This window comes from Pholis gunnellus (assembly GCF_910591455.1).
Source record: "Pholis gunnellus genome assembly, chromosome: 19".
NCBI classification, from domain to species: Eukaryota; Metazoa; Chordata; class Actinopteri; order Perciformes; family Pholidae; genus Pholis; species Pholis gunnellus.
In genome coordinates, this window is record NC_136546.1 from 17601929 (window position 1) to 17703652 (window position 101724).

At 43.4% G+C, this 101724-nt stretch overlaps 5 protein-coding genes across 5 annotated transcripts; 3 read left to right on the forward strand and 2 right to left on the reverse strand.

Annotated features, from left to right (window-relative positions):
• Positions 1-2971: 2971 nt before the first annotated feature.
• LOC306711654 (bromo adjacent homology domain-containing 1 protein) lies at positions 2972-14764 on the reverse strand. Its single transcript, XM_079180669.1, has 7 exons — positions 14692-14764; positions 6817-8583; positions 5694-6052; positions 5262-5421; positions 5062-5141; positions 3533-3624; positions 2972-3233 (listed from the first exon to the last, which is right to left on the reverse strand). The coding sequence occupies exons 2-7, from the start codon at positions 8561-8563 to the stop codon at positions 3044-3046; spliced, it is 2628 nt and encodes an 875-aa protein (XP_079036795.1). The 5' UTR covers positions 8564-8583; positions 14692-14764; the 3' UTR covers positions 2972-3043.
• Positions 14765-32371: 17607 nt separating this feature from the next.
• Positions 32372-33277, forward strand: ora6 (olfactory receptor class A related 6; the record flags this gene model as incomplete). The annotated part of the gene is made up of 1 exon (XM_079180733.1): positions 32372-33277. The coding sequence occupies one exon, from the start codon at positions 32372-32374 to the stop codon at positions 33275-33277; it is 906 nt and encodes a 301-aa protein (XP_079036859.1).
• A 3363-nt stretch (positions 33278-36640) lies between these two features.
• mgab (MAX dimerization protein MGA b) lies at positions 36641-52723 on the forward strand. Its single transcript, XM_079180734.1, has 22 exons — positions 36641-36815; positions 37911-39082; positions 40505-40934; positions 41100-41196; positions 41359-41472; positions 41559-41678; positions 41879-41992; positions 42111-42552; positions 43286-43493; positions 44842-45079; positions 45290-45462; positions 45582-45798; positions 45947-46173; positions 46313-46555; positions 46983-47244; positions 47765-48411; positions 48549-48646; positions 48752-48797; positions 48979-49131; positions 49850-49961; positions 50234-50848; positions 50943-52723. Exons 2-22 carry the CDS (start codon positions 37941-37943, stop codon positions 51878-51880), a joined length of 6636 nt encoding a protein of 2211 aa, XP_079036860.1. The 5' UTR covers positions 36641-36815; positions 37911-37940; the 3' UTR covers positions 51881-52723.
• Positions 52724-54283: 1560 nt separating this feature from the next.
• On the forward strand, positions 54284-78069 carry LOC306711765 (mitogen-activated protein kinase-binding protein 1-like). The gene is made up of 32 exons (XM_079180799.1): positions 54284-54414; positions 55770-55861; positions 57508-57570; positions 57668-57725; positions 58816-58986; positions 59727-59864; positions 60360-60542; positions 61674-61834; positions 62256-62445; positions 63036-63179; positions 63276-63463; positions 63552-63643; positions 63751-63876; positions 64192-64262; positions 66369-66490; positions 66572-66647; positions 66737-66848; positions 66970-67033; positions 67384-67494; positions 67606-67760; positions 67976-68013; positions 69064-69264; positions 69351-69490; positions 69636-69775; positions 70570-70761; positions 71561-71627; positions 72915-73070; positions 73452-73618; positions 73922-74533; positions 74633-74815; positions 75773-75858; positions 76815-78069. The coding sequence occupies exons 1-32, from the start codon at positions 54313-54315 to the stop codon at positions 77052-77054; spliced, it is 4641 nt and encodes a 1546-aa protein (XP_079036925.1). The 5' UTR covers positions 54284-54312; the 3' UTR covers positions 77055-78069.
• Positions 78070-78593: 524 nt separating this feature from the next.
• LOC306711798 (uncharacterized protein) lies at positions 78594-81114 on the reverse strand (the record flags this gene model as incomplete). The annotated part of the gene is given in 7 exon segments (XM_079180841.1): positions 78594-78752; positions 79532-79703; positions 79852-79940; positions 80106-80342; positions 80539-80540; positions 80543-80849; positions 81073-81114. Coding segments are annotated over 7 exon segments (1008 nt in total).
• Between the last annotated feature and the right edge of the window lie 20610 nt (positions 81115-101724).

A 101724-nucleotide genomic window follows, 5' to 3' on the forward strand; every position in this document is an offset into this window, starting at 1 on the left:
TAAATTGAAATCTTAATATATCGTATTGTTTACTCCATTTAAATATTGTATTTCTTACTTTAAATATAATTATTACAGATCTTGCAAAAATACTACACTGTGCATTGGCTGTCTGCTTGTTTAAAGAGTGCCCGGTGCTTCCTGGATTCAGATATGTACACTTCATTAGCAATGGAAGGGAGTTTCCACAACCTTCGGTCATATATGACGGCGTCGAGTCCCTTCATTCTCCTCTTTCTGTCATTTGGTCAGATCTCAATTAAACGCTGTGATGACTTCAAACCAATTTGAAAGAAAATAAAAAAGAATGCATATTCTTTTCTTGATTGGTTAAGTTTGTTTTTCCAAAAATAGTAAGTCTAAAAATATATTGCATATGCCATCTTAGGAAATCGACATAATAAAATATTCTTAATAAGGAGAAATTGTAAAGTAGGAGAATATATATATATTACCTCTTTGAAGAATCTGGGCTTTAATAGAAATAAAAAAACACCCAATCATCAGGATTTGATTTTGTTTTTGAGTCAGGAGTGCTGCTCAAAGATGGCTTTAGAGTGTTACGGCTTGTCCAATGTTGAAGAACGGGGCGTTTGCAGCGTAGGAAAGCAATCGGGTACTCTTTACGTCTTTACAAAAAAAGGTACACACACACTCCGACACGACTCGTTTTCAGAGCGACAGTAAAACACTTGCAGGTTAAAAGGCAATGCATGAGTGCGGCCTGAAATCCACCACAACTCAATTAAGGGTTGAATCGAACCCCCCCCCCCCAAAAAAAAAACAAAAAATCTAAATCCACATCTAACATGGTGCTACGTTTGTCCGCACAGCGCCTTAGGCCTCCGTCCAGATGCCTTTTTCGATTCTAATCACATTAACAGAGTGAATATATATCTATATATATATATATATATATATATATATAGATATATATACCGTGCATCTTCCATGGGATTCAACAGGTTGTGCATCAGGTCACATGACGAACACGCTGGCCGACTCCTCTACTGGTTAAAGAATAGAAACATACAGACAAAATAAAGCAGCCATGACATCCTTACTGTTTCCTTCTCTACACAACACACACACACACACGCACACACACACGATACACAGTATGTTCCCCCTGGTAGGATATTAGTAGCTGGAACAAAAAAAATACGTAATTAAGGAATGGATTAGTGCAATACAATAAAGGGAACGAGGGCAGAAGTGCTGACAAGGAGGAGAAGTGCGAGGGAGTAGACGGGGACTCTGGCTTGTGTGACATCCTTTGGTTTATCTCCGGAGGGGGGGAGAGAGTGGGGAGACGGGGGAGAAAATAATTGGAGTGGGTGTAGAGTTAGAACGGGTAGAGTAGACATTAACGAGCACAGCAGATCGATGACGTGAGAAGTGCACAGTGTTTCTAACCAGTTAGGAGCTGCAACTGGAAATTAACCTGCAAATATATCGATAATCATTTGTAATAATTTCGGGAAAAAGGTGCAGTGTGTTTGTAGGATTCGGCGGCATCTGGTTGCAGATTGCAACCAACTGAAACAAGTGTGTGAGAGAACTACGGTGGCTGACATGAAAGCGCTAATGGACCAATCTAGTTTCAGTATTTTGCAACACTTAATTGACAAAACGACTACACAGAAATGAAATCAATCATTAGTTGCAGCTCTAAACCGGTGCATTTGTTCCAGTGATCGTGTCATAGTTGTCGGCTGATCCTTCTCTTGGGATTTACAGTACACCTGTTCTACCACCTCCTAGTTCTACGTTGTGACACTAGCTGCCTAAAGCTCGACCTGCAAGTCATAAGGCAAGTCACAGGGAGCAGCTAAGGTGAAAGAAAAAAACAACCGGCCTTCTCTGTTGGACCGTTCGAAGAGCCTCTCTAGCTCTGTGGCCGAGATAAATGTGTTTTCAATAATAAAAATCAGTTTGGAGCCATTTTTAGTGTCCTGACCAAAGTAGCAGAAGCCCTGCTCTAGAGCCGAGTTGGGTCAGGAATAATCTGTCTCACAAACCCCCTTCAGGTACAGTATTTTAGTTTGCGCAGAGCATCACTCGAGATGAAAATGTTTCTGTCAGTGTCAGTGCGCCGTGGCACACCGGAGAGACGACGGGCAAAGAGAGCGCCGCTTCCTCTAAAGCCGCTTGTTTGGTTTGATTGCCTGAAAGCCTCCTTTAAAAAAAAAGGGGAAAGAAAAAAAAACACAACACATCACTCATACCCACATTTATCCAGTTATCCGCACCGACAACACTCGCTTCTCCCACTCGCTCCTTCACACACACACACACACACACACACACGCAGAAACGGCACAACTGAGACGAGCTCAAATCAGGAGAAACGAGACGACGCCACTCTCCGTTAGCTGCTCCTTCAGGCCGGCTGGTTGAACACCGTTTAACTTCGAGCTGACAGCGCAGGCGTGCGTGCGTCCCCCCGTTCCCCCAGAAGCTCCTCAGCGCCGGACCATTCCTGAGCCATTGGCGTACAAATGGAACAAACATGATTGTTGTGCTAAGACGCTTTTGGGGGGAACCGCGGTCCTGACAGTGGCACACAGTTCAGCCTGGTGTTCAGCATTCCTGGCAGGCGAGAAGGCAAAGGGGGGGGGGGGGGTGAGGGTGAGGGTGGGGGTGGGGGGGTGTACGGGGCACGCACACAAGCCTCCATGTGAGCTCAGAGTGCTGAAAAAGAATCCCAGCTGATGAATGAATTCTCCCTCCATCGCTCATCCAAACCAGGAAATATTGGTGCTCTTATTAAGGATGATTCATCTATCACATTGTAACCCCTTTGTAGTCAACTAAAGGGATCTGTGCTTCATAATGTGTCAAACACTTTTTGCTTCATCTCCAAAACCATCCCCCCCCCCCCCCCCCCCCCCCCCCCCTTCACTCTGATAACTCATTACCATCCCCCTGCATAAAAGACAGGGGTGTCTAGTCCTGCAGCACCCCGCCTCGCTGCCGCCGCCCTCCTCTGTGCAGGAGGGGGGAGCTACGCTATGATTGATTCAGACCCCGTCTAGCCCCTCTACTGCAGGTTCTTCAGGATGCGTCCAAAGCGGAAGTCGTAGACGTGCCGGCAGAGATACACCAGCTCGGGGTCGACGTCCGTGGGCACACAGCGGTGGGAGGGGGGGGCGAAGTCGGGGCGGCAGGGCACCACGCTGGTGCTGCCGGGTGGGGCGCCTTCGGCACGCCGCTTCACCAAGGCACAAAATCTAAGTAATCAAAAAGGGGGACACAAATCAAATCATGTCTTCATGCTTCTGCGGCTTTATTTGAAAAAATAACGAGCAACTGAACAGGAAACAGATATTTTTCAATTGATGTCTAAGCAAATGTTCACGGCCTGGTGTTTCCCTCGATTCATTAACAGTTGCAGTGTCACAGATGTGCGGTAAGAAAGTCAGAATAACAGCCTTCCAGAAGCGGAGGCGTCAATGAAAAGCAACGATTTCAAAGCATGTTTAAAACAATACGTCTATTGCTGGGCGTGTGTTGCCGTTTCTGTACTTACCTACAGTACTGGGCTAGCGGGAGAACGTAGCATCTGTCTTCTATGCAGGCCACACTATTTTCATCCTGATGCCGAGAGGCGAAAATCTCATTCTGAAACCGACAGTGAGTGTACAATGTCACATCAACACAAGTGCCTCCCATGCTGCTGGCTGAGGGGCGGAAAGAAACGGCAGCACGTTTGAAACCGTGCGCACAGAGGAGGCCCGAACTGTTCCCGTGCGATAGGACGGTGCCTCTGCATTACAGGAACCCTGCTCTCCTCAACGCGCGCTGTGCCGTTTCCCTTTCTAACAGTGAAATTGCTTCTCCTCTCTTACTCTCTGTGCTAGACTGAGGTGGCAGGAGATAGCATCATTTGTGCGTTGTGGTTACACTGAAGTGCTACCCGACATTCAACAGTTTCAGGGCTGCCGAGAGAAAGATAATAATGTCTCCAGCAGCAGAGACAGCTTGTTCATTATTGTCTTATGCATCATCGCCTGTAATGAATGAATTGATAATTGCAAAATGTCTATTATAGCGAAAAAAACAATAAATATGTGAAAGGAAATAATCTTTCCTCCCACATTCAAACACATCAGATATGTCTGTTAAACTTGCACAAAGAGAAGATATTACTAACTAGTCATGAAGAATTTAATGTCTTTTCTGTTCACTTTGTGTAACTTTAAATTGTTTAATAATAAATAAATGTCCGTAGTCGGGCCCTTCTTTTGGGACATTATGAAATGAAATCATATGAATATATACAGTCAAAATATGTAATAAACCATGACAATTTGAACTAATCAAGTAAATTGTTGAAGCTCAGCTTTCCAAGTAGTTTCTTGGGGAAAATGTTGATTTTCAGACGAGGTGTCCTGATGAATGAATGTTTAGCATTTTAATATCTGCTTGTAAAAACTACTTAATAAGACACCCGGCAGCACAGGAGTGGATAAATGTAGTTGATGAGATTTTCTGTCTTTTCTTCATCTTCAGAGAAATGTGTTCATTAAATTCTGGACCAAGTGGGTCAAACATGGAAAGCCCTTATGGACACATTTTGTGGAGGAATCGAATGAATGAAGTAGTTTTAATTAAGCAAATAAGATTTGTATCCCCCAAGTCTCCCCCTGATGTATATTCATTGTTCTTGCACGCTCACTTTAACTCCCAAAATATACAACAATTACTCCATTTTGAAATGAAATAGATGTTGTCCTGATGTTTCTTTTTGGAATTTTAACTGCTGTCTCAAAAACTTGTCTCTTTATTAAAAATGTTCTGGTTTTTCCACAATAGAAGAGTGAAATACAAAACAACCTTCATTTATTGCAAAAAAAAAGAAAAATTATTTCACACCTTCATGGCTATATTATATATTTTCTCTGTATATGTACTCATGATCTGTGTTAATCATTCACATTGAACACTAAAATGTATGTTTCTCCATTAATTGCACACATCTCCACGTCACATGTTCATTTACTTCAGTCATTTGTTTTTTAACATTTGACGACTGGGCAACATTAAATCGAGCCTCACCTCACAGTGTGCGCTGGGATCTCGGCCTCCCTGCGTGTGCTCAGGTCGGTAGTACCAGAAAAGACTCATCATCAGCTCTCCTGAGGAGGAAGGTTGACACACACACACATACATAAACAGAGGTAAACAATCTTGGCCATTTCTTCCTTCGTCCGTCCACCGCATCGATCCGTGATCTCGCCCATCCTCGTGTCCTTTACCTGTTTTGGGGTCCTCCCACAGCGCTGATATCTTGGCAACATATGGGAGGGATTTCTTCCTGGGGCCCGATCGAAGCAGCACAGTGTCTCTGACGTGTATCACTTCCCCGTCCCTCTCCACTCCTTCATAACACTGCCGCGGGGCCGTCTCATCCTCTCCCTGCGACAGACGAACGCATGCACGCACACACAACGACAGATATAATTCTCATTATAAAAGACAAAAAAGGGATCTGTCACATGAAGCTGTGTGGCCAAAACACAATTATCTCCCCCCTCACCCTCGAGCTGCAGCTGGTAGCAGCTACGTTTTTTTGGTATTATCAGGTAGTGGGATACAGGAGGAAAAAAAAAAGCCTCACTAGAGAGAGAGAAGTTCTCTAATCTCTCGCTCATCCTCTCTACTCAGAGACGTGCTCACATACAACCTACCGCAATAAAGACATCCCTCTCCGTTGGCATTCCAACAGGCCTCCAGCCGTTGGTGGCCCGTCTGCGGCTGACTCTCCTTTGTTTGGCGCCGCTGAGGCTTGGCAGGGGCAACGGCTGTTTCTGGGGTAGCCGCGTGCGGCCCATGGACAGGGAGCCGGTGGCGGGCTCGTTGCTCTGAGGGCACTCGGTGGCCAGCTTCAGCCGGGCCTGGGGCTGGTCTCGCCCCGACAGCGGGGTCAGCGGGTGGGGTTGAGTCTGGGTGGAGGAGGGCACGCTGGAGAGAGGGCAGCTGGACATGGGCAGGGAGGGGGGGACCAGCATGGAGGGGCTGTGGTCACCCTGAGGGGAGGAGTAACCCTCTGGAAAAGTAAAGGGGGAAGAAAAGCAAGAAGATAAATGAGGTGAAATGTGCACGTAAAAGGTAGACGATGTCCCTTTTGAAAGACTAAATAACACAATCTTTCTCTGAGCATGTGAGGTCACAGTAACCTTTGACCTCTAAATCCTGATAACTTCATCCTTGAGTTTAAGTCGAGGAAATTTGAAGAAATTCTCTCAAGGCGCTCCGGAGATATTTAATATAAACGTTGGGTCGCAGTGGCTGCTGTTACGCAAAAGTTACAGAAAATTAGCCAATTGCATGGTTCCTGTGTAAATCAGCTTAAAAACAGCACGCTTCTTTTATCTTATTCATCTGTCCAGCTTTATATAAATATAGATAAACACAATTGTTATGCAAAACATTACATATGAGCCAAGAGCTCCTTATCAAGGAATATCTAAGTCACAGCCTCAAGCTTTTGGGCACTTTCAAAGCTCATACCAACAAAAGAAAACAGAAATCTTCACACTTGTTGGGCAACACAACTAGCCCGAGGCAAACAACAAAGGGCTCTTCAGTTCTTTAAGTCATATCTCTGAGATATGCGTTTCTTTTAGTAAGCTACACAAAGACGGTTCAAGAGGATGAATCTAAGAAGTGACATAATAATAATCGTGAATTTGCCGTCAGCGACACACTCGACATATCTTATAAAAGATGCTAAATGTGGTTGTCACAGTGTTACTTGTTTAACGTGCTTCATTTACTGAAATACTACGTCGATCTCCATTTTCCACTCACCTGTTTTGATGCCGTGTGTGCATCCAGTGCATCCCGTACTGAAGGAACAGCCCCTGCTGGTGACGGGAGGCATGGCTCTGTAGGTGTAGCCGCCCATCCCGCAGGCGTCCCCGTAACAGGGCGAGGCCACCGAGTTGCAGTAAGCGGGGTGGGGCAGCCCCGAGCCGTGGGACACCCGCGGCCCCAGCAGCTTGGAGCCGGTCATCCGGTTGGGGCACAAACCGGACGGGGCAAAGTTCAGAGGTTGCGAGGCCAAGTTCGCCGACGTCGTTCCAGTGTGTGTCGGGTGGGCGATGTGGACGTAGTAGCTGGAGAAGCAGTGGTCGGCGGTGCAGAGGCAAGGGTGGGGGCTGAGGGTGAGGGCCGTGTGCGGGTGGGAATGCGTCAGGGGCGGCGAGGTTACGAGGCACTCGCGCTTCACGACGGGGGCCATGGCCGAGTTGAGCGGCGGGTCGTCCGATCCCCCGTAGGGCTGCTGGCCCAGGAAGAAGGCCAAGCGGTGGCAGTATTCCACCGAGCCCTCTGGGGGGCAGCAGGAGTAGTACGGGCTCAGTTCGGTCTCCAGCTGCTCTTCCTTCACTTGCTTCAGCGGGTACGCTAGCATGCTGCGAGACTGGTAGCCCGGTTTGGTCAGTCGACGGGTGCAGCTGCCGGTGTCCCACTCCACTTTGGGCTCAAAGTCGGCCTTCTTCTTGCAGGCCGAGCAGCCGCTCTGCAGGGGCGCCTCCTGTCTCCCGCTCTGCTTTTGTGAGCGCCCCTTGTGTTTGACCCTGGAGTGCCGTTTTGGGGTCGAGGCCGCGGCGGGAGCCTTGCAGTCTGATGTGATAGTAGCTGTGGGCACATTCTTTACTCTCTGTTTACTGGTAGCAGAGGAGCTGGTTAACTTCAGCAGGGCTGCGGCGTTGAGTCCAGCCAACCGCCTGGGGGCGGGGGCGTCCAGACTCTCCTGACTCATCTCCGCTCGGTTGGTTTTGGCCTTCTTGACCTGCTTGGAGCTTTGGCACCGTTTGTGAGACTTTACTTGACTGATGTTTCCTCGTGTGGCCTTCGGACCTCGGGGGACACCACTCCTGGCTGGATTTGCTCCCAGGGATATCCCTCCTTTGGTGTGCTCCTCCTGTCTCCTGGCCTGCTTAGCTGCCGTCTGAGTCTCATTAACTCTTTCAAGCAGTAGACTGTTCACTGCCTCAGCATTGAGAGAGGCCAGCCTGCGCTTGCGAGGTTGCGGGACATCAATGCACTCGCCGCGACTTGGGCTGTTTGACTTTGATTTGGTTTTTGGTAACGACTTTGCCTCTTTTCTTTCGACGCTTTTCAACTTTTTGGATTTGGGTTTGGGTTTGTGACACGCATCTCTTCGCACCCTCTCTCCGGAACCCTCCCGCTCTCGGATGCTCTCCTCCAATCGGGTGAGGAGGACGTGGCAGCTGAGCGCCTCCCCATCCGAACCCGCAGCCCGCCCGCGCAACGGATACGACTTCCTGTCCCGTTTCTTGTCGCGCCTCCGGTCGAGTTTTCTGTTCTGACCCGATTTTTCTGTCCTCCCCTTTTTGTCGTTCGCCGTCTTGGCCGTGACTTTCCTCGGCTTGATGACCTCGCTGATCTTCTTCGTCCTCCCGAATCGGAGGGAGCGCTCAGACCAGGCGTCGCCCATAGCGCCACCATGTGGCCAAGGAGGGCAGCCGTCCCACCACTCGGCCGCGCCGTCGCTCGGCCTGAGGGAACCCTTCTGCCTCGCGTGAGTCATCACATGCTTCTCCACGGGGCCTGGAGACGAGAGACCGAACAAGTAGTCAAAAACGTATGTTTGTCCCAGTTTCGCTGTTTGCTTACAATGTTCACAATACAGTTACTTCCAAACAAAGTGTTTAATTAGATCCATAGAGAGCTGCTTCAGAAACATCTCATAACATCTTTACAGCTTTTGTTCCCTATAATCACACAGAGAACGTTTAAGATCAGCGTGCACCACAGCTCTGGCCGTTTCAGAGCAGGATCGATGGTCAGGGTAAAAAGGAGCATTATGGACCAAGCAGGGAACATTATCATCATGAAAATGAAAGAAGAAAAAAAAAGGTTTAAAGTGACGATAAACTAGACAAAGCTGGGAGGTGCTTCTGTGGTGTGCAAAGTTCTGAGGCACAAAGAAAATGAAAAGCAAGCAAGAACCAACGAGACGCGAGCATAACAAAGATATCGACCATCTTACGTAAGCCTTCGTTTTAGAGACAAACACAACAGCGACATCTGAAGCAAACGCATAAAGGAGTTTAATGAGGAGCACATCCAGCCGACTGGTTTCGTGAATTGATCCGGTCGTTTGGCGAGCTCTCAGCTGTTTATAACGGGTTTGTGTGTTTTATGTAGCATGGAGGAAACTGATGCACTCTGTCATTCATTCACTGCCTTATCACCTCGTGTGCACACAGCATGCAAATAGCAGCTTGTTAGAGCCAATTGTTTAGGCTGAAAAGAAAATGTCAAAAAAGCGCCTTACTAACAAAGTTCAACTGAGGGAAATAAGAGAAATAAACAAGCCAGCTGAACGGGAAGGTGCGATTACTGTTGAAAAATCAATGTCTAAATGTTGATATCATGTAGAGAAGGGGGACGTTATGCATACATCTCACGAAACATACGGCGAATACTCCCCGAGCTCGTTGTGAAATCATTTAGCAATTAAACTCAAATAGCAACGAACAATTAGCTTGGGAGTATTCATAAAGAAACACTCCCGTAGCTCATTGTTAAATTAGAACATAAACTAACTAAGCAACAATGAATGCCTCACGTTTACGTTTACCTTTAAATAACGCCCGTATATACAGATCACGACTTTACTCGTGTGTTTAGGGAATGGTAATCTCATTTCATACCGGAGCGTGGGTCATAAAGATTTATTGTCTGCCTAATAAGATGGTTAAAGATCCGCATTTAAAAACAGCACACACGGTAGAATCTGCACCACGAAGAAAAACTCCCCACAGCAAATACAATTATACATTTTCCGCCGTTCAACTTTCCTTTTGTAAACTGAACGGAGGGTTTCTTTTTCCAGCTTCTTGTTCTACCCCATTACATCCCATAATTAGCTATAATCGCTTAATGAAATCCCCACTTAAAGAGGAACTACACACTAAATTCATATTTCGCTCACTGAACACATTCTTGTTAGCATAAGTTTAAACAGGTGGGTTTTCCCCAACAAGAGTGTGTGTAAAAAACTGCTGTGTGTGTCTGTCTATGATTGTGTCTGTCTGTGATTGTGTGTCTGTGATTGTGTGTGTGTGTGTATGTGTGTGTGTGTGTGTGTGTGTGTGTGTGTGTGTGTGTGTGTGTGTGTGTGTGTGTGTGTGTGTGTGTGTGTGGATTTAAAAGTTAGTTTCAGCCGAATTCTGTGGCGGCTCCCTAACTGTGACCAAATAGGCCGGACTTTTCTGTTTCGTATGGAGTTCTAACATTTCCCTAAATAAGCTTTAGGAGACTAAATAATTTTGCATAATTTGCATATATTGCCAGAACATAACTCTAAACATTAGATAAAGCCAAATTCAAAATTATCATTTTATTTAGTTGACATGCCAGCAGCCATTAAAAAAAAGATCTATTTTCGCCCTTGTTCTTCGTAATAAAATATAAAATAAACCAGGTTATGAATGATCTGTGAACAAACCTCTCTGTGTAAAATCCTTCAGAATAAGGAGAGGAATGAAACTGGAAGGTTTGCTGCATGTAAGAGCTTCTGAAGTAGAGATTCTGGCTCAGAAGTGAAATAAAAACGGCCTTTAAAGATCCGTTTGTAAGACACTACAGCTGAACACAGTAAAGAAATGAACTGATAGATATCAACCATGAAACTTCCCCGGTTGATTACTTAAATCAAGACGATTCTTTTTTGTATAAAAGGTTTCTGAAATGTAATTATTTTTAAATATACAAATTATCTAATGGTAACTTTGGTGAATTTGGCACAAATAGACAAAGTAATAGAATAAAAGCCTAAATGTGTATTTCACATGTTGTCTTTCCACTCGTCTGAAAGGAGACATGACATGGATGCAAAGCCATAAAATTGACCGGTGCATTAAATTAAATTGCTTAAGGTGTCTCATCTTTATTTCATCGGTATGAGTCTGATCACAGTAAGCGGTTTCCCTCTGCACGGAGCTGTGCTTCAACAATTACCGGCTTCTGTTGAGACTAGCACGTCTGTGTGAGGCTCCGAGGGCTGGATGCTTCATGCAGATTCCTCCGTCGCGTGAACTCATCCCAGGCTGGAGATCTTTGGCTCAACGGACAACTCGCAAACCGTCGCAGCCCCGACAAGATTTCTCAAAACATGTTGGATTTCGTCTGACTGTGCTCGTGCAGCGTGAAGGCGGTCCAAGACCGAAATGTCAAGACTGATCCAGGGCCGTAGCCAATACGAGTGTAGCTCCAGGGTTCATGAAGATGAAGCACAACTTCCTGAACTACAACTCTACAGCGTTTCCCCAAAAGGAAAAAAAAAAAAACAGGATTTAATATAATTTCTTCCTCATATCTCCAGCTCATAAAGTTTGAATACCTTTAAAACAACAGAAAGCTATAAAAAAAAAACTTGGCAGCACGTTAATGAAAGACAACATCGGGAGGAGTTTGTCCCGTTAAGAGGACGGATAACTCTCGGCTGGGCTTCTCAAACAACATGTAATCCGTTTCGCGGTGTGACCTCGCCTGCTGAGACTGAAATTCAAAACCAGAGTGACACACTTATGCTCTGAAGTCCAGAATATGGCAGATGAAGGCTTTACACTACCTCAATAACCGAAGTCTGTATGTTGATTTGAAAGGACTCTCACATCTAACCGATAACCTCCATACAGGGCTTTTCATCCAGACTCTTTTGTTTTTTTTCTAAACCACAAGCCGTTTTTTTTGGGTCACGTCTGAGAAGTGTAGGTGGGGAAAACACTGGAGGGAACAACCTGCGAGAGGTTATCTCATGTGGCAGCGTTCTGGCCGGCAATTTGGCTCTTCAAACACAGCGAGGCCATGTGATCCTCAGGAAGTAATCTCACATTTACGGGAAGATCAATGACCCACGCGCTCCGTCTCTAATTGGTCAGAAAACAGACCATCAGCTCCTTTCAGAGCATCAAACACCGAGCACACCAGGATGCTTCTTTATTTTATTTTTTTTTAATGATAAGACTTCCAAGATCTCCCAAGACTCTGGAGGAGATGTGTGTAAAACAGCGGCCCAAGTTGATCACACAGAATCCAGGCACATAAACCGTCTGATCTACAGACTCCATTCATCTTTCGTGAAGCTGCAGTTATAAAGCAACCATCAAAACAAACTAGAAACGCTTCAGTCAAAACACAAAGTAGCACGCACTGGCTCCCAAAATCAGCTATAAACCTATCAATTATAATAGTTCTTTAAAAAAATAAATACAATCCAACACAGCAGAAAAGGCAACTAATGTCACAGCACCAAATGTATAACAATACAGCGGTGATAAGAGATACAACTGACACACAGTTAAGAGTCACTTTAAGAATATTACATGAATGTGTATATTTGTCCCAACAGGCCACAAGTTCAACACATATCCCAAACTGTGCATCCTCAGCAGTTTTAAATACATCGCCTGATAGTTTAGCTTTACGTCCCCTTTTCAGGCTGAGAAATACTTCGTAGGTTTGGGTTTAAAACTGGAATAATTAATAGAAAATATATGATATGTAGGTTTATCTGTATATTAGGGTTTGTTATTAAAGTGACAGTTCACCTGTAGTCCAATTATCACTCTAGATTTGTTGGCGAGTTGCCTATTTTTGGGAGCGATCGTCCGTAGAGAAGTCTGCCTTCTCTCCAATATAACGGGACGACGTGACACTCGGCGATATCTCTTTCCAAAAAGCCTGAACCGATTATTCAAGATAATCCACAGACGCTGTTGTGAGCAGTTTCATGTAGGAACTGTGGTCGAAAGAAAAACAGTTCCTATTTCCCTTCCTATTTCTTTTTACCTTAATAGTTTCTAGAGTATGTATGTAACAAACTACTGAAAACATGATTAATTGTGATCGTAGCTCCTGTATGTTTTATTGTGTTTATAGACCAGTGATGAATGTCAATTGGTAAAAAAAAAGACATGAATTCATTTACAACTACACTACATCTATAAACTCTTTTCTCAAAGTGACTGTAAGAAAGTTAAACGTATTTTTTTACCATAACAACAGAGCAATACAGCGAAAAATACAGACAAGTCTCCATTTCTGTTGGTGCTGCGACATTTTTTGCCGCAGAATGAATGAATTAAATATATTCCTCAAATGTGAAAAAGTTGAAACACTTCCTGATTTCCTGACCAATAGCTAACCCGACCCGCCAGATGGTTTGTTACACAGAACCATCTTGAGAAGCCGTAATTGAAAACAAGTTTGAAAAAAAAAAAAGGGCGGGCCCAGGTGATTGGATGAACCATCTGTCAATCAAACTGTTGCAGAAGCGAGTCAGGAGACCAAAAGAAATGTTTCATCTAGAAACGCCTTCAGTGTCCCTTCTGATAAAAACTGATGCTACGCTAACCTCTTCAGGAGACGCCATGTTTGTTTTGAACAAACATGGCGTCTCACACACACACCTAAACCACCGTAGCTGCCAGTAGCTACTTAAAACACGTTACTTGATGTCTGACAAAATGGATTTCCGTGCGATATGTGATCCTGTGTTTCTCGCATGAAAGTAAACTAAAGCCTTCACTTTAGCAAAATTAAAATACATACCCGCCTCCCTCTTTTTTTCTGCCGCACCTCCCACCTCTAATCATTTTCTATAGAGTCCCTAATTTGTGTATTTCAAGTCTCTCAACTTCTTTCAAATAAGACGAATTTAAGAAGTAAAATTGAATCTGCTCAAAACTCATAATTCCATGATTTATAATAAAAGACGTCAGAAGTAGATAATTGGCTTAAATGTAAAGCATCACAATGAATCTACATTATCCAGCCAATTAACACATCATGCAATACACCAGATCACATGCTACAGCCACAACCCCCTCATCAGACATTATCACACCTGTAATTAACACACCTCAACCTTCTGGGGTTTCAAATGTCTGCTTTCAACTTTCAGGTGAGAGCCAGGTGAAGACAAACCAGCTGGTAACCCGTTTGGATCGGATTGAGAGGGCTTTCTTTGTCTGCATTTTACCTTTCCTCATGCCACAGCTCTATCAAGAAGAGATAAAGAGAGACTCCTAGGAATGTCAAACATTCGGTCACTGTCTGGTTTGTTGTTGTTGTTGTTGTTGGTTTTCTTCTCAGACTTGCACCGCAGCCTTGAGCTTGAACACCATCCGAGATGTGGAGGGAGGTTTGCATACACGCACACCTTAATGCATGCATGTATACTCCATGCCTGAATATAAAATATATATATAGATGGATACAGTGGCTGAGCAACACAGCAGGATGGGATACAGTACGGCTTGACGTAGCTTTCTCATCTGAAGTAGACAGCCAGGCTCTAAATATGGGCTGGATAGAGGAAGGGGGGGGGGGGGGGGGGGCTACCCGAACACACCAAGCAAAATAAAGGGCAGTCACCACCTCTTGATCACATTTTAGAACCGGATTCCTTATTACCGACACGGTGGCTGCTCTGATCCCGGGAGGATATGGCACGTATGGCACGTATGGCACGTATAGCGGCCCCCCCACACCCACCCCGCGTGTACCGCTTCTGGTGCACGAAGCCGAGGAAAAAAAAAAAGAAGGGTTTTCTGCGCTCCCTCTTCTCTGGACGGCTGAGCGGTCGGAGCAACTTCAAACATTCAGGGGTTGAAATAGCAACAAACAATCGAGCTGGTAACTTACGGCTCGCCGACGCGCGCGTCCTCCTGCCAACAGCCGGGAACCGTCGAACAAATCTGCGGGTGAAGCGAGAGAGGAGGTGTTGGTCGTGGTGGTGGTGGTGGGAGGGGGGGGGGGGGGGAGAGGGTGGATGGGAGGGGGGGGAGGAAGCCGCCGGACTGGTGCGATGGCAAGAGCTCCGTAAACTGGGAGAGCTGTGGGGAGGCGTGGAGAAAGGACGGTCGGTGGCGCCGTGTGAGTGTGTGCGTGCGCGCGTGTGTGAGCTCTTCCTGGTTGAGCTTCTATACCCGATTTTTTTTTTTTTTTTTTTGCAGAAAACTTAATCTGAAGCGATGTCGGACCAGCCTCGCGTCACACCGACAGACACAACGCGTGTATTGTGACGGAGGGTGATAAGTCACTATATGTATGTATTTAACTTCCACTACATTAAAACGCGGCGCTACAGCACGGCCGATGGATGTTACACCCCCCCCTCCAGACTGCCTCACCCTGTCATTTCGTCGTGACCAAACCACGACCAGCGAACCAGCAGACTGTTCAAACACGTCTGGAGAAATCCGAATGAAGGAGAAATGCATTACAGACGCTATTGTCCCGTGTGGTTGCGTGGGAGATATGGCTTTTTAAATGCTTCCCATTTAGCAAAAGTTCTGATGGGATGTAAAGTCACTTTAAAAGCAGCTCTTTATGGCCCTGCAGGTGTTGAGAAATCAATTAATCCAATGTGCTTTTAAAAGGGTTTAAAGGTAACTTTTTTACAAAATATCTGCATTTTGTTAAAGTCACAATCAATTAAAGGTTTCATTAAACTCTCTAGCGGGGATTGGAACCAGGTAGCGATGGACCGATCGGACTTTTCCAGTCCCGATATCGATACAGAGTACCGATGTGATACGATTGAATTAATCATCTGTATGTCTCACTATGTTGAAGAGACTGGGATCACTCCTTCCACGTGTAAGGAAGCACATACTGTCCACAGTCATCTCTTCATAAATAACAGTATAATGCCACACAAAAATAATTCCGGAGGTACAGGAGTACCGTCAACAAAATGTTCGTATCAAAAATAAAGAATCCATTATGCATTTCATAAAGCAGTGTGTTGTAGCTGGTGGAAGTGGAGCTAATTCTTCACATTGTGTAGCTATTGTTACATAGTTTCATCATAACGATCGTATTTATTATATGTAATAATAGGGCCGTATAGCGTCTCCCCTCCATCACCAGCTCTCAAGTCTCTAACATTCTGTAATTATATGGATTTGACCAGCGCTGCAGAACTCCAGATCTTGGTCGACCACATTTTTGTCTCCGTCTCAGAGAAAGGCGACTCGGGTGCCTTTGCATCGTCTACATTCATTTGTTTGCTCACAGAAAACAAAAAGGAACATTTCCACACATTAACTTCACCTCTGCAATGCCCTTTAATTATTCATCAAGACATTTCTCATGGTACACTTATACCCACATATGGCAACTAAAGAGGAAGAGAAGAAGAGTCTTCATTGGTTTTCTGGGGGGGTTTTTATGGGAACGTGGATCTATCAGATTTATTCTAGCACTGCCTCTGGTTTGCATGAGTCCTTCAGTGTGAGACTCTCACCGGTCTGGTCTCGCCCTGCCTGGTCTTGATAATCTCTGGTCTTGGTTAAGCCGGTCTAGAACACTGGATTTGACTTATTCAGTTTCCCATCTAGTCATGTTCATTGTCAATTTTAAAGTCAAAATGATGTTTCAAAGCCTCATATTGAAATGATAGTGGCAATAATGTGAATCCTTTTCATCACATTGGTCACATTTGAATGTATTCAGTTTAATCTACAACATTGTGTACATTTGTAACTGTAGAATATAAACTGGCTCCCCACAGGGAATACCAGGGACCTCAGTGTCCTCAATTACAGCTGCGGTCCTCCATATAACTTGTACGTGTCCTAATCTGCATCGTAACTATAGCTCTCAAATAAATGGAGTTAAAAAGAGTAATAAGCAAATAAAAAGGTGCCAAGAACCATATAGGGTTCTTCGGCTTGTCCTCATAGGAGAACCTTATTTGGTTTCTGGAGAGTTCTACGTAGAACACAAATGTAAAAAGGTTATATCAAGAACCCTCTGTGAAAGCTTTCTCTGAGAAGTTCTACAGAGAACCCTTCTAGGATGTAATGGTTCCACCCATAACTGTCCAGAACCTGTCCACCCTCTCAGGGTGCTTTAAAGAATCCACCCTAAGGGTTCTACCTCAAACCCGTATATATTCCAAGCGTTTTATCTAGAATCCAGCCAGGGGGTTCCACCATGAACCCCTTTATATTCCAAGGGTTTCATCTAGAACCCTGAAGGGCCAGATCTGATGTGGTGCTGCGCAACCCACAACAATCATGGCTCACACTCTGTTGTGGGCGTTGCCTTTTAAACGCCCTGGCTTTGAACAATCCTTGTGGAACTCCCTCTTCCAAAAAGGGTTCTTTGGATGAAAAGGGTTCTTAACGGAGCCCTTGGTCTTACAAATAACCATTGAAAACCTAATTTCTTCCACAAAGGGTTCTTCAGAAGCAAACGGGTTCTGGGTAGAACCGCAGTCCTTCAGGAAGAACCTGATTGGAACACTCTCCGAAATAACTATACGCAGTAATAGAAGTACTTTATACTTCTACTGTCTATCGGAATATGAAGTGGAAGGAGTAAGAAATGTATGCATCAGTAGAATACTCAGTTACATTCCACCACACCACACTGAGGTACTTTGGATAAACTATTTAGGTGAAAATGTAATCCATTACATTACAATACATACTGCCTGTTGAACAATGAAGAGTGCATCTCTGTGTAGCAGTCACCTTGGAGCTCAAACTGCCTTCCTCAACAGACACAACGACTGAGGTTGTGGAGCGCTGAGCGTCTGGAGTAGTTATTTTAATAAGGTGCAGCAACTAAAAGCACGTCTTCGTTTGAGCAAGAGGAGGCAGTGGCGGCGTAGCCGTGTGGTTTCCCTGCACTTGCGCCAATAGATGTTTCGGTTTAGGGCGGGCAGGTTCTGGGTGTTGCTTGTGACTCAATGCCACTTTGCCATAATGTCCGCACACAGCACTGCCTCCTTCTGCTCCGTCAAAGACATGCTTCATGTCTCAACACTAGTTGCTGCACCTTTAATAAAAAGCTCCAGGTAGAACTGCGTCCTGCAGACTTCACGCTTGTCAACACTGTTTGGCAATTATCTGATAAATCACTGCCTACATGTGAATTAGAAGAAATAAATACTAACATTTGAAACTCAGTTACCCATTCTTTATCTTGTCTGTCATTATAGCCATACAACTGGCATCACAGAACTGGCATTTGAAAATAGCAGGGTGATGTTTACCCTTTAACACTTCATGCACACCACTATTTAAAAACCCTCCACAATATTAGGTTTATCGGTTTTAATTGCAATTGACATTTAAAAAGCATTTCTTAGTGGGTGTTTTTTCTTGCTCCAGAAAGCTTTAAAAAAGGCTTTTTTTGTCAGATGAAGAATCAATACCTGACATTAATGAAAGCAGCCACTTTGCTGCCTACAGTACTCAAGACCCTTTTTAATAGCAACAAATGGTGCTGAGAGGGCCAAATTATACAGTTGAAGACACTGTTATTACATCAATTCAAACTCTTCGAAGAGTGGCTGTAACAGGTCGAGCATTTTTGGGATGTGGAGAAAGAAACTCAGGTGATTGTCAGTACTGTTGCATTAGGAACTAAACACTTATTTGTCTTAGAAAACGAGGATGTGAAGAAGATTTGAGAACATCTTCACAAACTGTAACCCTAAGTTTGTTTCCCAACCCTTAAATCTGTCTTAAACTAGCTGAACATATTAGACATTTAATAGAAACTTCACGTTCGCGTTCACGTCATATCATTTAGAATGTAACTACAACCAAGTCTGAACAGCTGTTCATTAAGCAACGACATCTACTACTTGGTGAAAAGCTTAACAGGAATGTCAAACTGTGGCAAAATAGCTGCAAAGCCTCAATCCCCGGCGTAGTTAAATCCAAATAAACACATCTAATTTGACAACATGGTAAAACTTTATGGAGGTGATGAAATGTTGTGTCGTCAGCTTGTTTAGCTTTCTCCAAGTGGACAGAAAAAAAAATCCTTTACTGTATTGTAGTTGCCAGTGTAGTACATAAAATATTTAATTATTTAGAAAAAAAATAAGAGATTATATATATCTTCTGAAAACCTCTACGAGTATCACTATTACACAACTTTTAACCATGACTAGCCCTAAATCCACAAAATTGCTATGACAAAAATGACTACTTCTCCCTTGATTTATTACCTCTTTTTAACATTGTGAACATCGGTGCATGTTCTCAATCTCTAGTTTCAAGTCTTCTTCAATACAGCATGATGTTCTTAGATTATGGTCCATTTAGAGGTCCTTACAACGGTGTTGTCGGGTCTGGGAGTTGTCCTCGTTTTTGTCTTAGAACGTTTAACCTTTCACACTGTGTTGTCAGTTCATGAAAAGGTAATTGTAACCTTTTGGTCGCCTATAAATGTCTTATTTGGTTCTGTTGTACTTAGCTCCACCATATCATAGCACTTCTGGGTGCAAAAAGCCAAGATGGTTATGGCAGAACTGAAGCTTCAAAACCGTAGTCCAAAAAGAGAGAGCGGTGTAAAACATGTAATCAGGTGTTAAGCCTCACTTAGCTGACTTGACTGTTTTCTTCCCCCAGTGACAGGACCAGGACACAATCAGTAACCAGTAGACACATAGAACAAGTCAGCAAAAGTACAGCATGTCTGTTTGCTGAATGAATTATTACACTGATGGAGTTGCTGGAGAAGTTTCTTTGGATGTATTTTCCTCACAAAATTTAAAAACCAAGAATCCTTTGTTCTCCTTTGAAGAAGCAACAGCCACCTTTTAAAATACTTTTCATTTGTCAAGTATTTAATTCACATGCGTATACAAAACCATGTGCTTATTTCATATAGACTATTTATTGAATTACCAGAAAACATGCTGTACTTGATGGTTGATCTCATCCAGCATTCTTAGCAATGCCTAAGAAAATGAATTCGTAGATATCCCACAAAATAATTTTGTACGTAATCCATGTAATCTTGAACGAGGAAGTATAAAGTCTGTAAAAGCCCACACAGGGCGGCCGGGAGGGGAGCTGGATGGGCCCAACAGCCAGCGATCTTTCAACCAGGGGAACGAACAATTGATGCATTTGTCACTTAACTAGCTTACTTCAGTAACGTCACCTCTGTAGACGCTCTTTGCCTAAACTTAAATAAGTATTTCACGATCTTCTCCTGAACCAAACTAAGCTGTTTCCTGTGAAGACGGAAGTTTATTTTGAAAAGACTGCACGCATGTAACAAGTGGAAATTGACACGTGTTGCTGATGAACTGTTGTAGGAGGATATGTCAAAAAAATAAGGACAGCTGCGAGTCAAAAGCACAAGATGACTGGCTTCTATGTATTATGTTGGACACTTACTATTCCTATTATGTCAGATTCATATTAATGCTTCCATAAACATCCTCTCACTGAGAATATAAAGCTGAAATAGTGTCTGGTGAAAGTTTGTTATTCAGCAGAGATGGATCGCTGAAAGTGACACACAGAGGCGATCCAACCTCTGTCCCCAAAGCACTACACACACACACACACACACACACACACACGCACACGTTCAGTATAGCTAACATTCTTCATTCAGATGTCCTACATCTCATCGCCGGCTTCAAGCTGAGAGCCGACATGAAAGCATCAGTTACTGTGCACAAGGAGCGTGGCAGGGCATTGAAAATTAATTTAATAATCCGGGCAGAGCTTCTACTTAAAGGGCCACCATGGGTTAATTATAAAAATCAAACATATATCACCATGACAGGACTGTGCCACGCATGTTAGGATTTCAGCTCTGGCTAGATTTTCTTATATAAAATGTGTGAGGCATGGATGTGGTAGAAAACCATCCAGCAGGTGGGATTTATTTCAGAGACGTGAAAAGAAACCAGGTGTCTGGTAACCGGGTTTCTTCAGGACAATGACAGTGAAGGAACATAAACAAGCCTTGATCCAATGAAACCAAGCAACCATGACGCCAATCTTGCTCCTCATTGGAAGGTGCGCCTATATGATGCTGCTCAAACACACATGGGTGCACACCTGATTCGATTTGGTGTTTGCACTCAAATGAAATTAAATGTGCAGTCAGTGACACAGATCATAAGACTTTAAAAAAGGTGCAATAGCATTTGCTATGTGAAGACATAGTGGAGTGACGTCTACCGGAGCAGAGGGTGAAGTCGCTCTCCCTCTATTAACGTAACTGGACCGTACTTAAAGTGCATGGCTAGGTGACGGCTACCGCTCTGCGCTCGTACGGCGGTTACAGCTGATAACGCCGTCCCGACCAACCGCGTAATTGCGGAAGCGTAGTACCCACACCTCCGATTCCCCCTCATGCAGAGACTGTTAGCTCTGTCAGCACTTTCTGCATAGTTTGCACCGTTAGCATGGTTAGCTGATAGCCGCCAGCGCAGCTGTTGCCATGTTGAGAGCCGTTGAGAGGCAATCAAAATGCTCCCAATCCCGTAAATCGCAAAAAAAAAAAGTTTGTTAGTAGTAAATGATTAGCTGAGGTGTACAGTAACCACATCGGTTTCATCATGTAGCGTCATTCAATAGAAAGGCTTAATTCAGCCCTCAAAATCAACTAAACTATCCAGTACATCACAGCTGAGTGCAGTGGTGGAAGAATGACTCACGATCTTTAAGTAGCGATCCTTAAAGTTTTAGTCCTGTTTGGTTTATAATTTCTATTTTAGTGTTCTCTTTTGTTGATACATGATCTTCAAGTTTTCAGAATTGTGTGAAAAGTTACATCATTTGTGTTTATAATAGAGCATTTTTTCCTGGTTTGTAATACAAAAATATTGCAATGCCTTCATCAGTGAGCTATAGCAAATCAGCATTGCACCTCCTGCAGTGATAGAGTCTTATCAGACATTTATTTAACCTTTTAGATTAAGTAAAATCAACAATACAACAATGTATAAATATCCTATTACAAGTTAAAGTCTTGCATTGAAAAGTAAAATACAATTACTTCTAATTAAAGTACTTACTGACGCTACTATTTTGAATGTTTTATAAGCTTATCACATTTTTTAATGTGCAACACCTTATTTTGCAAACTAACTAAACTACAGCTGTCAGGTAAATTTAGTGGAGTATAAAGTAGGCTGCAACAACTCCCTCTGAAATGAAGTAGAATTATAAAGTAGCATAAAATAAAAATACAAGTAAAGTACCTCAGAGTTGTACTTATGTGCAGTACTTGAGTACGGAGTTAAAATCCACCACTGCCTCAGATTTGTGCAGCTTTTAGGTTTTTCTGTTAAATTAAGGCCAAAGTGTTGAAAATGATTTGCACAACTGAGAGATGATACAAAGTGATAAAATACATTTAAATAAGCACAGACCATATATCCAAAATATACCACTAATCCAAAAGTTCCTCTAAAGGCCCGAATCTCAGTGATGATTTAAGCATTTGAGTTGGACGTTGGCAGAGATCCATTGATAATTCACAGTGGATTTCCTTCACAGTAACGGCTCCGTTATTAGTCCTGCATGGCTATTTAATGGCGGGTCTAGGTGGGAGTCATTTGAACAGTTCTATATTAACTTTTATGACATTTATGATGTCTTAGCGAGGTGGGGCGTGTCGGATCAAAGAGAACATGTGGTAAAGAGGTGCTGCATGGTGACGTACAAGTCTGCTGAAGAAACTCCAAAAGATTAATGTTCAACTACAATAAACTAGTGTGTCAAAGAGTCTCATCAGGTTTTCTTCATTTACACTGCAGGATGGCCTCATGGCGGCACTGGAAAAAGAGAAGCAAGTCACTTATGTGTGAACAAGAGATAATTATTAAATGTGGCAGTCGGTTAGTAGCGATTATTAAAACATAGAAAGAACATCAATAAGTTACAAACTTCTACTTAAACTGAGCTCTCACATTAAGATTTGATCTAGTTTTGTGACTGATCCACAGCAGTGGAAAGTAACCAAGTAAATCTACTGAAATACTCTACTTAAGTACAATTATGAGGTATGTGTTCCCCTGCCGTATTAAAATCGTGATCTTAACTAAACTTAGACTGATTCATTCAAAGCCGTCTCGTGAGTTTTGAAAATAAAACGAGTTACATTTCACTGAACTTGAGAAAACAAGTTCGATAAATATTTATTAAGTTTAATTAACAACCGTTCAGTCACACTGACAAACGCTCCAGTTACATTTTCTTAGTCTTGTTGGAGCGTCTTTGTACCATAGTTAGTACAAAAGGCAACTGATTATCCATTTAAAGTCACATTAAGGCATCGATTAGCCCAATTTCCTAACACTGAATAGATATTCGTGTGGCAGAACGTTTCTGCTTTTCTGTGTTCCTGCCTCACTAATCAGCTCAGATTTATCTTGTGACCCTTTGGAAGGACCTGACCTCCAGGTTGAAAACCACTAAACAACCTGTAGTAAAAGTAGTAAAAGCTCCACGTCAACCAGCCGATACCGAGATCAAATAACAGGCCTCTACTCAATCACGCTGGATCGGGTATCCGATCTATTCAATTCAGCTCTACGTTTTACATTACATACTGGAAATGTGATTCCTGTTTAAGTTTTCACCAATTTGTTGCTACATTAAAAAATGTTTACACTTTAATTGTAATTTATGCATTAATAAAACATATTTAAGGGATTCTTTGAGGGAGATCTGTATCACAGAAAGATGTTTTCTGAAGTCTGTATGATATGATGTGCCGGCCACAACATCGCAGCTTCACATTTCTCCTCCTGCCATTTGAAAACCACAGTCGGCCTTATTGCAATTTGGATACAAGTAATTGGGCAGCCCTATAATACATGTGTATAATACTTCTACATTGTTGCATTTGTACTTTTACTTAAGTTGAAAAGATCTGAACATTTCTTCCACCACTGCTGATGAAATATTTAAACATGGGTTTGTGATGCACTATCCCAATATTAAAAGTGCATGAATTGCAAGTATTAAAAGGGAACGTGCAGCCACTGTATAATTGAATAGAGTTCAAAACAACAAGTACAATTGAGTGCACAGGATCGCATTTAATTCCAGATTCCAGTCAGTTTAACATCTGCACAAACAGGAAACTGTCAACACACAGGCAGAGCTCTGTATCTTGATGGTAGACTGATTTCACATAAATGTGTTTGGTCCAGGTTTAATTTTCATCTCACCAATAAGGACTTCACCCAATAAAAAAAAAAAAAAAGAGCCTCTCTCTTTCCACTTTTCTTTCTTTCCTGCCGAAGATCATCCACTGACTACCCACGCCTCTGGAGGTTTATCTATGATGTCATAATACTATCATCAGTCACTGCCTTTTGACCTAATTGGCCAACTGTGAGGTGGGCTAATTGCGTTGGCCTTTGCGACGCCCCTTCGTTTACCTGAGCAGAGCAACACACACTCCAATGAACACCACTGACTGATATGTCCTCCTCTCTCACATTAAAGTGGCTCTTATGTTCAAATATTAGTAGCCCGTTAAAAAAGGCCCATACGAGCACGCCTTGAGCAAATAAATAGATATTATTACCACCAAGGAATGCCACAGGCTGTATGTGCCGTAAAGTTTGTAACCCCTCGTGCGTGCGCACACAGCTTACACGCGCACACACACACACACACACATATATATCCAGGTAAACACATCGCGCATCCATCCAGCCAATCATGATATTAGTGAGCTCACAGGCTGCTGTGTCCCTTTCCTTGACCTTGTTTCAGTCTATTCCGCGGACAAAGCACTATTATCGCTTTGACATTACACTTTGGAGGCTGCTGCTGCTGCTGCTGGTGGTGGTGGAGGAGGAGGTGACGGGGGAGAGAGAGAGGGAGAGAGAGGGGGGGTGAGGCTATGATAACACACATTGCACGGTCAGTCCGACTGAGTACCACTCCCTGGGAATCTCCTTCATCACCATGGCCATTATCTGCCTCTGCAACGTCCTCCAGACATTACTAAAATGCATACACACGTAATAAAAAAGAGGAAAGCTGGCCATGCAAACCCCTTATGCTCTGCCTGAATACAAAAAAAAAAGCAATGAGGAAAGATAATGTGGAGCAGTCGCTACTTACCGGAACGTAGCTCTCTCTCTCTGCGTGGCGGGCTCTATCTCGTCTAATTTTTTCAAACGGTGCGAGGAGCCAGTCGGCTGGCACCTTATGGTTTCCAAACGGCAAGTCAGCCTCGTCCTACTGCTGAACCGATGCAGCTCAAACTGGAGGAAATAAAAAAAAATAAAAATACCCGAATGTCGCCGATGTGTCGCCACTCCACTCGAGAGGAAAAACCCCTCTTCTAAAATATCGACGGAGAGGAGAGAGGAAGAAGAGACGGAGCAAAACTACTCTCTTCTCGCAGCACTCCTTTCCGAGAAGAGCTGGGTTCGCCCGGGATGGTTGTTTTTTTTATTTTTTTTATATCCCATCCACTCTTGCGACGCCAACACGGCTTCTAAAAAAAGAAAGAAAGAAGAAGAAACCCGTCGCGTGTTGCTGCTGGAGTGCGTATAGCCTGCACACACGTCGCTTATATCCGCCACTTGGCATTAACACCGCACGCAGCTTTTTTCAGTTTGCGCACCAGTCGGCGTGTTGAACAACAACTAGCAGCACAACATGACTGCGGCGCTGACAGACTGGGGGGGTGGTGGTTGGGCCCCTACTGCCACGCAAAAGTGAAGAAATCCTCAGCAGACTCTCCGGTCCCGTTTTAAGAAACAAAAATAAATGTGTTTTACATAACAACGAGAACATCCTCATCCTACTTCTGTGCTGAAGCATGTGATGGCAACATGGTGAGCGTTTTAAAGGGGTATCCACGCGTAACTGCAGGCTAAGGGGGTTGCCTCTTTTGGGACCCACCCCGTCAACTTTCTTAAGGGGGGGTGGTGGTGGGGGGGGGGCGTCTCTGTGGCGTTAATTGGACACGGTGATGACTGTCACTGGGAGCACCTGTTCGCGGACCCGTGTGCCTCTCAAGTGGGATATTCAAACCAGGAAGACCTGCTTGCAAGGGATCCATGCCAAAGGTTACAAGTGTGGGTCCAACCCAAATTCTTATTTCCCAATGAAATTGAACACAATTTAGTATATTTACCATATAATCATGCATGATCCCCAAAGCATAAACCAGAGATTTATGAATCAGAAATCAGCTTTATTTCGCCAAGTATGCGTGCACATACAAGGAATTTGATTTTGATGTACATACACAGTAATAGAAATAACATTTGTGACAAAAGTAAAGAACGGACAGGACTGTTGTGTACTGTACACAAGTAGTGGAAAATAGGGGTAAATACAAGTATATATATATATATATATATATATATATATATATATATATATATATATATATATATATATAAAGTACCAACAACCAACAGTAAAGTAAGAAATAAAACGTCCATACAAGTCTGTAAGTTGTGAACAAAACAAATAGAGCAAAGAAATACATCATCAGAGTTATGGAGGCTTTACTTTGACAATAAATCCAGGCAACGCCTTGAACCTGTGCAGGTTCACTGACTGTCAATCGATTGCATGTCATTTTAATATTTTTTAGGATAATTCACCATAAAATGCAATTTCAACGAAGGAGCGTCCTGAATTTATGGCTTCTATTGTTGTAGAGGCTTCTGTGTATTGTATTGTGCTCGTGGAGCTTATTCCTATATAAAGACGTAGTTAATCAAATTACTTAAAACTAATTGACAATCTGACAACCTGGGATGAGATAGCGTTTTAGTTTTTCAGCACAGGAGTCTGGTTCTTGGGGATACAATGAAATACATTGATGTCTTCATTGAAAATAAACTTCTGTGTTGAGCGGTCAGAGAGCAGACTCACTGCTGCAGCTGAGATTCAGCGACCTGCTCCAGGACATTTTACTGTAGATGCTTGCTGATGTTGCAGTTGAACCCACTACAATAGTTAGCCTGTAGCTGTGAAAAAGAAGAAAGTCTGAAACCACAAGACATGATGCTTTTCCTCTCACACTCCTTGTTGGATGTCCAAAATCATTCGTGCATTTTAGTTTTTGAGTCTCCTCTAAACTATTCACACCTTCACACTTGATTAACTCCGTAGGAAAGTGTTGTAATACTTCAAGTGTCAAACACATTTTAATTTGGTGAGCTGGAAATTAAATGTAACTCTTTCACGAGCAATATATTTCTTAAACAGTAGCTTAAAGTTGCTATGTAAGACGGGAGGCATTTTGATTGGCTCTCAACGGCTCTCAACATGGTGACGGCTGAGCCAGCAGCTCAAACTACAGCAGAAGAGCTGAACAGAGCTCTCAGTGTTTACCTGAGGGGAGCCGGAGGATGGGTGGTGTTGGTCAGGATGCCGTTATAACACACACACACGAAAGGAGAGTGACTTTATTCTCTGCTCAGGTAGACATTACTCCACTATATCTTTAACACAGCAAATAGTTCACTGCAATATTCATGCTCTGAATATCAAATTAAGCACCTTTAACAAAGTGATTGGAGAGTGATTCATTTTGATTGCTGCAGCATATTAACATTTATATGAAGTTTTAGTCAGCTTTGCAGCTGAGGCTCCATCGTTCAAGTCTAAGTTTAGTCTGAAATCCCAGTTGCTCAGGTTTAACTTTAATGATGAAGATCATAATCAAGTTAGGTCTTCAGTGCTTATAGGCCAAGACCAAGTCTCTACTTTGAACAATCCGTACAAGAACTTAATAAAAACGTTAATTAAAGACTCACGTTAGACATTTTGACATATGGTGGGAAAAGCTGTTAATAATGTCTTTAATGAGGGCTCTCTTTTATTGAAGTGCCACAGCAAATCATTTTGTAATTTACACCTCTTCTTTTCTGGATGTGACAAGTCAAAATATCATCAGTGATAGGAATATTTCATTTTTCGGATAGTTGCAATTCTTAACATCACATGCACTTTGATTGTGTAAATATAAAAAACAAAAATGTCCAGACAGTATAACATTTAAAAGTCCAAAGTGTGGAGGTCTTCATCTATTATAGAGTCATTAATGTTCATCTCACAAGTGATGAAATCTGTGAATCCACACAGACTCAAGTACAGCATCAATAAAATCAACTCAGTCAATCACTGAGGACTGAATTCTGTTGACAAATGTCATTTCTAAATACGTGTCTTCAGACTTTCTTCCAAATATTTGAGACGGGTTGATTTTTTTTGTTTACTGTAATCTTTCAGAGGACATCCACACAGGTATTTTCACTTGTTCTGATTAGAGGTTGAAGGTGGGCGGAGCTACGCTGGAATTGCGTCATCTCACCAAACTACATAAACCAATAAGAAGGACAGAAGGCCCTCTGGTAGGGATAGGTGTCTTTAGGACTTTATTACTACAAGGAGCTACTCTCATCAATACGCTGTTCTTTTTCATGACTAAATAATTGCTTTTGAAAACATATATAGAATTAAAAAAAACAGAATTAGAAGTTATTTATAATTTAGATATAACTAAATATTGTTTCTAGAGCAGCGACAGTTATGTTTACAACAGCAAAGTCACTATAAAGTCATTAATATCTCACTGGAAACAAATCTAAAATATCAATATACCATTCCTGAGTGAAGTAAATGATAATAAATGATGAAGAACACAGACATCATCCTCTTGTCCTCTGTCCTCCTGCTTTGTCTCCGCCAGCAGAGAAGTTTACAAGAACTAACAAAGATAAACAGACTTCAGACAGACAGAATTTTTAAAATCTTGTTTGTAAAAAATGCTTTTGGCCGATCTTTTGTGCTGTGCTTGTGTAAACAAAGCTGTGGTGGATGAGGGATGCAGACAGAGCTAATTTAATGTGGGGTTGCTTTCGTTTACATGTTCCTGCTTGTTGAACAGATCTATTGATAAAGTATTGGCTTTTTACTCGCGAATGTTTAACAGTTACGAGCAAAGTTGTTATCAACGTGAATAATATTCAATTCCCCTGGTTCACCTCTCTGCCTCTGCTCTGTAGCTGACTTAGTTCTGTGTGTCTGTACTTGTGTGTATTAGTGTGTGTGTGTGTGTGTCTGTGTGTGTGTGTGTGTGTAGTTGGAGGAGCTCAGCCCGACACAGAGAGCTGAGGAGAAGCTCGCTGCAGCGTGATAATAAATTAGACAAAACATTTAAAAGTGCAAAAGCACCAGTAACTTCGGGGCTCATCAATACTCCGGTCTTTAATTATTCAGCACTGGGGCCCATTTAATACTGAGTTTCAGTACCCATCCCTTCCTTTATTTAATGTAGATAACCCAAAGGGTGCTCGCTCAAGCCAGTGTTTAGTTTGTCCATTCTGGGCTTCTGTAGAAACATGGCATTGCAACATGGCGGACTCCATGGCCCCCATGCCTCCTGGGTGTCGTCAAGGACACAGAAGTATCTCCCAAGAAGTGAAAGATATCCTGATACACAAATACAAGCTTAAACAAGCCCACCGATTAAAATAGACAACTACTAAGCAACTTAAACAGTTGTACTTTCTATATATCAGCTCATTTTGTACTATTTGAATGGTACAATGGTGGTAAATAGACATTAAATAGCCATGTTTAAATAATTAATAACCACACCCACTCGTTCTGTGATCCCGGTAAAACATAACAAAGACAATCGTTATTACAGTTCATGCTACCTATCACAAGCAAACAACTTACCACATCAGGACAAGCGGCCTGGACGCGAACTTTACTGTCTGGAATTCACTCCTTGCAAATATTTGACATAGATGAGGGGACAGGACCACCATGAACTGGTTAAAGCATAGAGAGATCAACATGTCGTACCTTTGCCAGTCTGAAAGAATCTTGGAAGAAGATCTAGAAAGAAGGAGGACTGACCTGTGATTTGATGCAGAGTGGTGTTGTAGCTAAACCAGACCTGTGGGAGATACTCGGGTTCTTCTGCTCAGTCGACAAGATGCGTCCCTCCCTCTTCCAGGGTGTGGCCTCGGCTCGCACATCTGGGAGAGTGTAGTCAGGTTGTTGGTGCACTATACTTTTCAGCTCCCTGCAAAGATTTAGATGAAGCACATGTTCAACAAACTGATGAAGTGCGAATGTGAAAACTCTTACAGTGACATCCTGCTGCTTTCTGAGTCCAAGCCGCTGCTCCTTCCTGCTCCATCCTGCTCCTTATCAGTCCCGAAGTTGCAGAACCGAGTCCCTCAATCCTGTAGTTCACTGGCCGTGATTGGGGTGAGAAACCGTCCGTACATGCACAGACTATGCCGCCCTTTTGCTTAGCAGGGAGGAACTGAGGCAAGTCAGCTTTAATATCTAGCAGGTCTCTCAATGTGTTCACTGCAGTTTTGTTTAAGTCAAAAAGGAAAAAAATAAAGAAAAAATACTTTAAAGAAAACAATCCTCTCAGTAACCAAACGCACTGCCAATGTATCAAGCACACAACGCCACAATGTTGAAAGGCCTAATTTAGCTGCTAACTTTAGCTACTAACTTTGGATCCCAATGGCCCTTTAACTTCTCGTTGAAGTGAAACAACTACAAACTTCGCCATAAAGTCTGCAGGTGTAAATCTTGTGACGATCCCTTCGCTCCTTTAGGTGTCCCTGGTTCTTCTCTGTCTTGCAGGATCTGGGTTGTCTGGCAAGTACAAGCCGTTAGCATGGCTGTAGTAGACTTGTTTGTATGCTAACTCTGAAAATAGAGATGTATTTTTTTGGTAGCCCAAAGCAAAACTCAATGTCGGCCTTTTCTAATTAGGGAGATTATAGTGTTGTTTCCATTGTCATTGAGAATATGTTAGCGTACTGACATTAGCATTTGGCTCAAAGCACTTCTGTGTAAAAGTACAAACCGTTAGTGTGGCTGTTTGTTTATGTGCTAAACCCTCATTCTTTTTTTTGTGTGTGTAAAAAGGATATTATTGTTAGCGTTGTCATTTTGTATGTTAGTTGTGTTACTTGTATGTTACCGACGTTAACATTTGGCTCAAAGCTCTGCTGTATAAGTACAATTCGTTAACGTGGCTGTAGACTGGTTTAAGTCTAATCTATGTCGGTTCTACCTAATAAGGTTATAGTTGGGCTTTTCTACAAAACACAGTCCAGTGAGTTTACATACAAAATATGAGAGTCAACAGATGTGATTTGTGGAAATCTCCAACAAAATCTCACTGTATTAGACTGAAACGACAGTGATTTGTGGTTTGGATCGGCATTACAATAAAAAAAAATGGCAGATAAAAAACACAAGCTATTAAGCAATAAATTAAATGTATTGCACCTTAAATAGAATGAAACAATGAAAAATGTTCGATCAGCTCTTCGATTGGTAATTATTGAATGGTGGAAAAGGACTCATTATGTAACACTTAGTTTATCCATTTACTGCCAGTGTAGGGCTTATCCTTAATTACACACACACACACATGTCCACACACACACACACACAGTGGGATTCACAATTAGGCTGAGTCAGGATGCAGGGCTTGATTGAAGAGAAAGTCTGCTAACTAGACGACGCTCTAAAAGAGGGAAAGAGACAAGCTGGAACATGAACTGGTCCTGGGTGAACAGCAAAGGTCCAGAAGCCCCTGTCCCATCATGTCTGTTCCTCTGTTTGTCCACCACACACACACACATACACACACACAGACTCTTTATGATATTTGAATTATTTGAATTAAAAGTCCCAACCAACCCGGTTAAGGGAAAGAGATATTCATCCGAACCTCATCATATCGGTTCGTCAAAGTGACTTTAATTGCAACTGACTCAGTCCTTCTCTCGTCCTCTTCACAGATTCTCTTATTCTGAAACAGGAAGTTTCTACCGTTGTATTTGGAGACACGACACAATGCCAATTTTCAAAACAGATGGTAAATTAAGTATATATACAAGGTGGATGTTATCAGTTATTTAAGGTCACACTATTTAAATCACTGCTCTTTTTCAAATCAAGCAATGGAATCACGATCTCAGTATCTCAATACTTTCCTGAAGAGGTAGCAAAGGCTTTGACACTGTTTTACACCTATAATTAATGGGTGGAGAACTACTCAAGTAGTTAATAGGGGAGATGTTAAAAAAAGACATCATTGGTTGATTTCTTTGGGGGTATGGCACAGTTGTGTGTGGTAAGTCAAAAATATAGCATGTCAATTAAACCACGAAATTACAAAAACGAGGCGAGGATCAAGTGTCAAAGGATGTAAATGAGCTCTTGCAGGAATTGCACTTGGTGATGTCAGCCAGTGGAAAAAAAACCTCCTCTAAATCTTACACGGTGCTGGTCTCAAGATGAAGCTTTGAAAGGCTCAGAGGTAAAACTTTAATGACTCCCAGCCTTCAATGTTTCCAGCCTCCCGTCTATAATGAGCACAGCCAATCACAGAGCTACGTTCTTGCCACCTTTGAGAACTTGATAACAAGCGTGTCTGGTCAGTGATGCGGAAAAGAGAGATGATACAGAACTTCTCTCCATGCTGGAAAGTCATATCTCCGTCTGCTTCTGTGGCAAGAGGAACACATACGAGACTTGTTTTGTGTGATCTTATACGTTCAACGATGGATGGTTTTTCCATCAACCTCCTGGGCTTGAGAGTCTTCATTTTGTGCATAGGACTCATGGGTAATGTATTTCTCATCCTCGCCATCATTCAGATCAAGTTCACCCGAGTCAAATCCTTTGATTTGTTTCTCCTGGGACTGGCTTCAGCCAACTTGGGGGAAATTGTCATCGTGACCGTCTTTGACGTTATCACCCTCCAGACTTCCTCCGACGGCGTCGACGCCTGGTCGTGTCGCTCGCTCAAGTTCCTAACGAAGTTTGGGGAGATTGCCAGCATCCTCTTCACCGTCCTCATCAGCGTCTTCCGCCAGCAGAAGCTGAGAGACGCCAACCAGAGGGCCAGCCTCCCGATCTACCTGGACAGCATCAGGTCAGCCTGGATGGCGAGCGGGGTCTGCGTGCTGCTCGCCGCGCTGCTGAGTCTCCCCATTTTCATCATTGACCCCGAAGGCCCTGCGGGGAACGTCACAAGAAACAGCAGCGACTGCCCGCCGGACGTCTTCCAGTGTAGCGAACGTTATTGCCCCGCACTCAACGGCGTGTACAAATACCTCTTCCTCCTGGTGTGCAACCTGCTGCCTCTGGCCGTCGTCACTGTAACCGGCTGCCTCATCATCGCGGTGCTGCTAGGCCAAAGGACGAAGGTGACACCGGCGTCAGGAGGCCGGAGGAGCAGAGGTTCGAATCTCCATCGAAGCACCGTAGCTGTGCTGGCAGCCATGGGGTTGTTCCAGCTGGACTGGACTCTCTACCTGATCCTCCAGCTGACTGTTGACCCCACTGACTTTCCTTTTTGGGCTGAGGCGGAGTTCCTGATCTCATTTTCCTACACGTCCATCAGTCCGTATGTGTACGGGATCGGGATTAACCTGTTCTCTCTCAAGAACTTTAAGAAGAAGTAACTAGGCTTTCCTTCTGGACCGGATGTGTTTTTTTTAAATTGGGATGAGCTCTTATTGTTTTTAGCGATAAAATATAACTAAGCAGAAACAAATCACATAAGCTTTTTGCTTGCCAAGATATGCCATTTTTTAATTACGTGTTGTAAACTGAGGATGATATTATGATACTGAAGTTGCTCAGTTAGTTCAGGGAGAGAAGAGGTTTATTTTTAGAAATGCTTTCATGCTCAGACATTGCATTACCTTTCTACAATTGTAGACATTTGATTAAAGCAAATTTTGTTATTGCCATTTTTTTTTTAATCAAACGTTTTATATATTTATATGAGAAAACATTTTAATCAGCCTTATAGCAAATGCCTTTTTTTTAATTACAAAACTACTGGAGAACTATTATTCTTTAGGCTGAAAGAACTAATGTTTTTGCTCCTGAAGATGCTTTCTTACAGCCCGACAGTCAGAGGTGGGCAAGCAATTCTCATTCGGTGCATTGTGAGCCTCTGTTTTGCTTATTTTTCAATGCAATTCTTCACATAACAGCTGCATTTGTATATAAACGCTTGTGCACAGACACCAATTAGTTGCTGCAGTACAATAAGTTTCTCTCTTGTCTTCTGCAGTTTAAGCTTTTGTAACATCGCTGAAAAGATGTGTCACATATTAGTCGTGGTTTTACTGTGACCAGTTTAGTTGGATGTATTTAGATGTAGGAGATCGGAGATTGATGTTAAATCTGTATCTCAGCCAACTTTAACATTAACTTTACAGCCTCAAATGACATGATGAACCACAGAAGATTCTCAATAACACCATGAGGTGCGAGTGTCTGATAGTGAGGAAAGCTTCTGAAGAATTGGTCATTATTTTCCTTCTGCCTTGTCATCTTAATTTGGGCTTTCAAATATAATCCTGACAAAATACGGATCACTTTTGTATCATGTCCACAGCCTAAACTCAAAAGCAGTCCCTTATTAACACCAGTCTTAAAGAGGCGATGACTAAATATTGTGCCCGTTCGTGGATATTTTAAATTTGGTTTGACAGTTGTGACAGAAGCTCACAAAGGCCATTCAAAGTCTGTGCTCTGCTCTTTGTCTGTGCTGCCACCTCTGATTTTACATTCGTGACATTACAATTAGGTAGCTGTCTATACGCTCTGTGTTGTTTGTTATGGAAGTAGAAAATAAAGTCACACTTACTAAAGAGTTGTTATACTATAAGAACTCTTTAATAAGTGTGATTTATTATGCAGCAAATGTAAAGAGCCCATGGGATCTTTGTATTTGCTGCAGATATTAAAAACACGAAACTTAATCTGTCAACGTGTGGTGGTTAAATAGGAATAATGTGGGGTTTTTTTCTATTAAAATATTAAAAACAAGTGTTATTTTGACTTAGCTGTTATATGTCTGCACCATTTTAGGCTGAACTCCTGATTTATTTACTTTTCTACCAGAAAAGCAGTTCATTATTTAAGATATTCCATATATATAATCTAATATTGTTGAAGTTGTACAGTAAATACCTTTATGTTAGACACTTAAATAAATTGTCTGTTCCTCTGAAAACATTTCAACTTCCGGTTACTGGAAAAAATAGAAAAATGACCATGGTGTAAAATCTTAATATTTTAGTTTATGGGAGGTTTTGCCTCCTGCAGATTAATCAGTTAATTAATTAGTCTTAATATGACACGTGTAAAAACCTTTCCGTGTATATTCCTGACTATCAAATACATATATATTTTAAATACTTTATCAAAGCCACATAACCGCACCGGTTTTAGGATAAACTGCTGCTCCACATCATGAACGTGGCAGCAGCATGTCGCCACGAGATCCCCACGTAGAACACAAAAGATCGGTAGGTTCACGTGGGCTTTTTTCCCCCACTTCCTAGTTCTCCTGGTTAGACCCCGCCCTGTTGGTTTAAACATATATCACTCCTGGTGTTGACATAATTCAGCTTTTCCATTTGTGTGGGACGAACTATAACCCTATCACGGATTATAATATGTTAAGAGATGTAGTGTTGTTTGTTGTGTTTTATTCCACAAATGAAAACACAAACAGCTCAGATGATAATTCACTTAATCAGCTGTTAAACCCATCTTTGCACTCATGCACAACAGCTGCGATGCACACTCGCCATATTTATTCCATGTTTTATTTATTGAAATATTTGTACTTGAAACGTCAAGGTGTTGGAGCCCCCCTGAACTGAGCCATCTTCCTTCCATTTCGTTTGTTACTTACATTTTTGTTATTTCTCAGTCATAATAAGACACAATGAATCGACTTGTACAGCGAGCTACAGTCAGTGTCCAGTCCAGTGTCGCCTGCAGGAGCTTTTGGTGGCAAATATGTGGAATATCTCACAAGTTTAGACATTATTTTGGGTGGATGATGTACTTCCGGTAATAGATATATTACAAACCCATACAGGGGCCATTCAGTTGGTGTCCAGCTGTCCTTCACAAAGACTACAAATTAAATGAAAGCGTATTAGATTGGCTTATATGGGAAAATTATTCACCTGTATTTATCATATTTCGCATTTAGCCGCCATCTTATCAGAGGAAGCAAAGCCAGTTAACGTTGTTTTGCGGTGTGTCTGTCTTACATTTTTGGAAAAGGTAAACCTGAAGTTATTGATTTTAGATAATGCAGGTACATTTTTAATTCATTGTCGCGAGGGGGCATTGACTACTACATACTACTTTTTTTTTTTTTTAAGTCAGCGGTGTTTTTGGGTCAAAGTCTCAGACCCACCGGCACCATGATGACACAACTGTCCGGTAAAGTCCTCGGGAGGGGAGCCTGCGCATTGGCTGCTGGAGCTCAACCGCCATGGTGAAGGTGTGACGTCACCACCCGAGAGCACGGATGTGTGTGTGTGTGTGTGTGTGTGTGTGTGTGTGTGTGAGCACGAGAGGGACAGAGAGGAGAGGGTGTGTGTTTGTATGAGAGGGTGAGAATAAGATAAGAAGTGAAAGGAATACAAAAGGAAAGCAACATAAAAGTCCGTTCATATCAGGAATTATTTTTAAAAAACGAAACGTTTTTCGCGGAAACTTGCTGAGAGTTGTCCTGCGCGCGCGGACTGAGCTCGAGGTGGGAGCAAAGCGAGAGAAAAAAAAAAAAAGATCTCCGGGATGGTGGACTCCCGCTTTCCTCCTCGCGCTGGCGGCCCGGGAATCACGCGCCATTGAAAGAGAGAGAGAGAGAGAGAGAGGGGGGGGGGGGGGGGGGTGATATCTTGTGCATGCGCTTTGGCTTCACTTGCGTGCACGCTCGGGGTCGGTCGGTCGATGCGAGCACACTTGGCGTGGCTCTCGGCCTCCATTTGCCAGTTTGTGTTCACGTTCGAGGGATTCACTCGAGGCCCCCGTTCAAACGGCGACGACGACGACGCGCAACAGTTGTGGAGTTTTTTTTTACCGTAAACGTTGACGTGACGTCGCGGGCCACGAGGCGTTCTGTAACCCTCGACGACGGAAAGGTGAGGCGTCAGTGAAACCTGCAACTTTTCCAACTTGGTGAGTGGAGGAGCGGGCGGCCTTGTGTGTGTGTGTGTATGTGTGTGTGTGTGCTTCTTCTTCTTCTTTTTAAGGATGCAAAATAGTTACACGGGAGAACAGCTGGGAGTTTGAGCGGTAAACACGCCGGTAGCAACCGATTTAACGCTCTCGTTCGCCCGGTAAACACCTTTTTAGTGCGCAGCATCTGTGTGCTGGTGTGATTATTAAATTGACCCAGAGAGGGCAGGACGTCAAGGGGAGCTGTTTACGTTACTAGCTCGTGCTCTCTCGTCGACGGAGGTTGATCTCACCAGGTATACACGTGCAGGTAGAAACAAAACGTCCCGTTCTGAGGGTTTTATCGATACTTTAATAAAAAAAAACACACGGGCCTGTCCGAGCATTTCAGCCATGCATGTCCTCAGCGGTGCGAGACCAGGCAGGCTATTGGTCGGTCACACCTCGCGGAGACAAAGTCCACTTCTCTCAGTAGAGAAATTATATATTAAACTTTAAAAAAATAACACTCAAACTCCCTTTGTGCCATTTGGTACCACTAGCTCTTAGAAGAACCACGTATGAAATGGCCCGTGGTTGTAAATAAATCATAATTTTTCATCCATTAGGAGCTGATTTATTTAAGTTTCTCTGGTTTAGACACAATGAGACATCTTGACATGTGGTCTGTTGTGCCCTATAGATTACCACACATTCACACAACCAGCAACGTGAGAAACCCACGGTGTAATGTCTTTAATTTAGAATAATATTAGATTTTGACTGTGCATTTAGAGCATGTTTACCAGTACAGCTGAATCAGAAAAATGATCAAATATAGCCTACATATTTATTTTAAATGTTGAAATGACAGTTCTTAAGGATGAAGTAAATAACACGACTAAGGTTGTTTACAACCTTTATTTAAAAGTAGAACCGCACATTTTTGGATGTATTGGCTGCTAAATAGTTTACATTTCTTGCATGGTAATTGCTTTTGTCTGGGTTTTATTTGGCCGTCGTTTTTATCTTCTGTCTTTATGCTTTCTTCTGATTGTTTAATTAACCGTGGTGCTGTTTAGTTAACATTGTTATGAATATATTGTTTTCTGTCAGGTATCAAATGAAGCGGGACAGCCGTTGGTGATGCCGGCCTCCGACTCTGAGCCCACATCGATGGAGGACCCCCATGCGTTGGAGGATGAGGAGGGGAGCTCCACTAACATCCCCTCCCCAGCTCCTCCCACAACCGTCCCGTCCTCGACTCCTCTCGATCCGACCGCCACAAGACCCGATCCTTTCCCGAGCGAGACAACGACTGAGACGAAAGCCGTCTCCGTGGCAAGTAACGACTGCAGCTCGGCTCTCTCTTCGCCCGCTGAAGCCAGGCTGGCCGCCACACCGTCCGTTGAAACGAGCCCGGCTACCTCACGTATAGCGTCGGCGTCAGACTCCCTAACAGACACGGGGTTGAGCCTCGTCAGCATAGCAGAACTGCCGCCATCGTCGCCGCCGCCTGTGTTGCCATCCACCACATATGGCAAACCGGGCGTGGTGAATAACTTTCCCGCGGTGCTGAACTTCAAAGGTGTCAGTGTCACTCTGGAGAACAACAGCGTGTGGAAGCAGTTCTACGGCTGTGGGACAGAGATGATTCTCACGAAACCGGGGCGCCGCATGTTCCCGTACTGCCGCTATCGCCTGTCTGGTCTGGATCCAAACCGGCAGTACAGTTTGGTCCTCTCCATTGTTCCATCGGACCCGTACAGGTACCGCTGGAGCTCAACCAAGTGGGAGATCACCGGACCGGCGGAGCACCAGGGTCAGGGTCTGATCCGGGCCTTTTCCCACCATTACTCACCCGGTCTGGGCTCGGAGTGGATGGGCACCTTGGTGTCCTTCTACAAACTCAAACTGACCAATCACCCTCAAGACCTCGACGGCCATATAATCCTAAACTCCATGCAGCGCTACATTCCTCGGCTACATGTGATACCCGTCCCGGACGGGGACGTACCGACGCCGGCCCAGCCGGTGGTTATGGGACCAGAGAGCATGACTTTCACTTTTCCGCAAACCGAGTTCATGGCCGTGACGACTTATCAGAACTTTCGCATCACCCAGCTGAAAATTAATCACAATCCGTTCGCGAAAGGCTTCCGGGAGGACGGGAACAACACCCGGCTGATCCGGGTCGCTACTGAGGCTCCACCTGTGCTGCTGACGGACACTCAGCCTCCTGTTTCAACACCTGCTGAACCCAACGAGAAGAAGGAGGAAGAGGAGGAGGAGGAGGAGGAGGAGGAGGAGGAGGTTGTGGATCTGAGGTGAGTCTATATCCACCAGAATTCTGTTAACACTCTACAGGGAGACGGGCAATGAGGGGCTTCTTAATATTCACAAATGACGGGTTATTACCGTTTAATCACAGAGGTGGTCCTCTCTCGTGGTAATACATAACATTTACGGGCTCTTTATCCAGGAAGTGACACGTCTTTAGAGGGAGACCCAGCAGAACAATCCAAGGAGCTTTTTTTGAATTTATATAAAACGGCTAAGCTCCTTGACGTGATCCATCTTTTCATCGACAGAAGATGAATATAATTCCTTTTTCTCTCTGTGACATTTTAAACAGAGAGGTGATGGAGCTATTATCCATCTTGTTTTCTCTGAAGAGAAGATTAAATCTGTGGAGTTTGCCGATAAAGCCGGTGTTGAAACGGTTAATAGCTTTGTGCCAGTCATCCTCTCGAGGAGTTTCTACGGTTTTACCCTTTTTACAGACAAAAACCACTTCAATGCAATGCAGTACAACAACTAATAAAGATATAGTTATAGACTAAAACTGTCCATTATAAACTTAGTAAACGCAGAATATGTGACAGAGCTATTGCACTGGATTGCATTCAATTTTTTTAGGTGTACCTAATAAAGTGGCCATGACGTGTTTCTACATTTGGTATTTGACTATGTGCGACTTTTGGAAAAGCTTTTTTGTCATTCACAACCAACAATAATTCATTCACGATGCTTTTTTCTTGCAAAGTTTTGTATTTTAATGTTAACAGAAACATCACACTAGCCTCATAAAAACATAATGGGAAATACATCCACAAAGACGTACACAATGAGATATACCTGAAGAAAAATCATCTTATTATAACTGTGGTATACAAACAAAGTCTTCAAAGTAACCTAAACCCAATTGTGCATCTATGTAGCATGTTGAGGATAAATTCTGTCAGGTCACTTTAAGAAACCACCATATTTACGGTGGATTGATAGAATAACTAACATCTTTACACACGATGAAGTCCAGCGCAGTGTTTGAGGGGAAACTGAAAACAGGACTTTTGCTAAACAAGAACAACACCGTAAAAGTGTTTTGAATTCACAACTAAAATGATGGAGTGTAAAGTCAGCGTTTATTGCGGGGCTGTTGTGTTGGATTGCGTTACAGAGATCCGGTTTGGCCGATCGTCTGTCACCGATGGCTGAAAGTCATCAATCACTGAGCCTGACGTGGTGTCCTTCTTGCTGCCTTTGTTACCTTTGACAGGTTGAGGATTTTGGGCATGTTGGACTCTAACCATGTTACGCAACACCGCGTATGCAGACATACGCTGGGAAACGGGTGGTTTTGCATCAGTTAAACTGCTGGAATCACCTAATGAGAACATCAGAAACATCCTTTTTTCACTGTCTTACAGCACAAAGACTCCCACCGTCTCTGCTTCTCTCTCAAACGAGCAAAGGACCCGACTGGTCCTGAAGCCCATAATGTCTACTACCTCCTCCACCAAGGACGACCCGTACGTCCACTGTCTAAGAGGCAAGCATGCCCTCGGTGAGCTTGTGCTTTTCCAAAACCACCGTCCGCTTGTCGAGCCCAAAGAAGAACCTCAGGCTGCGATAGCCATCACTCCCGCTGCCTCCACGCCGACCCCGGGATCGTCACCCGGGTACCACAAGAGGAGGAAGAGGATCAACAGACATTGGTCCAATTCGCGCGGAAGAGACTGGAAAGCTGCAGCTGCTGCTGCCCCCCCCACGGTATTCCACAGCCCATCATTGACTGTCGCTATGCAACCAGAGCTGGATGATGTAGAGGGCCTGCTGTTTGTGTCGTTTACCTCGAAGGTAAAACCATAGAAAATTTAGTAGAACGCCTCAAATGACTGCAAAGGTTGCTCTGCACTTAACTGATGATGGGGGTTTGTTGTTGAATACCAGAGTGATTGTGTGTGCGTGGTAGTAAAAGTTTCAGGTTGTTTTTAAAGCTTTTATTGTCTTTAAATGTGACAGGAAGCTCTTGAGGTTCACGTCGGGGACAGGCCAGCCAACAGCACACCAGCAGCATCTCCAATATCCCCATTGACACCGATGCAGTGGAAGGAAAAAGGTAAACAATGCGAAGACCTCTTTCATGTGGCTCACGTCTGAGCTGTTATACTGTGGATGTTATACCTATGTTATGAAACTCCTGCATTAACCTCTTGTCACCTCCTCGTTTAACTAACAATGAATCAAATGTCATGTGCACGACCCTCTGAAAACATCGCAGTGGACGTGATTCCAGAGACGGATGAGGAGAAGATTGCCCGCTTGGAGGCCACCCTGCTGCAGGACCTCCGGGTTCTCAAACACAGACAAGTCATCCATCCTGTGCTGCAGGAGGGTGAGTTCATACAAACACACATAAACATCCCAGCGGTTACGTAGTCTAGACAGAGTAATAAAGTGTTGATACTTTTTGTTTTCTAGTGGGCATGAAGTTGAGCTCCTTGGACCCGATGAAGTCCATCGACCTGCAGTATCTCAGGGTTCATCTGCCACTTCCTCCCCCAAACCTGCCAGAAGACAGCAAGGCTCTGTCTCCTGCTGGTAAGTTGGACTGATCTTTGACAGAATGTTTATTGAAGGGACGTTCGGCCGGGGCGAGTTGTCGACGTCATTGATAACAAATATACGTAGATTTGTGTAAATGTGCGTTGAAAGAAGAAATTGAGAAACTGGTGTTCTACTGTAGCACTTAAACCCTAAACACTTAAACATTGAATACTGTTGTGCTGATTCCTTCACAGATAAAGAATTATCCTTCATGTCACGGACAGGAAAGACAAGTGACGTGACAAAAATAAAGGGATGGAGAAACAAGTTCATAAGAAACAAAGAAACGTCTCCTTCTAACTGTGACGGTAAGCTTCTTGTTGTAGCTGCAGTGTCTCTTTTATCATGCAACGGGACTAATTACCAAGTGATTGACTGTACTGAAACCAACCGCATGTACTTGTGTCTGATTCCTTCTTCCTTTAGTTGACGGATTAAAGGGTCTTGGTTCGTCCTCTCCTAAAGGATCACAGAAGAACCTTTCTGCGTTCTGCAGCAACATGTTGGACGAGTACTTGGAGAGCGAAGCTCAGTACATGAGTGAGCGAGCCTCGGCCTTCTCCACAAACTGTGAGGACTCTGTGGCCTATCGGCTGCCCGTCAAAAGCGCCAGCTACGTAAAGACCCTGGACAGCGTACTCAAGCATCGAAAAGCTGCTTCCAAATTCCCCGTGGGGGCCAACAGACCCTGCCCGCTGTCCCACAAACCCCTCCTGTACTCTGCCCTGGCGTCGCCGGCTCCTCCTCTGGCCAGCCCCGAGACCCCTGTTCAGTCTGGAGTCCGGTCCACACAGCCGCCTGCGTCTTCGCAGCCACCTGCGTCTTCACAGCCGCCTGCATCTTCACACACTCAGCCAGCAGCACAGAGGTACGTGTGTGTTTGTAATTTCACTTCCAGGGATTAACCTATTAATTAGTTTCTCCTTTGGTGAATAAAACATCAGAAATTAGTCCATCATAGTGTCCCGAAGTGACATTTTGAAGACTAAGAGGACGTCTTCACGTTGCTTTTTTTGTCCAACCAACAGTTAAAAATCCAAAAAGTTTCAGTTTACCATGATAAAGAAAGAAAAATATTCACTTTTGAGAAGCTCGTACCATCAGTGTTTGGTATTTTTGCCACAAACTATTTTTCTTTCAGTCAACTGATCTATTATATCGACTAATTTTTAAGTTGGTTTTCTTTTCCAGAAAAGAAAACTTTAAAAAGTAATTTCTCGACAGAGTCAGCCACAGTGTTATTTGAAATGTTTCTTATCTGATGACATGAATATGAAATGGCTAGAGATGTACATTTTACACGATTCGTTTTCTACGATTAGTTTCCACTTCTGCTAGTTTTACTGGTTATATTTATTCATTTCCTGACTTTCAGATGTCTTAAATTCTAGGACAATGGTGACCCATGAGCAGATGTTTATATTTTATATATATGTACAGTATGTACTTACAAGTGTGAATATTGCCCAAAAAAATGAAGCTTTTAGAGGGCTTCTTTCTGTTTGAATGTTAGAGCAGTTGTGCATTGTCCTTCTTTTCTTCTAAACGTGCTCCTTTTAATCCTGCTATAGTATTTTAATCAGACCGTCCTGGCTCCTCAGATTGTCTGCGTACCTCCCAGGGCTCGGCCAGAGGCCGGCGGTGAGCTTTGGGCAGAGCCCCGCGATGACACACAGACCTTCAGGCCTCACTAAGTTCCAGCGCAGACTGATGCAGATGGAGCACGGAGCCCTGCACCAGGGTCTGAGTAGAACTCAGCTCACTACAGAACGACTGTCTGTGGCTCTGGCTGGTTTGCTGACTAAACAGGTGTGCAACATACTGAACAAGTGTTCTCTCGTAGGGTCCGTTTACAGTGTCATTTTATATTAACGATGCGGCTGATGTGCTTTAAATGAAATGTAAATTGGTGTGACGGAGCTCCGACAACGGGAGTTTTGGGGCCGATTTATCCCCGATTCACCGCGGAGGGGGATTCTGGTCCGGGACTTTGGTCTGTGCAGATGTTCGGTCCAGATTGTCTTGTAATGTGAGGGATTTACAGGTCCGGTCTTAAAACCTCCCGAGCTGTTCACAGCCTCATCGATTATACACCCAAGGATGTATTAAAGACACTGGATGCAGCGCCCGGTTCATTCAAGTTGCTCAGTGGCACACGAAGCATGAAACGTCTGACATCCGATTATGAAATTCAGATAATAATACCCAGATCTTCCAGTTAGTGAGCTTGCTCTATGGGCTCCATTATCGTTCTCGAGCTCATTCACTTAAACGGAGGAAGCAGAATAACTAGATTTGGTTATTAGTCCATTTTACAACTGATTTAAATAAGGGAAAGTTGATTCTCCTTAAATAAAAGTGTCTGCTGTGTTACAAATGTCTCTTTCAAAGCACAAGTCTATGGGGGGGGGTAAAGTCTTTTTCCATGGGCTCACATGACGGACCTGTACATTTAAATTCCACCGTATGGCCATTATGTAAAATTAGCTTCAAAGCCCCGCGCTCTTCCAGGGGGCTTCGTGCCGCCCAGATAATTTCAAACGCTTAAAATCTGGAAGATAACGTCAATACATTGGAGCGGGGCCATAATAGCCAACGGGAGAGACGAGCTGGGGCAGCTGACAGTGTTTCCAAGCAACGTGTAAATGTTCTTGCCCTTGAGGCTAACACACTTCTGTTGACAGATATTAAAACTGCCAGTTAAAATCTCACCTTCTCTCGCTGCTGAATAGACCACCTGTGTTGACCGTGTCTCTTTTTCTCTCCCAGGCTCGTTCAGCCTTCTGCTTTTTGTTTGTTTTTCTCACTGCAGAGGATTACTACAGCAAGTTGTAGCGCAGCGTCGGTCTCTGTTTTATTTACATCTGCTTCCTCGTGAGATCTCGGGGGGTGGTGCGTTGCTCCCTCTGGCACCATAATCTTGATAATATCCTCTAATGTGTGATGTGCCATTATTTTCAAATCATGTTTGAGATTAGAGAGAAGAACATCTGTGGAGATGCTCCTTTTGTGTGTGTTAAGCAACCACTTTTTAAAAGTGGTTAGGATGTAAAACTCCTGTACTCAGACAACAATGCTCACAACATACACACAAATCGACACGTCTTACACACATTTGAAATAGTTTTGATGGCTCTTGTCTCCCTTTTTTCATCAGATGCTGCCCAGTCAGGTCTGGAAAGTAATCAAGTATCCGACGTATAAACCGACGGGACCTGAATGCGGTCAGGAGTTCTGCGTGCTGGGCTGCGTGTGTTCGAGTCTCCAGCATCTGAACAGGGCTCCCTTCCACTGCCGGCGGCCTGAATGCATGTTCGGCTGCGCCTGCTTCAAACGCAAGATCATCAAGCAGCTGAGCGCGGGGGAGAGAGAGGAGCTGATCCAACCCGTTTACTGTAAGATCAAGTTATTCTGATATCCTCTGTTCTTTGTGTCTCTACAATTGTGGTTTCAGGATGAATAGACTTAACACCGACATATCTGTTTATATCGCTGAACTCTCGTACATTTTGAGGAGATTTTTGTAGCTTTTGTTTCCTGCTCAGTTTGGTCGCCGACCCTCTGTAACTCAGAAGCGTCAATGAGATGCTTTTGTCCCTCCCCAGCTATGACTAATATGGAACATATGGTCCAGCCTCACCCGGGCTCTCATGCTAATAGACTGTGGAACCGCAGCACTCACAAAGTAGATCCTGAACCACTCTTCATCCCCAAAACTGCTCCACCGTCTTTGGCTCCTGGAAAGAAACGCACCAGTGGAGCTCGACTAACGCAACCGGTAAAATACGTTATTATTAAATCTTATTGATGACACTTTAGAACTAAAAGTATTTGATTCATGCATTACACTGTTTTTCCCTTTTTTGTTATTTATAACTGAAATGAAAATCATTGCAGATTCGAGAAGAGGATAAGGATCCGGTGTATAAATACTTGGAGAGCATGATGACGTGTGCACGCGTAAGGGAGTTCAACAGCAAGCCTCCCCCTGAACTCAGCATTGAGCCCAAGATCCTTGAAGTTTCTGCACTAAACACAACGGCAAAACCACAGAAAACAACCACTGATGACCTGCCCAAAAAGCCCCACAGTGCTCTACTGGTTACAAAAGCAGGTACGGAAACAAAGAAGATGTAATGAGTGTTCTGAAATCCTCATTCTTTTGTATTTGTTTTTGGTTTCCTACCCTGTGACTGTGTGATATTGAAGATATTCTGCTATTTGTTGGTAAACACAACCATATTGATTATGTCGCTCGGCAGGAAGGGTCTCTGAGGGAATCGCATCGGGTGAAAAAGAAGCGAAAAAGCAAATCGAGATCCAGTCGGCGTGTAAGTGGGTAAAGGACCGCAAAATGGTCCTGGAAGCATTATGTCAGCGCATGAATCAGAACAGGCTGTCTCGACGCTTCTGGGTAAGACCGTACCGCATCCACCCGGTCGCCAAGATCTTCATGAAGAAGCCCAGCGGCTCCTTCGTCACCTACAGGGTGAGTCTCTGAGGAGCAATGCATCTGTGTGGCAGTAACAAGTCATTGAAATTGTTATAAATCCATCTTATTGGACCAGCCTCTCAATATTATAAGCTCTTATGTAGTGTTTGTGCTGCTCTACCTCCCCTTCTTCTAGTTGCGTATCAGTAAACCGTCAAAGGCCAGTGACACTGAGGAAGATGAATTCGAAGACAGCGATGAGGAAAAGCAGCCCGATAAAAGCTTGGACGGGGACATGGATGCAGAAGAGGACGATTGCCCATATGGAGAGTCGGATGTGCAGATTGGAGTCACACCGTTTCTGAGTGGAGTTTTACCTGCTGGCAGACTGAAGGCCAGGACCAAACCTGTTGGCTGCCAAGCTTATGGACTTATACAGGTCAGTCTGAAGGGAATACCATTTATATAGAACACTATTAGGGCTGGGTATATTTCTATGGTTTTGCCTGCCGCCAAAAAGTGCAAGCATCCTTTTAACCCCGCCTCCCATCCCTCTGTCCAGCCTCTCGGGCTCATTCATGAACAGGAAGTTGATTCACAGCGCTTGACGGACTTGAAAATTGTAATTCCACCATTTGGCCACTATATAAGATTGCTAACAGCGCGGATAGAGATAACAACTGTGCCGACAGAGCTAGCAGCTTTCTGTTGGTATTACTTTAAGGGAACTGGTATTTATAGTGGCATCGTTATTAACACTCTTAATATGGTTTACCTTGTAATACATGACTTGCATTCATAGTCTTTAGGGGGAACCAATGATGTCTTTGTCAACTAGTGCTATCATTGTATTTCTTGCTTTACAGGTAAATGGTAAATCCTACAATCAGGCCAGACTGTTGCTGGGGAACATGGGATCTCTACATCCAGCCAACCGCCTCGCAGCATTCGTCACAGGCCGACTGCATCCTCCCGGCGGCATTTCTCTTAAAGTCTCTCGGAAATCCGACCCTCCTAACAAAATCCCCACTCCCGATGCTCCGCACATAACGGCTGCTGGCACAGCGGTCCCTCCAGTTACAACTGCAAGGAAAACCGCTGATCTGAAGCCACCGAAGCAGCCTCCGGGTAAACTCGTCTCTCTGTTCCTGCACTCCAGCACCAACGCCGTAGCTTGAAACTGATTGCTTCACAAAAGGAGGGGAAAGTAATCAACTCGAGAACCCTCCAACACAGACATACCTACAGCTACTGCTGAACAGTGAAGTCATCCAAGCAAATCAAACCACCACCACCTAAATACGTGTGCTCAGAAATCTAGATTCTAACGGATAAATAATACCAGGACCGTAACATTTAGTAACTGTGCGGAGGAGAGAAGTGGATACTCACAAACATGTGTCCATGTTACGCTCAGAAGCCCTAATCTTGCTCTCTTTCAGTAGTTACTGGTATAAACACAAAGACTGAGATGTATCAGCATCAGGTTAAACAGTGCTAATTGCCCTAATGTAATTAGGAAACGTCGTTAATTAACGGAAACATGCTTAGGATTAAACTACTTTAAATGTCTAAATATCAAGCCGGTATGTTGAAGTAGGATTGTTGTTTCTTCGTCTCACCACCCTGCGTTGTTTTGTTTCTGCAGTTCAGATATTCCCGCCAGACGTTCAGACGAAGGGATCCATCAACTCTTCCACCGTCGACCCTTTCGCCTCGGGCCTACGCAGCTCGGTCAGGCCCTTCCAGAACAGCTCCACGTCCTCGCCCGTCTCTCTCACCGTATCCCCGGCTCTGAAAACCCCCAGCTTCTTAGAACAGAGCGGCACCTACTCATTCAGGATCTGCCCTCCGGCTAACCAGGGCACCAGAGGCCAGAAGTTGCCAGGCATTACCCTGCCCGGGGGCTTCACCCTCATTGAGCTCCCAAAGCATGGAGCCGATGGAGCCGCATCAGAAGCTGTGAACACTACAGACGTGCCCGCTTTGGATAAAGCCCGGCCACAAAAAGATACCTTGGTTAATTTTGGCCACTCTGCAGCTGATTCAGATGCAAAGTGGCTTGGTTTGAAGACTTGTGCCGCAGCTAAGGACCTACCCAGCAGCACACCAGTGCAGCCTGGACCCTCCCCTGAGCTGGTGTGTGATGTGATGATACCATCAGATGAGAATGATGAAACCAACAGCAGGCAGGTGGAATCAAACCCGGACATCACTTCAGAGGACTTGAGCTCTGATTCCGACTCTGACTCCGACTCCGACTCCTCAGACTACTGTGGAGAGGCTGACGAAGATGTAAGTGTGAGGAATAAGAAATGTCTTTTGTTTCTTGTTCTAAAATGACAATGCAAAACAAATCTGCATATCTAATCCTGTGAATGCTGCAGTTATTGTTTCAGGTTTAAAAACAACATGTTTTTTTTTTTTTTCAGGATGAGGTGGTGGACATCGAGACCATAGAAGAAGTAAGACCCGGAGTGGCCATCGCTCAAATGAAAGAAGTTCTCCGCAAGGCACTAAAGGATTCTGGGTAATATATGTTAACGAAATGCACCATGTGTGGACCAGTGCGTATTGTTTCCCAATGTATGAATTTTGTCCCTCAAAGTTCTGTTCCATTCTTCTCTACACTCAGAGATTCCAGAGACGGTTTAGGATCAACAAAGGAGCTCGACGTCCAGGTACAACACAGACAGATATTCGGTTTAGTAGAAATATACACGCATGTACACATACAGCATATCTATCTTTTCTATTCTGACACCTGGTGCTAACAGCATCTGCCTTTGTGCTTTGTGAATATAAAGTGTAAGATAGACTAGTGTCGCTATTATTTGTACTTTAATATCGCCTCCATTCCAGGATCAAACGGAGGATTGTAAAGATAATAGGAGGCGGAAGAACCACACGGCGCTAGAAAGGCAAAGACGCAGTGAACAGCGGACCCTCTTCGACAAACTCCAGACTGTCCTGAAGAGCGACCCCCGGGCCCCCCGGCTCCACGTCCTCTCACTGGTCAGTACCACAGCTATGATGGGCCACAACTTACAAGGAAAAACTGTTTCCTCTTTAATGGTGTATTCCTACAAGTATCAGTGAGAAGAAGAAACAAAAAACATAGAAATCCATCGTGTGAAATAACCAAAACGATTTCAACTTTGGCAGAACATTGTGAGTTCATGAAGAACCACACCACCCTGTCTTCAGGGCATTTTTAAATAATTATGACTGTAGTGAACATTGCCAGAAAATGTTATTTCTGCTACCCCAAGTTCATTAGTTTAATTTGACATTAACCTTTGCAAAACTAATCAGCAGTAAACATTTGAACTTGTTTGAGACAGGTTTGATTTACCACTTCTCCACATGCATACTTAACTAATGTACTAATCTCACTTTAAAGCTACTCCCCAAAAAAACGCACTGTTTTAACTAATCTACTCACATGAACGGTCTCAAAGTTAACTGTGATTGACAGACAGAGTAATTGAGTGCCCTCTAATGTCCACATCAAGTGTTGTAATTGTTTCTATACAATGTGTTGTTCCACCAATTAGCATCAAAAAAGAATGAAGAGCAACTGTTCACAACAAAGACGGTCCAGATCCATGTATGCATGAGATGTGTGTGTGCGGCTGCCCACAGATAAATAATTTAGAACGATACAAGTTTAACAAAAGAGCTCCGGTTCCCGGTCTTCACTCTTGTCTTCTCTGTTGTGTCTTGTTTGCAGGCCCTGAAAGAAATCCAGAATCTGGTTGAGACGTCCAGGTGTCTGGAGGAGAAGAAGAGGAGGCTGACTCGGATGCAGTCCCTCTATGTGAAGGAGCTTTCCCTTTTGTCTGGTATGTACAGTTTAGTTGTTTCTGTTGTACTTGAGTCTCGCTTCGTGCTGATTCATGAACTATTCAAATGGAAATTAGTTGAAGCTTGTTATCCAAAACAAAGGCGCTCGTGTGAAACATCTTGTACTTGACATGACGATGGTTAGATATCTACTGCAAAGTGTACGCGTTATGCGTGAGAGAGAACCATACAGCCGGCCTACAGTGAGCCGGTCTGTACCTTTTTTTTGGTGACTTGTGTCTTATGAGATTCCCCTTTTAACTTTTTTTAGGAAAGACGGACACGCTGATTAAAAACAAGCTGAAGGAGATCTGCGAGAGGCAGAAAGTGACAGAAAAGACGACTCAATGGAAGCCTTTCTTCTCCAATCTGCTCCAGTCCAGAGCCGCTATCCTACAGTCCACCGCTCCTCCGTCTAAGCTGCCGCCCAGACCCCTGTTAATGCCGGACTTCTTCAGGGCTCCATCTCAGCCTAAACCACCCACGAATGCAGCCCAAAAGCAGCTGATGTCCCTGCTTCAGTCCAACCTAAAAAGGGCTCTTACCCAGTCCAGCACACAGCCACCCAAGGCCCCATCAGCGTCCTCTGCAGCCCGGGTCGAGGTCCCTGCGCCCTCACCACAAGGCGGTCAACATCAGAAGAAGTCCGAGGAGCAACCGGAGAAACCCGGCGCCCCGGCCCCGGCACAGGTCAGTGTGCCCACCCCCCAACCGGAGTGCTCTGCCGCGGCTACACCTCTGGTCACTGCAGCCCAGGATGGAGCCTCTTCTTCATCCCCAACACCCACTTCCAGCAAGCCGCCCGTTAAACCCGCGCCGTCCTTTTCTCTTCCTCTGATTCGCTCCAAAAATGGCAGAATCATACTTCCCTCATCTCTGAAACCACGTAAGTTAAGACATCCCGCTCTGCCCGTGAGTCAAATGAATTTATGTGTAATTATATTTTCTTACATGTGTATTTTCCCCCCATCTTCTCACAGTTGGTCATGGCTTCTATACACTCACGGTTATGGAACCCAGGAAGACAGGACAGGAGGATGACGTTGGCTCTCCGGGTGATAAGAAACCTTTTGATCTGGAATCATTGGTGAAAGGAGACAGTTCTGAACTTGACCGCCTTTTAGATGTAGGAAGCAATCATATTTTGGAGAAAGAGAAAACTGTACCATCGTCACAGTCCAACCCAAAGCGTTCAGGTGTAACGGCCCCCGTGGCTGAGCTTGCCCTCCTTGACAAATCAATCCTCATGCCTTCGGTGGCTCTGCAAGCTGCGAAGAGCGGCCAGGAGGGAGGCACAGCGGTGGGTTTGAACAAAACTCCGCCAACTGCCTGCTTGAGTTTTAATCGTGTGAAAGACGTTCCTGCTTCTGCCAAGCCTGATCCCAGACCTCCTGTAGTCGGCCGCTGCAGAGGCAGGCCCCGAAAGCCCCCCGTTACCCCTGTTGGTACGAGTAAAAAAGATACGGGGGTAAAAGACGCCAGTAAAAGGGAAACGTCTCTTCTGGTCGAAGAGAGACAAAACGAAAAACCGACTTCGAAGGTGACCAAGACACAAGCTGGGGGCTCCCCAGGAACGGTCGGTGACAGCGCCGTGCCAGTCAAACGAGGCAAAGGAAGGCCCCCGAAGAAGAAGTCTGCACAGCTGTGGAGTCCTCCGGCTGCGCAAGCAGGAAGTATTCCATCCAACTCCACGGAGGACAGCCCCGTCCGACTTTCTCGCAGTTCTAAAAGCCCCGATTCCAAACCCAAGGAAGGTCCCGCAAAGACCCCGTTGCTTAGAAATGTCAACACGTCTCGGCCACTAACCCGAGGCGCTTTAGGAAAGGACTTCCCCAGTGCAAAGAAGCGCTCCTGGATAGACGTAGAAAAGGAACTGGAACCAGAGCTTGAATCTGAGCCCGAATCTGAGTCTGAATAGTCGCCGTTTCTTCCTGTAGCTGCAGAACACACACACACACACACACACACACACACAGTCAGACCTCCGTTCGTCTCAGAGCTGCTCCTTTCTGTACGTGTTGGCACAAAACTCAGAGGACCTTTTTTCATACTAGAGAAGTTTTTTGGTATAAAGTATATAAGAGAAAGCATTAATTGACCTGCTGAATGTATGAACGATGATAATAATGAACTCCCACGTTCAGCTTTGATATGTTTTCTAAGATGCATTTCTGTCTCCTACATTCCCGCTCACTTTTCGTCAGAAACGGCAAAATGGCGATTTATTCAAATCATGATTTTTTTTTTTGTTGAAGTCCTTTGTTACTGATCTGTCCTATGCAAATAGAAATACGACTACAGGTTACAGTTCCAATACGTTAAGCCTTTCAGACAACTGCTTCATTAACTCATGTTAACTTATGTCGTTTCTTACTGAGAGCCAGTTTGACACTTGTATCCCTTTTTGAAAGTTTTCCGTTATTAACTCAGTGGAAATCATATGTAGTAGCACTTTATGTTTTTTGGTAGAAAGCACCCATGATCTCGTTGCTGTAGTGTGTGTGTATAGTAGTGGTCTGTGTTCTGGGGAGTGAGCTCAGTAACGTGCACATAAACCTGATGTGTCAGAAGCAATCAAGAAAAAAAGCTATTAGCCATATATTGTATCTATGAAAATAACCTTCTGTAAATATGATATTCTTCTTTTTTTTTTTATCGCAATACATTTACTTTGTGGATGATTTTGAAACACTGGTTCAGTTCAATTGAAAATGTGAAAAATAATGTGGCCTTTAAAATCAATAAAAACAACATGCATTTACTTCTGTATTCATTTCTTGTTTATTAAGAAGAGAATTGATCTGTTTATGTAAATGGCAGAAACATTTGTCAAGAAGATAAAACACTTGTACCTTGAAGCGCATTACCCAATTGTTTAAAAAACAGCAGAAATAGGGCCTCTCACGAGGGCGGATCACACTCAATAGAACAAATCAGTATGCCTAATCACCTTTTCATGATAACACACCTCAGTAAACTGTCCTGTCAGCAGTTAAAGCAGACGTGTCTGCTGTGATAGATTTCTGAAGTATTTGAAGAGGTCTTACTGACTGTTTTTACTGCCATTTCCACATCACCTGATAATATCTTGATATACGTATATCATTATATGCATGTTATTGAAAACATAAACACATGTTAAGTGTTTTATAAAAGAGACCAAATAAATACATTCAGGTGGAGTTAACAGTCTATCTCAGAATAACAGAATATGCGCTCCAAAATGTATTAGGTGACCCTCATAAAATCTCCTGCAAACCACCTGTGGATCCCAAACTGGTCTTTGGGAATAACCGCTTTTAGGGATTATTTCTTTGTAAAAAAAAACTATATATTTATATACGATTTATTTCATTTGTATTTTACAAAGAAAGAATAAAATCTGCAGTCCTTATTATGAGCAAACATATATCCCAAAGTTTAATAGTGTTTAGCTGTATTACATATATAGGGAGTTCTCTACAATGATTGTGATTGGTCTGGCGACAATGGGGGGCGTGGTCTGTTTTTCACTGGAAGCCTAATCAGGGACAGCACGTGCTTCTTTTCAATGCAAATGCCATCTTACATGTCAAACACAAGGCTGTCAGACTTAAAATAATGTTATAACCTGACTTTAGATGATAATTAATGTATGTTAGATAAAGTAGGACAGTGCGAGACACTATGTTAGGAAAGAAACAAACAGCATCTGATTGGTTGATTTAATGATTCAATACCCCAAACAAAAAGAAGATTGAAAATGACTTTAAGTTAAGCCAATTTGCACATAGTCTAAAAGAACAAGTGTACTATTATGCATTTAAAAGATACGTTTTTATCGTCCAATCAGCAGCCCAAACAAAAGATAGTGACCCAAATACCCGCCATGCAGCTTTAAGACAGCCTGCGGCCTCTCTTCTCTCTGTAATCCTATTAAATCACTGAGGTACACAACAGCAACAAAAGCAATCATTGATGTAATCACGAGACCGGTGCAGGTTGAGATCCATCTAATGATGGCATGCAGCCCCCCCCCCCCCCCTCCTCTGTCAGTGCAAATCTGAGCCATGGGACAAGTTGACATCAGTCCAGAAGTGGTGGGAGGCTGCAGGAGGAGCGCTTGATGCGAAGCGGCAGGAGACAGCAGCGGGAGAACAGTAAACCCACTCAAGAGATTAGCGTCCACATGTCCCGGCAGCAGGAACACTGTCCGACTTTGTTAAACCTCCATAGTTTGCGTTGCGGTGGGAGGAGCGTTTACAGGCTCCTCATTCACCTCTGTAGCCCCCCCCCCCCCCCCCCCACACACACTCCCCAACTGCATTCATTCACAGTCAGCACTTCTGCGAGCGGTGACCACCAGACAAGATGCCCGGCGATGGGTTCACGATCAGAAGTCGCATCAGGAATTTGCTGCGTTCCCCGTCAATCAAGCAGAAGAAGAACAGCAAAGAGAGTCTCTCCAGCAAGGTATTTAACCACATGCACCCCCCCTTTAAGAGTAGCACAGGTTAAGTGTGTGAGTAAACAAACAAACAAACAAACACAGCAGTCATGTAATGCTGTTTTTCTTCTACTTGTTGTAGAAATCATAGATATGGTGCATTGATTATCGATCCAAACATCATAAGAATCAAGTAGAAAATGCAACATTTAGAAGATCAACACTCTAAATTGCCATTAAAGAGGAAAGGTTACCACCTTCTATTAAGACACCCTTTATAAAGTGTTAATAAGTTGCAATTAATGTGTTAATTAGCGTGAATAAAGCATTTATTTACCAATAACAACTTTTGGGCAGCCGGAAAATTTCTTTGTGTGGTTATGACTGCTTACACCAAAAGTCTATTTATTAACAACTTTATAGAGCATTTATTAATGATAACTAACATGTACAACTGCATTATTAACAAATATAAATTATAAACACCAGCTAAATTGACTTTTCACAACTTGGAAACCCCAAATGTGCTGTAATGTTTTTTTCTCATCTATGTCGACTAGCAAATTAATTATTGACCATCAATGAAGTCGTTGGTTTGAACTTTTTATAAAAGGGGTCTTTTTAGATAGTGATAGTCTTTCATGACACTAATTAGAAAACGTTAAGCTTAAAGGAGTTGTGTTTCATCATCAGTATGCAGGCACAAACTAATTAATCAATATGTGTTTGGATTAAAATGATCTATCAACATTTTGTAAGTGCAAGATTACAGAAGGCATGTGTTCACTGTTCACTAGAATGTGTATTCATAAATACTGGAAAGATCTTCTTTCAGTGAACGTACAGTATCTCCTTCATTATGCATTCACATATCGCCCAAATATTCCTCCAACTGATTCCATTAAAACTCCAGACAATCCTTTTGTTCTTGCTAGTGGATGCATTTTATGAAACCACACAGTGCCTCTCGATTTTATTTAATAGACGAACCTTTTCATTTTTATTATGTTTGTGGATTCATTTTACAATGCAACACCCTGAAAAACAAATGTCAATAAATATAAATATGTATAATGAATTCTTAGTTATCACATTCCACGGAGATCATTGATTTGAAATCTTAAAAGTGACGTGAAAGTCAGTGTTTTCAAAATGTAACAGCAGAATTAAAGAGGACACCTAAGTTGATCCTTAGCTATCGTCCTCACATGTTGCAACCAAACCAATCTATTCCTGTCTTTGATTCATTAACAGGGTGCTTAGTTACATCCCTGCATGCCTTGAGTCCAGTATTTATCCCTCTGTCAAACAGCTCTGCTTTCCCTTCTCTCTGTGATTAAATCCTAAAAAAAAAAAAAAACCCTGCTGTGTGTCTCTACAGGTGACTTTGGAGAAGGTGCTTGGAATCACAGCGTCAGCAAACAGTGGTCTGGCTTGTGACCCCCGATCTGGACTAGTCGCCTATCCTGCAGGGTAAGAGGAGAGAGAGAGACCACGTCTGCATCCTTATCCCAACATCTGACCTTTGACTTATCAACGCTCCATGCTTCCCCTTCCTCTGTCATATCTGCCTCACGCAGACATTTAGTGTGCAGATTTGCATGTGTGTGTGTGTGTGTGTTATCGCTGCACTATCTTAGAGGAGCGGAGGAGGAGAGCTCTGTGGGCTTTCTCATCACAGAAACTCCAAAGCTTCTTTTGATCCTGTCCCCGGGGAGGCTTCCTTTGACTCTCTCAGTGATGTAAAGAGCGTTGTGTGGTGTTGTTGATTCTGTGCCAACAGTGACTCTGGCTGTGTTAACTTAGCTCAGTGCAGAATAAGAGAAATGTGAGCTGCAGGTTGGAGGATTTAGATCCAGAGCTGCTGCACCACCAGGGTGAAAACTGAATGTACCAACAGAAACAGTGCACTGAGCCTCTTTTGTTCTGTTCTCAAATCTTCTGACAAAGCTGTATTAATACTAAGAAGGTCAATGGCTGTTTACTGTATTGTCACGGAGTGCATGTTTGTGAATGTGGCCTTGTGTGTGTGTGTGTGTGTGTGGTTCTGACTGAGATTTTAGAAAGCCATAGCCTACTTCCCAAATTGTGCTCAGTCTGGCAACCCACCTGCTTTCTCAGTTTAAATCTGCACAAGCTGTGGCACCAGGAATGCAGTTTACGCGTGCTCTCAAACAAGTTGTGAAGAGGAAGTTTTATTTGTAGGGAAAAATACGGTGATGGCCGGATTATTTAAATATGGAAAATAATAATTATGTCAAAAGGGGATGAACAGGCTAAATAACAAAAACACATAATGAAGCAAGACTTTTACTTTGAAGCCTTTAAATCCAAAAATGGAAACACTGATACAAAGTTAGGTTAATGCTTGTATGATTAGCTTAGCTTTAGCTTTAAACACTGTAAACAAGGGGACACAGCTAGCTTCTTTGTTCCAAAGTAGTTTACAAATGCCACCTACCAGGACCTCTAAAGCTAAAAGATTAACTGGTTGTTACCAATTTCTTTAATTGTGCAGTGTCATGTGAATTATGTTACAGAACCAGGCTAGCTGTTTCCAGTCTTTATGCTAGCTAAGTTAACCGGCTATAGCTTCAAATTTAGCTAGCGCAGATATGTCAATACCCATCTATGCTAACTCTCGGAGAGAAAGCGTAGCCAGTGTATCTCCCAAAATGCCAAACTGTTCCTTGAATATTGAATAATATAACAATTTTAGTGTCAAATGTGGTCGCACACAGTTCGGGTCTTTATTTTACAGTTTAGAAATGCTTCAACGGTTTTGTATGACCCTCCTTTGTAGCAGTGTTTGTAAATTTGATATTAGTTGCTATTAGATTAACGCTAGCTATGTGAATTCCTGTGTTACATCAGAGCTTAAATGTTTAAAGGTTATGGTTTATAATCAGTAAGTATGTTAAGCAATACCACAAGTATGCACCGTGAAAAGGCAGTTTAATTATTGTGCATTTCTTGCAAACACATTGACTAAATAAATTCAAAAACCCTTGAAAGTTGGTAATGGGATTTTCAATTTAAACTAACCTCAGTACAAGGAATGTATACAAAAACACACATATCTCATACGGTGAATTCTGATTCTGTTTTTCCTTGTGTAGGTGTGTGGTAGTTTTGCTGAACCCCAAGAAGAAGAGACAGCGCCACATTATCAACACGTCAAGGTGAGTTGAAGACAAATACAATCTGCATTTAAGCGTTAAACTGTCAAAGCGTGAGTCACGCTGAGCTCTCTTGCTCAAATTCTCTCACTGTTCACAGAAAGACCATCACAGCTCTGTCCTTCTCCACTGATGGCAAGTACTTGGTCACAGGAGAGGTGAGTCTTCTCACAGTCAATCTACCTTATTGTTTGGCCTTATTCATCATCTTGCAGGCTGCAGTAGTCCACAGTATAAGGAATGATTGAGAATAACCCAGCAGGATGAGGGCCAACAGTCTCTTGTTAATGGTGATCACGCAGAGCTTATTGTAGAAAGGCCCAAGACTGTGTTCCCTCATGTTCCACTGTAATGTGTCAGTCGAGCATCTGCAGTTATGTTGTAGTTACACGGTGTGTGCCTCAAAACAGCGCAACTATCTTAATCCGCCCCAGCCAATCAAAGCCGATTAAAGACTTCTGCGTGTAAGTGGATCAGCGAGCAGTAGGCCGAAGTTCAAAAGACCAAATGCAATGAGGAAAGTCTGTTCTGGGTGCAATAAAAAAAAAAATAATAATTCCACATTTTGTAGACTATCCGCAGTGCGTTATTTGAATTCTTGAAAGTGATTACATAACAGATTTTTTTATATTAAACTACTAAATTTACAGGTCGATCTTCCAAGCCAAATGTTAATATATCAGTCAGCAACCAAAGCTGGGCGCATCACAGCGCTGTCAGAGGATTTCCTAAAAGCCTTGAAAGAGGAGAATAAATTCCTGAGCAAATGATCTGATAAGAAACACATACTCATTCACCAAACAGAAGCTGATTTACGTCAAGGACAGGCGGCCAGCAGACATGCATTTCTATTTTTATATGTCTCCTTTGTATGCAGCTCAATCTTTTCATCCATTTTCAGCATGCCGGCTGCTTTTCCTCTCACCTCCCTCTTAACTATGACCGTTGAAAGGTCTTTCTGCCGTATTAAATTTACACAAATATAGCTCGCTCACCTTTTGATCCCTGAGAGAGAATAATGTGAGCAGGTCAAACTGAATACAGAGAGCAGAGGACAGAGAGGATAATCTCTTAGAGAGCTGGATAGACTGGACTGGCAGATGACTAGCTCTGTGTTGTTGCAGTGGATTGAAAGAATAGAGACAACAAAACCAACACAATGTAGCACTTATGTAGGAAGGAGCCCTTTCTTAAATCAATGTCAACGACTCACTCCCTCTCCACATCCCTCTGTCCCTTTTCCACCAGAGCGGTCACCTGCCAGCGGTGAGACTGTGGGACGTGGCAGACCGAAGACAGGTGGCGGAGCTCCAGAAGCACAAATATGGCGTCTCCTGCGTGTCTTTCTCCCCCAACAGCAAATACATTGTCAGTGTGGGAAACCAGCATGACATGATGGTCAACGTCTGGGTGTGGAAGGTATATACGCCTCACAGCAACAGTCAGCTCCTCTCGGCAAGCCTGAGCGGTGCGCCATGTAGACACTTGATTGTGTTTGTCATATGCGTGCAAGCTAGAAGGCATTTAGCTTCTACCTTTTTCACCCACACGCTCCTTGTTATGTTAACGGAATAGTTCAACATTTTTTAGGAAATTAGCGCTGCTTATAGGGGTGCAACGGATCATGAAACTCACAGTTAGGATTCTTCACGGTTTTGAGTCTTGGATCGGATCAGCACAAAGAATAAAGGGAGCAAATATAACTTTTAGAGATCCCCGATCACGGCTTTTTGTCGCCGATACCAATTGTTGATCTATATTGTCAGATATAAATCATTTTTATTGTTTTGTTATAGCAGCAGGCATACAAGACTATTTTTATTTTTACCTTATTTAACTGCCCTGAGGTAACTGTTAACCATTAAAAGTTCTGTAAATTATCCTTTTACTTTGTTATAGTCATATATTGTGATTATTTTCATAAAACACACAATAGAAAATATTTGTAATTTATTCAAATGTCTCGCCCAAAAACTGCATTTTACAAGATTACAGTTGAACACATCATGATAACGTTATAATATATTTTTCTCAGTTTTACTGAAATTATCATCATAATGCATACGTTAGCCGTTAGCATAGTTTAGGATAAAGACTGCAAACCCGGCTCTGTACAGACATGAATGCTATGTTCTTAACATGTATTGTTTTTTTTGCAGAAAGATGTTGTCGTGGCTGCCAACAAGGTGTCGAGTAAGGTGACAGGTGTGTCTTTCTCTGAGGACAGCTCCTACTTTGTAACTGTGGGGAACAGACATGTCAAATTCTGGTATCTGGACCACTGCAAGGCCAGCAAGGTAATCGTTTTACGTCTTTTATAAAGTTTGTGTCAACCATTTTAAGATGCAACTTTGCTTTAGTCCTGCTTCGAGTCTTCCTCTCCCTTCAGAAGAATCTACTAAACGTTTTTACACTTTGGTCCATGCTATAAAAACTATCGCAGTTACGTGGGAGTTTGGTTTTGTCACACTTACCGTTTAATTGCTATTTCGTTGTCGGTGAACTTCACACAGTTGTCTTCACAACTTCACAACTGATTTACAAATAATCGGATAAAGAAGTGGAAAATAATTTGGTAATACAAGTCACGCATGTTTGTTTTCACACTAAGAAGTTAAAAGAATAGACAAAAAAGGAAAATATTACAACGTGTGCAGACATTTCAAATTGACTGGATGGATGTAATGTCGACATACACGGAAATGAACTCTGTTTTAAGTGTAAATGTTTCCAGTGTTCTGCTGTCAGTCTGAGCCTCATCATCTAACCCTCGCCCCTCTTGCGGTGTTTAGGCCAGTGCTCCTGTCCCCCTGCTGGGCCGCTCGGGGCTGCTGGGGGAGCTGAGGAACAACTTCTTCTGTGACGTGGCCTGTGGACGGGGCTCTACATCGGACTCCACCTTCTGCATCACCTCCTCCGGCCTGCTGTGTGAGTTTAACTGCAAGAGGATGCTGGACAAGTGGGTGGACCTGCGGGTGAGTGGCTCACAGGAAGTATCCAAACAGTGACAATAAGTTGTCTGGGCTCTTTAGCTGCCACTACTCTTATGAATTATTAATCCCATATTGGAGTGATGCAGGGGATATTGATTGGGCCGTGTCATTCCACCTAATGTGGGCGCTAACATTCATTGCAGTGATATCTCAGCTAGCCTGGCTCTGTCTGGAGGTAAAAGAAAGTCTGCTTACCAGCAATCCTTTTTTTAAGTACACGTTGTGGTTTTTATGTGGATGCTTTTTCAGCCTTTGTGCTAAGCTAAGCGAACAATCTCCTGCCTGCAGCTGAAAGTGGTATCGATCTTCTTAACGAACTCTTGGCAAGAAAGTAAACAAGCGTACTTCCCTAATGTTGAAATATTTCTTTAAATGATTGTTTTTTGTGTGTGTATTTTTAAAATAAAGTTTGTGCCGATCGTATAGGTTGTAACCCTCTCTTAGCTTTAGTACTACTTGGAGTTGAATTCCCTTTTTCTACCGCCAGAACAATCCTTTTGCTGCCAACTACTCCTTTAATTAATAAGCCTGGTTTGAAAACCTAAGTGGTGTCATGGCATTAAATTCAGATTTCTTACTTTGAAAGGCCATAAATGCTACGTTGCTGGTTTTTTATTTAGTTTTTTATTAATTCAGTCGCTGTCTTCACCATTAATGGGATATTTCACTTGTCTAATTAGCCTTCAGCGGCGTTAAATCAACGGTAAATGTGTGCATTTATTACGTGGTGCTGTAAGACCAGTAGTGCTCATGGTCAGTGTCCAGCTGTGGTGTTTAATCAGGAGGTGAAGATGATGAAGGTGTGTGAGTCCTGCTCCGGCCTTCTGTCAGAGGATCAAAGAGGGATTAGCAGCAGGAACGAGGAACAGTGCAGGATGTGTTTGGACATATTCCAATAAACCTTCTGTAACCTTTATCGTTACTGACACGCAGGATTGTTGTGGACTCCCCTACACTTAATCATGAAACTGCAGTTTATTTCTCATTAGTTTACCCACCTTTTTGTTAACCAGGACATTGTTGTGGGCCGATTCCTCTGCTCCAGTCATCTGTAAACCTTAAAGAGCTGTGAAATGACCCGATGTCCCTGTTGTTTGGTGTCCTGCCTTGCAGACGGGCGCGGCCCAGTCTCTGGCTCTGTCGGAGGACATGATCTTCTGTGGCTGCGCTGACGGAGCGGTGCGAGCCTTCAGCGCCGTCGACCTTCACTTCGCCGGCACGTTGCCGCGGCCGCACCCCCTCGGCTCTGACGTCTCGGCCGTCACGGAGGCCAGGTGAGGAAGAGCTCAGGAGCAACACAGCCGTTTCCTTGGCAGGGATCCACGGGCAGGATCAAATGCTCTCATCTCATGTGGCTCTGTTTCACAGTGTTTCTAGCTAGAGCTGTAGTCTAAATCGATAGAGCAGCATTGTATGTTGCTAAACTGTACCACACATTTTCCAAGTTCAGACACAGATATGATGGGAATATTGTACTATACAGGGCTTAAAATGACTGAAAGAAATAGTTTTCTTTATGATTCTGTAGGCATACATTTGGCAATTTCTCTGCTGTGTTTATGAGCAATATTGCTGGTTAAATTATTCAGTAGGCCTTCCCTGCCCCTGGTCAAAATGTACTACTATTTTTAGAAAAACATCTGTCGCCGATTTTCCATTATCTTTGAATATGTATTCCAATCTCATTCCCATCAGCCACCTGTTTCCCACCAAGACGGACGGCCGTTATCCAGACGTCATTGCCGTAACCTTTGACCCTGTCAGCCAGTGGCTCAGCTGTGTATATAATGACCACAGTGTGTATGTGTGGGATGTGAGGGATGTCAACAGGGTGGGGAAGGTGCACTCTGCCCTCTTCCATGCTGCCTGTGTCGGGGACCTGGAGGTAAACAAGGGAACGATACACACCTCTTTAACCCCGCTGACGCATTGCAGTGTGCCTCTAACCAGCACCTGATTGAGTGTAGTTAATAATTATACAATGGATTGAGTGTTGCATTGACTGGGCTACTCGTTCAATACCACCCAAGTGCCAAAATTGGGCGGCCGTGGGCAGTTCATTTCTCGACTGAATCCAGGACCAATTTGGAAACACTGAATGGATATTATTATTAGATTCTGCTGTTGAATTACATTAAATACGCTATCTGTTAATATTAAACTCCTACTTGTGTGTACATTTTAACTTGCTAATCACAGGCAATAAAAGGTAGTTTTTGTAACATTGCATTGTAGATAGAACTTTGCAGCGTTTGAGCTGCAGTGACTATAGTTTTGAGTTTTACGTTTTTTATTCACTCACAATGAGGTATTTTCACAATCAACAACATGCATTTGAAATGGAAAAGTGCCAGAGCTAATTACTACATGCTCCATACTGAATTTAAATCAATGGCACTGCGCAGGATTTCTACATAATTTATATTCCCCTGAACTCCCTCTGAACTAAACACCTTCTCTCTTGTCCGTCCTCAGATGTTCCCAGATGTTCCTGGGGAATTCGGTGCTGGCTTGTCATCAGGTGCATTCCTTAGTTGCTCATCTGACAACACCATCAGGCTGTGGCGCATAGACGACAGGACGCAAACTCATTTTCACTCTCAGAACATCCTCAGTAGCGTGAGTTCATCTGAGGAGAAAATAATCAACATTTCAGAAGCTCACAAATCCTCCTCCTGATGGCTTATTTCTCTATCCGTGTCATTGCCTTTGCAGGATCTCTTGAATATAATCTACATAGACGGAAACACTAGTGCCTTGCAGGATCCAGAATGTTTGACAAACATGAATGCAGACAAACAAGGAGATGGACAGACGGCAGAAAGCCGGACCGGCATCCGGACCATCTGTGTCAGTCCAGACGGCAAACACCTGGCATCTGGAGATCGCAACGGGATGCTGAGGTAGGACAAGAAGGCCTAAACTGAGACTGATGACAGACTGAGGTGACCTCCATCCTAAAAAAATGTTTTTTAAATTTATACTCTACAGGGTTCATGATCTCACGAGCATGGAGGAGATTCTGAAAGTGGAGTCCCATGATGCTGAGATCCTGTGTCTGGAATACAGTAAACCGGAAACAGGTGAGCGTGTGTGACAGTGTTAGTGATTATAATGATGCTTGAAGAACATGCGCGCGTCGTCGGCTGCGTACAGGATTATGTGATTAAGTTGTCTTTTTTGGTGTCAGGTCTGAAGCTGCTGGCCACAGCTAGCAGGGACCGTCTGATCCATGTCTTGGATGCTGAGGATGACTACAGGCTGGTGCAGACACTTGATGAGCACTCTTCATCCATAACAGCCGTCCGCTTTGCTGGTGAGCCTCTTGAGACACTGTCAACATCTGACAGCTAATCTTTGCTTAATCCTCGCTTTCATCTCCATTCAGTCCCACTCTTTTATGTCGCTTGCAGCTCTGCTGGTTTAGATAATAGATGACAACTATACATGTGTTAGATGGAGCTTTGTTGGAGTCTTTTCTGTTGTTTGCACACTTGCATCAGTTACTGCCCTTGATTTTGAATTTGGATTCATTTAGTCTATCATTTTTTTAAAACTGTTCCTTTCAGGCCTTAGTAACTTCTTTTAAAGTTAGAAAAAAGTCAGGATTAAATATTTCTTTGTTCTTCAGCCAATGACAACAAGGTGAGGATGATCAGCTGTGGGGCAGACAAGAGCATCTATTTTCGCACTGCGCACAAGGTAAGACACGCCTGAGCAAGATGCAACCCGTCAGCTCTCACCATCAAAACATGCATCTTCCCACAGGTAGAATATCTAATAAACACACATAGATTATGTATTGCTTGTTGTTATGTAATAGTTGATTTGGCTTTTTGCCGGGAGTTAGATGAGAAGATCAATGCCTCTCTCACGTCTAGCTGGAGCCATTAGCTGGTTAGCTTAGCTTAGCACAAAGAGTGAAAACGGATGGAAACAGCTAGCCTGGCTCTGTCCAAAAGTTTAACAAATTCCAACTACCAGCACCTCTAAAGCTCTCTTCATACTTTAAATCTTGTTTTTTATTCAAACTTGTCCTTTAAATAATGATATGATAGTGATTTTCAGTTCCCGAAATTTTTGTCATTGCTTTTTTTGGTCATAATCACGTGACATCGCAGTTCATAAAAGCAATCCACAATTTGAGGCTATATGCTGCAAAATGCCTTGCTGCTTAATTTTGCGACAGAGGAACACTCTGAATAAACAGCAGAGATTACTTGCTAAACCCAAAAATGATTTCCAAAAAAATTCTAATAATTATTTCTGTCCCTAAATAACTCAATGAGGAGCTAATCTTGGTTCAGCATTCTCTGCTGCTTCATTGCTTTTGACTATAATTAACTATGAATCAATTGATTCCTCACACTGAGGACTCACGTTGGGGCTCGACAGTAACACAATCTGTGAAAACAACTGTACAGCATGTACCATTTGGACTGCAGCTTGTATGCTTTCCTCTAGATCTGCTTCTGGGTCACTGGGACAATTTTCTGTTCGGTCAGAGTTGTATAAGTTACAACATTCTTCGTAAACCTAAGACACGATTTAGGCCAAGGAAGGGACTCGTTCAGTTTTGTAGGGCACACTAAACAATGGCTTGTTAATCTTCAGTAAAATCTCATTTTATAAACTTGTTGTGACAGGCCTGTGCTCCCCGGAGAACGTCTGTTATCGGGCTCTGTGTTTTCCAGGGTTCTAATTGAACCATAATAGTCTCTTTTGACCATGAAACATGGCCTAAACTTCTAAACGTATTCATTCCGCCCAACTTCAACTGAGACTAATAGTCTGTGTTTTGCATTTCATGCAATTTAAACATAACAGCTATGTGTTTATGCCCACTTTAAAGATGCACTCACTCATATTGATTTAAACTCATCTCTGCAGCGATAAGATATCCGAAGGCACGGCGTCAAGTTTGCTATTTTCTTTCCAAACAATGTTACGAGCTACAGCGGCCCCCCCTTCTCAGCACAGACGAGATCAACACCGTCATCGTCATCAAGTGGTGTGACAGTAACTATCTCATTTTAAACATCAACAAAACACAGGAGATGGTTCCTGGATCTGAGGCCGAAGTGAATGACAGTGCTCCAGACGATCATTCAGGTGTCCTCATACAAATACTTAGATGTCCACATAGACAACCTTCTTTGCTGGGAAACACACTTTGATAACCTGACAGGCTGGAGCACGGACTTTAGGGCGATTGAGGCCGTATTGGAGCGAGCAGCCAGATCATGCTGATGATCAACCGGGGTAATCCCAGAGAGCATCATTAGATATGGAATATCACAGCGTGGTTTGGCAACCCAACAGAGGAACTGAAACTGCCAGCGTGCACAAAGCCGCTATGAAGGTAATGGGGAAGAAAGACTATGAGGTCATGCAGAGCCTGTACGAGCAGGCAGTCATGAGACAAGACAACAAACATCATTGCAGACTGTGAACATCCCGTCTCCTCTGAATATGAACCTCTGGCATCAGGAAGAAGACTCTGTGTGTCAAAGTTTAAATCAAACCGCTTGAGGCTATCCTTTGTTCCAGCTGCTGAGCTCTAATACTGAATCTTACTTACACAAGCATTTTAGCACATAGCATTTTATTCTGCAGGTTCTTTTTTTTTTAAGCTGTCGTGTTGTCAAAGTCAAATGTATAATCAAATGTCTCTTATGTTTTGGGGTGTTTTCATGTTGTTTTTTGTGATGTTTGAGATGTAAAGCAACTGTGGCTCCGTGCTCGACACACATTTCCCCTCATGGGCAGAACAGTTTACTCAGCTCCACCTTTCTGTGTGTTTCACAGACTGAGAGAGGAACGGAGTTCAGGCGTTCTCACCATATGGTGAGGAAGACCACGCTGTACGACATGGGTGTAGACCCCACCTGCAAGTACGCTGCTGTCGGCTGTCAGGACCGCTGCATCAGGTGTGTGTGTGTGTGTGTTTTGAAGGTCCATGGGGTTTGCAATGGGAAACAAAGACTCATTTTCTTTCCTTCTGACTGCAGGATTTTCAACATCAGCAGTGGCAAGCAGAAGAAACTCTACAAGGGGTCGCTGAGTGAGGACGGCAGTCTGCTCAGGGTAACATGTTTCTCCATAGTCTGTCCTCCACATGCCGTTCCCTCCCTGTATATACAGAGTATTGACTCTTTTGTCCTCTCTGCTGGCAGGTTCAGCTTGATCCGTCAGGTCAATACGTGGCCACCAGCTGCTCCGATAAAAACATCAGCATCTTTGACTTCTACACTGGGGAATGTGTGGCCACTATGGATGGACACTCTGGTAACAGAACACACACACCTGCACCTCACACACACATATTATATGATGTCATCCTGGGGCTTAGAGAACGCTCCATTATCAGAAACCATAATATAACTCGCTTCGCCATTTTGTCTTGCAGAGATCGTCACTGGGATAAAGTTTACCAACGACTGCAAGCATTTGATTTCTGTGTCAGGGGACAGGTGAGAAACAGTCCGGTGTGTGTGGTCCTACTCACATAGACTCCAGTCCATCTGGAGACTACTGGAGACAATTAGAATATTATAACGCCGTCGTATTTCTAAAAAGATAACAAGCATTAGTTCTATATTTAAAATTAGAGATCTAATAACAAGCAGACATCCAAATATGAACAGTGTGCTATAATAAAACTACTGTAGATAACTAGGAGTGGAGCAGCAAATTAAAATCATTTTCTGGCCTCTGCTGCCAGAGGAAATGAGGGGGGAAATGTGTTTGCAGACAGTTTTCTCAATAGCCGAGCTGAAATGAAATGTTGAATTTTTAATGCCTGAATGCTTTTATCTACCAGCTGTATCTTTGTGTGGCGACTGGCTCCAGAGCTGACGATCTGCATGAGAGAGAGGCTCAGCCAGCTCAGACAAGACCCAGACACGCCGCTCTGCAAGACCCCCAGTCTCAGGTGATGATAACACACCGCCACTGACTCCGAAAGGACGTTTATTCATTCCATAAACCCCGTGAAGCTGTATAAAGACTGCCATAATACTCACACGATGACTCTTGACGGTAGGCGAGAGGTGTACAGCGCGCCCACACTGAGTGATCTGTCGTCTGACAGCGACCGCGAGCACGAGGAGGACGGAGCGGAGAACGATGACGCCAACGACCCAGAAGACATCGCGGCCAGTACTTCCTCCGACAGCAGCCCCGGAGAGGAGGACACAGGTACCGTCTGATTATGAACTGAATGAGAATACAAACTCAGTGCTGACTCCATGTTGTCCATTCAGTGTGTTGGAGAGTGTCTGCCATCTGTGGTGACCTTTTATTCTCTCTGTGTGGAGGCCAGCTTCTGATAAAAAAACAAAAAAACAACCCAGACATCAAACAAGTATTATTTCATTATTATTTTAAAGCTTCTGTGTTCTTTCATACAACAGGTGGTTCAGATGAAGGGCAGGACTGGGAGCTGACAAAGGTTGGTGGTTATATTCAGTGTGAAAAGACTTTTATCAGTTTAAACTGTTTAATGCTTTTGTATTAGAAATATGAAATGGGAAGAGCATTGTCATCGCTCCGTCCAATCATTTCTGTTATTCCCACAGAAATAAACTGAGCGATAATGATTATAGTAACACAGTGGGAGGAATGCGATGAATGTTCAAAGGGCTATTTTTCTTTTTGTGTTCCATTTAATTTGTTTTATTATTATTTCATGCTAAGTACATTCCATTTATGGAGAGTACAGTACCAAACACCGAACAATACACAGTGTTTCCCTTTAATTCAGTTCCTGACAAACACTTCATAGTTATTAGTAACAGCTTGTGAAAATAATCAGTACAAGCTTTACGCACGTAGGATGGAAAGCTGATGAACAGTTCAGCTGCTGCTCCGGTCGACTGTCTATTTCAGTTTTCTGTTGGCTCTTCAGGATTGAAGTGGCTTAAGGATCTCGGGCTTCACTCCACCACACATGAGATTAAATCCTCTGTGATTTACCGGGGGGGAGAAATACCCTGCCGAGTCTTAAAAGTGATAAAAAGCTACGTGGAATCCAAAGTGTGGGTGCTAAAAACTAGATCACACAACCTCATCTCAGATGTGTACACCTGGGTATAGACTGACACTTTCAGTACTTGTCAACTTTAATTTCCAGAACTGCTGTTTTGACATTTTTATTCCTCCAAGTTATTATGTTTTTGATTGTCCTTTCGGCGTCTTCATATTTGGCATACTTGGACGCGCAACACCTCGAGGGAATTTCTTCCAATTTGGCACAAACGTCCAAAGGACTTAAGGCTAAACTGATCTGAATTCTGTGGAGGTCACCGTAACCTCACAAAACATATATATGTTCATTTTGACACTTTTACACAAATGTCTAATGGGATAAAATGACCAAGTGATGATATTTTGGACAGACATGGATGTCTCTAACATGAGCGAGAGGCTGTAATTCTAGTTTATTTCTGTCTTTTACGGTAGAAGTCGTAATTCGTTGTGTCAACTTGTACATCCTTTCTAGCGTGGAGCCGTCAGCCAGGACCCACCTGACTCCTCTAAACGTCCTCGGAGGCGCTGGTCTCATCGTATGGGCTCTCTGGAGCTGATGGTGAAGTCCATGCTGGACCTGAGGCAGCTGGAGACCTTTGCTCCCAAGAAAAAACCCAACTGCTCCCCTCATGACAGAGAGAGACAGAGCACGTCCAACCTCCATGAGCCTGTGGTATGCATCTATGCATAAGAGAGAGAAAGAGGACCCATGTGTGTGTAATTGCGCCATTAAGTTCACCTCGTTTTCTGCTGCTGCAGTTGGAGGAGAGAGCCAAGAGGCATCGGCCCTGGCCACATGCTGACTGGCTGTCCTCGCACCCATCCAAGGGCATCAGGGGGACGGACGGAGCCGTGCTGTACCCCGAGGAGAGCGAGGGCGATGCGAGTCTGCAGGGCGGGTAAAAAACCCCACTCAGTGCACATGCTTTCACTCCGGCAAACACAATGACACTGAAAGGGAACAAAAGTGCTTTTCTATTCTTGGTTTCTCTCTCCGCCCGCGTTGCTCATTGTTTCCACCCCTCCTCGCTTTTCATACGCCAGTGATTACATGGTGAAGGAGCAGCGCTGCAGGATGCAGAGGCGAGGGATCCGCAGTGAGAGCAAGGAAAGCCGCAGCCCGGACAGTGCTTGCTCACTGGGCTACGACAGCGGGGACTCCAGCCCGGATCGTGTCCTGGATGGTGAGATCTTACTCTGTGGACAACAATTTAAAAAAAAAACACAAAAAATACTGTCAAAGCAATACACAAGTGTGATTGAGATTCATTTCATTACATTATTTACTTTTGCTAGAAGAAAATTACAAGGGCAAAAGAAAACATTAGTATTTAAAGACACTTCTGTAGATGTACAAATATAGCATTTCTGACTTTACCACCCCCCACATTAAGACATTAAGGCAAACAAAAGCTAATGCCCCAAAATTCAATTAAGTTCAAATGACTTTATTAATTTTAGCTGCTGAAATTATACCAAATCTCTACACATCACTGCTTTCAGTGAAGGTTTTTCTTGCTTCTTTCTTTTTCCTTGATACTATAGTAAGCTTGAATGAAGCAGACTAATGTTTAAGGCATTTTTAAATAGATATCAAAGTTACACGTGTATGCTCCATATCAGTATCTTTATCTGTCTGCCGTTCGGTTTCACGTCATGCTTATTTTTCTGTGTCAAGTGCTGGATTTTAAAATGAAAAGCTAAAATTCACATGAAAGCCATGATATCTCTTCACCATACAGTAAAGCTGATTCCCGCCGAGAGGGATTTAAGCACACAGAGGCTGGGATTTTCCTTCAGTTTCAGACCTGATAGAAATATGTCAAATAATACGACCGCATAAGCCTCAGTGTCCTGGCTGGTCATTTGTTGAGGATTATCTGGTACCTGCCTGCCGTATGCAGTAAATGTAAGAAGGTCAAGGAGGGTTGTTTTCCCTTCATAGATTTGATTTTTTTTCTTCCTTTTTCGCTTTCAGATTCTGCAGATGTGGAGTCCCTGAGCCAGGACAGCTCTGATGAGGAGCAGGAAGAGAGGGAGGAAGAGGAGCAAAGGGCAGAAGTGACGAGTATGGACCAGGCTTTGAGGACAGTGACTGACACTGCTGACGTCGGTCAAGAAGATCTCCTCAAGCAGAACTTTGAGACACTGGAAGAGCGCTGCAGCCTGGGTAAGAGGAGAGGCCCAACACTCACATGTTACTTTGAAGGAAGACTTAGAGGACGGTGAGGCTTAGCTTAGCATAAAGACGGTGAGCAGGAGGAAACAGCACCTGGATTTACCTTCCCGGAGTCTTATCCTGGTAAACTCTCAGTGGCTCGCGGTACAGAAATAGTGCACGCTTTAACGCCACCCTAGTTGCAGAAAATGAGCCGAACAAAAGTTGTCGCTCGTCTGGCGATAGCAGTGTACATTCCAAACACTGTGTGCAAGAGTGTGTGGTGTTACATTTTATTCTGGCTCTCTGTGCATCATAACGTTACTACTTCACTACTCGTTACTGCAAAACCTCACCTCAGTGAGTCCGCACATTTATTTTAACCATCCTGCTACGTTGATTTGAATGAGAATGTCTATTCTAACGCACCGTAACAAGACTTGTTTTTACACTTTGATTTACGAATTAAACAAAGAATGCATGATGTGTTGATTAGTGAACTAATGAGGGACTAGTAGGTGGATGTTTTTAAGCTCAGCTAACTGTCTCCTGGCTATAGCTTCATATTTAACAGATATAAGACTGTTATCTATCTTTTAATCTTACTCCGGGCAAGACAATTAATACACTTAAATCCCCAAAATAATGGACTGCTCCCCTAAATTACTATTGTTTGCAAGTACACATGCAACCAATATTGATTAGTCTTTCGGTTCCTCTTTCTGTGTCACTGTTTTGTTTTTCCTCTTCTCTCTGCCACTGTCTCTATTTTCCTCTTTGTTTTTTTCTAACGCTTGATGTCTGTCCACAGCCGAGCAGAGCAGAGTCCCTCGGCTCAGTATGTCTTCACGCTTCCTGGCCAGAGGACATAATAACAGGTACCGTTGACCAGTGTGGACTCGCAGCTATAATTACAAAGCCTTGTGGAATCACGCACACTGCTCTGCTAAACCATCTGTGTAGCCTCCCGGTCGAGCCGAGCTGTCAGTTTACAATGACATTGTTATCCATGTTTTGAGTAATTCTGTGTGTGTAGGAAGGTTGTTTTTTTGTCTTTGGAAGTTTTTGTACTTGTTTATTTGCATTATCAATAATTGTGCAGCAAGACATATCACTACTTTGAAAGAAACTATGATTTAACATTTGAGAAATATGCTTATTGGCTTTCTTGCAAAGGATGGATACCCTTCTCATGTCACATGATGCTACAACGAGCAGCTTAGTTAGCGTAGCTTAGCACAAAGACTGGAAACAGCTCCAAAGCTCACTAATTACCATGTTCTATATAGTTTCTAAATTTGTACTTAAACTGGAATGAAGAGCTGAAACAGTTGTTCCGGGGGGTTTGTGCCGGAGTATTTCTTGACCAGTAACTTCATGCAGTCTCTGATGGTTGCCTGGCAACTGCTCTTGGCCAAAAAAATAAGCCAGCACATAAACCCCACCAGGAAGTCGTTTAACAAAAAAAAAAAGACATCACGTGTTAATTAGTGAGCTTTAGCGGTAATGCTCGGCGGAGCCAGGCTGGCTGTAGCTCCACATTCTCATCTTAGTCTTGGCTAATTTCCCAAATTTGTATTGTTGTTGTTGTTCTTAATATAATTACATGTTCCCAATATTGTTTCTAATAATAATCCAAACGTAGCCTCGCATAGCTAGACCTATAGCTGCACAACACTGTGTCAGCGCTGGAGAAAGGTCTGACTCCACACATTATCATTCTGCTATAGAGGGATAAAAAAACCTCTTCTTTGTATTTCTTTAAACCAATCACAATCGCCTAAAGCACAGGATGCAGCAACGGTGCCCTTGCAGAATAGATAGCGCACACAAAGGACGTGGAGGAGAAGGCCACGTGCGATATGCAGCTACCTAAAGCTCACTAATTAGCATGTGAAAAAAGTGATTTGTAAAAACATGGTGTGGTTTAATGGGGATATATGGAGCTGGACAATTTCTTGGTGGAGCACAGGAGGTAGAAGGCTAGCGGTTTACAGTCTTTGTGCTAAGCTAAGCTAACCGGCTACTGGGGATAGCTTCATATTTAGTGTACAGAGTGGCCTCGACCTTCTCCTCTCTCTGCAAGAAAGCAAACCATTCCATTAATCGTGTAACATATAACATTGTGTATTTGACTCACCCTGTGATGCCTCCTCTCTGTGTAGCGGCATACCTCTTTTTGCCAAAGTGCATGGAAAGGAACAAGGCAGCCACTCGACTAAGCCCCCAGTGTCAAAAGTGCGGCCCTTGATGGAAGATAACCAGAGCAGAAACACGGAGGACAAGACCCCGGTGGCCCCTGGCAGGATCGAGGCGCCGAAGTAAGAAGAAAACACAGACTAGGAGCTGAAAGGGGTTTATTTTAAGACAAGTGCTGCTTTGGCAGACATGGATTAATGAATCAAAAATGCAAAAGATCCAAAAAGGTACTCTGTTGGCATAAATATATGATTCCAAAATGAATAGAACGCAAAGAATGCAAAATAATACATACTTGACAAAGAGGAGGTTCATGAGGTCACACTAGGTTATTTTGTTTACACTGTTTACAACCAGCACATTTACAGAGTCATGATAATGTAACACAGACACGAAGGAAAACAAAACAACTGATGAATAATTTACTCTGTCTTGTTTTTGCCGTTTTGGGGAATGAACTATTGTGTCCGAAGTGATCTTAAAGCTGCCGTGTTGCTTCTCAGCAGGCTCGACGCTCCAGACAGAGACCGTGGTACCCTGAGGAAGAAAAAGACGACGCGGCGGACCAACCTGTGGAGGATGTCCAACCCGCCACCCAAAGCACCGCTGATGCTGGACAGAGCGACGTGTTTGCAGAAATCACAATCTGCCCAGAACCTGTCCTCAGAGTGTACGTTTCATCATCATTTTGTCAATTTATTACTATTTATGTGCCATTTCTGCAATATTTAGGTCCGATTATTCAATGAGCTAGGTGTACATTGTGAGATTCTGTGTATTTAAATATAATTTGCATGGGGATCTTCTGTGAAATATTAAAAATGAGTTGCTCAGACTTTAAATAATTACCTGGAATTGGCAACAATACATTTATATGATGTAAAACTAAAAGTCATTCCTAACAATATGGCCCAACATGATTACATTTCCTTCTGTTTCTCAAACAAATCTCCACTTCTACATTTTTCTGCAGCTCTTCACTCCCCTGTGCCCTCTAGTGACCGAAGGGAGTTGCGCAAGAGACCTCAGCAGCTTTTCCTGGATCACGGCCCTCCCAATCCTGCCTTCACCTTTTCTTCCCCCTCCACTGGATCCCCCGAGTCCCCCGATTCCCCGCTGCCCTGGGAGAGCCCCAAACTCCGGCCCCACTCCTACATGAACCCCACCGCCAGCTCCATGGCCAAAAGCAGCCGCTCCACCTCGCTCGGAGACGTTGTCCAGCTGGCCACTCCGCCTCGCTCCCCCCTCTTCCCCAGGGGCAGGAGGTCATGTGGGGAGCTGGAGGTTGAACCTCCCCATCTCACCTCGTCTCCGGTCCCCGCTTTCCCCTCCGCCGCCTCATCAGCATCATCCCTCTTATCGTGTCCTGTACCAAACAGTCCCTCCCCAACTCCTCCCCATCCTACAGCTGCAGTTACACCCTCTCCGTTCCCCCAGAACATCCCGCCCTCCCGCATCCCGCTTCCCAAGCAGCCTCTCAGCCATCGCCGCAGCCTCTGCCTGGAGGTGATGCCGAGCTTAAGTTGTCCCAGCAGAGACCCGGCGGGGTCTTCTCCTCCCGTCACGCCTACCCCAGGAAACAGAGGTGAGACAGCCAGCCATGAGCTGTAGACGTCACACTTGAGCGCATTAGGAAAGAACTAAAGAGCAGTGTGTGATTTTGCGTTCATCTTGTTGTCTTCAGCGCTCGGCAGGCATCGGTCTTCAGAGCCTTCTTTGCAGAGTTCACTACCAGTGAGGCAGAAGAGAGACTCGGTTTCAGACATATATCTTCCCAGTGCCAAGGAGCCATTACAGGCGTCTGGAGCCAAAGAGTGCCCTCTGGTGCCCGAACAGACCCGCACATCCAGCGCTGATCCACAGCCAGGTCTGCCTCTCCAGAACTCTCTTATCTACCGTTCCTCCTCTCCATCACTGCTTCTCTTCACACTGCTCGCCCTCTGCCTCCCGGCCCGTCTGTCAACCTGCATGTCTGTCTCTCGTTTCCCCCGTCTGTCTCTGAGCTCTCCCACTGTGATGACGTGGTCCACAGTCCACAGTTTTCAAGTCTGCTCTTTTGGTTGATTTGTTAGAAAACCAACCAAAAAGATTTTGTGCAGCAGGCTCGATATTCCACTCGAATACTTCTCTCAAAATCTAAACCGCTCATTACTATAAAAATAGACCCTTTTCTTTTGCACAACTTTTTCTACCTCATCATCTAATAGAAGGATTGCAGTGGAATTTGCTCACATCAATGATCCCCTTTGATGATAAATAATAATTATGCTGTGACGTATGGAGCCTCTGCAGGTTGTTGTCCTCACGTTGCTCACTGGCTCAGTAAATAAAAGTGTCTAATAGAGTTTTGAATGCGGAGATGAAGCTTAAAATAACTTCTTCATCCTGTTCTCCACGCTTCTGTGCCGGCTGTTCTGTGGATGATAACTGCCTCAAAAAAGCAACAGATTTCATTTTTCATTTAAATTTGAGAACACAGAAACCATTAAGTGACATCCAGTCCACACTTGTACCCTACAACTGTGTTTTAACGGAGGATGTAAACTGTGAAATCATTTGTTCTCCGTTGCACAGCTCACACAGCTCCTGCTCTCTGGCTTTGTGCAGCAGCTCTTTTCTTTCTATAGTTTCTCTTCTGCAAACCAAGTTCTTTTTCTTGTTGTTTAATGTTCTTCAACCTTTTGCTTACTGCGCGCCTACTTCGCTCGATAACTGTGTGTTTTGTGTGCAGACACTGTGCAGTATGTGCGCCTTTGTGAACACTCTGATTTGCCACATGCAGCGCTGTACTTGAAAGAACCCTTCCCTCTCTCTCTCTCTGCAGATCTCTCCATCACCTTGGAAACTTGTAGGCAGGCTGTTACGGAGCTTCACAAGAGTCTGAGGAAAACCGCCGCGCTCTACTCTACGGTCAGTAAGTGTGTGTGTGTGATAAGTGAGTGGGAGCATTAACAGATAGGAATTATGTGAGATTCTCTCAGGTTCTGTATATATAATACACTTTACCGTTGTTATTTTTTGTCATTTTACATCTTAATTTAATGCACCATTTGTCTCTCTGGCTGAAACAGTAAGTCCATTAGTGGAGGCGATCGACCTAAAGCTGCAAATTTGATAATCCGTTATGTGTTTGAGTTGTTGTTTTAAGCAAAAAGTAGAAACGTTTGCTTGTTCCAGCTTCTCAAATGTGGGAATGTACTGCTGTTATTTCACCATGTTACAAAAGTCCAAGGTGACGTCTTCAAATGTCCTCTTTTATCCGACAAAAAAAGAAAACAGAAAGTCTGAACCCAGAAAATTACATTTCTTTTGCTTGAAAAATCAACCGAATATCAAAATAACTTTAGATAAATTTCTGTCATCCAACAAAATCAATAAAACCCGTCATTCCCAAAGACTGGGTCGGGAGATTTTATTATTTATTTTTTAAAGACTAGCGTACATTCTGTTTGTTTTAACTCCGCCTAAATGCATTTATTTGGTTTAATTTATAATGTATATATAAGTTTTCATAACACATGAATAAAACAAAATGATGTCTTCTCTAAATGTTTGGTTTACCTTTTCAAGATAATATAAGGTGATGTGGAAATGGAAGTAAAAATGGTCATGAACAGTTATTTACACAAATTTGCTCTTAAGATTTATAGATTTAGGTTTATTGTAAATTGGGTCGTGATGGTTTGTAATTTTTAAAAAGTGGGTCTCCAGAATAACGACAATCATGTTGCACTATTTTATTTTGAATTGTTATTCTCTTATTTCACACATGGAGTTTTATCTATAATCTGATGAACAGATGAAACAGAGAATGTCATTGACAGCTTCCTTGTCTTTGTCCACATATACTTATCAAATAAAACCAGGTCCTACAAAGCGACCAACAGCTTGGTGAAGATCAGCAAGAAATAAGGAGCATCCTGTCCGAGGCCCTGTTCACGGTGAAGGCTGAGCTGGACTCTCTGCCTCACCCCACCTCACAGTGTGAAGGGCCCCGAGTGGACCAAGGGGTCAGAGGTGAAGGAGACAAGGCCCTGGCTCTGCTGGAGCAGTACGCTGAGCTACTGCTGAAGTCTGTGGAGAGGAGACTAGATAACAAGACGTGACGACATGGACTGATTTTCTTTGCCACGTGTATGTTCACACATACGCTGGTGGGAGCCTGACGCACGCACGCACAGCAGCACTGTGATTCGCACACTTTGTTATTTGCACAGAGATCTTTTGGAACTTTATTTATGGACTGAATGCAGATGAGATGTGAAAGAAATGAACAAGTATTATGTACTAAAAAAACAAATAGGCGTTGTTGCCTTATTTCCCATGTTGCCATAGCTCTTCTTTGTCTGTTTTCTACCTTTTTAAAATCAACTTTCATGAATGTATAGGATCATAATTGTTATGAAGGGAGACACCAGAGGGACAAATGATGGACTTACACTAAGAAGAATGCAACATATGTATCAGATCCTTGCCAGTAGTAAGGCTCTAAGAATCAAAATGTTAAATATGTCCTTTGGGTGGTGTTACAGCAAGTCACATAAAGCTATTCAAATCTAAAAGGTTTATGCTCTTGGGTGATATGAATGTGCTCAGCAATTTGTTTGCAAGCATTTATGTTCTTCAGGCCAACTGAACTAGATACATTTAAAGTGTTCATCCTCTGGGGAACAGCAACAAGTACATTTCATGATTGTTTTGCTGCAATTTTTAATACAATTTAATACTTTGTAATACAATCTGATTGTGACACTCAGGCTGAATCGTCCACTGAGAACCATAACCACTAAATTTCAATCTGGCCAGTTATTGAGACATTTTGCTAACTGCTAATGGGACAAATCTGGTTCTGGAATCTAGAGATGGATACGTTTCAGTATGTTTAAGTGGGAGGTTAGAGGAAGTGGAGTTAAGGCGTGAGGATAGAAATGGTTGTATTGAGGTATGAGGTAAGTGGCAGATGACGGACTCGGGAAGAGGCTTTTGTTAAGGCTGTGTGATTTAATAGTTTTGTGCCAATGGTGTCTCTCTAATTCCAGAGTACTGTAGCTGTAACTCTTTCCTTTATGTGTATCATAACTCTTCTTTTTTCAATGTTACTTCTGTACGTTGGTGCAAGTTTTTCCTGGTGTTGATTTCAATGTTCGACTGGGATGTTCTATTTTGCACTGTTCTTTTTATGCTCTCTTAAAAATAATAAACAATGAAAACATTGGACCAGATATGTGATTACTTTATTTATTTAAGAATAACTGCAGTTAACAGAACCTCAAAGGACTAATAGACCTCATTGTTTGGTATTTTTTGTGGCAAAATTAGCACGTTTAATTCTCAGTTAGTAGCAATTTAATAATATAGAAGATATTGTTCACAGTAGCGGTAGCATCCACATGGAGAAGAAGGAAGCTTTGTGTGTATTAAATGATTAGCACATTGATGAATGAGCTCAGCTCATGTCATAATTATTATTACATCACATATTGACACATTTGTTCGATCTATTAGCATCATGATGAATTGGAAAGTTTAGTTCCTGCAGCCTACAGATGTATATGTGTGTGATTGTGTCTGTCTTCATGTGTTTTTGCATTTACAACACCTCATACATGTCTGTGTCTCTGCATTGTGTGTTTAATATTGGCTTCCTATGGAAGTGTCTCCACATTGACGCAGGTGAGGACGACGTCATGCAGGATGTTGATTCTGTCGATCTGGTTGAGCTCTCTGACTCGGTGTCGGAACTCAAACAGCGGGACGTTGTTCACTGCCACCCTGAACGTCTCCTGAGTGCACAGGATCTTCATCTGGAACAGAGCACAACGCAAATGATGTGCTACCTCCATCGAGACTGTGAAGTGGCTTTACACGCAGCGCACATTTAGAAAAGAAAAACAACAACAGTATTTAATCGTGATTTCATGTTGGTAGAGTCCTTCTGCAGGGACAACTCTTCTAACTGCAGCCCAGAAAAAGAATAAAGATGTATTGTATAATAAGGATGATCTAATGTCAGTACAAAATGAAACCCTGTTATTCATAAATACAAAGGTTGAAGGGAAAGTCTATGAATCTAGTTGTTATTGGTGACACAGAGGCGGACAGAATTAGCTCAGATTAGCAACCTCTTGGCGATGCCTGTGAAGTATATAAGTGATGTTATTGATGTTACTGAGCAACACGACACCCCCACTGACCTCCAGGAGTCCTCCTGCAGTGCAGCAGTTCCCTTACCTAGGACCCGCCTGCACAAATGACTTTCCAACCCTTTCCATCTTTTCCAAACGTTCGCCTTAACCATGAGAAAGTGACCTAGAGTCAGTCACCATGTGTAGCATTTTGAAACATCAACATAAACGTCTTACCACAACAAACAAATAAGACCATAGTTAGAACAAATAGCAGCTTCTGAGTATGTTAATTATATGTATTGTTAAAAAAGAAAGCAATAGTGGATTAATAGCAGACGCTGACACTTTGACTCCAAATGAATAATGATTTATTGACGTTAATATGCCACACACAGCAGCTTCAAGCACTGCTTTTCAATCGTCTGCCCGGTCTGATTCCTCTTTCTTGCACTCACCTCAAATGGGCTCCCAAGAGCGAAGGGGAAGGGCCCCTTCAGGTCCCTCTCCTCTGGGCCCCAGCGCTCACCCACTTTGTGGTTACGGACCAGCGCCTGCTTGCCCCCCTCACTGAAGCGGGGGTTGATGTGAAAGGCAATGTCGCTGCCTCTCAGAAAGTTCACTGTGAACCTGGGGACGATCGAAGCTCGTCAGACTGGCATCGACACATCGTGTGTACTTTTCCTTTACCAGCTGGGTAGGATTACTGCTAAATTATAAACAATGTGAACTTAATAGAACATGAAAAGGAAAAAGAACGGTTCTTAATTAAGCCTACATTTTAGCGTTGGGTTTGACATGGCCCAGGATCGTCATCATCATCTTGTCGTAGACCCCTCGTGCCAGGTTCAAGTTGTATGGCACGCTCTAAACAGCAAGAGTGAGAGAAAAACATTAACGCAACCTGAAAGCCAATGATCAAACGTGTATAACATTCAGTATCTTTTTATTCATCCTTCTCTTTAAGTCTCTGTCTTTCCTGTACATTAGCAAAGAAGACCGTAAGAAGCATGCAAGTCAGATTTGACTCACAAGAGGTCCAGATGTGGGTGGAAGCCAGTGTGGAGGCATGACAGCTGGGTTCTGCCCAGGCCAACCTGACTGTCCCGGGTTATAAGGCCAGCCAGGGTGGGCAGGCCACACCGGTACATTTGGGCGGATGCCGGTAGAAGGAGCAGGTGCCGGGACTGGGACTGGAGTCAGAGTCGGAGCTGGAACTTGAGCAGGGACTTGTACTTGAGTTGGAGCTGGTGGCTGGGGAGGCTGGTACTGGGTTGGCTGGGGCTGAGGAGGCTGGTACTGGGTTGGCTGATACTGGGTTGGCTGGGGCTGAGGAGGCTGGTACTGGGTTGGCTGGTACTGAGGAGGCTGGTACTGAGGAGGCTGGTACTGGGGAGGCTGGTACTGGGTTGGCTGGTACTGAGGAGGCTGATACTGGGGAGGCTGGTACTGGGGAGGCTGGCACTGGGTGCCTGGCCAGCAGGGCTGCACCGGAGCCGGAGCTGCAACATGAGCTGGAGCTTGGACTACGGTCGTGGCAGGTGCGGGGGCTGGCGTTAGAGCTTGAGCCGGAAATGAAATTGGAGCACCGACAGAGACCGGGGCTGGTTGTGGCCCAGTCCAGCAGGGCGTGTTTGGCTGGCCGGTCCAGCACGGTGCAGGCTGGGTGGGCTGTCCCGGCCACGCTGCTCCAGACTGCGGCAGGCTCGGCCAAAGGCTGTTAGCCTGTGGGGCAGAACCAGAGGACGGGCAGCTGCCACACAGAGCGTCAGCGTGCTGGGAGGGAGGCGTAGAGGAGGAGGGGGAGGAGGATGGAGAGAGAGGAGGGTCAGGGTCAGGGGCCAGAACAGAGATACGAGGAAGAGAGAGAGTGGACAGGATGGAGGACACCAACTTGCAGTTGCAAACATTGCCGTTTGACATAAGCAAAAAATTCAAGCGTTCATATTTAGGTGGAAAATGTGGAGAAATGAACTGCAGTGATTTGCTTCAATCTTACCAGTGCAGAGATCTGAGAACTTGATGAAGTACTTACATCCATGCTGCCTGCCAGAACAAGATCAAGTGCACTTTTATTTATTTTACAGCTTTTTTATATATATCAGAGGACTTAAAAAACAGAACAAAACCAAAATAGATCTTTGGGAAAATTGAAATAACATGCTGTGGACACAAAGCCCTATACCAAACTAAAACTAAAAGAAATCTCTTTATAAGATGCAGAACAGTCAGAATGAGCTTTAATGACCTGACGAGAGGAAATAGTTCTTTCGGTGACCACCAGAGGACTCTACAGCTTTTCAAGATGTCAAAGTATCAGCAGAGCACTGGATGATAGTCTGTCTCCATATAGATATACATTGTTAACTGAAGCTGACTGGATGCCATGGAATGCACTAATTGAATGATGATCGTTGAAAACATCCCGAGTCATGCAGAAACATAATGTCATATTGATTCAGGGTTTTATCAATGACTTATGTGCACTTAGAGAGGAATGTGCAGTAACAATGACCAATCATTTACAGCTGTTCTTGTGACTGCAAATTCAATTACTGTTACAAAATGATCCATCTACCTTCATTCTGCTTTTTAATGTTTGTTATTACCTAGAAACACGACTCAGTGCAGACAATACGTTTGTTAATGATCTAAAAGTGTAATAAATCACATAATAGCCTTGTCAACACTACCAATCAACTGACAGTAATCAAACAGACAATCTATACATATACAATCCTCTTATTTAGATACATCCTCTGACTCATTTAATGCTCCATTGCACAACTTTTACTCTACAGCAGGACACTCTTGCATTCTTTTCCTATAGCACGAATGATTCTTCTAGACTTGGATGCAAACAACCCTCCTGGTTTTTAATTGCACAAGAATATGAACCATTTTGTAGAAGCTGCCGCAGATAAGATTTGAGACCAGAAGTTACCTTTTCTCGTCTTTGGACCTCAGGTGCACACAGGAGCAGGCTGCAGGCTGCAGGCCGTGTGGCGTGCGGTTGAGGTGAATCAGTCGGATTGTGGCCAAGCACATCGAAAAAACACTCTTTTATAGCCGCAAACCATTTCACCAATTGGCCACTCCTCACCTCATCACTCCACTGTCACAAAGAAATACCACAGCGTCACATGTCACGTACCATATTTACATAAGACATAGAGGGTAATGTGTCAACGTTAAAGGTTTTAAATATGAATTTCTACTTGTTTATTTTATCTGTTTTATCTGTGTTAATCAGAAGCTTTATTGGCCATGTATGCAAACACATACAAGGAATTTGATTCCGGTTTTTACGTTGCTCTCAATGTACATACACAGAAATGACAAATACAACAAGGACAATAAAGTAGAACAGAGGTGAGCATAGACATTTAAAGACTTTGTACAAATATAAATATAAATATATATACAAAAGTATATATATTTATATGAACATAAAACACAACAACAGTGACAATGACAATGAAATGGAGGTAAGGAGTCTGCATTCCCAGACTTTAGCTGGTATTTAACGTTATGATGGTCTCATAAAATAAAGGGAGAGAAACTGGAAGATGCTTGGTTGGGAAAAGAATATCAAAAAATTGTATGTGAAAATGTTCTATTGTCACAAGATGACATTCCCTTTCTTTCTTTACCTATCACTAGATGCACTGGCAGCACAATGACGTGTCTTTATGCTGATGTGGTTCCCGTCCTCGTCGAGCAGTCATGGGACTGTGTAACACAGCTGCCATATCTGTCGAGGCTAAGCAGAGTAACGCAATTACAGCAGAAAGACAAAGAAGTCAGGACTCACTGCTGTTTTCTGTATATTCCAATGACTCAGACACCGACAGCTGAAAAGTCAGACATTACCTCTTCGTTCACTCTCAGGTTAAATCACTGCATTGGGTTCATCGCTAATCATACTTCTGATTTATTACATCTCTCTGGATGATGGTTGAATACAATGGCACAAGGGCAGAGCTGTAAGTGCCTCACGTCTACTAATGTTAAAGTATTGGTTCTGGCATTTTACATGACACTAACACAAGAGAGATGTCAGGTTCAAACTCAGCCAAATAAATCTTCACACAATCATTCAATAAATCTCCGGGACAACGACTTCCACGCTGACAACATATGGCTCTCACGTGTGTGGGTCCACACAGCTGCACTGCTTGTCCTCTCGCCGTTATTAGATTAGCAATCATCTGAGCTGAAAAAAAATGTCAGACTTAATCCTCCAAGAATTCAGCGCCTGACATTTATCCAACCGGGTCTTTAATTCTAAACTCTAGGAGACAGAGAATGAAGAGCATCTTTTATATATATATATATTAAAAAAATATACACATATATATATATATGTCACATACGTAGCATCTAAGGCGCTACTGGTTCCTAGAGTGCAACTTATTGCTGCAACATAAGCAATCAGTATCTGTCCTATACATTTCATACAATTAGCTCAATTTGCTTCACACACATTACTACATTATTAAATACATATAAAAATAGACAGAGAGAGGGAGGCACTAGATATCCTGAAAGAACGGGTCTGAAGCGTGTTTTTAAAAGATGACACAGTTGTGGTACATGGAGACTCACCTTAACCTTAACTATAAATGCTACAAGCCTAATCCTAATCTTAATCCTATAACCCTAACCTAAACCTGAATTTATCCATACTGTATCCCTTAAACCAAGTCTAAAATGTAATGATTTACGCTATGACAATGTGGAATTATCCCCATTTTGTCCCCCCCAAAAAAGCGAGTCCCCACAATGTGACTGTGTAATCAGATTTTTGTCCCCACAAGATGGGTAAAATACACACACACACACACACACACTCAAACTCATTAATTCTTCACGAGTGTATGAGAGCACCCTGCAGCCTGACCACAGGAGGCCAGCTGTGGCTCACAGTACCACACATTAGTGAAGGGTGCGGCCACGTTGGGAAGTTGTGGCCTCTGGTTGTTTGTGTGCGTGTGTCTGTCTGTGTGTGTGTGTGTGTGTGTGTGTGTGCTTGTGTGCGTGTGCTTGTGCTTGTACTTGTGTTTGTGTGGCTGCACTTGAATCTGTTGAACTGAACATCTGCGCTGATTAGATCCTAATGTCTCATCGTCTCCTATAAGCCGTTACAAGGCAAATTGAGTGGTTCTTTTGTTGTTTTGTTTTTTTCAATTGATTTTCTGAAGTGTTTCCAGAATTAAATGATGAGCAGACAAATGTTTTTCATTTGCCCATTAACAACGGGGACTACAGCAAACAGTTATAGAAAATGTAGCAACAGTAATTATTTAGTCGTCAGTACATTGATTAAATGACGGGCGTCTTGTCGGCTGAGCAGAATAACCCGAGTATCTCCCACAGGTCTGGAACTACGATTGTCTTTTTTTATGTTTTACCAGAATCACAGAACGGGTTTGGTGATTCATTATTTTTTATCTGGTTTTATTGTTAAATTATTATAGTTATGATAAGAGTAGCTCGTTGCAGTAATCAAATCCTAAAGATACCTGTCCCTACCAGAGGGCCGCCGTAGGGGGAGGAGTGATCGGAGGGTATGTTGTTGCTTGCAATATAGAAACTCACCACTAGATGCCACTAAATCTCCATCTGTTCCGTTAAACAAGGGAACTTCTCAAATATTAGCAAATTTTAACTTTAAATTTGCTGCATCTAAATACATATCTCGTTGCTCTATATGAACAATGTAAATCGATTCATTTATTTATTACCAAATAGTAAACAAATTCGAAATTCTGTTTCTCTGTTTGTACCGATTTCTACCAATATCTACGCATGCAAATTGCCCGCCAAGTACTTCCTGGAACTATCTGAAGTCTACCTGAATCACGTGACAATCAAGCATTTAGAACTTCCCTTGACTCTCTCTTTATACGGCTCTGCCATGTGGCAATGAAACAGTGTCTCAAGGACACTTTTATCGTGAACTCAAACTCAGGCCTCGTGGTTGAAGGGCACTTTTCTAATGCATACTCCATTCCTCTGTTGCACTAATGCAATACATTCCACATCGGTGAATCGAGGCCTCACCTCCCATGAGACAGACATACAGGCATACTTGCTAAAATGCCACTGAATCCGTTAATCAACTTACTGTATTGACAAAAGCACTCGTTCACGGAGAGTCCGCGGGAGAGAATCAGCGCACATTTGTCATGTTCTCCAGCCCAGTGACCGGGCTTTAGACGAGCACAAAATGAAGCTTCATGTGAGGATCGTAGGGAGTTGTTTTGCTTGGGGGCTGCATATTGTCACAAGACATTTTCTTGCCAAGAAACAATCCAGAACATTTGGTCCACGGTTCGTTTCCTGGTTGGCCTGTCAAGAGCTGGAACTGGCAACACTTGTTTCCTCAACCCTTCCATGCACTCAACCCAATCTGTCGCTATTGAATAATGTGGCAATAAAATCACCATGCATGACAAATATAGCTCACATGGAGGAGGAAACAAATTACAGTGCTCCATTTGAGTGGAGGGTTACCATGCGGTCATGACATATGTTGTTCTGATGGAAGAGGGAGTAATGATGTCACTTGCAGGAGATCTCCCTTTTGTAGTTTCAACCAATGGGGGGGGGGAGCCGAGGAAAAAGGAGGCAACCGTGAGGCTACGCTGCTGTTAGGCAGAAGAGAGCATTCTGGCAGGAGCAGGGTTTTCCAAAGCGACGGCGGCATTAGCCTCTGATAAGCTCTGGGCCTGGTTCCAACACGGGTGAACTGCGTCCTCCTTACCTCCCCTTTGCCCCCCCCCCCCCCTCTTCACCACTTCGTTCCTGTAACAGGTCGATTGGAGTACAAAAGAGACACTTCTACAACGTAATCCCCACGATAGGTTAAAAGGTCAATTGTGTTGTTTTTCTTTGATTTCCTGCAAGCTGTGTGTCTTTAGACGCTTCTGTGTTTTCAAAGAACGAGTGAACAAGAAAGAGATAAAAACAAAGAGTGTGTGAGAGTGAGGGAGACGGCTTCAAAGAAAACTATTTTGCTACAGTTGCCATGGGGACAGCAGCATGCTTTGCAGAGAATGAGTTTATGTTTACATGTGTATCCTTGCGTGTGTGTGTGTGTGTGTGTGTTAAATCCATCATGTGTGGACCACTATGAGATCAATTTCATATCACAAAGGAGTACATTTATTCACTCACAGATGTTGCGGCTTATGTCTCGGACAAAACCAGCAGCTACTAACTAATACAACTTTCATTTATTTGGGATTCACTGTGTTGGAAACTGTGCGCTCCCACAACCCACCACTAGATGGAGGTGTCAAATTCTCACAGGGGTGGCATAGCAGCCATGTGGCGAGCAATATGACTGTATGAGTGTTGTAATATGACTCCTTCACAGACATCATAAACAAATCACAGTGCATAACACGGCCGGGCCAAAACACAGTATGAGGATCTGATGAAGCAATAATGTGGCTTATTCCACTGCTTCTATATCATATTTTGAGCCTTCCACAAAGCATTTTAATACACCTTTCAAGGCTCGGCTTCCCCTCTTTCCCCCCCTATGTGGCTATATGAGAGGGATAGATGTGGCCGTCCATGAACACCATAATAAGCGTAGCACGGCCTGGAATAGTCCGGAGCTGAAGGGGTGTTCCCACTGCGTATGCAGCCTTGGCTCACATTTCCCAGGGGGATTTATCGGCGGTAGGGAAACCGCATGGGAGACAGAGCAGACGAGGACAGTATCATCACAAGAGGACACATCATTGGAGCAAGGAGACGATCCAGTAGTGAGGAAGAGTGTGCAAAGCTCATGCCTACTCCTTGTGCAAGCATCCATTTATGGTGGTTACACATAGAGAGCAGCAATGCATTTTAGAGTCACTCTTGTAGGTGCATTTTAAAGTCTTGCAAGCAAGTCAACTGGTGAGATTTATCGGGCTGATGAGCCTAAAGGAAGATGGTGGAAGGGAAGGACATTTGGTAACAGCACCCCTCATTGATCTCTATGTTTAACAACAACACAAAGAGCTAGACCTTGGCATGATAGAGGATACTCAGCGCTCTGCCTCCTCTCTCATTCTCTCCCTCAGTTAACCAGACAGTCAGACATAAGGACTTTCCTGTCACAGCGGGGGAGAAATTGACTCGTGCCCTCGCACATTCACTTACTGTAGTCTGGGGAAGAGCCCTGTGCTACGAGCGGCACGTCAGAAACAGAGATGGGAGATCAATGAGGGCTGTGACACTGTCAGAGCCGGCAGAGGCTGTCACACTGTGTGTATCCCCAATGCTCCGGGGCTGCAGCCTGTGTCAGGCTTTAGTTGAGAAACACTTACTGTACATGTACACTTATGCCTAACATACTCCTCAGAAGTAGAGAAATGATACAACTTGATACAGCAAAGCATTTAAAAGGATCACAACAGATCAGTTAAGTATCAAGCCTAAGCAACAAAGATATTTGAAATATCACCATATATTGAGACCCTGTCTTGAGGACCGCCTCTGTGTCAAAATTGTGTAGTAAGACATCATCGCGTACATATTGCAAATTCTTAAATCAGTGTGTTTAATCCAATTATCACAAAGCCAATATGACACTATTCCAGCTTAAAACAACGGTACACATTGCAAAGAGACGGAGGATTTTTTTATTTTTGCCCCCGGGCCGCCCAGCAGGTCAATTTGACTACGTACAAACGCATTGCCTCTGGGCTATTGGTACACAGGGTCTATGAAGCAGTTTTTAAACTGGATGCAATATAACACTATCAAATATATAAAAGTGGATTGCCGCAGTGTTTTATTCATACAACTGAACTGTTGGGGGTCTGTTTAGTTGAGTTTGCTTTCAAACAACTATAACGTGATTTGGACCATGTGGACATTTATTTTAACCTTTTATCTATTATGCTACTTTTAGCTTTTTCAACCATCAACTATTTTCAACTATCTCAGTTTATCCATTAGACTACTTTTAGCAATTTCAACCATTTAGGCTATCAGGCTAACAGTATCTCTCTCAACTATATCATGGGTTTTCAATACTGAGACTGTGGGCCTCTTGGAAAATATCAACCTCCCTTAGTTCCTACAGACACTCACCAATTGAGCCAAGATATCGTCCGTTTTACATAACTTCAGACTACACCAAATACATCAAAAATGTCTGTCCTAAGGCATCCATTAGTTTCTGGCACTGGGAGAGTGAGTGAAACAGAACTATTCTGCAAAACTGTATCTCTAAACCAAATCACACACATTTATGCTGTTCAATGTGATCTCAATTTGATAACTAATATTTTTCACTTCCAATCACTCTGCCTCCCCTGAAAGTGTTTGGATCAATTATTTGTAGCAAATGTTATCATTTTTAACCATGTATTCATAACTATTAGCTAAGTATTTACCACCCACTTAACTAGCCATTGCTTTTAAACTAGCTTAAATAAGTGTCGACTCCTCTGCTCCTCTGCTAGTGTTCAGGTGGGTAACTCAATATGTCGGCTATAGGCCCAGATTTGGTTTGTCACACCAAAATATGGCCCAGAGTAATCTTTTTTTAAACATGTATTCATTACTCTTAGCTAACTATCTGCTCGCTTGCTTGTGTTCAGGTGTAGGTAACTCAATGGGTGTTGGTTGTAGGCACATATTTTGTTAGTCACACTAAAATAAGGGCCTAAAGTTATAATTTCTAACCATTTACTTACCTATCCAATCATTTTCCATCGGCCAAATCAATCACAAAACTAAAACACCGTTACTCTGTTGTTTGGTTAAATCTTTGCACTACTGTTTAGTTAGTTAATTTAATATTATTATATTTGATTGCATATATTGGGCATTTGATATTTGCATTTGATATTTAATATTTTTAAATATTTTATTGGCTTTACCTGTACCATAAATGCTGCTGTAGCGAAAAAATGTCCCCTTGCGGGATTAATAAAGTATCTATCTAGTACTTGGCTATCAATTGCTTGTAAGTGTTGACTTGCTCACTTGCTACCTGTCCAGGTGCGGGTAATGTGTCTTCCATAAGCCTATATTCTGTCAGTCATGTGGTATTTTCTATTTTTAAAATCCCTGGAAACGCCAAATCCAGGGAACAAAAGAAAAACGTTTCAGGTGGGAGTTCCCCATGAAAACGTCTTTATAGTAAACGTAGGTGTGTGTGTCTAACTGAGGTAACGTAACGTTACAGTACGTCGACGTGACTGACAGTAGTCCCCGCTCTCGCTGCTGCACAGGTGCTCTACACATCCAGAGCGCTCTCCGCCCTCTCCACCGCCACAAACTGCGCTCATGCGCTCCACGCAACAAGCCCGGATGTAGCGCACAGGACCGCACAGTCCTCAGTGATAATAACATGGCGCTGGCAGACACATAACGGTGTCCACTATAATAATAATATCCACAATAACAGACCAAAATAAGCAGCGGGACATGTGAGCTCTTCGACCCCGAGACAAGCAGGTAGGTGCGGGGCATTTTTATTCGACAAAACGCGCTTTTGACGATGCGATTTTGGATGGAAAATGTGGCTGCTGCTTCTTCTTGCAGGGGGGCAAAAAAAAAGCCGCTTTGTAAAGGCGAAATGCTTGTCCAAGGGTTTCAGTTTTTTTTGTCTACGCGTCTGCGGGTTTTCATGCCTCTTACACTGAAACAGCAGTGTCATTCCGGGGTGTGTGTGTGTGTGTGGGGGGGCTCGTTCGAGTCGCTGCTTACGGTGCATCCGTGCAGAAATAAATCTGTCATTTTGTAGTGCATGGTGTTGTCATGGCTGTCAGATCTCTCCGTGCGTCGACCGCTGTCCTTGGTATTGAACTGGGTGGGCATCACACCTACATGCACGTTGCGAATAGATTGTGGAGGCCTGGTTCTGTTAAATGCATGTCATTGTTTCTCAAACGAGGAGGAATTGTGGTGGATGCATTGTTGGTCGAAGGGGGAAATCAGTGCACCTACAGCCTGATAATGGAGCAGTGGCTCACAGTGCATGTTTATAGCCCTAATGGACTTTTAGCTCTCATGTTGTTGTATTTATTTACCTTTTAGTGCAGCACTGCTCCTCATTTATCGAACCCGGCTGTATGACAGTGATGATGACAGTGCAAAGACATTTATTATTTGCGCTGCCCCATGTTTTTTGTTGTTGTTGCTTCCAGCCGGGTGCCAGAGTTTGAGTGTGCCCAGGCTGATGTAGGCCAGGTAAGAGCAGGAACAGATGGCTTGTTTTCAAGTTCAATGTGGCTTTCGGATTAGAATGTGTAGACGAAAATTAAAAGTGGTGGCCATAGGCCCTCTGAGCTGGGGTTCCCCTGATAAGCTCATAATCGCCCTGACGGCAAAACTCTATTAATAGGGGTAATAACACAAAGCACCAAACCTCTAAAGCTGCGAGGAGGCCTATATTCTGCCCTAGAACGTGGATCACGTCCCAGTGTTGCTTACTCTGGTGTTCGGCCCGCATGTACCAAGGAGATGTCGTGCATTTCCATATCTGGAAAGACTGTAAAGTATAAAGGAACATAAATACGACCTCCAGTCTACAACCTACATCAAGTAATGGGTCTGAAACAGTTAGTCAATTAGTCGATTCTTAAAGCAAAAATACAGAACATTACCTTGGTTTTGCCTCTCTAATGTGACGAGGTTTGCGGCTTTTCTTTGACTTATGTGAAAGTAGCTGAGTAGCTTTGGATTTAGGTTCAAAGCAGCACCGTTGAGGACGTCACCTTGTGGTTAAGGATTATGATATGTTAATTATGATGGACATTTAGCAAACGATTCATCGATTAGGCTGGGTAGTAATCATCTGGGGTTGTATTTCAGCAGGTCGGTCATTTTGTGCTTCGGGTGATGGCCCCGCTTAAAAATATGAGAAATGTTATCTGCTGATTATTACTCTTCTGTCATACTATGACTTGTAATATCAGTTTATATACAATACATATGTCATAGTGTTATATTCATCAAAACACTATGGTGTCTAAACCACAGGCTGTTTATGAGAAGTGGATAAAGTCAACGTGACGACACCCATTGGTTTGTGGATTGAAGTCTCGGGTTCGCCATTTTGGTCGTCGCCATCTTATTTCTTGTCCATCGCCATTAAGGCAAATCTGACCTTAAGAGGCATCACCTTCCTCTAAACTGCTGCACTTAGACCCCTGTCTTTTTTTTTTTAACTGTCTCTCTGTAATATATAAATTTGTCTTCAAACCAAAGCAGAGATAACACTGATTATATCATTATTTTCACAGACTTAACACAAAACTCCTCCAGAACCCAAAATAGACATTATACAACTGTTTTCGCAGGCTGTGAAGTGCTTCTTATGTCTATAGAGCACCGACCATCAAGAGCAAAATTGGTGGAGTGATCCTCTATATATATATATATATATATATCAATGATGGCGGTGTACAATCTCTCAAACCATCTGCATCTCCAGATCACACGACATGAGGACGTTCGATGAGAATGCTCTCTTTGTTTGCCCCTCAGAGATGATGGGTTGTGTGTTATTTTGAAATCGGAGGAAACTTAGCTGAGTCAATGTGTTGGTCTGTGTTCGCTTGCTTGCACACTCCCTGGTTATCCACTCTGTAATGTATTCATGTGCCAGCACCAAGCACAACAGCTTTACATAATGATCAAAGCTTGAGGGATGCCAGAGCATGGCTTCAGCCTGCAGTAATAATAATAATAACCTTTTGAAGTTATCACAATCCCACAACCTCATTCCCTTTATATTCTGCTTCTCTCTCTCTCAACCTTGCGCGCCGACCCACTCGAAGGTCCTTCTCCTGTTTAATGTTTTCCGGATACGGGGTGAGCACCTTAACAAAAAAATAGCGTTAATGAACACATGACTAACTATTTTAGTCCCCATGGCTCTGCACTAGGCTGCTCTCGCTGTCGGTGAGGAGGCAGCCTTCCTCGCTCGCACACACTCAACAATTACATAACAGTCAGAAGGAGTCGTACGTTGAATGATTTGACCAGAAGAAGAAAATCTCTCACCCCTTGTATTTTGTCTCCTCTATTGGTGCCGCATCCTCAACCTTCAAGATTGACCTCGCGTGGCTCCGGCCTGCACCGTCTATCGCTGTGGTTAAATAGTGTTTGAAATGCAAGAGTGGGAATGTGTTATCTGTAATTGAAGCGTCTGATCCGGCCCTCTATTTATATTTACATATAGGAGCCTCTCGAAAAAGACTCGCTGGCTATTCTAACCAAGTGTCTGACAGACTTGCGCTGGTCGATCTCACTAATCAAGCAGCGGAGCGAGGGAGCATGCAAACGAGGTTTCGGATAGAGGAGAGGAGGAGGATTTTAAAGACGAAGAGGGAAGTACAGAGGAGCGGAGGAAGACGGCGGGAATAGATGGATAGGTGAGAATTAAGGTAAAGAGGAGGAAGGCTGAGAGGAGGACGAGCAGGGACAGGTGACAACAGGAGATGAGGCGGAGGATAGGGAGATGCAGCTGCAGCCCAGAGGTAGTGGTGGTGGTTTAACTGAAGGAAGATACATGATGGGTAAAGTATTGGGATAAAAGAAAAGGGGTCAAATGGGGGAAGTGGAGAATATAGATGAGGGAAGAAGAAGAAGAAGGGGGAGAATAAGAGGATCAGAAGGGCCAGAGACGAGTACAAAGAGAAGAGTCTGTGAAAGGAGCGCCCGTCTGTCTGTGTCGGGGGTGTTTATTTCTCGCAGTCTGTCGCTTCTGCTCATTTCAGCTGCAACTGAGCATCTGAATGCCAGACTCATCTTCAGATGTCGGCACTTTTGTCCCAGGTTATTGCATTTTGCAGTTTTTGTCCAGGGATTAAAAAGAAAAAAAAGAAAAAGCTTCCCTTGTGTTTTCTACATGACTTGGCATGTCAGTAACAAAATGAGGTGTGTGTGTGTGTGAGAGAGAGAGGAAGACGGGGAGAGATTGAGCATATTAAAGAGACGTTTTGATAGAGGAGAGATGAACATGAAGCAATTTAGGGGGATATAGGAACATATAATGTATGTGCATAGACTTCATGTAAGTGTCTGTCCACAGACTGTAGAAGAAGTGAACGTCGTCATCGTGACGTCACCCGTTGGTTACTGGACTGACGTTTTGAAGCCTCGAGTTCGGCGATTCGGATTCATGTTGTTTTTTTGCCACCAATGAACGGAAGTTACCGTATTTGGAATGCCAAGACGTGCTGTAGAGACGGCAGATACGTCTCTGGTAGCATCAGCGACCTGTCAATCACAGTAGCCCCGCCCTAAAGCATACTCCGCTTAATGGTCTATTGGACTCTAAATGGACCATCATTTACTAAATGAACATCATGCTGTATTGAAGAAGACCTACAATGTTTACTGAGGTAATAAATCAAGAGAGAAGTAGAGTCATTTTCTCATAGACTTCTATACAATCTGACTTCTTTTTGCAAACAGAGGAGTCGCCCCCTGCTGGCCAGGAGAGAGAATGCCGGTTTGAAGACACCGTTGCCTCTATTGTGTCTTTCCAAGCTGCAGCAAGAATGGATTAACTCCACCATACGCTGCCAGAGTCTACATGTTAATAGTAAATGGTACAGGTGTTTGCATCATGGCTTTATAATGTAGACTGGTGATGAATTAATTCAGCTTTACAAGCCAAAGAATATCTGCACAACATCCAGTGTTATCTGGCATTCAGCGAGCCAATTAAAATGCTGTTTTGTCATGGATCTAAAATGTTGTGCTGACTGTCTTTGGGCTGTGACACACACACACACACACACACACACACACACATACAGAGAGAGAGAGAGAGAGAGAGAGAGTTAACCTAGATACTCCAATAGCATCAGAATTAGTAGAGGAGACACAGTCCGCCGTAACCTACATCCTCTACGGTTTTCTCCGTCTAACTTGTGTGTGTCTGCGCTCAATGAGGCTGTTCTACTTCTTGCCCTATTCCCCTCTTGTGCGAAAGGCTGGAAAGGCCCGACCGGCTCTGTAGCTGGAAGTGTGTGTGTGCGTGTGTGTGTGTGTGCGTGTGGCGTCGGTCATGGGGCTAAGGCATCAGAGGGCACTGATGAAGAGGCCCAGTGAAGCTTGAATACCCAGCGATGCCCTCAGGCCACTCACTGCTGCATCTGCCTCCGTTGCTGCCCAACGCAGTGCTGACCCTTACAGCTCCGTCACCCGCCCTCCGGGCTGAGGGAGTTACGCTATTTCTGTGTAAGGGTGGTGGTGAGGGTGTGTGTGTGTGTGTGTGTGTGTGTGTGTGTGTGCGTGTGTGTGTGTGTGTGTGTGTGTGTGTGCGTGTGTGTTTGTGAATTGTTAACGTCGCTCAGCTTCTCTGCATGTTGGCAAAAAGGAGGGTTGATGCTGCACGGTTGTAGATGTGCAATAGTTGCCTAAACTTGTGTTTTACAGCATTTCCTGTTTGTGTTCCTGTGTGTGTGTGTGTGTGCGTGTGTGTGTGTGTAGGTAGTGTGCTAGTAAACTGCTGTAGTAACCAGTTGGAGCCTAATTCCAGTTTAATCGCTGTTAAAACGATACGTGTTTAGAATGGGCGGCCTTAGAAAGCCAATTGTGTGTCTGCGCCCTTCCCCTAGAAGCTTTTTCCAACTGTGCGTTGGGACCATGAATGGACAATGTCTTCATACACTTACTCATACACAAAATGCTAAATTTACTGCAGTGTTACAAGTCCAGTTAAAACACGAAAAGCTGAAAGCAAACCGTCATAAACACAACTCACAACCTGAAGCAATAGCAACGCTTTCTGTTACGCACGCCCGGCTAAATTCCTTTGGCAGTCTATTGCACGCTTTGTCTGTAAGATCCCTCTATATATAATTACCTACTTCTTTTGTTACTCGTGGCAGTCCTGTCTACCTATCTTCAACACCGCAGGCCTCCAGATGGGCCCCAGACTTCCACAAAGCACAGCGCCGATGCACCTCATCTCATATGAAATGTGGAAAAAGCCCTTTTGCTCATTTCTTAGCCTAATGCAGCACGCTGACAGTGATGGTGCCATGAATTCTGACATAAGTGAGATTACAGCTTGTAATGTGTTCATTATGTCAACTCTGTTAACAGGGCTATTGTTCTACAGTGAGGATCAGTTCAGTGTATTTTATGATCTTTTTGATGTATTTACACAGTGCGCTGACGAATGGACAAGGCACTCTGGGTAAATCGCTCTGCAGAAGCTCGTAAATCTTTATTGCTGCACACGTGTAACACCAGTTCAAGACTTACGACCATAAATTACGTCGCATTTGTTTAAATTTTCCTCTGGGTGTATTCCCTTCTTATTGATGCAAAGAGCTGTGTTGCAGAGGCACGACAACCATCTTAAGAGTGAGGACTTGGACGTAAACATTAGTGCAAATGTACACACTCCCAGCAGAATTCACCCGACTTAACTGAGGGATAACAGAGGAAGTAGGAAGCAAGGGAAGAAACAGAGTAACGCATCCTGAGGGGATCCCTGAAGTCGCTCGGCGCTCTCCCGTCGTATTGCCAGTACGGCTTCCATAACAGTTGTCAGCGAGCTCTCGCTGTTTTGTTCTATGATTTGAGATCAGTCAGGTGGAATTTCATCAAAGCAGACCTGAATAAGGACATTCATTATGGCTCAGCTTGATTCATTACCAACCCCCAGCTCCCACTCCCCCATGGGGAGACTTCAAAGGAAGCGGAGAGGTTGAAGATGCAGCGCTGCTATCGCACCGAGGATTACATCATCGCATCCCGTCCGCCATCCACACTGTATCCACCATCCGAGAGGTAATCATGAGACGACGTGACGACGGGGGGGCCCAAACCTGACCGCTGTGTATTTGAACCGGCTGCATCACTGAGTGTGACCTTCAGAGCGTCTCACTCGAACGTACAGTTGTTTCATTTTGAGTGGGATCGACTGTTCTCTAGGTACCCCTGTCAAGTTTAACATTCTCCAAAGCTCCTGTGCAATTCACAGTGATGACATTATCATATGAACCACTCTATATGCGTCGGGGATGCACCGTTCCGACTCTTTCAGTCCCGACACAGATACCACAGATCTGATACCAGTGTTTAATTAACGAGCTGTATGTCGTGTGGAAGTGACTGTGATCATTCTTTTATTCCTAAGTCATGTGTTTCCTAACTTTGTGAAACAAAATGTGACAAATAAATACAAAGATTTAAATTGGTTGAATTATTATTTATTGTATTTTTAATCCTTATATAATATAATATTGTTATAAATAGTAATTATATTTATAATAATAATATTATATAATTATTTATTATTAAAATTATAAACCCTCCACCAGCAATTTGTTAATAAATCTTCAAAAATTAACAGGAATTACAATTCAAGTGTAAAAACAAGAGTCAAAATTCCAGTCTGTAATGTTTACAGTGCATTCAGCTTTTTGTGTCAGTTAAAAATGTTCTTGTTTGTCACAAGAGAAAAGGCTTTTAGGAGTAACTATGTTTGTCAAACTCTCTCAGATTATGCGTTTGGCCGTGGTTGCTGAGTGTAAAATATTAGAATAATGAGCACTCTGATAGCATGCAGGATGAGCTTCCACACGGTGGGTTAATAATACATCACAGTGGATGAGTCTACTTATGAAGTAACGTTCACTAATGTACAGTGATTTCCTCATGTAATTAAAAGTCACGCTGGGTTACTGTGTTTTAAGTATGTTAGCCGAACATGCTAATGTTTGCAGCTTCGGTTAGCTTCATGTTTTTGGTTTCGGAAAGGTTAAAAAAAAAAAAGAGTTTGGAAAACATGGCCTGTTTTTATGGTTGTTATTGAGTTATGATTAGGAGGGATTTAGCAATTAGTCAATATTACTAAAGCCCACTAATATTAAGGTGTAATTTAAATAAACTTCACACCGTAATAAGTCAAAGTCAGTGAGCTTAAACTGCACAACCGTGTTCCCCTATTGACCAGCAAGTGCTTGGATCCTCATTTGTTTTGACCAAATGAGTGAAATTCATTCAATCAGCATGTCAGAAGACAAATGGCGTCCTGTTTCTGAGCTAATTACACCGAATAGATGACTTTCTGATTGGTCGCAATCGGTTGACAATGATTTATACGAGCCGAGACAATCTAATCTATCTTAACATTTGGTTTGTGGCTCTATAAAAATTGACTTTGTTCAGTTCCCACAGTCAATTTCGCAATCAAGACTCCTGCCATGCTTTCTAGTCAGCACAGTGGATGTGCCCATGTGAACACAGACATGTTTTACTGGACAACTGTGTCGAAACAGCATTAGTGCTTGTGTTTCTGGGACGAGGATGTTGCTGGGGATCTCCTGTTGAGCTCTCACCGTCCCTCCTCCTTCCCTCCTCGTTTCTCTCTGATTATGCACAACGTCATTTCTCAGCGCTCGTCCGTCAAAAGCGGGCGAGCCGCCCTACATTTTTGGAAACTTGGCCATCACGGAGATTAACGTCTGTGATGTGACGTCGGCCGGGAACCCGAACACAACTTTAGGCATAAAAAAAAGCAATTATCCTCTCATGTCGTCTTCTTCATGTGTGTGTGTGTGTGTGTGTGTGTGTGTGTGTGTTTGTCAGTGTGTATACTGCTTTTTTCTTTTACTCTCATTCCCTGCACAGAGCACATATGCAGCCAGACTCTTCATCACTGAATGCATATGCACTCACATGAGTACTCTAACCAGCCACGCACACACACAAACACACAAACACACACACACACACACACACACACACACACACACACACACACACACACACACACACACACACACACACTCACTCACTCACTCACTCACTCACTCACTCACTCACTCACTCACTCACTCACTCACTCACACACACACACACACACACACACACACACACACACACACACACGTATTATGGCGGGCGGCTAATGACGTAGCGTAACACAGAGCACACAGATGCGCCGGCTGAATAGATTAAAGCATTCATCCAATGACACAGCTGTGCTCTCTTTGATGCCTGTGCATGCAACTGCAGGAAATTACTACAAAAGAGGGATGCTGAGACTTAGCTGATATATATATATATATATATATATATATATAAAAAAGAGATCCAGTCTGACGTGTATGGCCTGTTAACACTGTGTAACTTGTCAGCTGATATACTTCTCTATTTGTGGAGTGCTTGCAATGCTATAAGCTACTGCCAACTATTCAGAATGTACAACCACATCGTGCTATTGTTCGCAGTCTAATCGTATTTGAAAAAGCAAGACGTGCAGATGAACTGGTGTCCGCGGCAGTTACGTCCTCAAGCGCTGAGGTCTGCTGATTTACGGCTGGGTTGCACGTAGCTTTCTATTAGTGTAAGGAGATGCTAAATGTGCAGCATATAGGCTTGTTAGCTGTGTGTACTCCATGGGGGTTTGTTGTGCGCCTGCTTGTCAAGCTGTTTTTTTTTTTTTTTCTCATAGGAGCTCCAGCAGCCTCGCAGGGTTTTAGCTGTGCAACGTTCACAGCGCTGCCAGAGTAGCTCTAATTAAGCCAGGCACGAGTTTCTTTTAACCCCATCCCCTGTGTGTTTAAGATAAAAAAGACAACTCCCTAAATCAGCCGAGAGATGCAGGAAGAGGAGGAAGAGGAGGAGGAGGAGGAGGAGGAGGAGGAGGAGGAGGAGGAGGAGGAGGAGGAGGAGGAGGAAGCCGCATGCTGCTGAAATATAAATGGGCTGCACATCTTTGTTTGTTGTGAGTTTTCCTGCAACAAAGCAAACAAAATGGTGGACCCCACTAATGGCAACAGTTAATCCCGGATTTCTAATTGGTTAACAAAGGCATCCTGTAATTCTAAAGTGATTATCCTCCAATCCATGTGGGGCAGATTAGGCAGTTGTCTTGTCACTCATGGAGCGTCATATACAGTGGTCGGCTGCTTCCGTTTACAGTATAAAAATAGCATGACCTCCGTCACCCAAAAAGCCGACAGCAGAAACTAGGTCCTTCACCTCTTTCAGCCCCGTAAGCAGCTGTCTCGTCTCTTTTGTAACGCTCCAGGAGAAAACGAAAAAGAGGCAGCTCTCCTGATTGTGCAGTTTCGCAGCATGCTACAATGCATTATGAATTATTCGGCTTTGTTTTCCCCCGTCGTTCCATTATCCTTCTAGCTAAGCCTCTTCATTTCCTCCTCGGACGGCTGTGCCACTGTGCATTTCCCTCCCTGTAATTTATCCATCTGCAGGAATGGAGCGTGTGTGTGTGTATTTGTGTGTGTGTGTGTGTGTGTGTGTGCGTGTGTGTGTACTGAGTAATAGGAAACGTTGTGTTTAAAGGGTGATGATTGCTCTGGCCCTCGTGGTTTACAAGCAGACAAGGTAATGATGGCTGCTACTTTCTCAGCTAGCTCCAGTCAATCCCCCCTTAAGTGTGTGTGTGTGTGTGTGTGTGTGTGTGTGTGTGTGTGTGTGTGTGTGCCCTCGCTAGTAGTAGGAAATGGATCTCAGAGCTGTCATGGTTTGCACGCAGTACGTTGGGGTATTGCTGGATATCTTCACGAGCAACTCATTTGTGAATGATTTTTTTTCTGCTAACTAAAATGACAAAAGTCTCAAACTGATGTCATCCGCTGTAGCGAGCTAGCTAACGTTAGCTCCATGAATTTGTTTGAAAACACTGTCTCTGGCTTTTTAATATTTCTTAAGGATGTTAATGTCACTTGAATCCTGTAACTCCACAAACTGCCGTAGTTGTTTATAATGTCCTCCTTGGTTTTTGGATGTATCTCTTACTAGGAAGCAACGGTTATTGCTGTGAGTAGAAGGGCTGTGAATCACAAGTTTAATGTAATATTATATTGATTCTTTCGATAACAACAGGATACTATCTCACAGTGTGCCACAATATGATTACATACGAGACGACATCACATGCCCATCCAACACAACACATTACATTTATATAAACTCACCAGAATGAAAAGTTTTTAAAAAACTGGTTTAATCTATTTCTTACATCTATAGTTTTGATTTTGGAAAGGCCAAACTAAATTCACCACTCTCCAAACTCTTTAAACACGCTTCCTCAGATTGTGGAGAATGTAAAGCTTGGGTCTCTCATATTATCGGGGCTCTTAAGCGGCGTTAGTTCAGCATATATACTCTGACATCTCATACTAATTCGTGATGCCCTTCGGTGACTTGAAATTGACATGAAAAATCAGTAGGCCGCATTGCCAGTAGCTGTCTTCTCAACTGTCCTTGAAAAACAATAGACGCACATGATGCCTGCTACATCTCATGCCAATCATTGTCTTTGTCAGCTCAGCTGTGTGTGGATGTGCCACAATGTATTTATAGCACCTGTGGGGAATTATGTGATGGGCATGTTCATTTATATGTAAAACATGTATTTGTATTAAGCTTGTAGTGAGAAACTGTGTGATGTACAGTATGAAACTCAGAACACGGCCAGTCTCACTTTGTGTGAGTTGCACAAAGACGTCTACGTTCAACGCCGCTGTTCGTTCTGTTATTCTCCGAAACGGCGGAGGGCGTACAAACAGAATGTGAAGAAGCAAGAAGACAACGAGTGTAACCGGCAAGACGCCATAAACCAACTTCCTCAATGCTGTAAACTCATATCTCATTTTCATGGACTCTTTTTATTGCCTTTATACGAGCCCTGTAAACAAAGAAGTCAAGTATCAAATGCATTGTAGAGAAATGAAGGTGAAAATCCTGTAAACAATTTAATTTGGCTGCAAAATGTCTAAAACATCTTAAAATGAATTTGCCTTCTTTGTAAAATCCTCAGACATGCTTTTGTCAGTGGACTATTTGTGACAGTCGTGTCTGACGAGCTCTGATATTTTTACAAGACACTTTACATTCACAGTTCAATGTGTTCAACAAACCGTGTGTACATGGAAATGTATGTATTTCTTCTATAATTTCACTTGAAACTGTTGGTAGCATTCTCCACTAAAGTTCACCACTTTTCATTTGTCAAGTATTTAATTCACAAAAGAGCATACAACGATAGATAACGATAGATAGATTTGCCATGAGGTATTTTCATACGCATGATTTATTTGTTGCATTAGCAGAAAACATGTTGTATCGTGATATACATCATTATCGAGATATGAAATGACTTCTGTGGATCAGAGGTAGAGCGTGGCGTCTTCGAGCTCTGTGGTGTGTGAATGTGCATGAATGTGAATTAGTTTAGGGTCCTGATGAATGGGTGAATGGTGAGCTATAAAGGAACTATACAAACGACAAGTCCAAGAAGTACTTTGTGATAGAAGATTCAGGCCTTATCGCCCAGCCCCACGAACAAGAACAAAGCAAACAGCGAAGTCAAAACAAGTTTTGTGGAAGGATTTAGTTTTTATTTTTTCCGTCTTGTGACCCCTTTAGATTCATGTTGCGCCCCCTGAGGCGCGTCCTGTCCCTGATGGCGAACCACTCACTGGAATCCGGTCTCACAGCTGCTGGTCGGAGCTACATGCGAGAATCAGCGGCTTCGAAATCTGTGGCTTTTTTTCACGGATCTTCGGCCTCAGAACAACACTCGCACACATTCATGTACTCGCTCGCACATCGACCCGCTGTGGCCCTAATCCCGGCACGTTATCAGTCAGCTTCAGTGTGCGAAGTCATGTGGACGGGTTTGAGTCAA

Excerpts from the sequence above, each read along its gene's own strand:
- LOC306711654 (XM_079180669.1), bottom strand. The coding sequence starts at position 8,563 with ATGACTCACGCGAGGCAGAAGGGTTCCCTCAGGCCGAGCGACGGCGCG. Across the intron at positions 5,142-5,261 it reads GTGGGAGGACCCCAAAACAG|GAGAGCTGATGATGAGTCTT; the intron begins GTAAAGGACACG and ends CTTCCTCCTCAG. Across the intron at positions 3,234-3,532 it reads CCGCTAGCCCAGTACTGTAG|ATTTTGTGCCTTGGTGAAGC; the intron begins GTAAGTACAGAA and ends TTGATTACTTAG.
- LOC306711765 (XM_079180799.1), top strand. The coding sequence starts at position 54,313 with ATGCCCGGCGATGGGTTCACGATCAGAAGTCGCATCAGGAATTTGCTG. Across the intron at positions 64,263-66,368 it reads ATTTTCGCACTGCGCACAAG|ACTGAGAGAGGAACGGAGTT; the intron begins GTAAGACACGCC and ends TGTGTTTCACAG. Across the intron at positions 66,648-66,736 it reads AGGACGGCAGTCTGCTCAGG|GTTCAGCTTGATCCGTCAGG; the intron begins GTAACATGTTTC and ends CTCTGCTGGCAG.
- mgab (XM_079180734.1), top strand. The coding sequence starts at position 37,941 with ATGCCGGCCTCCGACTCTGAGCCCACATCGATGGAGGACCCCCATGCG. Across the intron at positions 40,935-41,099 it reads TTGTGTCGTTTACCTCGAAG|GAAGCTCTTGAGGTTCACGT; the intron begins GTAAAACCATAG and ends TAAATGTGACAG. Across the intron at positions 49,132-49,849 it reads GGCTCCACGTCCTCTCACTG|GCCCTGAAAGAAATCCAGAA; the intron begins GTCAGTACCACA and ends TCTTGTTTGCAG.